Raw genomic sequence first — 144179 nt, forward strand, 5'->3', positions numbered from 1 at the left:
TTGCACCCAGAGCTCAGAAAGTGTTCGCACTAATGAAATTCCCTGTCGCAAAATGCGCCTAGAACACTGGGAGTCTGGAACCCTGACCAAGTCATACAATATAACAAGGTGGTGTATGGGGATATATTTACAATAAAATATATGATTCATCAGTAGCTTGGATGCATCCCATGAATTTGATAAAATTATTCATTTGCTCCATATTACACAAAAATGGTTTTCTTTCTTCAGTGGAAAATGATGTGAGCAGAGCACCCTCTGGTGTCCTGTCACTGGTACTATGTAATATAGAAGATGCACCTTCCAGTTCCAGATAAACTCTTAGCTGACATCTGCTAAATGTATTTATCATCTTTATTTCAAGAGAGAGAGAAGGACGGGGGTGAAGGGAGATGCAGAATAACCTTTTTGTTTGCTTGCTTAATGTCTGGTATACCCCTGGAGAGAGGGAGAGAGAGAAATCTCTCATGCTTTGCAGAAGAACACCCTACAATTATCACTTCAGAAGAAACACATAAATCCAAATAGCAAGAGTCAACGGTAAGGAGCTCCCGGGTCTTCAAATTCTCTGGGACTGGTCATAATTATTATAGCTTAAAATGCTCCTATAAGCATGCAAGACACATTAACAGATCATTAACAAGGAATGTATTTTTCTCAATGGTCTCTTGTATGCAAAACTCATTTTAATAGGAAGTATCTATGCACCAAATGAAAACAGATCGTCCTTCTTTGCTGAATCTTTTCCACGGGGCTTTTCTAAACTTGTTATTTTGCACACTGGGACTCAACTGCACGCCAGCAAATTCAGGTTGTACAGTGAAAGGGGGCTTGGTGCTCATGTGAAACAACCCCACCTATGAAAAAAATATCAACTTTTTGCAGCAAGGAAATGCATTGGAAAGTGTGGGATAGCAACTGCTTGATGCAACAATGTATAACCACCCCTGCAAACAATACACAATGAACAGTCAACATCCCATGACCTCCCTTCAAACTTTGTGCAAACAAATCAGGATGAATGCTTGACAAACAGCTCTTCTGAAAGTGACCATACATCACAAAATAATAAATACAGTCATATCTTGTTTCTTGAACGCCTTGGTACTCAGACATTTTGGCTCCCAAACGCTGCAACCCCGGAAGTGAGAGTTCCAGTTTGCGAATCAATTTTGCAAGCTGAACGTCCAACGGGGCTTCCGCAGCTTCTGATTGACTGCAGGAGCTTCCTGCAGCCATTCAGAAGCCGCACTTTGGTTTCCAAACATTTTGGAAATTGAACGTACTTCCAGAACAGATTCCATTCGACTTCCAAGGTACAACTGTATCCAACTTGTGGGAGAGAAGGAAATTGAAATGTGTTCCAAATCAGGGGTGGGCAAACTTCTGGTTTCTGGAATCTTTGTGTTTAAATCAAAGCCTCAAAACCCACCCATCAGGGCCTTGTGCAATAATAATAATAATAATAATAATAATAATAATAATAATAATAATAATAATAATAATAATTTTATTATTTCTACCCCGCCCATCTGTCTGGGTTTCCCCAGCCACTCTAGGCAGCTTTCAACAGAACACTAAAAACAGAATAAAACTTCAAACATTAAAAACTTCCCTAAACAGAGCTGCCTTCAGATGTCTTCTAAAAGTCGAATATTTGTTTATTTCCTTGACATCTGATGGGAGGGCGCCACTACTGAGAAGGCCCTCTGCCTGGCATACACTTAGAATTAAAGAAACATAAATTGAATAATTTGTTTTAAATCCACAAACCGAACTCACAGTCCTTTCCACAATTATTATTTTTTTAAATCTGCTTTGGGCTACCCCACCTGCCTTGCTATTTTAATTTCATCCAGAGAGAGGGTCCTTTTGTCGTTGCTGTTGATAAGCAGCCAGGAGTCAGAAATGCCTGACCATCTCTGGGGAAATTCCCAGCAATATCCCTGCTGCCAACCCATGTTTTAGATGACAACTTAGATCAGAGATGGTGTCGCTGACTCCATCTCCCATCATCCCTGACCACTGGCCATGCTGGCTGCGACTGATGGGAGTCCAGCAACTTCTAGCCTTCACGAAATAACACTGGAGTGTGAACAACAACTGTAGTGCTGCAATTCCAGTGAAATTTCCAGGACAGCCTGAGCGTACAAGAACATAAGAACAGCTCTCCTTCGTCAGGCTACTACCAATGCTATTCTAGGCTGCATCAACAGAAGTATAGTGTCCAGATCAAGGGAAGAAAGAGTACTGCTCTATTCTGCCTTGGTCAGACCACACCTGCAACACAGTTTAAGATGGATGTTGACATGGTGTGCAGAGGAGGGCAACCAAGATGATCAAGGTTCTGGAAACCAAACCTTAGGAGGTATGGTTCAGGGAATTTTTAGCCTGGAGAAGATGAGATGGATACGAGATAGCCATCTTCAAATTTCTTAAGGGCTGTCACATGGAAAATGGAGCAAGCTTGTTTTCTCCTGCTCTGGGGGGCGGGACTCGAACCCATGGCTTCAAGTTGCAAGAAAAGAGATTCCAACTCAACATCAGGAAGTACTTTCTGACAGTAAGAGCTGTCTGCCAGTGGTCTCCTTTGGGAGGTTGTGGACTCTCTTTCGTTGGAGCTTTTTAAGCAGAAGATCTGTTCTGGATGCTTTAGCTGAGATTCCCGCAGTGCAGGGTACTGGTCCAGATTCTATGATTCCAGGCCAGTGGCCCACCTAGTCCAGAAATCCTGCTCATAGATGCCTATGAGAATCCCACAAGCTGGATTTAAAGGCAGCAACACCCTGTAGTTTCCGGCAACTTCTGGAACTTCTGGTATCAAAGGATATTCCACGAATCCTTTGCCTCACTGCACCGCTCGGGTGCTGTTGCAAGGAGAAAAGCAGGAAACCTCCACAGCAGAGCTTTCCAAACTTTTCCTGTTGGTGACACGCTTTTTAGACATTTCAAAACACAGTAATTCATTTTGACTAGCAAACCGGAGGTTAAAGTAACCCCTTTCCAGCCCCGGGAAGAGCGAGGGGAGCGTTTGCACGACACACCTACACACTGCAGCCGACACATTGATGTGTCTCAACGCACAGTTTGGAAAGCTCTGCCCTACAGCCATGTAAAGTCCATGAGATGCGCAGCTGAAATGCCTGGGAGGGTCACTTCTCAGGTGCTGCTGCAAAAGACAGGGGGAGAGGACGGCTGGAGTATGATGTCGGATTCCCATCAGCCCCAGCCAGCATGGCCAATGGTCAGAGACAATGGGAGCACCTGAGAGAGTCGGGCAACATCTGCTGGACACCAAGTTGGAGAAGCCTGGAGGAAGGTTTCCCTCCCTGGGCTGGGCTCCTACATGAATTGTTAAAAAAAAGCTCTGTTAAGGCTCTGGGGAAAGGTAAAGGGACCCCTGACCATTAGGTCCAGTCGTGGCCGACTCTGAGGTTGCGGCGCTCATCTCGCTTTATTGGCCGAGGGAGCCGGCGTACAGCTTCCGGGTCATGTGGCCAGCATGACTAAGCCGCTTCTGGCGAACCAGAGCAGTGCACGGAAACGCTGTTTACCTTCCCGCCGGAGCGGTACCTATTTATCTACTTGCACTTTGACGTGCTTTTGAACTGCTAGGTTGGCAGGAGCAGGGACCGAGTAACGGGAGCTCACACAGTCATGGGGATTCGAACCACCAACCTTCTGATCAGCAAGTCCTAGGCTCTGTGGTTCCGAATTTATAATCTGGTGGCCCTGCCAACTTCATCTTGGGGTATGATGAGCAGCAACGTGTGACGCTAGGAGGTGAGGTCAAATGACCAGAAACACTCCATGTCTTCCACCCATTAGATGACCCTCGTGGTCCCTTCCAACTCTACAATTCTATAATCTATGATCCATCTAATCTGGAAGCTTTTGCTAGTAAAGAGTGAGCCAGACTTTGCCCCAGATTGGTAAGAAGCACACACAAACAAACCCACCCAGAAGGTCACCCACTACCGAAATGCCTGTGTCTAAAACGGTGCCTCAAACCCATCCCCCCCCATACTTTGTTGCATTGCTGGATTGGGCCTGCCCTCTACAGAATCAAAGAATTGTAGAGTTGGAAGGACATCTAGCTCAACCTCCTGCAATGTCCAGCAGGCTTCCTGAAACAACTCTTGAAATGGAAAGTCGGTCCCACACAGTTCAGTGGGGCTTAATCCAAAGCGAGTGCGTCTTATATGGGATGGGGAACTTATGGGATGCTCCTGGACTGCATGGCTCTGCCAAGGGGAGCCAGAGTTCAATGGAATAACTGTTGTAGAGCAGGAGACTCTGAATCTCAGGGTAGTGGGTTTGAGCCCCATCTTGGGCAGAAAAAATCCTGCATTACAGGGGATTGGAGTAGATGACCCCTGTGGTTGAGTGAGACTGTGAATCTCAGGGTCGTGGGTTCAAGTCCCATGTGGGGTGGGAAAATTCCTGCATTGCTGGGGGTTGGAATGGATAACCCTTGTGGTCCCTATATGACATGGGGGGGGGGGCGAGAGAGCGCGCTGAAAGGTTTATTCCTCGCGCACCGCGTCTGCAGCTGCGCCTGGCTTAGGCCCGCGGTCTTACTCGTGAGCAAGCCAACGTTAAGAAGCGCCGGGAGGGTGGAAGACGAGGCTCCCCCCCCCCCCGCCCGATCTGTTTCAGGGCAGGCCTAGAAGAGGAGCGCCAAGAGCGCGCGTCCGGAACACGGCGTCACCTCGAGTCCCGCCAAGGCGCCTCCACCCCCGGCCAGGCGGCTGAGCGCTTCCCCCGGGGCGCCGGGGCTGCCGGAGCTGCGGCCACGTCAGCCTTGCGCCCCGCCCGCCTTCCCGCCGCCTCCGGTTGCGAGCCGGATCCTCCGCGCCTCTCTCGCTTCCCTCTTCCTCCGGCGCAGGCCTGCCTGCCTGCTGCCTGCCTTGCTTGCCTGCTCCACGGCTCCTGCTCGGCGCCGGCCAGCGGAGGGAAGGACCCCCAGCTCCGCCACCCGGTAAGGCTCCGGAGGGGCCCCCAGCGCAGAGGAAGCGGACGGAGGAGCAGGGACGGGGAAGGAAGCGCTTTTCTCGACGCCTCCTTCCTTCCGTCCTTCTCTCCCAAGCAACATCCCATTGGTGTTCCAAGAGCTTGCTGCGCCGCCCCAAAACTTCAGGGATTGCATTCCTTTTGTAGGCACCTTTTCCTTTGTCACCCGGGGCATCCTCTGGGTTCTCATGGCCGCACATATTTAGCTACCACCCCCATCTGTAGTCCCGTTCTCTTTCTCCCTCCCTCCCTCTTTTCTTTTCATTTCTTTCTTTCTTTCCCTCGCTCAGTGGACTCCCTTTCCTCTGCCTCTTCTCCCCGGACCCCAGTGTGTTTCCTTGCTTTAAAATAGTTACCTGGTAAGCAGAGGGCACTTAGAAATGGAGGAGGAAGGGATACAATGGAAGACATCACCAACCATAGAATTCTAGAGTTGGAAGGGATTCTGAGGGTCCTGAAGTCCAACCCCCTGCAATGCTAAAGCATCCACAGCAGATGGCCATCCGACCACTGCTTGAAAACCTCCAAGGAAGGAGAGACCGTTGCACTGGCAAACTGTCATGAATATGATGTTTTTTCTTGTTATTAATATTATTACTATTATTTGTACCCCATCCATCAGACTGGGTTGCTCCAGCCACTCTGGGCAGCTTCCCACATATAACAAAACATTAAACATTTTTTTAAACTTCACATGTCTTCTAAAGGTTGTATATCAAGCTTGCAGCCTTCTTCACTTTCAAACCTCACAGCAGCTCCTGACATAGTTTTTCAGAGGGTGTTGCGTCCGGCCAAGTTCATCCAATAGCTGCAGCTTTCATTTCAGATCGTGCAGAACCTTCTCTGCCGTTCCTCCAAGGAGCTGGAGAAGGCCTGGGTTAGACTGGCTCAGTTGGTAGAGCGCAATAATCTTATTAAAATCTCAGGGTTGTGGGTTTGAGTCCAAAGATCCCTGCGTTGCAGGCAGTCAGAGCCGGTGTGGTGTAGTGGTTAAGAGCAGTGGACTCGTAATCTGGTGAACCGGGTTCGATTCCTTGCTCCTCCACATGCAGCTGCTGGGTGACCTCAGGCCAGTCACACTTCTTTGAAGTCTCTCAGCCCCACTCAGCTCACAGAGTGTTTGTTGTGGGGGAGGAAGGGAAAGGAGAATGTTAGCCGCTTTGAGACTCCTTAGGGTAGTGATAAAACGGGATATCAAATCCAAACTCTTCTTCTGCTTCTGCTTCTTGTGGTCCTATTCGGTTCTACAATTCTATAATTCTGTACGGTGGCGTGCATGGCATATGTTATGAGGATAACAACCCTCTGAAGCTGAGAGATGTGGTGGACTGGTCCAGGGTCACCAAGTCGGTGAGTTTTGGGACTGGAGTGGGGATTTGAACCCAGGTCCTAGGGCAAGACTCTGCCTGCTGCACCACACTGGCTGTTGTGCATAGAGCCCCTTTGCACAGCCATTGAATGTGCAGCCAGCAGCAGGCTGGTCATTGAGTGTGACCCTCTCATGCGTTCTTTCAGCTCACCCAGTGATGATCCTTCCCTCCTTAGATCAAATGCAGTTGGGGCTGTAGAATTACCTCCTCTGTCCCCAAAGGCACGCCCTTTGATCTTATTTTCAGTTATTTTGCTTCACTTATTCCTCACCTGCCTTCCCATAATAGAATCCAAGGTGGCGCTCACAAAGTGCTCAGGTGGCCCTCCCACACCATAAACTGGGAGTGGATAGTTTTACAATGGTTCTGTTATTGCTCCTGTATTCTTCCTGTCATTTTAATTATTATTATTATTTCATTTTGCTCTCTCAGATTCCTTCAGTACCTGCTTCTTTCCACTGCTCCTTTCTTCCCTCGCCAGGATTTTCTCCCCCCCCCCCACCCCACCCAAATGACCCAAGCCTAAATGGTCATTTCCTTGCAATCACCTCCTCCTCTGGGCTTAAAATGGTAGGATTACTGTCTTTACTAGTGGCTGTGCTTTTTAATAGCAGAAATCAACAAGTGGTGGTGGTGGTGGTTGTTTTTGGATTCTACCCTTGGAAAAGCTTTGCTTTTTATGTTGTCCTGCCTGAAGCATAAATCTGGCCAGCACAGATGCTCTCAAGGGGATTGTATTGGGGAAGAACATGGGAAGAGCCTGCTGGATCAGGCCAATGGCCTGTCTAAGTAGAGCATCCTATTCTTACAGAAACCAACCAGGTGGGAAAGCTGCAAGCAGGATTCGAACACAGGACAACTCTCCCCCACTGTAGTTTCCATCAACTGGTATTGAGAGTATTACTGCCTCTGACCAAGGAGACAAAGCATAAACATCATAGCTTGTAGCCACTGATAGCTTTACCCTCCATGGATTTTCAATGAGCCATCCAAGTTGTTCATTGTTGACAGATACCTACATCTGTAGCAAGAAAGTAACAATTGCCAAAGGCAAATGTTGCGTATTTTCTAGGTTTTAGGGAACAACACGTTAAGGCAGCCTTTTAAATGGCTCCACAATGTTACTACCGTAGTTCATTCGCCTGCATGCAATATCCTTGCCACCTGTTTATGCATTTTTAATTCCAATAATATTTATAAACTGCCCACTTTTTAACAAAGTACCAAGGCAGTGCACAATAAAATCGCCTAAACGTAATAAAGCTATAAAACTGTATAATATAGAAGTAATGCCCAACACTGAATCAAATTAATGCTTGACCAAACTACCAGGCTAGTACTTAAATCCAAAATGAATTTAATGTGCTTTAAAAACTCTTAATGTAAAATGTCGACAGTCTTCTACCCCATTTCCTTCCCTCCTGGAAACAATTTATTGCAAGTGGCCTTGTAACGGGAGTAGGATATTTGTTACGTAGTTAAAGATTAAGGTCACACTGATTTAAAGATATAAATATGTGGAACTAAAGGTGAAGATCATAAGACTACATTTGTGGAAATCCAAGAAACATTTAGTGTCCCTCAGTGATTACCAGTGAGTAAGAATATCACCAGTTGCCACCACATGCCCATATGCCTTTAATAGCAGTATATGAAACGAGTCCTTTGTAAACGAAATGCTATTTACTGCCTGGGAAATGAGATGTCACAAAATGAAACTGCGTTCATCTGCAAGTGTCGCTGTGAAGTGACTAGGACTCTGCATTTACCGTATAGCACAGACCATCTGAAAACTTCTGTCTTCCTTTTAGGCGCTGTCTCTTTGAAGAACCCAAGTGGGCTGCCTCTGGACCATGACAGCAAACATCCCATGAGAAGCTTTTTCAGAAATATATTCAGTTATTTGGCTACGGCACTGTGAATTGTATTGGTCTCCGAGGCTTGCCTCGCTCAAGTACTCAACATGGAGCCATTGTTACCCAGAGGAAAGTGCCTCACAGACTTGAAAAGACTCTTTTTGCTGTCACTAGTGTTAGTATATCTGATAGCTTTCGTTTCTCCGGATCAAGACTACTACGGTTTACTCGGAATATCCAAAGAAGCAACAAGTAGAGAAATAAGGCAGGCTTTCAAAAAATTAGCGTTGAAGTTGCATCCTGATAAGAATCAGGTAGGTTGCCTGGTCATGGAAAGACTTTTTTCAATTAGCCAAGAACATTTCAAGATTGAAATGTGTTGAATTGCAATGTTTGTTTGTTTATTTGTTTGGTAAACGAACGCTAGGAAGTTTTTCTCTCTTGCAGAATGATCCGGAGGCCCACGAAAACTTCCTGAAAATAAACAGAGCGTACGAAGTGCTGAAAGACGAAGATCTGCGAAAGAAATATGACAAATACGGAGAGAAAGGTCTGGACGACCAGCAGCAAGGAGGCAGATATGAGAGCTGGCACTACTATCGCTATGATTTTGGTAAGATAACATGCTTGTGAGTGGGGCGCAATTGTTTTGTGCTGTTTTCCCTGCCCGGAATTAGCATAGCTTTGAAAGTACACAGTAGCCAGGCTGGCACACAGTTAAAAGAGCCAACGAGGACTTAACTGTGTTGGCCTGTGGCCGCTGCAAGGAGGTACACTGTGTGTCCTTGGCTTTCTTAATTTAGTCTGATTCTTAGGGACAGGACAGCCTTTATTCCATTCTTTTGCTAAGTGCCCTTTAGAGTTGGTTCTTGTTCCTACTCCTTAACGAGACTCAACCAACACCTTTTTTACTCAACAGCTTCTCAGAGCAGGAAACTGTAACTAGTTCTCCTGCCGCTCGCTTAAAATTGGTTTTTAATGTTTTGAAGCTGACGTGGCTAGTCACCTGGCAACCCTTGGGCACTAGCCAGCCTGCAGGATCAGGGTACAGTGGTACCTTGGGTTACATATGCTTCAGGTTACATACGCTTCGGGTTACAGACTCCGCTAACCCAGAAATATTACCTCGGGTTAAGAACTTTGCTTCAGGATGAGAACAGAAATCGTGCTCCAGTGGCATGGTCGGCCCTGTTAGTGTGCTTTAGGTTAAGAATAGTTTCAGGTTAAGAATGGACCTCCGGAATGAATTAAGTACGTAACCAGAGATACCACTGTATTAATATTTTATCGGTTTCAAATATAAAGAAATAAAGTGATGCAAAGGGAGGAAAAGAGCAGAAAAAGGCCCAAAAATGTGTAGAAAGAAGCAACCTATGAATATATGAAAATATATGAAAAATACCCTAACCCATACATTCGTATATAAATTTGATATTATTATCCTGATGTTATTATACAGTGGTTTTCAATCGGTGTGCCGTTGCACTCTGGGGTGTGTTGAATGATATCCAGGGGTACCACGGGCAACACTGGCCTCTGTCCCTCTTTCCTTCCCTCCCTCTTCTGATGGCCTCTTGCATCTCTGCCTCCCAGAGGCTTGCACAGCTGTTTGTTGCAGCAGCCCTGGCTACAAGCTCCCCAGACGAATGCTGTCTCTGGGGTTGGCCAGGAGGTGCTCCCCAGGCCTCTGTGGGGCAGTGTGAGGAGGCACCTCTCTTTGGGGCAGGGGGTGCAGCTCAGAGATCAGGGGGGGCAGCTGCAGCTGCCCAGAGGACTCCCAAGGAGAGAGGAGAAGAGAGGAGGCTGAGGGCACCCTCCACAAGGTAGGGGTGAGGGGCTGCCACCTCTGCAGGCAAGGGGTGACATAACTAGGCTCCTGAGCCCTACAGGGGTGCCGCAGAAAAAGTGTAGTTGGTCAAGGGAGCCGTGGACCCAAAAAGGTTGAAAACCTCTGTCCTAACACATATGGAAATATTAATGGCCTACTACATTTTGTATAAACCCATTTCAAATATTGTCATATTTATCCAAACAAAGTCTATGTCTGTAAGCAGTCCATTCATAAGCTGCAAGTGTTATCATGTAGTCAATCCATTTATTAAAGGGGACCATACCTTTATTCTTCCAGTCTCTTGGCTACCATTAGAGTGCATAGAATCCATTTTCGTTGTCCCGTTGTTAACTCCCATACAATAGATATATCGTTCAGAAGAATGTTCTCTGCTGAAAATTTTAGCTTTTTCTGGATGGTCATAATTATACAATCCCACACTTTCTCCCCAAAATTAGTAAATATAGTCTTGTAGCCACCTCACGTAGGTAGGCTTTAAGAAAAATGAATTTAGCTAAATCAATTGCTGAGCAGTTGTGACCAGAATAAGAGGGTCTTATTCTGAATACTGCACCTTTTTGTATAGTTTTATGCTGTGAAAGCCCCTTCACTCGCCAGCACGAAATTCCTTCTCACCATTTGCTATCTGGTGCAATCCAAGTTTATGTACAATGACGTAGCAAATGCCATTTTATTATTCAAATGCCCTTGTTGTTGTTTTTGAATGCTCATGGGGTGTTTCTTTGACAGGTATTTATGATGATGATCCTGAAATTATAACGCTGGACAGAGGAGAATTTGGTAAGTCATGATGTTCACGTGGTTTCCAGGCACTTTTTAATTTATTCAGAGTGCATAATTGCGCCACCTCATCCTTTCCTGGGAGAAAATGTTACGTGGATTGCAAAATGTCAACCAGAGTGACTATGAGAGCTCGGTGTTCAAAGGCAGCGTTTTATTTCTTCCCTGTGAGTCATTTGGCTGTAGAAACTTTACAGCACTCATTGCCTCAGTCTCTGTGGAAAGCAAGCAACACCTTGACAAAAAAGGGAAATTATTCCTGCTTTTTTTCTGAAGTTCCGCTCTGCCGTCTTTACAGAAATTTCCTTTAAGAAAGGCACTTGAGTTATTTCTACTTACCAGTTGTTCTGCTTTTCTTACTTAAGATATATTTTGAATAGGTTTTCTTAGTGGAGACCACTTTACTAATTTGGGGTTGGGGGTTAACTGTATCATGATCCTACATTTGGTTTAAAGAGAAAAATCGGACTTTGATAACTTACCGTATTTATTGCACCATAACACTCACTTTTTTCCTCCTAGAAAGTAAGGGGAAATGTCTGTGCGTGTTATGGAGGAAATGCCTACGGGTGGCATGCCTACGGATTTTCCTCCTCTAAAAACTACATGCATGTTATGGTCGGGGGCGTGTTATAGAACGAAAAAGTTTCTCCTCCTCAGGAAACAACTCACGGATAACTAAACATCAGTTATGTGTTTGCATTTCCTGTTCGTGTTTGACCAGGGTTATTTGCAGAATTGAATGTGTTTGCCTAGCATGATAACAACACACTTGTGCACACAGTGAGAGTTTCCCCACCCCTGGTATTTGAGCAGTTGACAGATTTTATGCTTTTTACATTCTCTGTATTTCACGGTCATCCAGCATCTGATCTGGCCTAAGTGATAATGTTGAAACCGAATAGGCCCTTTTTTATAAATAACAAAAGTAGTGGCAATTTTTTTGCTAAAAGCGGCTTTTGGCTCGTATTTCATTCCTTCATTCATTCACTTATTACCATTTTGCCCTGCCCTTTCTCCAAGGACTCCAGGCAGACCAGTTTCACCCTTTCCTTACAGTGGCCTACACCGCTCTAGCTCATTGCACTAAAACAGGGATGAGGAGCCTTTTAAGGGCCACATTCTCTCAGGGGAAAGGAGTTGGGGGCCGCATACCAGCGGTGGTCAGGGCTCAACCCAAAAAGGTTCCCCTTTTTCTATCCGTCCAACCAACCATTCTCTCACACACAGACCTCCTTCCCAGCCTGTCTCTCTCTGGGACCTCCAGATGGAACTTACCCCCAACCTCTCTCCCCATCCATTCATACTCCCTCCCCTCTCACACAATCCCCCACCCTCCGCCAGCCTCAGCAGATTTCCTCTCGGCAGTGGAAGGGGTGAGGGAATTCAGCAGCATGGGGTCATTTGAGGTGGGCTTAGGGGGTGAAATGTACGTGTTCGTTGACAATATCACTGCTGCTTCTTTTTCCCCTTCCTTACCTCTGTTCGTCTCTGCCACAAACAGACCATGCTATGCATTTGGTGAAATGGATTTTAAGGCACAAGTACATGCACACTCGAAAGATGGGTTAAATTGGCACGGTTATATGTGGCGGAACTGTTCCTTCGTTGCCGGGCAACAAGAAACTGAGTACGGCAGTCATTTCCCTGTGCATGACTTACTCAGCTCTCTGCGGTTTTAAAGACCAGGATTCCTCACACCCCCAAGTTCCCCTCAGTTTTACGCAGAGGCAGTTTTGTTATGCCCCTTTCAGGGGTAGGGAGAGGAGCCCTTTCCACAATGTCCACCCCTTTGAAATATTGGGTGCTCTTGCCTTTTTTTTGAGATGCTCTCTTCAGGCAGAGTTTTCTGCCAGCATTCATGTTACATAAAAACACATCAAAAGTCTGGGTTTACAAGTAGCTAGCTCAAGGGGTGCCCAAATGATGCCCATGGTGTGTCCCATTGTGTCCACCACAACCTGCTCTTGCACGTATGAACAGTATCAGGGACTCACCGCTCAAAAATTAGTGAGAGACTCTTGGCTCTTTCTTCTCAGTTCGTGTTTGCACTGGCTTGGGCCCTGCTGCATGCCTCCGTGGCAGCCATTTTACATTATGCCACAGCCCCACAGCAGCCATTTTGTGACTGTCACACAAAATGTATTGTAATGGAGGAAATATGGTTTAAGATTATGATTAATGATTTATATGGATTGATAAAGGAAGATCAATTTCATTTGATTAATTGGGAAAATAGGTAAATGTCTGGACAGGAATTGAACATGCACAGTCAATGGAAATGGGAATGGATGGGAAAGTATTAGAAATTAAGAAAAAATATTTTTCTGTAAGCAGCGAAGGAGGGAGGGAAAAGAAGCACCTTGAAGGGGAGTGGAAAGTCAATTTAAAAAAATTGTGTTAGATTGGAATTAATTTGTTGTTAATTTGTTTTTTTAAAAATGGAAAACTAATGAAAATTATTGGGCAGAATTTTGACCCTTTTAAATATTGCTGTTCTAGATGCTGCTGTTACTTCGGGAGAACTGTGGTTTATCAATTTCTACTCCCCTCGATGCTCCCATTGCCATGATTTAGCACCGACGGTAGGTATAGGTCAGCCCATGCATGCTGCTTTTGAATGCATTCCCTGGTTTCCTTGGGCAGAGACCTTGGTGGGGAAAGGGGAAGACTCTTACCACGGCATGAGAGTTGAAGGGTATGCGAGAGCTGCATTATTTTCTTGCCATTGACCAATCTGTGGCTCTATCACTAACGGTTGCAGCCTGGTCTCCCATTCTGTGCAAGCATAGACACATCTTCACACTTTGGCAAGACTACAGGACATTGGCATTCACATTGGCCATCCTTAGGGTCATCAGAACCTGCCTTGTACTCAACCAAACCATGGGTCTGTCTACCTTAGTATTGTCTACATTGACTGGTAGAGGCTCTCCAGGGTTTCAGACAGGGGGCAGGATTCTCAGTCCTACCTGGAGATGTTGGGGATTGAGTCTGGGGCCTTCTGCATGCAAAGCAGATGTTTCTACCACTGAGCTACAGCCCTTTTCAACAAGCTCTGCAAGGAGTTGAACCAGAGATTCCCCACTGACATGGAAAACATGAGGGCGGAAAGAATAAGATCCTGCAGGGATAATCAGAATGGTGGGCACAATGCATTGACCTTCAACTTCGGTTGGGTTCTTAACTATTGCGATAGAATTATATGCATGCTGGTAAGCAAGCATTTTAAAATTCTCTTGGGAGCATTTCAAAAATGAATCACGTTTTTTGGTAGAAAAAATAACCTGGGCTCTTGCATTCTTCCCCCCACCCCCCAAATCAACTTGGAAGTGGAGAGAATTTGCTAAAGAAATGGATGGATTAATACGTATCGGAGCTGTCAACTGTGGCGATAACAGGATGCTTTGCCGGAATAAAGGAATCAATAGCTACCCAAGCCTGTATGTGTTTAAAACTGGAATGGTAAGCAAGCAAATATTTGTTCTCCTCCAGCACCCATCCTGGGCAGGTATAGGAGTCCCAGTCCATTGAGGATTATTATTATTTTTTTGAGGACCCCAACTTATTTCAGATTTAGGGACAGCCACCCATGAGGGTGGGTTGGCGCTGTGGGTTAAACCACAGAGCCTAGGACTTGCCGATCAGAAGGTCGGCGGTTCGAATCCCCACGACGGGGTGAGCTCCCGTTGCTCGGTCCCTGCTCCTGCCAACCTAGCAGTTCGAAAGCACGTCAAAGTGCAAGTAGATAAATAGGTACCGCTCCGGCGGGAAGGTAAACAGTGTTTCTGTGCGCTGCTCTAGTTCGCCAGAAGCGGCTTAGTCCTGCTGGCCACATGACCCGGAAGCTGTACGCTGGCTCCCTCGGCCTGTAAAGCGAGATGAGCTTCGCAACCCCAGAGTCGGCCACGACTGGACCTAATGGTCAGGGGTCCCTTTACCTTTACCTTTACCCATGAGGCCAAACGTAGTAAGTTCTAGTAGGACAACCCTAGAAAGCAATGTTGCCCAGAGAAAATGTTAGCACCAAAAACCTGGACAGGAATGGCTCTAGGGCAGTATGTTTTCTGAATCCTTTTAATAATTATGGTGTTTTTGTTGCGGGGGGGGGGGGGGGGCGGGCAGGCAGGGATGCTCTGTAGATATTACATACATTTTTACACCTAAGAGCTAAGGTTAGATTCCCAGATTTTCAAAGTATAATTTGAAGGATGTTGGGACTCTGGTTGGTTGTTTGGTTGTTTAGATGGATGGATGCATGATGTAATTCAGTGCGTTAAGTATTGGCTAATACATAAATTGCATTATTGGTTAAAAATGAGATGTGTTTCTCTTGCAGAACCCAGTGAAATATTTTGGAGACAGGTCCAAGGAGAGCTTAATGAGTTTTGCCATGCAGTTTGTCACAAGCACCGTGACAGAATTATGGGCAGGTAAGCTGCTGCTTTAATGTCAAATTATTTTTAATTTTGCGCATATTTCAAACCCTGAAATGCCAATAGCCAATAGTGGGCAACAGATAAGTTAACCTAAACCTCTCTCAATCAGATCTTAAGAAGTGTAGAAAGGATCAATGTCATGCAACAAGTAGTTTATGCTAAGTCAAGTTTTTGAATGAATGAAAATAGGTGCATATCCCCTAAATGGCTGAGGCAACCCAACCAGATGAGTGGGGTATAAAAAATTAAATTAAAATATGGAATTATTTGTTTTCTGTTTTTCAGGAAATTTTGTCAGTGCTGTTGAAACTGCATTCGCTTCTGGCGTTGGCTGGTTAATAACTTTTTGTGCTGAGCAAGGAGGTGAATATATACATGTGTACCTTTTTCAGCTATTAATACCTAAATTTATGCTTGGTTGCTAGCCTGCTGTGCCCCATTTCCTATTGAGATTGTTAAAACACATCCTCTTTTCTCTATGCTAGTTGACAGAGCTTATCTTTCAGAAGCATAGATATATTCCTGGCTGCCTCTGGAGGTTCCCTCAGTCTCATCAGAACCTGCCCTACCATTAGGCAGATTCGAGCAAGCAGCAGATGTTGCAAGGCAGGGGTAGCAACAAAGTGTTAGGGAGGGAGGTGTCTATGCCTTACAGCTCACATATCTTGGTGCCCTCAGGCGCCCTTGCAGGATGCTGCCCCTTTGTCAGGCTCGAAATGAGAGCCATCTGTCAGTCTGTTGGCTGGTGTAATTAGGGAGCCGCCATCTTGTCATTTGCCTCAGACAGCAAAATGTATTCAACAGGCTCTGAAGTTTGTTTTTTAAGCAAATGCCTGTGCCGTTTTCAGACCTCCAGTGCAAAATTCTACTCTGCCCCTCTCTGCAGATGTGAAGGGGAAATGAAACTCCCCTGACGGGCAGAGGTGTGTGTGTTGATGTCTTAAGAGGTAACGTTCATGTTCCTCATTTCAAGAGAGAGACAGAGGAAGTGGTACCTTGGGTTACAGATGCTTCATGTTACAGACTCCGCTAACCCAGAAATAGTACCTCAGGTTAAGAACTTTGCTTCAGGATGAGAACAGAAATCGCACGGTGGCAGCTGGAGACCCCATTAGCTAAAGTGGTACCTCAGGTTAAGAACAGTTTCAGGTTAAGAACGGACCTCCAGAACGAATTAAGTTCTTAACCTGAGGTACCACTGTACTCTCCAGATTTTTCTGGGTTAGATCCAGACTTTGCCCTCTGCAAACGGAAGGTTATGTTTTTTCCATCTACAGATGGCATTTGATTCTCCCTAATGGAAAAGGAGGCAGCTTTTTCCAATTCTCTCACAGCCCCCAGTCCCTGAACTCTCCAGTGCAGATTTTTGGAGAGTGGGAGGGAGAGATCAGCAAAACTCTCCTGGGGGGGGGGGGATTCTGCACCTAAGGCAGCTTCTCTGTGACTGCATGTGCCAAATTTAACCTCTTTATAGAATCACAGAATTGTAGAGCTGGAAGAGACCACAAGAGTCATTTAGCCCAGGAACCTGTTGCCCAACGTGGGCCTCAAACCCACAACCTTGAGATTAAGAGTCTGATTCTCTACCGACTGTGCTATCCCAGCTTTGCCCTTAAGTAAAAAGTCTTTGCCAGCACCAGAGTTGTTGTTTTTTACCAAAAGCCTCTATTTGTTTGTGCATAGTTGCATATATATAGATAAACATGAACCCGATGAAAAATCTTGTTTCTCAGACATCTATTATTGTCATTTTCTAGATTGTCTGACTTCCCGAACACGCCTTAAACTGGCTGGCATGTTGGTAAGCGGCGTTAGATTTCAAGAATTCTCAAATGGCGCGCGTGAGTCGGGCGAAGTTCAATGCTGCTGAGTCTCATTGACTTCCAGCGGAGAGGCATAATAATTATTCCACCAAACGTTGAAAGTGCTTAACATTGGGACATGCCCGGTTTTTTTGTTTTAATTAGGGTGTGATTCACAAAACAAAAATGCAAAGCGTGAACTGAATGGTGGGGTGTGTGTTGTTCTTTGATGCCCTCTGGGTGCCTGTGCAAAGAAAGCTAACCTGCCTCCATCTATCTGATCTCATGTTGTCTCGCTTGTCTTGCTACAGGAAGGCCTTGTTAATGTAGGCTGGATGGACTGTGCCACCCAGGGTGAGCTTTGTGATAATTTGGATATCTCAACTAGCACTACCGCATTCTTTCCGCCCGGAGCCACTTTAACTAATAAAGAGAGAGGAGGTGTTTTGGTATGAGTCGCTTTACGATTGGTTTGCATATCCGTGCGGTGAGGTGGCGGCGGTGGTGAAGGGAAAAGTGCCCCCCCCAAAAGAAGTTGTTTTACATTTTAATTCCTCATATGTTGCTGGCCCCCAGAAGAGAAATTGAATTATGTGTCTTAGAAAACATCCTATCTGTAACTCTAGATGCTTGATTGTACTTTCTCTGTGTTCTCTTATCACTGAAACATTTTGATGCTGTCCTGAAAGCACCAGAATTCACCCTACATACCTGCATCTTACACATTTACACTTAATATAGACAGCTGCTGATACTGGACGAGGCAGTTTGTTCATTTATTTCCTTAATTTATGTGCCACCTTCTTCCTTCGTGGAACCCAGGCTGGTTCCCAGGAGGCCACCCATCCAGGCACCGACTCCAGTGGTTCTCAACCTGTGGTTCCCCAGATGCTGTTGGACTACAACTCCCATCATCCCTGAGCTCTGGCCTTGCTAGCTAGGGGTGATGGGAGTTGTAGTTCAACAACATCTGGGGACCCACAGGTTGAGAAAGGCTGGTAGACCCAGACCTGCTTGGTTTCAGAAAAGTGGTGGCCTTGTGTGTCTTCAGACCATCCCCTGAGCCATAGCTATCTGCCATATAGAACACCAGCTAAGGTTACTGCTGTTGCCTGCAATACAAGTTGTATTGGTGTCTCTTGTTATAAGGCAAGACTCCTTTTCTTGCGTGGGAGTGTGCTGTGATCTTGATTGGTACATGAAACCGGGCTTCTTTTGATGCTTGTATTTTTATTTAAAACGAACCTAAAAAAGGAAGGGCATAATCTAAGCAGAGGGTCACACTGATTTTAACAAGGAAAGCAATCCAATTATGAAATCCAATCGGAACCAGTCAGAATTAAGCACTGACTGGGTCGTGCCCAAAGCAAACAACCACTTGGTTCCTTACAGGGAAAGAATATTACATGATGTGCTTATAAGCATGCTTTGTTAAATATTAGATAGAAATTTATTTGTCATTGTCCGTATATACACAGTATACACAACAACGAAAATCAAACACCCACCCAAAGACCGGCTTCACATACACATTTGCACGTACCTCCAACACTCTCATCCCATTCAGACATAATCTATAAAACATACATAATCCAGAATATAACATGACCTATTAAAAGCATAACATGACCTAAACCCTATTCCAAACATCCCAAAGAAAACTGAGGAAGCAGTATATTTAAGGGTTAGGTGCGAACTCCATCATAAATTAATGCTGCTTCGAGGGTAGTAGACCTGTTACAAACACTAGGCATAGTTTCTGCAGTGGTACATTTTCAGGACTGTCGGTATGGTGCTTTTGAGTTTAAGATGCTTGGAGGCTCACAGCCGTAGGGTGAGTCTTGTTCTGCCTTTGGGTTCAAAGTTGGCCAACTCCAGGCTGTGACACAAGACTGCTCCAGGTCACCAAAAGGAGCTCTGAATAAGCAAGAAGGCTCTGAATAACCCAAGTTAACTCATAAAGTGAAAGGGAAAAGACACCTTCCTCTTCTAGGAGCCAGCAACAGGCATCTTCCAGGAGAGATCTTGAGCGGTGCTGGTTGTTCTGCCTGTCTAGTACTGAAACCATTTATAGGTGCAGATGAGGAGGAACATGTAGCTGGCAGCAGTTCTGCTGTTTCTAGACTTCCCTCCTACCCAGGGTCATTTCAGGCAGTGCATGAGATGCTTTGAGGGATAGGAGAGTGACGGAAATAGACTGGGCTGGATGAGGATATAATCCTCCTGCTCCTTGTCTGTGCACTCCTTCCATCTTTTTAAGCCGTCCTCCAAAGCCACCCACAGTAGCCCACAGTAGCTTCTGGAATTCTGTTATTTATTTCATTTATTGATCACTTCCCCGTGAAGCACCCCGAAGTGATGTACAATATAACGGCATATATGAAGCAGTTTATATACAGTTAAAACAACTGCACAGATAAAACATTCCTTTGAAAAACAATCAGAAATAGAGAAACTGTTTAGAGCAACAAACAGTGCCTACATGAATGGAATTGGTTCAAGTCCCAGATCCAATTGGGGGAAAGATTTCAGAAGGCTTGTGGAAAGAGGAATCTCTTTCGCAGGCACCAAAAAAACGAAAGCGAAGACGCTTGTTTGATGTGCAGTGGGAGGCAGTTCCAAAGGGTAGGTGCCACTACACTAAAGGCCTGATTCTAACATCAGGCAAAACAGAGCTCCTGGTAGGATGGTTTCTGCAGGATTCCCTCTCCGGCAGAATGCGCTGATCTGTTGGGTATGTAGGGGATAAAGCAGTGTATTATAAATACAACACAAGAAAGGATAAAACTCACGGGGCGATTTCCCTGTCTCTCTAGTTCCTGAACACTTTGGACGCAAGAGAGATATATTTGGAAGTCATGCAGCACCTTCCAGGTTTTCAAATGATCTCAGCGTCTTCATTACAGGTAAAGCGTGTTCTCATCTTGACTGCATTTGGGTGTCATGCTGAACCTTGGTTCAGAGCAGGAGATGGGAAACCATAGTCCTCCAAATATGGCTGCAAGAGACTGGTAACTCGTAACTGCTGCCTCCCACATTGTTTTTGCTGCATTAGTAGCACCAAAGTGACCTCTCCGGGGCACAGGCGTGGGCAGTGGGTGTCGAGGTGCTGGGCTGTCCAGATTACAAGACACACACACACCTGCCTCACTGATGTGGTCCAAAAGAAATCAGAGCAATATGTTTGGCACCAGCTTGGCTGCAGGAGCTACCAGAAGGAAGTGTGCAAGGTGCCATCCAACCATATTAGGGACTCCACTCTGGATTTGTGTAGGGTTTACTCCTCAGCCTTTTCTTCTGCCAAAGATGTCCCACAAGGCACAGTGTTTGTGTGTGTGCATGTATGTGTATAGGTAAAGGGACCCCTGACCATTAGGTCCAGTCGTGACCGACTCTGGGGTTGCGGTGCTCATCTCGCTTTATTGGCCGAGGGAGCCGGCGTACAGCTTCCAGGTCATGTGGCCAGCATGACTAAGCCGCTTCTGGCGAACCAGAGCAGCACATAGAAACGCCGTTTACCTTCCCGCCGGAGCTGTACCTATTTAACTACTTGCACTTTGACGTGCTTTCGAACTGCTAGGTTGGCAGGAATGTATGTGTATACATATATATTTTAGTTTCTGATTTCACCACAATCTTGCCATGAGTATCTTCTGGGATATAACACAGAGTTCTTTAGCAAAACATCAGTGTTGTTTTGCGCCATCCCAAGTACAGTCGTACCTCGGAAGTCGGAACGCCTTGTGAGACAAACGTTTTGGCTCCCGAACGCTGCAAACCCGGAAGTGATTGTTCCAGTTTGCAAACGTGCTTTGGAACCCGAACTTCCGTTGCAGCTTCTGATTGGCTGCAGCAGCTTCCTGCAGCCAATCGGAAGCCATGGCTTGGTTCCTGGACATTTTGGAAGTCTGTTTGACTTCCGGAACAGATTCCGTTCGACTTCTGAGGTACAACTGTATTCTGAAGTTCAGCAACTTGAATTGGGGCAAAATCAAAGAATCCATTTGATCCCTCCCTCTTTTCTTGCTTGATTTTGACTAAAATCTGCAGTTCTATAGAGCTGTGAGCAAGCCAGTTTCTTATTCTTCTAACGGATGGATGGATTTGTCTTTACCTCTTAATTTCTTTTTCTCCTCCCTTTTTAAGGATCACCTTGCCCATCACCGATGGCTGATCTTCTTTCAGTTTGGTGAGACTGGCAAGTCAGATGGCCATGACCTTAAAAAACTAAGTTACCTCCTTAAAGCAGAAAATATTCAGGTGAGATAAGGAGAACCTGTGAAATCGATGGATATGGGTGGGGTGGAGCTGGGGACTTGCCTCAAAAGAATATTATTAGGCTCAATATCTCCCCCCCCCCCAACCTGCAGAGCTACGTAGTCTCCTTTCACTTGAGACCTCATCCTTCTGGCTAGGCCATTGTTGAGACACTTGTGGCATTACAGATGTTGGAATGCATATGTTGGAATACAGCAGTGCTGATGGGAGGGAGTCTGGAGTCCAGCAAAGTCTGGAGGGCCACAAGTATCACATCACTGACCTAACCCACATTGCTATATTTTTGTTTCAATGGGAAAAAGTAGACAGACTTAATAGCCTTCATGAACCCTTTAAATGCATTGCGAGAAGTGTGTATTAGTGATATTTAATGGATAAATTATCCTAGGGTCGTAACAAACAATTCACTTTTCATTTCACAGGTTGGCAAGTTTGACTGCCTTTCTGCCCCAAACGTTTGTAATGATTTGTACGTTTATCAGCCGTGCGTTGTAGTCTTTAAAGGAAGGGGAATAAATGACTATGAAATTCACCATGGTAAGCGACTCTTACGTAGAAAAGTGACAGGATGTAACAATCTTCTGGTGCCTCTAAATCTTCCTTAGGGAGTTGCTACAAGTTTCAAACATCTGCATCTAAGTCGCGTGCACACACACACACACACACACACACACATGAAAAGCAGCGCCAAGTGGCTGTGTCAGCAAAGGAATGGGAGCGGGAGGGCTGACCCCCCCCATACACACACCAGCCATTTTTAAACCCCCAAGGACTCCTCCTTCCCAACCCTCCCCCCCCCCACCACCAAAACAGTTTGGAAAGTGACATTTTGAGGCAGAGAAACCACTCAAAATCCTAGCTTCCCAAAGCTCCCTTTATTTTATTTATTTTATTTTAGGAATGGAGAGTTTGTTACACACATCCCCATGTAATAATGTCTGCCCCTTAGATACGCTTTTAGTCTGAAGGATGCTTGCTTACACAGTGGAACCTCAGTTCCCGAACGCCTCCGTTACTGTACTGTTTGACTCCTGAATGCCGAAAACCCGGAAGTAAATGCTTCCGTTTTCGAATGCTTTTCGGAACCCAAACATGCGACGTGGCTTCTACTGAGTACAAGAAGCTCTTGCAACCGATGGGAAGCCGCGCCTCAGTTTTCAAACATTTCGGAAGGTGAACGGGCTTCCGGAATGGATTTTGTTCGCAAACCACTGTACAACTCTGATCAATTTCTAACAAATTACCTTGCTTTGCCCTGTGTTATACTGTTGGGAGGTTTGCTCTTTCATTTTTCCAGAGCTAGAATTTTGGTTGGGGTTTTTGGCCAGTTATTTTTATTGGTTTTCCATAGTGCAAAACAAAACAAAACAAATTAATACAAATGTTATATAAATTTCAAAGCTGACTTCCCGCCCCCAATGTTCCCTCTATTTTCCTCCCTCCTTTGCTGCTAGAACTTTGATACTTGCTAGCTTCATGTTTTTAACATTGCTTTATGATTTTCACTCTGTTTTTATACACTGCTTGGGTGTTCTTTAAACGCAGAGTGGCTTATGAATTCATAAAGAAATAAATCCCCCTCTGCCTTTCACAAAGAGCGCTGATTTCTATTGTGATCATCCTGGGAATTTCTGAAGTATGAGTGATTAATATCTGACATGGCTGACTGCCACTTAAACATACCAAGCCTCATTTGGGAGGGGAAGGATCTTGTAAAACTCAAAGCCCTTTGAGTTGAATTCCAGCAAAGTCATCCTTGGACTAGACTTACTGAAATCCGTGGTGAGTTCAATGGGTCTAAGTCCAAGGATGACTTAGTTGGATGCAACAACCCTATTGCCTGTTAAACTGGACTGAAAAATAATTACATTTTTTGGTCCTTCCCTCCCCTTATTTTCCATCCTACTTTACTGAGCAAATAATAGGGAGCTAACCCTCACGAACGCTTTGTTTTCTTTTTCTTTTGAAGGAAAGAAGATTCTGTATGACATAGTGGCTTTTGCCAAGGAAAGCGTGAATTCCCATGTCGTCACTCTTGGGCCTCAGAATTTTCCTGGCAAGGAGAAGGAACCATGGCTTGTTGACTTCTTTGCACCTGTAACTATTGCAGCACCTCGTTCTCCCATAGAGATGTAGGCTGTGTTGCATCCAAAACTATTTGGCTGTGAATGGAACAAAAGGACTTCACCTTCCTTTTTTCCTCGCCTTGCAATCTCCAGTGCACCTTCAGAATTTGTTCCAAACGGTTGGGGGACGTTCTGGAGCGGATTTGGGGGGGAGAATGGGCTGAGGGGAGAGAGACGGAGAAGGTGAAGTCCTGTTGCTTGAGTGGAAGTCCATCCTCACAATGTAGCGGTTCCTCCCACTGTGTTATTATAACCGTGAAAGTATTTTCAAAGCTTCTTTTTCTTTGGCAATCACTCGTAGCCGAGTGTCTTCCATGAACAGTGAGTCCGTAAGTGACTGTGGAGGCCAATTCTGGATCCACACGTCCTTCCACAATGGGGACATAGGTTTCCAGGCAGGAGTTGATCACGGTGAGGGTTTGCCAAACATGCCTTCGTCTTAGCGCATTTCTCCTTTTCGTCCTGAGTTTGAGCATCTTCAAAGTCCATGACACCTTTGGTAAAGGCTGTTCTCCAATTGGAGTGCTTGTAGGCCAGTGTTTCCCAGTTGTCTGTGTTTATACTACTTTTTTGGTGGGATTTGCCTTGAGAGAATCTTTAAACCTCTCTTGTTGACCACCAGCATTATGCTTTCCACTTCTAAGTTTGGAATAGAGTAGTTGCTTTGGTAGACAATAATCAGGCATCTGGACAACATGACCAGTCCAATTCTAGACTGGCATGTAGAAATGTTTCATTCCACAGTTTTTTGCAACAGCAGTGTTTCCTGCTTTAACCTGGTTAGCAGAAGGCACTTAGAATTGGAGGAGGAAGGGAAACAATGGAAGACATCACCAACCATAGAACCATAGAATTGTAGAGTTGGAGTGAGGGTCATCTAGTCCAAAAAACCCCACCTGTATTGCAGGACTCTCAACTAAAGCATCCATGATGCATGGCCATCCAACCTCTCCTTTAAAAACTTCAATGAAGGAGAGTCCACAACAGACAGTGGAGTCTGTTCCACTGTTGGAACAGCTCTTGCCATCAGAAAGTTCTTCCTAATCTTTAGTTGGAATCTCCTTTCTTGTAACTTGAAGCAATTGATTTGGCTCCTCCAGTCCGGACAAGAGAAAACAAGCCCTTTAAATATTTGAAGATGGCTATCATCAGCGCCTTGCTGCAAGACCATGTGTCCTGTATCTAAGGCATCCCCAAGAGCTACCTGTTTCATCTCTTTAGAAAAACTCAATGGAAAGAGCTCACAACCTCTTTGGGAAATTCTGAACTGCTCACGTAATTAGGAAGGCCATGTTGGCCTTTAGTCTATATCTGTCTGCAGCATAAGCTTGTGAACAGTTGTCATTCGTCATATCATTTTAGTCAGAAAATGGTTTATCATTTGTTTTGGGGAGAAGATAATATATAGCTCTCCTACCAGGCTTGTGGGGAGAATCTTGGAAGTGCAGGAACCATCCAGCCCCACAATCTTCTAGGCTCACACCAGCAAGGCAGAAGGTGGGCTGTTGGTGTTTCTCCATGGAGTTTTCATCTTCTTTTGTGGGCTGATGTGTTTCCCACCCAAACTTTTCCTCCTATTGGTCCCAGTAGGAAGGGAAATCGCTATGTCATCTCCAGGGTTGGTATACTTCCCCTTGCCCCTGTTTTCGGATCCAGCCCCTAGCACACACCCCTTTTGACAATACCACTGTCAGATCACCAGCTGAGTGGCAAGGGATTGGAGGTGTCTGCCCTCGCACTGGGGGAAATTAGCAAGGGCAAACCCCTTTTGGTGCCTCTCTTGCTTCCTTCTCGGGGGATGAAGAGGGAGATCCCAGGACACCCTTCTGGGAGCCATAGGAAATGTTCTATCAGTGTCTAATATCTGAGAGTAAGAAATAATTTTCTGTATTTGGTGAAAATTTATATTTGGTGGTGGTTGTTTTTCCTCTCTCTCTCTCTTCAGTGGTGTCCCCCTTGCCGAGCTTTGCTGCCGGAACTGAGGAAAGCATCAAAGCAACTCTATGGTCAACTGAAATTTGGCACACTAGACTGTACAGTTCATGAAGGGATTTGCAACATGGTAAACTGCAAGTTTAAATATTTCCCCCACATAAACATAGCTTTGTTCCGGTTTTGAAAAGTGAAAGCCCAATTGTTTTGCAGTCAAAGTGATGAAAATTAATTGGACCGCAATTCATACAAAATCCCCACTGTGTGCGCCGGCTTATGGCACCTATAAGTCACGTTAACTTTTTTTGTAAGCCGTTCGCTGCTCTTTAACTCCTGCATACTTTTTAGCTCTCACAGACATGAAACTCCATGGACTTGGGAGTCTTGCAAATAAAAGTTCATAGAATAGGAGGCAGGCATGGAATTTGAGCTGACTTAGAAGATTGGCGAGAATGTTTAAAGAGACACAAAAAGAACTAGATTTTCAGACACCGTTGTATGGAAAGCCTACCACAAACCTGACTTATTTTTAAAGTAAAGGCCTGAGTTTTGAGATCCAAAAAGCTGAGGGGATGCCTTCCTTGCATCATATTATGTTTCACCTCTTTATATCTATAAAAAAAATGAGTGCAAGGCACTTTAGAAGAATTAAAAACCATAGGATGCTATCCAACTAAGTTCTGCTCAGATTAGAATAATTGAAATTAATGGGCCTAAAATTAGTCCTGCCCATTAATTTCAGTGGATCTACTCTGAGTATGACTAACATTAGATACAGCCCATTATCACTGTATTACAGGACACAGAAATCTGTACAACTTTTAACTTAAAAACACTAGCCAGCATCCCTCTCATTGTTATGCTGCACAGGCCTTCTCTATACTGCAGAGGTTTTTGTTTTTTTGCAATTATTGGAGTAACAGAGGTTTCCTTTGAAGGGCAGATCCACACAATACATTTAAAGCGCATTGAACACACATGGCTTCCATCAAAAAATCCTGAGAACTGTAGTTTGTTAAGGGTGCTGGGTATTGGAGCTATGGTTCTCAAGATTCTTTCCAGCGGGCAGGAAGTCATGAAAGCCTGAAATGTGCCTTGGATGTGCTTTGTATGTAGGCTGTGGATCTGCCCTCAGGTTTCAGCCCTGAGAACTCCACCTGCCCAGGTACTGAATGAAAAGGCAGAAATCAGTTGAGTCTTAAAAGGGGACCTCTCCCTGTGATTTCTGAAGATGTTTTCATCTTGATCTTTCGCAGCACAACATTAGAGCTTACCCAACAACGGTGGTATTCAACCAGTCTCACACTCACGAATACGAGGGGCATCACTCCTCTGAGCAGATCCTGGAGTTTATTGAGGTAACTGTTGAATTTTGTGAACTTTCTGTTGCTCCACTAAAAGTTGTCGTTGGGTGTTTGAGTTCCTGAATGGAAGTTTGAAGGAAACCTACCATACTGACCATAGCGGATAGTTCGAAGAAGGTTTCAACCCTGTATGTGGTAGCTGTGGAAAAAGAGATCCAGTGTGGTGTAGTGGTTAAGAGCCGTCGACTCGTAATCTGGGGAACCGGGTTCGCGTCTCCACTCCTCCACATGCAGCTGCTGGGTGACCTTGGGCTAGTCACACTTCTCTGAAGTCTCTCAGCTCCACTCACCTCACAGAGTGTTTGTTGTGGGGGAGGAAGGGAAAGGAGAATGTTAGCCACTTTGAGACTCCTTCGGGTAGTGATAAGGCGGGATATCAAATCCAAACTCTTCTTCTTCAAATTACATGCTAGGGAACATCAGGAAAGGAATTGGAAAGAAAACTTTGGAATATTGTGTACAGTTCTGGCCGTACTTCAGAAAGGATAGTGTAGAGTTGAAAAAGGTTCATTGCAGAAGCTGGGTCATATAACCTCAGTCAACTTGTTCATATCCCATGATTTTGTAAGCCATTCTCGGTATCTGATTTGTTTTCCCAGTGCTTGCCTTTAGCCAGGGGTGGGGAACCTTTTTTTCCTTGTCCAAGAGATTTGGGGAGGGTACATGCCGGTGATGGACAGGGTCAAAAAGTAGTTGGACCTGAAACCAAAAGTAGAGTTCTTCATCAGCAGGTCGAACGCTGGGTTTCATCAATTAAAAATTCTCAACTCAGTTAAAACAGATGGCAGTTACAGAAATACGGCAATCGTGTGTGTGTGTGTGTGTGTGTGTGTGTGTGTGTGTACTATAAACAAATTGCATATGACTTTACACAACTTGAACTGTTCCTTCTATAAATTCTGAGAGCAGACGAAGTGAGCCTTCCTCCTTTCTGTGCCTTAGGATCTCATGAACCCGTCAGTAGTTTCTCTCACACCTGAGACCTTCAGTGACTTGGTGAAGAAAAAGAAGGCTAACGAAATCTGGATGGTTGATTTCTATGCTCCGTGGTGTGGTCCTTGCCAAGCCTTAATGCCTGAATGGAAGAGGATGGCCAGGGTAAAACCAAGCAATCAGTTCTTTTCAGTGCCCAGTGTCAATCATGCTCATCTGATCACTAAATGCTTAGTTCCTTGTTCATTTTCATTTTGAGATATTGAGACACACATACCCCTAGCATGCATACCAAAGATCAGTACAGGATGTTTATTTTAAAAGTGGAGGGGTCTTTTATTGCACCAAGTTTTGCAAATATAATTGAATAATTGTTTCTCTGTTTCAGTTGCTGAATGGACTAGTTTCAGTTGGTAGCGTGGACTGCCAAAAATATTTCTCCCTTTGTCATCAAGAAAACATTCAAGGTTATCCTGAAATAAGACTTTTCCCGCAAAAATCAGCTTCATCTTATCAGTACTAGTGAGTAATGCAAGTGGCTTGGATTTGTTCTTAAATACTTACTGAAAACCATGCGTATTATGTGACTTACTAGTGCCATGGATCTGATAATCAGACTAGACTAAATCAGGAGTTCCCTCGGTGCCACAATCTGACAATTAAATATCATTCTCCCCCCTCCCCTTTTTAAGGTTTAATCTATTAGAAACTACAAGTTATAACCTAGAGAGGTGTATTTTTTATTATCATAAGGTGTTCTTTACTTATTTATTTAAAATTGACTTTTTACTCACCTGATTTTATATTTTTTTTATTTATAGCCAGAATTGTTAATTTTTCAATTATATTTAATAATTTACCATTATATTTTCCCCGAGAACATTATTGATACAAATATTAGATTTCTTCCAAAAGCATGTATGAATTAATATTGTCTTGCACTCCAGTTATTACAATAAGCAGCAGAAGTATTGCCACCCTTTCTAGCTTGCCTGACGCTAAGGATACTTGTTCATCTGACCCTTAAAGCGATATCCCAAATAACCCATTTTTTAACGTAGATGTTTCCAAGTATTTCCAGTTCCACGCTATAATCATGTAGGCTGCCGTTAAAAGATGGGTAACCATTTCTTGATCTCCCGGGGCAATTGTGTCTTCAGTTTACCCAAATAATATATGTGTTTAGGAGTATTTAGACCCACCCCTTATTAACTGTAGTTCTCTATATAGTCATACCTTGGAAGTCAAACAGAAACTGTTCCGGAAGTCTGTTTGACTTCCAAAATGTTCAGAAACCAAAGCGCAGCTTCTGATTGGCTGTAGGAAGCTCCTGCAGCCAATTGGAAGCCGCAGAAGCCCCACCAGACGTTCAGGTTCCAAAGAATGTTTGCAAACCGGAACACTCACTTCCAGGTTTGCGGCGTTCGGGAGCCAAAACATCTGCATACCAAGGCGTTCAGGATCCAAGGTACGACTGTATAGTCAATGGGCTCATTTGATAATTGATATCCTATCATCTTTATTTTTTCTAATATTGGTGTGTCACTCCGTAGGGTCTTGGGTGTTTTAAAGCTGTTTTGTTTTGGTTACAGTATGTCATTTCCTGCCAACGGAATTATTTCTGTGGAGGAAAGCATGCACGAAATCTCATGCCAAATTTGAAATGGAATTCATTGTTGTGCTATGACATATGTTCCACCTGAGCAAGCATTTCACCTTGCCAGATAGTCTCCCCTCCTCTTCCTCCTCGGCCTATGCACTGTCCTGGGGGTTCCCCTGACCCCAGTTCCAGAGTCTATTTGCAGGGGGTGTTACATGGGGTGGGAAATAGCATCGTGCAAGTGGAAGTCCCTGCGCGGGGCTTCCCCTGGCAGTGCCCATGAGTTGAATCCTGTCCCGTGTGGGGGAAATCTGTCAGCTGAAATAGAGAATCCAGTGCCCAGCTAAATATCATGATCTTTGGGTGGGCACTGTGTGAACCCAGTGAACAGAAAGTGCACTACAGAGGTGTTGCCTCTTTCTGCCCATTTTGATTTTTTTTCTTTCTGTTTTTAACAGTAGCTACAACGGCTGGAACAGAGATGCACATTCGCTGAGAAGATGGGCGCTAGGGTGAGTGCTTTCCTCAAAACGTTATTCACAGTGTACTTTTCCCAGGGGGGTGGGACTGACTCACATAGAATAATCGATGGAGGGGGCTGTAGGGCCATGCAGATTAGCCTCACCATCGCCATCCCCACCATCTATGCTGTTGCACTGACTGCCTCACTTTTGGATTGTGTTGAAGGCTGTATGCATGAAGGCCCTATTTATGGACACCAGGGGAGAACCTATTCAATAGGTCCTCCTCCACTCAGGTGTTGATGCCAACAGTGAATAGAAGACACAAACAGGACCTTCCTGGTGACAGGCCACTAGTTTTGGGAGGAGTAGCTTGTGTGACTCTGAAATCCCAAGTCCCTTGTTTTCTTTTTCCCTTTTCAAAGGTATTTACCTCGGGTGTCCCTGGATCTGACACCCCAGAGCTTCACCGACAAAGTTCTGAACGGGAAAGAGCATTGGGTCGTCGACTTTTATGCTCCCTGGTGCGGCCCTTGCCAAAATTTTGCTCCGGAATTTGAGATCCTAGCTAAGGTAAACGGCCTAATCTCCCTGCAATGGCAAGTCACTGTCGGTTCAGTGCTCTCCTTTTCCTCCCAAGCTGTTTTCGATGCATTGCGGCCATGTTGGCCCCTGCGCACATGCCTAGAGTTGCCATATTCCCCAAAGTGAAAATCTGGGCAAAGTTGTTGAGCTTTTTTCTTCCTCTTGGATTAATATTAGTATTTTCTGAATGATTCGCCGAAAATCTGCCCAGACACAAAATGGCTGCCTGATTCCTGGACGTATCTGGGAAAACTCGGATGTGTTGCAGTCCTACACATGCCCAGTGAGGCCTTCTGTGGCACCTGAAGGGTTTTCTCCCTCCACTGAAATTAAGCCTTGAGAGAAACATTCTACTGCAGCCCACAGAAGACGTTGTGTGTGCTTGGTTGTGGTCTTTGGTGGCTGGGACATTGTCTCCAGTTTGTGCACAGGTTCGTGGGCTTCAAAACCTTGACAGCCCCTGCCTTGTGGATTTCACATCCCCTTATTCAGAGCTTCTCACTAGTGAAACTAGTTGCCAATCGTGGAAGCAGATGTGAGTGGGGACTTCCTTTTTTTTTTAGCAATAGGTTTTAACTCCTGTCTCCTCCTCCTCCTCAATTTTTAAGGCTGTTAAAGGGAAAGTGAAAGCTGGGAAAGTTGACTGCCAGGCATACGCGCAGACGTGTCAATCTGCTGGCATCAGAGCCTATCCAACAGTGAAGTTTTATCCTTACCAAGGAGCAAAGGTAAAGGCACAGAAATCTCCATCGTGTCAACTATGAGGCGGGGAGGGGTGCAGTTCTGTCGTGGAGCACATGCTATGCACGCAAGAAGGCGTGTATTTTGGGAGTCATTTTGGAGTCTCCTTTGTCCATGGAGGTGCAGGTCAATTTTGTGTCCTGGGCTCTACCAGCTCGATCTGGTACGCCGGCTGAGACCTTACCTCTGTGTTTGTTTGTTTTTGTTTCATTTTAAGAAAAATGCATTTGGGGAGCACATAGACAGCCATGATGCAAAAGCCATAGCGGAACTCCTGATGGAGAAAGTAGAAGATATTAAGAAAAAGAGGAAAAAATCTTCCAGAAAGAAGGTGAGATTCCGCCCCCGCCCCGGTTGAATTTGACACAGATATTTTAGCATCTTTCTCCTCTGGCTATTTGTGTTCATGAGTTGCACCCAATGGTAGATTTGTTGCGATTGGTTCTGATCATGCTATGCAGGGGAACCTGATTTAAAAAATAAATTCTCCTACCCACTGTGTCACCTCCCCAAAAGATGATCCTGAGAACTAAGGAGACTATCTGGAACAGTATGTGGGATATGGGATGAAGGGGACAGTAGATGGGGAGGGGGAAATCAGTGGCTGTCAGTTGCCTCTGCCTTATCGGAGTGAAAACACAAAGCTACTGTCAGAGACAAACTCTGAAATTCGGTGTGCAGCAGCTATATCACCCCTTCTCTTGCATTTGTGTTTGCCGGGACAGAAGCATTTCAAATGCTTCTAGGGATCCGCTGCAATTTACAAGAGATATTTTGATGCTGAATGACTATGTGCTGTGGTAGCCAAGTAGCTAAATTGCAATATCGGTCTACCACAGGGTACAATCATACCTCGGAAGACAAACAGAATCCGTTCCGGAAGTCCATTCAAATTCCTAAACATTTGGGAACCAAGGCGCAGCTTCCAGTTGGCTGCAGGAAGCTCCGGCAGCCAATTGGAAGCCACGGAAGCCACAGCGGACTTTCAAGTTCCAAAGAATGTTTGCAAACCGGAACACTCACTTCCGGGTTTGCGGTGTTCCGGAGCCAAAACATTTGCCTCGCAAGGCGTTCAAATTCTGAGGTACGACTGTATTTGGTAGCTGACTCCTCCCTTCCGTGGTTGGTAGTATAGTATCACCTGCAACATCTTGAGGAAAGGTGGAATCAATGTCATGGTATTGGATCCAAAGGAGTAAAATGAATTTGGAGATACCCATACTGGTGGGTTATTTTACTTTGTGGCTGTACAGTGGTACCTCTTGTTACGGATTTAATTTATTTCGGGGTTCCATGTGCACCCCAAAAAATCCATAACTAGAGGCGCCGCTTCTGCGTACATGCGCGGCACGATGGAGCGTTTCTGCGCATGCGCGAGCAGCGAAACCTGGACCTATACACTTCCGGGTTTGCCGCAGCCGTAACCCGAAGATTCCGTAACCTGGAGGTTATGCAACACGAGATACCACTGTACAAAATTCAGACCTTCTTCAAGAAAATATATGAAATATCTTGCTTATCTGGCACGGCATGGCAGTGGAGGCAAATTATTCTAATATTCCCAAGACCATCCTTTATGACAGCCTCTCCCAAGCTGGTGCTCTCTAGATTTTGTTGGGCTATGACTCTCAGCCTGCAAAGCTGGTGGTCAGGGATGGTAGGAATTGCAGTCCAAGACTCTTGGGTTGGCAAAACTTGCTTTGCACAAACATGAAAGGAACATTTGTCTGTATTTTATTGCATCATTTTTATCTATTTTCCTCCCTCTCTTTGCTCCTTTCCAACAATCAGGATGAGCTCTGAGCCGCAGAATGAATTCAGACTGAAGCAGTGACAATGGAAGTATTAGATCATGCCTCCGCGAAGAGGAAAAAGGAGAACATCAGGCTTCGTGGACACGGCTTTTATCTCCTCGAATGCTGCAAGAATGTTATGAAGCTGCCCAAGTGCTCATCTGGAACAGGGGAAGAGACGCTTGTTCCATGAGTGATATCCTCACTGGGAGCTTTTCTTTTCTGGTTTTGGACTTGAGACTTGATCAGTAGTGGAGGAACTGTAGGTTTTCCCCCTGCCCCTTCTCCCATTCAGTCCTCCCAACCTTTGTCTACAAAACAGTCTTTTCTTGTGCTGAAAAAGAACACTATAATTTCCACTTGTGGAACTGAAGGTATATAGACTACTCAGCAGCACAGAAACACTAAAACAGCTGTCTCTCTCTTTTCTTCCCGTGGGAAGAAAAATTGTGGTCTGAACAACTATTTTACCTCTGGTTATTGTAGTTAGTGAGCTTTATCCAGAATTCACTGGCTGTTAACATAGGAGTTGGAAGAAGTCCGTTCTTCTTAGCCCACCTACATTCTAGAATGTTCCGCATTACGTCCCGGTTTCTAAGCCGCTTTTGAAGAGTGCTCAAACGGTCGTGAGCAATCACAATCGCTTCAGTGCTTGGCAGTCAAAGGGTGGAAGGGGCCTTGTCTGCGTTGGCTCCCCACTTGCGGTCTGCCAGTTGCATGTGCTAAGCTGTCGTGTGCAGGTTTTGACTTTGGAAACACCCTGGCAAATGCTCAGAAGAGCAATGTGCTTCTGTTTGTATTTTGTGACGTACAGGCAACTGTAACCAGAAGGTGGCAGTGTGTGCACAAGATTGCTTGCTATGGACTGCAGCAGCTGAGAGCCGGCCCAAGCAAGACATTCTTCACTGGCCACCTTAGTGGGGTAGGAGAGCTGAAAATAACGCCAATATACCGTATTTTTTGCTCTATAGGACGCACTGTTTCCCCTTCAGAAATGAAGGGGAAATGTGTGTGCGTCCTATGGAGCGAAGACGCCATAGCCCCGCAACCCTCTCCCGGCTGGAGAGGTGACGCGCGGCTATGGCAGGAGCCTCTATAGCCGCGCGTCACCTCTCCAGCTGGGAGAGCGCGCGCGGGGCTAAAGAAGCCATAGCCCTGCGACCCAGCTGGACGCGTGACTATGGCAGCAGCCTCTCCGCTGCCCTTTCCGCTGCTCCCTGACCTGCTCTTTGGGGCTGGTGGTGGGCTTCCCCCCAACAGCCCCAAAGAGCAGGTCGAAAGGAACCTGAAGCCTGGAGAGCGAGAGGGGTCAGTGTACACTGACCCCTCTCGCTCTCCAGGCTTCCAAGGTAGCCGCCTGAATGCACCTTAAACGGCACCTTGTTTTAGAGCGGGAAAACAAGAGGGGGAAAGTTCTCCCCCTCTCTGCGCGGCGCCTCCTGCCGCTTCGCTGAAGGGATGCTGGGCAGAGAGGGGGAGATTTTTTTTTGTTGTTCTCCCCCCTCTAAAACAAAGTGTGTCCTATTGTCCAGTGTGTCCTATGGTGCGAATAATACGGTATGTCACACCTGGCAACTAATGCCCTTTGGTTTCAGATAGTACATGGGCAGATGAGTCTCAAAAGCCTGAGACACAAATTTTCATGGCCCTCTAGCAGCTATGGCGGCTTATTTACGAGACGTGACGTACCATACTTTTCTGTGTTTAAGACTATGGGTTTCTTTCATTTAAAAATCATGTTCAGAATTAGGGGTTGTCTTATACACGGGTAGTGCATTGTGGGGCAGTGGGATTGGTTGCTGCCGTGAGTTGAAGATTGTTATTGGTGGCTGCTGCAAGAGCTGTTGTTGATTGGCTGTTGCTGCGGCAATTGGGCGTGTGATTAGCTGCTTCTTTCAGTGATTAAAAAAGGCTCAACAACTCTGCCCTCCCCCCCCCCCAAAAAAAGCTCAACAACTGTTGGCAATCCTTCCCCAATAAAGCTCAACAATTTCAGGGACCCCCCCCCCCATTTTCTTAATTTTGAGTCCCCCAAAATAGTGTTATACACAGGGGCGTGTTGTTATACACGGAAAAGTACGGTATTTAGCGTTAACTCTGGAAGTATGCACTTGATTCTGACCAAACTAAACTTCCTGATGTATATTTTGTTCTAATGGGCTTAGTTTGGACAGAATCAAATCTACACTCCCAGAGTTGACGCTCAATACTTTACTTCTGGTAAATGAGCTTTTTTTCCCCCCTCCAGCTTTTCTACCCCACTACCTAAGTTGATTTCAGTCGGACTCAATTCCTAGTAAACATGATTGTAAAATGCAGCCGAAGCTTCTCCCACATCCAAGCAGATAAGACGTTGAGTTGCACCATCGCGATTTTCCACAGAATTAAAAGTACAATTTTTATTTTTATTTGAGTCACAGGAAATGTTGTTTGATTTTAAAGCAGGGCACTCGAGTCACTGTTGGAGGCATAAACGTAAGGAGAAACTGCTGGATGCAGTCAGAGAGCCCAGCTAGTTTAGCATCCTCTTCTCACAGTGGCCAACCAGATGATGCTCCTGCAGTTTTGAGCAACCGGCTTCATCTGTTTGGATGCCAGCCTGCTCCCAGCCCTTTGAACAGGGTTGTAAAACATAACTACTGGCTTTCTTCTTCTTCTTTTCTATTTTCAGTATTCCAAGTGCCTTCTGAACATTGTTCTGCTCAGTGATGAAAGCGCCAAAGCAAATTAAAGACTGGCAGAAGTTTTCACAGTGCATTTGATGACTGTGCCTGTGAAAAGTTTGCGCCATGAAAAATGTGCTAGTCTTCTAAGCTTTCTCACTAGATTGTCCATATGAGGTTGGCGTGGGGGGGGGGAGGGCCTTGAGGCAGTCACCTTAATAAGTAACAAATACATTAGAGTGGATCTAGAATTACCTTTCTGTTTGCGGAAAGGACGGAGAGCCATGCAGTTCCAGGGAATGTGCCAACCCTCCAGTGCAAACCAAGGATGGGCTAGGGCGAGATACGGCAGATTCTGGAAAAAATAAGGGAGCACTTATGAGCAGACATTTGCTCCTATTTCATTGATTTCAATGGGTCTACTCCTGAGTATGCCTTCATTATATATCATCTCTAGGAGTCAACCTAATGTAACACACACACACACACACACACACACCAATGTTGGTGCTTGCCAATGTCTTATATTGTTTTTCTGTATTAGTACAGGGTGAGTCTTTTCAGAACATGTGTACTCTGTATCCACGGGGCATCTTTTAAAGGACTCGCCCTGTATCTGTACTGTACTGCCCCCAATTTTTATTTCAAAATCTCATGCTGGGAATTTGGAATAATAACCTTCCTCTCCCTAAAGACTGGGCATCTAGAATATTGTTTTGGGATTTTTTTAAGGTGGATATTCTTTGCAACCGCTCACTTTTATGAGTGGCTACAGTTTTTTCCTGTGTGTTTATGTAAGAATTATTCTGCACCTGCGGAGAACAGGTTTCATTTTTCAGCAGAAAGACACTTCCATAAACCACAATTATTTGGTGAAGCCTGCGTGTTCAAGTGCCCAGAGTAATTAGCTCAGCTATGAATACATTTCTGTTACTGAATCACCAGCTGTTTCCCCCCCCTCCCTCTAAAGCTAAGAACATCAGAATTATAATTTAGTAACACAGGGAGTTACTAAACCTTCTGGTTCTTCCCGTTAGCAGATGCAAGAACACTGGAGTGGATAGGATCGGAACACAGTATTCCTTTTGAAAATATCACAGCCGTAGATGCTGCTGTGTCAGTTTCAACTGCAATCTAATTACGTCTTGAACTTTTATACTATGGTAATAAATGGTTTCATCCAGTACATTGTCCTCCTCTTAAGCTTTCATGTTGTGGTTCTGGGTTCAAGACCTTTAAATTCCGTTTTCCAAACCTCTAAACAAACTCTGAACAAGCAAGTAGCATCCAAAAAAAAAAAGGAAACCAATGTTAAATGATGTCTACATTAGATTCCCATTCTATATTTTCTTTTTCGTTTCCCTAGCTGAAGAGACAAGTCACTTTCAAATGGAACAGTCGTCTCAACTGGACCAGAACCATATTCGTTTATAATAGCTCCTGTAGTCAACATGGGAATGTGCAAGGAGGAGAAATAATAATAAATGCTGTACTGTTATGCTCAGCCAACTTCTCCAGATAAGACAACAATTATCTCGGTTGGGTTTCCTTCAAAAGGTGGTTACTGCAAGACTTTGGCATTTTGTCATATTTGAGTCTATTTACAAGCATATGGGTTAAGCATGGGGGGGGGTGCAGCTTAAACACACCAGCAAACCTGAATGCCATTGCTCCCATATTACATTGAGAGAGAGAGAGAGAGAGAGAGAGAGAGAGAGAGAGAGAGAGAGAGAATCCTAAGTTATCCAGATCCAAAACAGATCCCTGTGGCAGCGGAAACATGAAAATAAACACAAATATTCTGCTAAGGAACAGAAGCAAAATGTTCTTTAAAAAGAACTGACTGAGGTGTTTGATCCTTTCTCTAGAGTTAAGATAACCAACCAAAACATTGCAACTGCTGTTGTCTTAGAAGCTCGTTTCAAGGCAAAGACTGTGCAGAAATCCAGGAATGAATGCAATCCTCTCCAACAGGCTTCCCAGCCAAAGAAATCCAAGGCTTCCTTCTGTGCAAGGACAAATGCTCTCCAAAGCCAAACTCCTGGGGCAGATGTTCTAGTCAGATGTGCTGCTGAAGTCAGGCATCTGATGCATTTCCAACAAAAACAGGTACAGGAGGACAGTTTTTATTACATTTGCTCATCACGTTTTGCCTTGGTTGCAACAATGCAGTGCAAAGGCTGGTTTTGAAATGGTTTGCCAGCATCATGTGGACCACTGAAGCTTTAAATAGCACAGTTGTGTTGACTTTCTTCACCAAATAATTCTATTCTAAGTTGTGTTGACTTTCTTCACTAAATAATTCTATTCTAAGTTGTGTTGACTTTCTTCACTAAATAATTCCTTATTTAAAACCCATTAGTCACCCACAATTAATGAAATTAGTATGCCAGCATAACTTGCTAGTGCAAATAAAACTAGGGTGTCCTACCTTACAGAAGGGTTGTCTGGTCAAAGTCTGGTGAGTTAGGGGCATTGGTGTTAATACCTGAGCAGGCACACGGGTCTCCTCCCTTTCTTCTCCACTAGGGTAAGATGTACTTTTGTTTCCAGAACAATAATCTTTTCTAAATGGACATCTATACATGTAAATTAGGATATGCAAATTTCATGCAAATCTTTGTCCTATTTCTTGGCAATGTATCTGTGGTCACCCAAATTAGAAAGCTCATCCTGTGATACTTTGAGGGCATAGAGGTCAGGCTTTTTGAATCCTGGCTTGTAAGTGCACCAACACTTTGAAGGAGAAAGACGCAGCATGGACAGAAATTGCTATATCACTGTATGTGACATAGGCTGGCTCAAAGGTTTTCATTTGCTGCCCTGGGTCAGGTGTGTTAAAACCCTCCTTTTGCTACATAAGCATTCACCAAACCACATGGCGCATTAACGGAGCAAGACGACTGTGAGACTCTCCCCCCCCCCCCCCCATTTTGAATGTGTTACAAATTGTGGTGTTTTTTTTACTTCTTGCCGTTATGACTGCACCTACAGTGCATAGCCAACCTTTCAGGACCGGCAAAGATATTTGAAATTTTAAGGAAGCGCCGTGAGCACCGTCTCAAAATGGCTGCTTCAGGGTATGGTGTAACACAAAATGGCTGCTACATCTCGAAAAGCAGAATATGAGGCAAGGCGACAAGACTGTGTGGGCATGCCCCCTCTATCAATTGTCCCACCAAGGTGAGGGGGAAGCATAAAAGGTAAAGGTACCCCTGCCCATACGGGCCAGTTGTGTCCGACTCTAGGGTTGTGTGCCCATCTCACTTAAGAGGCCGAGGGGAAGCGCTGTCCGGAGACACTTCCAGGTCACGTGGCCAGCGTGACATCGCTGCTCTGGCAAGCCAGCACCAGCGCAGCACACGGAAACGCCGTTTACCTTCCCGGTATAAAGCGGTAAATATTTATCTACTTGCACTTAGGGGTGCTTTCGAACTGCTAGGTGGGCAGGAGCTGGGACCAAAAGATGGGAGCTCACCCCGCCGCAGGGATTCGAACCACCGACCATGCGATCGGCAAGTCCTAGGCGCTGAGGTTTTACCCACAGTGCCACTTATGGCAAATAAGGTTGCCATATTTCAAAAAGTTAAAACCAGGACTTGCCTAATATCCAGCACCACCTTTCAGCAGTCCTAGGGAAGCACCAACATCAGCCACTGCCAAACTTGGATATGGAGAACTGTTTGCCCCTCTCCTCTGTTTAAAGCAGAGGGAAGGGTAGGTTTCCAGTCCTGGCACCAAATAAATGTGAGCATGTTTTTAGTGTAGAAGAGACTGAGCTCAGAGATATGGAAAAGTGATCATGCATTTACTATATTGGCTATGTCTGCATATCACAGTAAGCTACAAACCACAGTTTGCTGTGTAAGATCTGTGTGTACCTGCATTCAAGGGTGCTGACCTGCCCCCCACACTGCAGGGCACATCACATGATGCGTCACATTAGATGTCTTGTTATGCGTCCCACCCCCATGTGTCTCTTGTGCGCTGGACTGGGGTGTGCAGGCGTCCCACTGCCATGATGCCGGTGCTCATGCACCAGGTGGGAAATGGGGACATCAGGCGGGGAGGAGAAGGCGGAGTGGAGCCACAGGATTTTGGGGGAACCCAGCCCCTTTCTTGAAAAAGTTTGGGGGGGCTGAAGACCCCTCAGCCCCCACCACTTGGCACACCTGCCTTCATTGCCCCTCGCAACAGAGGCAACACAATTCTTGCCTTAGCATTACACCTGAAGCAGAGATCATGGCTTTTTCCACTTCAACCCCCCCCCCCCATACAATCTGTAGCCAAGGTTGGTCCTTAGTTTACTAACCATGGTTGATTTGCTAAGCAAGTGTTCTGATTGGTTTCCTGCATGGAAACAACTAAGGTTTAATTACCATGGCACACCAGCTGGGAAGACGGATGCCATCCGGGACATATAAATTGAATAAATAATCATTATTATCTAGTTTTCCCATTTGGAAGGAAGTCTTCAGGATAAGCAAGGCCCGTGGTTTCTTTGATCTGATGGAAATGTGTCTCCATAACACAGAGAACCCGCATTTTGTACAACCAGGGATTGCATAATGAGATTTCTATATTTTTATCTTTGCAAGCTCTATTATTGCTGCTGTGACAGGGAATAATAAATCCTTATATCTGGAGAGCAATACACACACACACATAGACACAGTATATCTAAAAGACAGACAAGCCCTTGTCATCTACGGATGTAATCTTCAAGCATTTACTACATACAGAATAGCTTTCCTGAAGTTCCATAGAAGCTCATGGCACGGCTCCAGAGTGAGTCATTTGCAGATATCGAAAACATTTGCAGATAGGTATAGCTGGAAGCTAAACAGGGCTACGAGGATAAACCTCTTTGCTGTATAGAATAAAAAAGAGATTACATAAGAGTCAACCAATTCCTGAAGGCTTATTAAAATACAACATTTGGCATTTAGCATGACACAGCACTGAGGAAATGTTTGCAATTTAGACAAATTCTTACTTTTTACAGACCTGAGATTAGAGACTCTTAAATTGTACTCCAAGCATAACAGAAAGCTCCGGGCACGCTGAACTTCATCAGTATGGACCTACCATTATAATGTAAACTGATATCGTCAGTGCTGTTGCAGTCAGTAAATTCTGCTCCTGCCACTTTAGATAAATTTTACCCAAATTAACATGATTTCTATGTGGTTTTAACTTACCTTTGGGAGGCCTCATAATTAGTCTCAGCTGGTAGCACTTAATGGCAGGCAACCTGAACTCCAGCAGCTGCTTTGCTTGTTCAGCCTTGGACAAGAACCTTAATTAGCAGCGAGGTTTTAGGTGCAGTTTTCCGCTGCTGACCGTTTCCCCCTTACTCTCCTCTTGAATGTTTTTGGGCTTTGAGACTGCAGTTCCCGTTATGATCCAGAGGAAGAGACTTGGGTGCCAGAGCAGAGTACATTTTCATAGGGCAATAGCTAAGTCATACTTAGAGTAGACCTACGGAAATCAGTGAGTCTCTTCTGAATATGGTTATTGATGAGAGTAATCCATTAGCTTTGTAAAATCAAACAGATCCTGTGGTTCCAAGAAACCTAGAGGTAATAGGATTTGGAAGGGGCTAGGTGCAATTTTAGTAACAAATTTGGCATATAACAACATTTACTATTTACTGCAGAGCAAGTGGGACATAATGGTTGGAGGACCAGGCACAGACTGTAGAGACCCCAGTTCAAATCCTTGATTGGACCATGACAGTCACTGAGTGTCAGGGATTGCGTTCAAGAGGGCAAGATGGAGGAGGAGGAATGGTGGAGATCACCCACACACTTCTCCTGGTGCTGCAGGAGAAGAGGGAGACAGCCTTGATTGACAGCAGGGCTTTGGGGGGTTTGAGGAAAGTCACAGCTCAGAGAGAGAAGTGAACAGAAAAGTTGAGAAGTGCTAGAAGAAAGGGGGGAGAACTGTGGTTGGGCAGCCACATGACACGTTGTCACTGGAAAGTATTTCTGATCCCCCTTCTCCCAGAATGTGACGTTTGTTAGGAATGAAGGACTCAAAGACATTTGACCATGACTGGCCACTGTAAGGGAAGATGCTGTTACTAGGGAAGAGGAGGGAGGAGCCCAGATTGGAGCAACGCCATTGTTAAGGCTTGTTGCGTTCTTTTGTCTCTCGCTTATTAGGATTGAATAAAACTCATTAAAAAGGACTCTACCTTGTTTTCTCTGCTTTTGCTGCAGCCAGAGGAGGATAAGCTTTCCCGAAGCCTTGACACTGGGTAACCTTAAACCACCATCCCCTCTTGTTCTCTTTTTCACCTCAGGTCGTTGGGATGATATAATGGGATGGGTTCTATCCATCCACGTATGCCAACCCAGTGGCGTAGCGTGGGTTGTCAGCACCCGGGGCAAGGCAAGTAATTTGCGCCCCCTAACCCATGGATTTACGCCCCCTAACCCTAACCCCCAGATGTTGCGCCCGGTGCGGCTGGCCTCCCCTGCACCCCCCACGCTACGCCACTGTGCCAACCTGAGGACCTTGGAGGACAGGTGGGATATTATAAAGCGAGGAAAACATTTGTATAGTGCTTTTTTGAATGGTCAAAGTCTTTTCGCATCCAATAGTTTAGAGCTGGATATAGCAGCACTGACCAATGCTTTATGTTGCCTCACATTATGAACAAATATACCAGTCAAAAGAAATGCACACTTTTTGCTGCCTTCCTTGACCTATCAGCAGCTTTCGACTCAATTAACCACAACAGATTGTGGGAGAAACTCTCAAATGCCAATATAGACGATTATTATTAATTCGGGAAGTATATCGTGGCACTGAAGCAAGAGTTAGAGCGGGTGCGAGAGGATGCCTGTTGGAAGCGTTCAAGACATCAAAAGGTGTGAAACAAGGCTGCATACTAGCCCCTACACTTTTTGACATAAATAGTCATCCAGATGATAGATTACAAAACCCCATCATCCCTGGTCATTGGGGCTGATGAGAGCTGGCGTCCAACAACTTCTGAAGAGACACAAGTTCCCCATTTCATGGCATAAATTAGCTATATAGGCATAGAGGCCTATATAGGAGCAGCCCCAGCCATGTCATCATTCCCTTATCCATTTCCCTTTTTACAGGCTTGCAGAAATGGCAGCCTAACTTATGCCTGCCCAAGCCAACAATAGGAACATTGTTTTAAAAATAGACGGCTCTCTAAACGTTTAAGGCATGCTCCAAACATATTTAAAATCCAGATGCTGTGGCTTGATGAGAGTGGTATGTATAAACTTTCAAGCTTGGAGTAATCCTCATTATTAGGAGTCATTTCCCGCCCTGATCCCGGGGTTTCAAAAGTGCAACTTGAAGGCATTTGGGACTAATTGGCTGCTTCACGATAGAGACTGTTTCTACCAGGCATTTCAAAGGATATATCCCTGAATTACAAAAAAATGGGGGGGGGACAAAAAACACTAGCAGACTGCAGGAAAGAGTCCAATCTCCTTGGGATCGGGGTTTTCGCTTGCTGGAAAACAAAGAGCACTACAATGAAGAGATCTGCATTTGGAACAACATAAAAATCTCCCTGTGAAATGAAAACAGCCATCTTGTGCTAAACTGAAAAAAAGTGAGAATTCTGTATGAGGAAGGGAAGACCATGGCCAAAGTCATTATGCTGTGGGTGGGAAACCTCCAGCCTTCCAGATGTTGCTGAACTTGTTGTTGTTGTTTAGTCGTTTAGTCGTGTCCAACTCTTCGTGACCCCATGGACCAGAGCACGCCAGACACTCCTGTCTTCCACTGCCTTCCGGAGTTTGGTCAAACTCATGCTGGTAGCTTCGAGAACACTGTCCAACCATCTCCTCCTCTGTCGTCCCCTTCTCCTTGTGCCCTCCACCTTTCCCAAGATCCGGGTCTTTTCCAGGGAGTGTTCTCTTCTCATGAGGTGGCCAAAGTATTGGAGTCTCAGCTTCACAATCTGTCCTTCCAGTGAGCACTCAGGGCTGATTTCCTTAAGAATGCAACATCTGTAGTCTCCGCATTTTTCCTTTATAAAGCCCAGTGCCCAGAATCTGTTTGGCACACTGCTTTGTGAGGAGGTGGCTACACCTCCCAAGATTCTTTCAAGGGTGGAGAACAGCTTTTAAAAGTATGGTGTATGCACAACTTAGACTCTCCTCCCCAGAGGGGAGGGGAGGGGTTGTGGACGGGAGCTCCAACCCCGCCCACGCAGGGGCGGGAGCCCCCGCTCCTTCCGGCTTACCTGGCCGGCGCCTCACGCCCAGGAGGCGGCTCCCACCTGGAGCCGCCCGTAGAGGGGGCGTGCCTGGCTCAGATATATACCGGCGCCGGCCCCCTCCTCGGCCTCTTTTCCACGCGCCGCTCCGAGAGTCACCCACCCTCCACTCCCTCTAGCTCAGGGTCTTAAGTTTTTCTTCTGGCCTTGCTATGGACCTTAGGTTGGTCGCCCGGTTGTCTGGGGGCCTGGTAGGAGTTTTTCCTGTTGGCATTAGGCCTATGGGTTTTTTCGCCTACCTCGTAGCAACCGTCACAACTTTTTTGTGGTATTGGTGGGTAGGTTAGGCATTGGATTGGGGTGTTATGCTGTGTGGGAAGGCTAGGTGTGGCCATCGCCTACGCCTTCAATTTGGGTATTCCGTTAAAGGAATCCGGCGGTCATGTATCCTGTCCGATGCCTGCTTGGCTGGAGGCCATGGCACGACCCCCGGTGACATCAGGGGGGAGCCTATAGTTGGATAGGCATCAACTGGCTCCATCTACCCTACTGATGATTCAACCCCTCTGCTGTGGTCATCCAATGCCTAAGCCAATACCTGTTCATTGCAGTAACCAATAAAGTTGTGGCCTTTTCCTTGCCCATAAACCTTATACCACGTGTCCTTGAGTGTTTATTTCCACCTCATGGGGGGTTGGGGTCCTCATACCACAATTGAAAGATATGCTGCTGTTCCCACTCACCCAAGCACAGGAGGTCTGAATACAAATGGGTGGTCCAGGCATATGGGACTCCGAGATGGGCAAGCTGCAGGGCAGTCTCTCTGGATGTTGCAAACCCAATAATAAGGCCATGATTTGGGATGTCAACCGTAAAGGGCTTAGTCCTCGTGCTATTTTACCCAAAGGGATATACGGTAATAGGAATTTATCGTTTATGCAAAAGCAGCATCCTGCTCGTTATCCGCAGAGACTCTTGTTGCATATTTGCTCCCTGAAGTAATTGTAACCAGATGTGGGGAAAGGTTGTGGTTTTAATCAGGCATCTTCTGCGTCCCCCTGGACCCAATCACACCCATGTCTCTGTGTCTGTGCTATATGACAAAATATCACTGTTTCCACAGTTCACTGACGTATGGTCCAAGTTGGCTGTCACATGCATTTTTATCAGCTGATTTCAGCCCATCTGCATTTGTCGTAACATATTTTTATTTTTTTCCAGCCACACGAGTTTTAAGATATATCGGGGGCTGGGGGTGTCCACATATGAACGATGTGCTCCCAGACCTGTTTTATAGAGAAAAGGAACCCATGTCTGAAAGAAGCCCTGAACTGAAAGCTATAGAATAGGACAGTAGCATATGTTCTGAAAAATCCTCAGCAAGTCTTCTCAGTATTGAGGCCTGCATGAGCCTTGCTAGGTGGAGACATCACCTGATCCGGCAGGTGTATTATGTGCAAGCTCCATGTTAGAGGCAATGTGCCACGGAGTATCAGCAGCCCTTGAGGAACCATCATTTGGGTTCCATGATGGGAGAAAATTGGGTTAGACATGTAAGGCAATAAATCTTCTTGTCCGGGACACCTAAATTATTACTCTTTCAAAGTCTGATGGGAAAGCAGCTGTGGTTCTCAACCTGTGTGTCCCCAGATGTTGTTGAACTACAACTGCTATCACCCCTAGCTAGCAAGGCCAGAGCTCAGGGATGATGGGAGTTGTAGTCCAACATCTGGGGACCCACAGGTTGAGAACCACTGCTCTATAGAGTGCCATTATCCACTGTCCTCCTTCATCAGCTGTGGTGTGATGGTCCCCAGAAGGGTTTGGCAGCAAGTGAAAGACAGATAACAGGACTAGAGAAGAAGAGTGTCCTCTCCTCTCATTTCTGTTTCAGTAGCACCCCAAAGATGCTTGAACATGCTCATTCTCCCCCACCCACCACCACCTGAAGAGCCCTAACCGAGTTGAGTCTGTTCTGAATGGCTAGATCTTGGATGTGGCCTTTCCAGGGTCTATCGCCTGCTGTTATTCCACTGGCAAATAATGAGTCCTGGCAAGCGAAACGAATTATGAAGACTGCGGACATGTTCCAGCCAGGCATAAACATTCAAGGAGAGGACAAAGCAATGCTGGTGAGGGGCGTGGCCCGTGAGAAGTGGGTGTGGCCTCAGAAGAGTCTCGAGGGGCAGAGAGGCCTGTGATGCCACAAGGCTCCTTGGAGTTGGCTTGTTTCTTGCTGCAACAGAGCAGCACAACTAGCGTAGCTAGCTGGGGGGGTGGGACACACTGGGTGCTTGGCTGGCTGTTGGGCAGCACAGTGGCTGCTGGGCATTGTGGGGTGGGCTTTCAAGCAGCAGGGAAGCTGGAGGTCAGCGCTGGGCGTGTTGGTCATTGCAGGAGGTGGAGCCACTGCCCATCTCTCAAAAAGCCATCTACAGAATTTTGGCAGCTCCTCTAAATAAAGCTCAACCAGGCATCGGTGGGGGTTCCTATGCCACTTCAAGTACCCTTCAGGGAATTCATTTCCAGCAGAAGGCACCGTCGCTATTAGTGAAAAGGCTGACAGTTTGTAACATAAATGTTTTTATTTTCTGCTAAAATATTTGTTTTGTTTTAGTTCAGTATTCTACTGATATTTCCGTACTTTAATATAAAAATAATAATAATAATAATAGGAAGAGGCAGAATTACTTTTTTCCCCAACTATTGGCACCATTACGGAAAGCTTAAAGGATGCGACGATCGGAACTGAAATATGTCAAAAAGCTATTAAAATGTATGTTTCCTGCAAGCGGGTGGGGAATGAAAGTCAGGATAAAGTCTCTGTTCACTGAGAAACGTGGCATGGTGCTTGGCCATAATTTTCATAGCAGTGGCCGCTATTCAGTTATGCATCTCCAATGCTGACCATCGAACGCTGCTGTTGAATGGAGCCGCTGAAACACAATCAGAACTACAATGTGGAAATGACACAGTGCAGGTTTCTGCCCCAAAGGAGGCCTGGTGAAGATAGTCTACTCCTGTGGCTCCACAACAAAAGAAGGGGCAGGGGGAGCAGGTTTAACATAACTTCTGGCAAGACTTCACAATTCTATAAACCTTTCCCACAAGGATTAAGACATTCAGAAACGGGTCCTCTGTGCGGCATTTGTCATGGTTAACGTTTTAAAGCTAGACTTAATGTGAGTGGTTTATTGAAGAGGAATCGACATTTAACAGGCCTACTCCAATAGGTACGGGTAGCTCTTGGTATAATCTCTTTGTATAATCCTTCTTTTCCATACTGCCAACAAGGGTTTTAACAGGCTGAGGGGGTGGGAGGGTGAACTCTTAATGGGTAACAGAACCTCCCCCTTGCTCAGATTAATTACAAAACGCAGAAAATGTTATGCCATGTTTGGTCCAACGTTCTTTTGCCCACTTGGCTAAACTTGCAAATCATCTTGTCTTTGCTTTTGAAATTTTGACTGTTAACCCTCACAGTTGCCAAGTCATGTATACATTTGGCCCTTTTGTTTTTCAAACCCAGGAAATTTCAGGATCTGAGTGTCTGTGTGACTGTGACCCAGTTCAGATGATTTCGCCAACTCCCAAATATAGGTGCCGAGCGCAGTAGGGGAACTAAAATGCACCCTACGGCCCAGATCTCAGTGGCACAAAGGACTGAATCACACAGTTTCTCCCCAGCCTGGAATGATATACACTTGGGGCCTGCACATGCTGAATTTCAGACGCATAAGCCCTATGTAAATAATTTGCAGCAAGCTGGGGCATCTCACCAGTGTGCCTGGTGAGAGGGCATATAAGGCACAATCTCACTCCTTTACTGCACTACAGAAAAGGTAATCTGACCCAACCCTGTGTCGCTGTTTCCATTCCAGACCTCTGCGGTGACCTACCCTTGGTTTACGCATAGAAGACAATGCATGAACGCATCAAGTCCCTCTGCTGAAAAGAATGGGGCAACTTGAATATTGCATGGGTTCAGAGCACATAAACAGATTCAGTTGACTATGGACAAACGGTGGCTCTGGCACCTGCTAACCGTGTCACATTTGCCTTTTTTTTTTCAAAAAAGAAAAAAAACACACCACTCTCATAGAAATGGTCCACAGATATTCGTGAGGATAATATACCAAAAAAATAAAATAACAAATTCTGCGTGTCTATACTCCTACAAATACAAGGGGCCGGAAAACACAAGAAGAAGATAAAACTAATCTGGACTACAACATGGTCTCATAGTAAACAATAGAATACAACGTGCAATAGTGCAATTTCTTCTTTGCTGCTCCAACAAGGCAAGTCTTTTAATTTATAGAAGTCCATGGACTGTTATTATTTTTTTCCTGACACGTGACATTTCTGCATCTAGTTGTGCCTTTGCCGCGGGTTGGCGCTTCTGCTGGATTTTTGAGCAGAATCGCTTTGTCCAGGTTCGTTTCTGCCCTTCCCAGGATGGCGGAGTTTCTGATCCCAGCGCTGAAAAATAAGAACAAACAAACATCTATTTTAAAAACATCGCTACAAAGCTCATGGAGGAGGTCCTGATGCAGATTTCGCCTCCTTCTAAGAGTTTGCTTGAGCTTGATCCCTCCCTCTTTCTCAATATTGCTGTATCCTTTACAATGGCGTATCATTCCTATTAATATTTTGATCTCCAAGGAAACATACATGCCTATTTTTAGAAATGTTGGCCGCCTCCATGCATTGCTATGTCAGCATTTACGTCAATACTAGTTCTACCAAATAATGTCCGACTTTCCCTTTAAAATCACAATTCTATAGTAAAACAAAAAAGGAATAATTCCTTGCCAAAACAACTGCAGCTGCATTTGCCCTCTCCCCTCAAAAAAATACGTGCTGCTTCTCATCTTTTGAATAAAAACAATTCAGACTATGCTTAAATGCTAACAAAAAACATTTTATATCTCTGTGTGAAGGTGAACTGCTTTGATATTTCATTTTTTATTAAAAGGGACATCCCAGTGAGAATATGTCTATCTAGTGTCTCTCTTGTTAGAATTCCTACTCTTGAGTAGAGCGAGCGCCTGACATTTCTGGTCTAGCACATGAAGTTCTGGATCCACATTGTAAAAGTGGAAGAGCAGCCCTGTGGGTTCTTAGTACTGAAACAACTGTTTTAAAAACTGCGAATAGATCTCACCTATACTTTTGCTTATATAAACATAATAAGAGTGTATATTTTTATAGTTGCAGATGGGTGGGCGTCACATTCATCTTTTGCTGAAAATCTGCCCAGACTGACTCTCCACCAAGCAATTGGTTAATTAGCGACCATCACATAATGTTCTGGGTTTGCACATAACACAAAACCATAAGTTATTAAGCTATGCTTTGTTAAATTGGCTTAGTATGTTTCACTACCAAAAAGCCACAATTTGCTTTTTGCTACCAAAAAGCCACAATCTGAAATCATGATTTGTTGTTGACTTTATAAACCTCGGTTTACTTCAACTATGGCTGGGTGTTCTGGGTGAACATAGCACCCTTCCTTAATCATTGTTGACCACCTCACCTCAGATGCTCCCCACAACTGCAAAGGAATGAGGCAAGAGCCGCTGAAAAACAAAACAAACTTGGGAGAAATGAACCAGGGTTTGCCTTGTGTTGCAGTTTGTGGGACAAATCATGCACTGAGAACTGTGCCTTGTTATACTGAGTGGGTGGGGAAACACCATGAAGATATTTATCACCATGGTGAGTGTAATGTTTTGTTGGAATCTTAGTTTGGAAAAAGTGTGTGCTAAAACTGCCCCTGGATTTTTTTATAGTATAAACATCCTTTGAGGTGGGATACTGTCGGGCAGGATAGGACTGAAAGGGCAGTTGTTTGAGTTACAGTGGTACCTCAGGTTAAATACTTAATTCGTCCGGAGGTCTGTACTTAACCTGAAACTGTTCTTAACCTGAAGCACCACTTTAGCTAATGGGGCCTCCTGCTGCTGCCGCACCGCCGGAGCACGATTTCTGTTCTCATCCTGAAGCAAAGTTCTTAACCTGAAGCACTATTTCTGGGTTAGCGGAGTCTTTAACCTGAAGCGTATGTAACCTGAGGTACCACTGTATTTGAAATATGTGTCCATTACCTATTCAGTGTAAGGTGGCTTACAAAAAAAGTGTGACATAATAAAAACAGCAATGTATACAAGAGATAACCATAAAATTAGCAACAAAATAATTTAAATGCAGCTGCAGTCAAATGCACCATAAAACATGCCAAAGTGACAATATTATAGATATGTAATAGATATAGATATTATAGATAGATAGATGATAGATACATAGATAGATAGATATACATTCAGCCTTTTGTTTTATTTCCACTCTAAATTGGAACTCATCTTCACTTGGTTTGGCCATGCTATCCATGGCCTCCAGATGTGAGTGGACTCCAGCTTCCATCAGCCCCCAGCTAGCACAGGGATAGAGGAGCTGGAGTCCGTTCCCACCTCTGGTGTAATGCAAAACAACAGCAACAGCTGCAGTTTTAATTAACTGCATCAAGTTGGTTCCCACTATTTTGAACCAAAGGTGGCTCTAATAATTGAAGAAGATGACAGTTTGAGATGCAAAAACAGAGGCAGTATTTTGTACTGTATGCTTCGGTCTGCATCTGACGAAGAAGAAGCAACAAAATGTGCAATGTGCGTCTGACGAAGAAGAAGCAACAAAATGTGCAATGAAGACCACGCACCTTATAACAATCTGACCCAATAATAAGTCATAATAAAAATGTAACTTTAAAAATAAACAACTTATATCAATTAAAGTAGTATTTTAAAAAAAGACCCAATCCATTAGAATACAATAAAATTAAATATCAGCAAATAATGATGAAATAGAAATTCACTCTTAACAATTACAATGCATAATTACTAAACTATAATCTAAATAAATAAATAAATGTCTGTCATTAAGGTGCTACAAGGCTCCTTGTTCTTTTTGATGCAACAGCCTAACACAACGACACCTTTGGGTATTACCTCTTTGTTTGTCTAACTACTGTGTTTAAACCCCAAACCCTGCCCCAAATCTATTTCGGGGGTAGGGGGTGGTGGAAGAGGTAGCAATTCCGTTTTCGTTATATGCACCAGCCTATTTAAACCACAGCAAGTGGTCCAGCTCGGACTGAGGTTGTTGCATGATTTGTACACACAAGAATGTTTGTAAGATTAGCCCCAGGGGTGTTATTAGAAACACAAGAAAACAAGAAATAGGATACATCTATATGAATGAACGGTGCATAGACACACGATTCTTAAACATTGCCCTCTCCCCCTCCAGCATGCTTTTAATCAAGCAATCCCAGGCCACCTTAGCGATCGTATTAACTGTGCAAATGAACTGGCCAACACCAACGTGATGACTCAGCCAGAAAAGGGCCTTTAGTTTTATTTATTTTTTTAAAAAATAAAGCCTAAGTGAAGCCACCTGTGGAACCATTTGAGAAAACAGAGCAGAGAAAGCCGTCAAGTGATGTGAGTGCAACAGCCGGGCAAGACAGCGACCATAGTATGAGGGACAAACCACAACTTGTGGCTTCTAGGGCTGGGGGCCAAGACTATATGTTTTGACCCATCTCATGTTCACACTTGCCCTTCCAGGAACTGTCACTGTGGGTTTCTCTTCATGCATTTTCTGTCTTCCCGGATTTTCAAGGCTTCAAATTTTAATCTCTCCATATATATATATATATATTCTATCCTTCACCATGAGCTTGTTTTCTCCTGCTCTGGAAGGCGGGAACCGAACCAATGGATTCAAGTTACAAGAAAGGAGATTCAGACTAAACATTAGGAAGAACTTTCTGCCCAGTATACCTGAAGGAGCATCTCCACCCCCATCGTTCAGCCCAGATACTGAGCTCCAATTCCGAGGGCCTTCTGGCAATTCCCTCACTGCGATCAGCCAAGTTACAGGGAACCAGGCAGAGTGCCTTCTCAGTAGTGGCACCCGCCCTGTGGAACGCTGTCCCATCAGATGTCAAGGAAATAAACAACTATCTGACTTTTAGAAGACATCTGAAGGCAGCCCTGTTTAGGGAAGTTTAATTTCATGTTTGATGTTTTATCATGTTTTTAATATTCTGTTGGGAGCCACCAGATGGGCGGGGTATAAACAATAAAACATTATTATTATTATTATTATTATTATTATTATTATTATTATTATTAATTGACAGTGGAATGGTCTCCCTGGGGAGGTGTGGACTCTCCTTCCTAAGAGGTTTATAAGCAGAGGCTGGATGGCCATCTGTCAGGGATGATTTAGTGTTTGCTCAGGGTTTTTGTGTCAGAGTCATGTGGGTAGGTCCTTTATTTATATATTTATCAGCACAGGTGACAGCACAGGTGTCAAAAAAGGGGCGGGGGGAGATTCCAGCTATAACTGTCAGGCAGAGTGGTCAACAATGGATGAAGGAACTAAGTGATGACGGTGTAATCCTGTCAGCCAAAATGGAGGGTGCTATCAGTCTCTGCTGCTGAGCAAACTGTAAAGTATATTTTCTTGCAAATTCCAGTTCCTCCACCTCCTGAGAATCTACCTGATGAAAATGACAGGACTGTCATTAAAACATCATCTCTCCTTGGGAGTTTATTTGCACTCCATCTCCAGCTGCTAGTCAGGAGAAGGCCACACCCAGGCTGACATGAATCTTATTTTATTCGACTGGACTCTGTATTCCCTTGTGGTCCACGCAGCTCTGTGACACACAGACAGTAGCCTTTTACACTCCTTGACCTTTGGGCCTCATTTGGGGAGGGTGGGGACAACAACAAACAACAACATTTTCCTCTCCTCTTTGGACCCATATCTTCTAATCTATACATTTGCTAGTTGTCAGGAGGGCAGTCGAGACTCATTGTTTTTCACCCAATGCTGGTTGTCTTAAAAAGCAATCCAAAGGGCAGCCTACCCTGTAAGCTCATCATTCCACAAATCTTTTTTTTTTAATCTGTTGGCCCTCGCTAAAAGGCAAATGCAACACAACAGATTCATAGCTGAGATGGTTTGTTTTAAGAATTTGCTAATCCCACATGCTGGGGTCAGGATGCTGAACAGTTGGCTTCAGAGTGAGGATTTGGAGAATATGACATTAAATACAAAATGCGTATGAAAAGCCAGTAAGTTTGAATAATATTTTCAAGGTTCCAGATCAGTTTGGCTTTAGAGACGCCATGGGTGCAGACACTAAGGTGTCAAAGCAGAGTTGTACAATGTATATATTCTGTTTGTGGTGAATGAACCTTGAGGTACTTTGGATGTGCTTTAACACACAAAGTTTGAGCTACAGAGCTCATATCATTTTATTCATGTTGCCAAGTCATTCAAAAAACGGGGACTTGAAGTTCCCAACTTAATGCTCTCCAAACCACTGAAGGGACAAACTGAGTAAACTCAATGAACTATTGTTTCATATTCTTGGCAGCGGCAAAAGAAACAGAAGAGCAAACACAATTGAGAGAAACCGATATTGGGCTTAAAGAACAGTGACAACTTGAACGGAGGCAGCGAAAGGATCTCTACATGGTCAGATATAACTAGCAGCAATGGATAGAAACCACTGGTAACCTGTTCACTGGTGTTGTATCCACTTTCAAATGGAGTTAACTGGGGTGATATTGATTATTAATCCACCTGGTCAAAAGCAGCAGTGGGTTTACCGCTGACAGAAACCAGAGACTCGTTCTCTTTAAAGAAATTTGTAATAATAATAACAATTTATTACTTATACCCCGCCCATCTGACCAAATCTCCCCAGCCACTCTGGGTGGCTCCTAACAGAATATTAAAAACATGATAAAACGTCAAACATTGAAACTTCCCTAAACAGGGCTGCCTTCAGAAGTCTTCTAAAAGTCAGATAGTTGTTTATTTCCTTGACATCTGATGGGAGGGCATTCCACAGGGCGGGTGCCACCACTGAGAAGGCCCTCTGCCTGGTTCCCTGTAACTTGGCTTCTCGCAATGAGGGAACCACCAGAAGGTCCTCGGAGCTGGACCTCAGGCTGAACGATGGGGATGGAGACGCTCCTTCAGGTATACTGGGCCGAGGCCGTTTAGGGCTTTAAAGGTCAGCACCAACACTTTGAATTCTGCTTGGAAATGTACTGGAAGCCGATGTTGGTCTTTCAGGACCGGTGTTATATGGTCTCAATGGCCACTCCCAATCACCAGTCAAGCTGCTGCATTGGATATTAGACCCAATTGGGTACAGTGATACCTCAGATTAAGTACTTAATTCGTCTGGAGATCTGTACTTAACCTGAAACTGTTCTTAACCTGAAGCACCACTTTAGCTAATGGGGCCTCCTGCTGCCGCCGCGCCGCCGGAGCACGATTTCTGTTCTCATCCTGAAGCAAAGTTCTTAACCTGAAGCACTATTTCTGGGTTAGCGGAGTCTGTAACCTGAAGCGTATGTAACCTTAGGTACCACTGTATTTGAAAGGTCCAGGGGCTTCCTTGCATGCAAAGAAGCATACAAAGTCTCCCGCAGAGCTGAGAACATGGAGCGGACTGGAGGGGACAGGAGAGGGAGAGAGGAAGTTCCAATATTGTGTGCACGGAACTTGCTTCTGCTGCATCACTGGATACAGCATCACGGGCATAATTTCTCTACTTTTAAAAGAGCTTCTCTGGTCACCTGGCTGCTTCCTGGCCCAGTTCTCAGTGCTGGTGCTTTACTTCTAAAGCCCTGAATGACTCGGAGTCCAAGTGCCTTAGGTGCCAAGCTGATACTTCAATATCAACTTAACCATATTCTAACATCATCTGCAGATGCCCTCCCCCTGGACACCTTCACGTCCAAAGCGAAGCATAAGGCATGGGCTTTTTCAGCTGTGACGCCCTGGTTATGGAATGTATGCCCTTCCGGGGGAGGGGGCCTTGCCTGACACTAATATTGTTTTTCTTTTAGGCACCAGGCAAACAGCTATTTATGTGTCTGGGCTTATAAAATGCTTTTCACATTCTTTTAAGTTTCATTGACTAAACCTTTATCTGCTGACCTCATATCTCTCTTTCTTTCTCTCTCTCTCTCTTTTTATATATAAAAATGCATTAGTGGTGTTTTTTTGGGGGGTGTCATATTTAAATCTTGTAAACCACCCAGCAATAAAAGGGTGGTATAAAAAGTTTTAAAAGCTTTAAATAAATAAAGGCTGGATTATGATCAGAGAGATATTTGTGAACCCTGCTACCTTCCAAGGTGCTGTTGGAAGGAGAATGTTTTCTGTTGCAGATTCCAGGCTGCAAAAGTGCCTGTCTGTTATCTTGATGGCATTCCGATGCCGGCAAAAGGATATATTTGCTCCAGGATCCTTTTGCCTTGTGAAATCTTTTATTTGTCTAGTTCCCAAGCAAACAGAGACTTCTCCGGCTGACCTCAGGGGATGGGCAGAGTAGTTTTGGGGTAGGAGGGGTGTGTGTTGTCTTTTAAGCATCCTATTTCTAAGCCATTTAGAGTTTAAAGGTGATTGTCAGGCTTATATTCAAACTACTTTATTATATAAACAAGTAGTAATGTGCATTTTTTTTATCACCATCATAGCAGGTGTAATCACAAAACACTGGTACTAATTTGATGATTTTCACATTTATCTTGAATGTTGACATGGTTTTTGGGCCTCAGTTTAGTCTTAAGTCATATTTCGTTTTATGGCACATGACTAAATATTAATATATTTGGGGGTGGAACCTCTTTACAGCAATCTTTGGAATGTTTACATGTTCATTTATACTTTTCAGAAGAGTATGGTATGAGATTTGGGGTCACTGAGAAGGAGAACTTCATTTGCTCTGATGAGTGATGCCAAAGGCTGGATCCCTCTGCAAGCTTAGGTGAAACATGATCAAACAAGTCATGAAACTTTGTCTTACCTTGACTTTTTTACCAAGTCGATCCTTCCATTTCTCAGCTATGGAGCCTTCTACCAACAACAACCTACACATTTACAGGAAAACAATGTCAACAATGCATCGTAATATATGATATGATATGATATGATGACATGATGTGACGTGATGTGACACACACACACATAAGCATAATGAATATATTTAGGGACAAAGGGAATGCTTCATGTTCAAGAAGGGGGAAAAGCAACCTATGAAGACAGGGGTCACCAATATGATGCCTTCCCATCTATCCCTGCCAGCATGACCAATGGTAAGGAATGACAGCAGTTCTGGTGTAGTGGTTACGAGCGGTAGACTCGTAATCTGGTGAACCGGGTTCGATTCCCCGCACCTACACATGCAGCTGCTGGGTGACCTTGGGCTAGTCACACTTCTCTGAAGTCTCTCAGCCTCACTCACTTCACAGAGTGTTTGTTGTGGGGGAGGAAGGGAAAGGAGATTGTTAGCCGCTTTGAAACTCCTTAATTCAGTGATAAAGCGGGATATCAAATCCAAACTCTTCTTTTTCTTCAAACTCTTCTTCCCTGGTAATTTCCACCCCCACCCCACCCCCATACCGCTACATCCCTAGAAGTGTTTTCTGGCAGCTACATTACTCGCTGAGGGGAAGATACTTATGTTACTTTCATTTCCACACTTTAAAGCCTTGCACAGTCCGGACCAATGTGTCAGGGAGCATCTTCTTCCATATGCATCAGCCTGGTTACTGATACATCTTCAGATGAGGCCTTGTTCAGCATACTTAAAAGACCTTTGGAAGGCTAGTTTCCAATGTGCAATGGGAGCTTTTATGTAGTGGTACAAACCGATGTAGCATCCCTCTTCAGGAAGACCCACCATAGGGAGCGGGGGAGAATGAAGAGTTACCTCGAGCGCTCTTCGTCTTCGTAACCCATAATGATGTATTCTTCATTAGCACTGAGAGGTGGGCAGAGGCAGCCAGAGTTTGTGTACAGGTTTACAATGTCCCTAGGAATGTTCACCAAGGAAGATTTTAGTATCTCCTTCACTTCCACTACTGCTGTGACATCGTGACATTTGGTCTTCACCTCCTTCACTTTAGCTCGAATGACTGGAGAAAAATAACAGAAAGAGGGGTTAAGGTTACGGCAGCCAGAGCTGCATCAGCCTAAAGCTTTTACTCCTTTGAATATTTATATGCTTCTCCTCCTGAGTCCAATGTCGTGTCTGCTTGTTTGTTTTAAATGGAAGTCTTATCGTCATGTTATGGTGCTATTTATTTTGTTAAGGTGCTAATTATTATTTCACGCAGGGGCCCTGCAACACAGCGGCTTGTTTGTTTGTCCATATACTTCTTCATGTCCAAATCTACTTTGTATACTTTTATGAAGTCTAAAAAAACCCCGGCTAAACAAAATATAACCATCCGTAGTTACACTATCAAACAAACCAATTGAAACGCTGAAATGGATAAACACCCATAATCAAAACACACAATAAATCAGCCTCATTAAAATGAAAACACCGTTAAAAAAGAGGTTGAGAGATCGAGGGAATGTCTCCAAAAGCTGGTGGATTGGCAATACAAGTGGAGCTTCTCGTGTTTCAGCAGAACGTGCTACCTGTGGGAAACCCCCCACCCCACCCCGTTGCAACGAGAACATGTGGCAATGTTCTAACCACTCTCTTCCACGCTCGCTTTTGCCAGTTTCTCTCCTCCTCTCCCCATTCTGTGCCTAGTAATCCATCCTCGTTAGTCCTTTGGGGGTTTTCGCCCTCCATTTTGGAGGGATGGATGCAGTGGCGTAGCGTGGGTTGTCAGCACCCAGGGCAAGGCAAGTAATTTGCGCCCCCCCCCACTGCACTGTCCCTCCCCCAGATAGTCCCTCACTCTCTCTCTGCACTGCACGCCTGGCACCCTCCCCTCCACAGTGGGCGGCGACCCAGCGGCTCGGATCGGATTCGCACAGCCAGCACTGCAGTGAGAGAGAGTGAGTGAGCCAGGTAGGGGCAGAGAGCTGCGAGTGCCAGCGCCCCCCCCCCCAGATGTTGCGCCCGGTGCGGCCGGCCCCCCCTGCACCCCCCACGCTACGCCACTGGATGGATGCACTTGTGCCCAATCCTGTCATGGCCTGGGGTCAGACTCCCCTTCTTCAAAGGATGAGGCCAGAGGTCTAGAATAGGACTGAGGGATTAGCGCTCAGGCCCAGAAGCACCTAATCAACTGGAAGCATTTTCGCAAGCAAAACCCGTAGTGTTTCTGGCCTAAGGCATCGAGCTGCCCTCCTCTGACTCAGAGATCAAGCCAGCAACCAGTGAGAGTTGCTGAGTCCATCAGGAGAGTGTGGAGTTTAAGCTGGAAACTGAGAGCTGAATGGTCAGGTGGGGATGTGACTCTCAGTGAGGGAGAGGGACTGTCCATGTGTGTTTGGACTCTCTGAGTGCTTCCTAACTTTCTTCCCAGAAGGGCTTTCTTTGAAGGAAAGCACAAAGTCTGGGACAAAGTGCAGACGCCAGCCTTCCATCACAGCCTCTACTATTACACAAAAGCTATGATGCCCCAACAGGAGAGGCAGAAGCTAAGAAAGTCAGCTCTTCATTAACCTTCCCTGTTGCTGCCTCTGAAATGCCTTGAGCTAACGCAGCAGCTAGGAGAGGGTGGGAATGCATCTCTCCCATATTTCCTTCAAGAACCATCTTTATAATCCTGTAGGCAATGTAGTGTAGAGATTAGAGTATCACCAAGGACCTAGGAGGACAGGGCTCAAAACCCCATTAGGCCATGAAGCCAGTCACTGGGTGACCTCAGGCCAGTCACTGCCTCTCAGCCTAACCTACCTCACAGGGTTGTTTGTGCTTGGACATTTGCCACCTTAAGCTGTTTGGAGAAGAAAGGTATGATATAATGACAGAGAGAGAGAGAGAGAAAGAAAGAAAGAAAAAGAAAGAAAGAAAGAAAGAAAGAAAGAAAGAAAGAAAGAAAGAAAGAATCTACTAGTTAAAACAATAATCTAATCTTCACATTCTATTCCAGGGGTCAGCAAACTTTTTTAGCAGAGGACCAGTGCACCGTCCCTCAGACCATGTGGTGGGCCGGACTATATTGGGGGGGGGGTGAACAAATTCCTATGCCCCACAAATAATCCAGAGATGCATTTTAAATAAAAGCACACATTCTACTCATGTAAAAAAATACCAGACAGGCCCCACAAATACCCCAGAGCTGCATTTTAAATAAAAGCACACATTCTACTCATGTAAAAATACCAGACAGGCCTCACAAATAACCCAGAGATGCATTTTAAATAAAAGCACACATTCTACTCATGTAAAAACACCGCCCGTGGGCTGGATTGAGAAGGTGATTGGGCCACATCTGGCCCCCGGGCCTTAGTTTGCCTACCCCTGTTCTATTCTTTGCATGGAAATGGAAGGGTGTGGGGAGGAGGAGCCATTTGACAGGCATTTAGAATTAATTCATTTTCCCCAGCAGCTCTGGCTGAGATCACTTGCCTCGTGAGGGTGTGGAGTGGCAAGGGCAAATGCCAAGGAAACCGCTTCTATCAACCGTTTCCTGCTTCCACTGAACCTTCTGCCCTACTTCAAAGGTAGCTGAAGGCTGCTGTGCTTACCGTAGTTGTAATTGTTCCGAAGATAAGTCTTCTGGGTTGCTTTTATTGGCTTGCATTTGCAGCGCTCTGGGGGAGAAGCACAACAGAAATTCCTTGCATCAGAGGAAATAAACACTCAAAAGCCGTAAGCCGCACTATTCAATCTTTCCAGAATTTATTCATATATGCTGAAATGGTAGCAAGTCATTTGTAGTGGACGCCCAGGCCCTGTTGGATTGTGTGAGTGCCAGCAACAACAACTAACATTCTCTCTTGGAGAAAACTATTAAAGGTTCAGTATCCCCCCCCCCAAAAAAAAAGTACAAACAAAAAACCAATTTATTCCTGAGCCTGAAGTTAATAAAACCATGTCAGGCTAGGGCATGTCATTTTAGGGAGTGAAACTTAATTTTTGAAAATTTTGTTCACTGTGGAGTCTTAAAAATATGTTTTTGGGTGTGAGGAACTGGAATCTGCTATTATTTTTGTGACTGGACAACATTTAGCTTGGTAAGTCTATGCTTGATGAAAGTGCACATAAACTGGATAACCACAGAATCTCAATTTTACCTTCGGGAAATGTCAGGTAATGCTAAACAACAATGGTTTATTTATTTTATTATGTATTTATTAAATGTATATACCACCCTTCATCAAAAGATCTCACAGAATAAAATACAGGATTAAACAAAAGTAAATATTTAAACCGAAACAACAAGACAACTCCTCCCGCTTCCTACATAATAAATAGTAAACATAATATTGAGTATATAAATATACCTGCAAATGGTTGACAATCGTTCTTAATGATTTCTATGCATTTTTTCGATTTTACACACATTTCACTAAATTATGTTAATTTAACCAAAATATATTTTGAATTCCCAGGTCATGCTATAATTTTTTAGCACCTCTCACTTTGGGAATTTGAAAGTTGAAAAATCCGGGCATCAATCTACATAACGCTACAGGTGCCTTGTATCTGTCCCACCTTTTATTTCTAGAGCACTTGACCAGTGTAGGGGAAGAGGGGTGTCATCAAACAGCTGGCAGGTTAGGATACAGGTATGGAGACTCTTTGTAGCTGGCCCTCTGGGCTACCCAACCCCCAGGCCACATTCCTCACTGCCCCTGCTAAACACACTCATCCTTTGGGGCTTTTTGCCTGGCTAGAGGGTGTTCTTAAATTCTGATAATGCTTCTTGTTTTCCTGGATGGAGGAACGAGAAGGGTAGACATAGCCTGCTACAAAGGAAAGGGGCACATTGGTTTCTGGGCCTACCTTTGACTCAGGCCCTGCCCACCACTGGCACAAGAAAGGGGTTGGATAGCTCAGTTGGTTAGAGTGTGGTGCTGATGATGCCAAGGTTGCAAGTTTGATTCCCTTATGGGACAGCTGCATAATAATGGATCAAAGAGCTTCTATGAATGGTTACAATTGGGGGGGGAATGGCTAAAATGTTTTGATTTGAAAGACAGTTAAATTGATCTTTTAATCTACTCTTTGACGATACCTGGTGGGTGCTTATTTTTATATGTTTTATTACAAATATTGCGTGTGTGTGTTTTAAATTCTGTTTTACCTCTCTGATTATTTGCAAGAGGTTATTGGGTTGTTCCTGTTTTTATTTCGATTGTGTATTTTGTGTTTTTTATATTGTGATTTTATACCTGTGAACCAGTATAGGGCAGTATGGAAACTTAATAATAAACAAATAAGAAATAAATAAATATTCCTGCATTTCAGGGAGTTGGAGTAACTCTACAATTCTATAATCCCTAGCTTAGGGGAAGGAAACAAGCAGAGAGGGGAAACTTACACTGGTGATCACCCAATATCTACTCCCCCCCCCAAACTGATTTAGCAGATATAGAAGAGTGTGACCAGTTCACCCGTATTGGAGGCTGAGCCAAGAGGGCGTTGCTGGGGTGCCAAAACAATGGTGTAGAATGGAAGGCGAGGGGCAGGGGGCACCAAATTTTGGCATCGCACAGGGCACCGCTGAAATCTGAAAGCCCAAAGTCCACCACTGCCTCCGACCAAATACCAACAGTGGAGAAAAGTGAAACCAAGGATTGATTGGCTCTGTACCATAGGCAGCCATCGGACCAAAAGCCTCCTTCTAGCTGCTTAGAAATTTTCACTTGACTATCAAATGGTTGCTGGTAAGGCTGCCCAGCAGGCAAATCTCCCCCAGTCAGCCAACTGGTGGTCTATACCAGAAAATAGATGGGAAGAGAGGGAAGAGGAAGGACTCTGAGGGAGTAGAGAGTGGCTGGATGCTGAAGGCAGGAGGAAGTCTAGCAGAAAAGAAAGAATAAACTATGGAGCAAGCAGGATTGCTGAGGGAGGGAGATGTCCGCAAGAGGCAGGAGGTGTTGGGCTATGTGTTAAGGCAGAAAATGGGGGCAATGGGTCAAAGGAAGGAAGAAGAAAGGAAGCAAAGGGCCTCAGAAAAGGTGGGAAATACATGCAGTTTTTAAAATGTGAAAAGCAAGCACAGCAAACACACATACATTTGCAGGAATGTGGCGGGGGGAGAATGGCCAACTGGAAGCGAGTATCAGGGAATATTGTCACTAGTGAGAGGATAAGAATGCCCACTGTGTTTTTCACATGAATCTTCAGAAATTGGTCTCTCAAATCGAAAGAGGCAAGGAGGCAGCTGCATTCCACCCTTTGCAACTGCCCTTCCCTTTAACCACCAGCTGAAAGGTCAACCCCAAACTTCACTGAAAAGATGGGTTTGGGGCTAGGTCCCCTCATGGGGGTGCTTGGAACGGGGGGTGTGTGTCTCTAGGCATAAGGTACAGCAAGGGATGATGGGTAGAGTCACGTGAGAGAGCAGGGGACCTCTGGGTGGCGGAGCAGGAATGGAAAAGATCACTATAAATACTCCCAAGAATATAATGGCTCTTTGGCTGCATAAAACTCGGGCGATGGAAGTATTTACACCCATCTAAAATATTATTTTTAAAAAACAGAAATCTGGAGAATCTTTTAAGCAACATTTTTTTTAAAAAAAGAAAGGCTTATGAAACAGACAAAAATGTCATTTCCTAGCCAAAGAAAGAGGGGTAATATTTATACATAAGGTTTTGCCAGCTGACGTTGCCAGGGATGAGCCTTGACTTGATTAGATTTTGCACAGAGACATTATTCACCAGCGAAAATAACACACCAAAGAGAAGCTCCAACTTTCTTTTGAAATGCTCAGCCCAAGGTTTTTTTTCTTTAATCCTCACTGGAGGGCAGTGCTTAAAACGCAGAAGTAATAATACTCTTGTGTTCCTACAGCACTTCTTAGAATAGCTCAAAGAGCTGCACATACATTTTTCTTATTGGTAATTCTTATATCCCCAGGATGGGGAATCTGGGGCCTTCAAGATGCAGTTGGACTACAACTCCCATCCTTCCTCACCTCTGGCCATGCTGGCTGGGGCTGATGGGAGCTGGAGTCCCAAGAATGTCTGGAGGACACCAGGTACCCCATCTGTGCCTTATGAAAACCCTGCATGGCGGGCGGATTTCAGTTCTGGGGAACCTCCACCAGCATGGTTCAATGGCAAGGATGATGGGAGTTGTCATCCAATAACAACTTGAGGGCCACAGGTTTCCTGTTCCTGGTGCAGATGATAATGAGCTGGGTGGACCAGTGGTCTGATTTAGGAAAAGGCAGCAGCATCCTTTGACCCTAACCTCAAGTGTCCTTGCATATCTTTATTCACTTCCAAACCAGATAAAAATAAGCTGTCAGGCTGTTGGTCTCTCTAACCCAGTAGAGTCGTACCTTGGAAACCGAATGCCTTGGTACTCGGACGTTTTGGCTCCCGAATGCCACAGACCCAGAAGTGATTCTTCCAGTTTGCAAATGCCCTTTTGGAACCCGGACGTCTGACAGGTTCCGCGGCTTCTGATTGGCTTCAGGAGCTTTCTGCAGAAGTAGTGATTTGGTTTTCGAATGTTTTGGAAGTCGAACCGACTTCCAGAACAGATTCCCTTCGACTTCCAAGGTACGACTGTACATGAGGGTTGCTTGAGAAATTCCAACTTCTGTTAGTTCCTATACAAACTGGCCCCATCCTAATGTGTGGGTCAGAACTTGATTCTCCACCAGGATTTGCCCTTCCCAACTGTTCTAAATGCAGTTCTCAGATTTTTTAAAAAAGCATTGAAATACACTTCACAGTTTGAGAGAAGATGCATTAGAAATATGTTTTTGAATTTGTATGCAGATTTTTTTTTAATTGACAGATTAACATAGGAACAGGACAGTACAGTGGTACCTCGGGTTAAGTACTTAATTCGTTCCGGAGGTCCATTCTTAACCTGAAACTGTTCTTAACCTGAAGCACCACTTTAGCTAATGAGGCCTCCCGTTGCTGCCGCGCTGCCGGAGCACGATTTCTGTTCTCATCCTGAAGCAAAGTTCTGAACCTGAAGCACTATTTCTGGGTTAGCGGAGTCTATAACCTGAAGCGTATGTACTGTATGTACTGACTGTACTGATTTGTGGGTGAACATATAAGAAAGTAACACAAACAAGAAATGAACTGCTTCCCCCATCCTGACGGTCCACTACTGTATACTATTAACAGTTATATGACTCCGGCAGAGACCCTTCCCAGCCCTGCCAAGGCATTCAGTGTCACGCTAAGTAAAAGTACATGAGCAGGGCACTAGCTGAGCTTGTGTGGAAGAAGTTAAATGCAGTATTCACTATAGAACACAATTCAAAACTGCATTAAAAACACACACACACGGTAAAGTCTTGGCTTGTTTGATTCCTTGTTTATTTGCAGGTGCGGGATGTGTTACTTCACAACTTCACGACGAGGCGAAGTCGTGAAGGAACGCGCCCCACAACTGCAAATAAACAAGGAATTAAATAAACCAAGACTTTACCGTGTGCTTTTTTAAATGCAGTTTTCTAATTGTGTTCTATTGTGCAAAAGAAGGGCAGGAAACTAGCATGGCACTCATGGCCAGTGTGCAACAGATTACTGTAATCCTAGTACTTCCTGTTGCACAACAAGCTTCTGCTAGTGCAATGGTTGCATCAGATTTCACACTGCACAACCATTATTCTTACCCTTAGGTAAAGGGACCCCTGACCATTAGGTCCAGTTGTGGCCTACTCTGGGGTTGCAGCGCTCATCTCACTTTATTGGCCGAGGGAGCCGGCGTACAGCTTCCGGGTCATGTGGCCAGCATAACTAAGCTGCTTGTGGATAACCAGAGCAGCGCACAGAAACACCGTTTACCATCTCGCCTGAGTGGTACCTATTTATCTATTTGCACTGACATGCTTTCAAACTGCTAGGTTGGCAGGAGCAGGGACCGAGCAACCGGAGCTCACCCCGTCGTGGGGATTCGAGCCGCCAACCTTCTGATCGGCAAGTCCTAGAGTCAGTGGTTTAACCCACAGCGCCACCCGTGTCTCATTCTTAGCCTTACGCTAGCACAGTAGTCCTTACGCTGGTGATAAGACAACGCTGAATCCAGGCCAGTGATTCCTGAATTGCAGGGGGTTGGACTAGATGGCCCTTGGGGTCCCTTCCAACTCTACAATTCTGTGATTCTGTGATTCATTTACCTGGAGGTGCCAGGGATTGAACCGGGAACATTTTGCACACCAAGCACCTGCGCTGCCACTAAACTAAGTAAAAGGCAAATTAATACATTTCTCCCTGCGGTGCTCTTGATGTGGGGGGATACCGTGTCCAAAATCACTGCAAAAAGGGGCAGGCTGCCAGAAAAGTAAGCTAGGCAAAAAAAGAAGCAATTAAATAGCGGGTGCAAAAAGGAAGGTGGCCGTCCACTTTGCAGAGGGGCATTCCGTCACACACTACTGAATAAACACAGCGCTTGAGTTGCAGCCCCAAAGGGCCACAGGACTACCAACTTTATAAAACCTTTAAAAAACATGGTGGTTCCTTTTTTTTTAATCATTTTTATTGATTTTTCCAATAAAAAACATCCAATTAATATATCCAACCATAATACTCCAATTTAAATTAAAAAACTAAAATAAAAAAGACCAAATTATATTCCAAATTATAATTATTGATTTTTTGGTGCTCCCCACGGTCTGGATCTTTGAAGCATATCTGCACATCTCAGTCCTGCTTCTCCTCGTTGTTTCCATATTTTCCAATGTGGTGTGTTTTTTATACAATCAGGACAGTAGAATATATCCTGGTTTCGGGAAGGGGCACTGGACTTTGGCCCACAGCCACTCAGGCATGATGGAACAAGGAAGATAAGAGGAGGATTTGCTGGCTGGGAAATTGAGGGTGAGCTCTGGTAGATGCTGGAGAGGGAATGGCTTTGAAAACTTGACACACTGATATTTCAAGATGCACTTGCTGTGAAGCCCGATGGAGATGAGCTTTAGGGAATCCCATACTGGATGCTATCACTACTCTCCTTTACAATAGATCCACAGACAGGCCAGCTTTGTCGAAGAAAGAACCAAATTTCTAAAAAATGAACCTCAGGAAAAACACGTCAACTACAAGGTTTTAAAAGCTTATTCACATCACTTCCATCACAGAAAGCAATTTATATAATTTTACTCTTAGATGGGGCAAGGCACATAGCAATGCAAGAGTCAGCTTTTATAAAATACAACTTTCAAGGGAGTCCTGATGCCATTTCAGTAAAGGATGGCGTATCTGTGCATCAATTGCCATGGGGCCTGTCTGTATCCATGCAAGTCCTCTGCCAACTATTGCCCTCCAAGCCTCCAGAGGTGTAGAAGATACTGATCAAGATGGACTCTGTATCAAGCGCTTCCTCTTATGCCCAGGGACAGTATTATGGCACACATGTAGGCTCAACTGAACAGAGAGCCATGATTTGTGGACACCACCCATGTATTCCCTCCCACATTTCAACGGCACATTGAGCCTTTTTCAAACATTACACCAAACAGAAGTGGAAGCTGTCCTTCTGCACATCTGTACAGGTAACCTTCACTCCCCAAGAGTGTTCTCAAGTTGTTGGGGAAAGGGATTTTGTGTCGGGAGAGACATGGAGATTAGCCGTGTGGACAGTAGATTTGCAGGACCCTGATAAAGCAAGAACTACCCATAAACCTCCATTCAGCAGCTGCATTTCGTTAATGCCCTGGCTCTTTGACACATGAAGGATAGAGTTCACTTGCATTCAGCGCCTCTAAAGTTTTGCTGTTTTCTTAAATCTCCAGATTTCTTTCTTGTTGCCTGTCTGGCTCTGTGGGCAGAAACAATCAAAGGACCTTCCCCACCCCTCCAGCCATCATGTTGCTGTCAGGACATGATCACGACACATCATGGCATTAACACCCCACTGTCGTGACACATCAAGACGCTATTGCGTCACTGCATTGTTAAGATCTGCTCTCAAGACAGATAGCTCAATTGGTCGAGCATGAGACCCCTTAATCTCAGGGTTGTGGGTTCAAGGGCCACATTGGGCGAAAGATTCCTGCATTGCAGGGGGTTGGACCCTTGCGACCCCTTCCAAGGAGGAGGAGGAGGAGGAGGAGTTTGTACTTGACATCCCACCTTTCACTCCCTTTAAGGAGTCTCAAAGCGGCTAACAATCTCTTTTCCCTCCTCCCCCACAACAAACACTCTGTGAGGTGAGTGAGGCTGAGAGACTTCAAGGAAGTGTGACTAGCCCAAGGTCACCCAGCAGCTGCATGTGGAGGAGCAGGGAAGCGAACCCGGTTCACCAGATTACGAGTCTACCGCTCTTAACCACTACATCACACTGGCTCCCAACTCTACCATTCTATGATTCTATAAGAAAAAGAAGAAATGATTAGATAAAATGTACTCACCATTGCCGGCGCCTCTACAGTTGCCATTATTAGACTCCATAGGGAAATCTGGCATGAATTGTTAAATATGTAAAGAAATGTTAGTATTTTTAATATTGGATTATGTCAACACAGCCACATCAAAACGCTCCAATTTTAATACACTAAATATTAGAAAATAACGAAGACTATATTAATGTGGGGGGGGGATGAAGGGGGCTCCCTATATGTAGACAATGGCTTAAAATTAGGGACCACGCATATGATCCCAGGTCTCCTGGTGGCAAATGGAGTTGGCTGCACACTCAGAGCACTTTTGGGTGCTGCTATTGACAACTGGGCAGCCTAGCTTGTGTGCAGAGCTGGATCAGAGCCATTCTTTTTAACAGAAGCAAGAAAAAGATGAGGTGTTAAAAAGCTGAAGCAAACCTATTTGTTTTTAAACACATATCCGTGACTTATGGCAGTGGTGAGCATGCCCACCACTCACATGGAGAAATGCTTATGTACGGTAGGTAAGGTCAGTTCCAGCAGTCTGTCTACTCCTTTTTGGAAGCAGGTGACCAGGGCCTGTTTATTTAGGAATTTACACAGGTGAGCTTTGGCTCTCAACATCAGCGACAAAAATTCACAAAACAGTATTCAAAACCAACCAGCCTAGGGCTATCAACCAGCTAAAATATGTTCATTAATCAACTTTCATTTAAATGGTAAATCACCCCCATCAAGTAAGTTTAAATACATCTGCATATCACAAAAATACTTAAGCGTCTTTTTTTGAGATCCTGAAGTCTAAGATGTCGTGTGCAGCTCAGTTAGTCAAAGGTTTCCTCTCATTGCTAGAAGAAAGGACCATTCTTGATATTTTCAGTTTCCTTCCCTATGACAACAGTACATCAGAACCAAAATAGACTAAAAAACAAACTTTGCTACCCTATTAGTTGAAATGTTCATTTATGATTAAAATTGCACACCAGTTAATCAAATAAAGCTTTTGTTGCACTGTCTGTTGGTCAGTGAATTAAATGTTGCAGCTGCACATAACAAAATCGTTAACTTGTTGGAGATTATCTGATATAAATGGGTAGAAGACACAATGCCACATTTCAATTTTTTCCCTAAAGTATTTCAGGAAGTATTCTGCTTAGGAAGAAGTATACTACTTAATGTATTCCACATTTACAATGCAGCCACTGTTTACAGTGTTTCAGCATGTGAGATACAGATATATATTTTTACTATTATATCTACTAAGGGAGGAATTCAGTATTGTGCAATGGCGATCATTCTATCAGGACAAGAATTTCAAATTGCCAGCAAGAACAATCCCTCCTCTACTCTCCCCATGCACTATTCCAGGGGTTCTCCTGAATTCCCCCAAGCCATTTGTGGGGGCACAAAGGGTTGAGAGGGGGAAACCCAATTGCGCAAGCAGAGGTCCTTGCACAGGGACTTCGGCTGACGGACTTGTTAGTTGAATTTTGCCCTAGGTGTTTTGGAATGTTGTTTGTTCACTATGCATTTGGACACCTAAAGAGCCCCAAATGTGTACACTGGTTCCTGAGATCAAGGAGCAAGTTTCCATCTAAGTTTGGATACAATTGGATACAATTGGAAGAAAAGAATTGACTGAACTTTTCCAGTGGTGGACCTTGGGGTCTCAAATTTAAGTGGCGCCCCCTTGCCTCCCGCCTTCCATTCCACATCATAGTTGTGGTGCCCCGAAAGCTCTGCACCCGGCGCGACCAAACAGGTCATGCTCCCTTAAATCTGCCCCTGACTTTTCAAAAATGCGCTGATTTTTCGTAGAATTCCCAAGCAACGAGGCTGCTTGAACATGTGTATGCATGTATATTGCACTTTGCCTAAAACTCGGAATCAGCAGCCAGAGCATTAACTGCTACATTAGTAAAGACTGAGCATGAGAAAAGGAAAAATTAGAGAGAAGAACAACAGCTTCACCGGATTCAAAAGTCTCAAGTGGCTCTCAAGGGCAGCGGCACTGCATCCTTTTCGAGCGTCTGCTAGCCCAGTCCTTGCCGTCAACACTGCTGGGTGCGCTCATGTGGGGCGCTGAGGGTTTTGGGAGCCTGTGCTCCAGCCCACACCCACTGGAGCCAAGTGGGGCTGTGCTGCACTTCCTGCCGGCCGACCCACCCACACAGGGAGGAGTCCAGCTGGCCAATGCTGCTCTTGGCAGGTGAATCCCTCCATCATCAATAGGCGGTCATTCAGCGAGGGAGCTGGGGACATGGCGGCGAGGCCAGGCTAGGCTCTGGGGCCCAAAGACTTGGAACAGGCAGGGTGGAATGGAGATCCCTGCATGGGGGCACCTGGCTTGCACCCCCTAAAAATCAAGCACCCAAGGCTATGGCCCACCTGGCCCTCCCAACGCTATGCCCCTGCTCAAGGGTTACAGGTCTTGTCCAGCTCCACTTAGGGCTGGCAGGGTTTGAACCAAGGACCTTTTTGCACACAACACATGTGCCACGATGCTGAGCTGTGCCCTCCTCAGGAAACTCATGAACCAACGATATGGTGGCCCCTAACACAATGTAAGCTATATGGTTATTATTTTCCCTCCTCCAGTCCTTTACCTCATAATGTAGCGGTAAATGCCAGACTCACGTAATGAGTCCCTGGGACTGCGGCCTCATCTGGCATCACACATTTCTTTCCTCAAATTCTGCCTATACTGAATGATACATCGGATGTGCCCATCAGGCTGACCAAGATTTGTGGCCAAAAATGCCTATACTGTACACTGACCTCCTTCCTCTAGGCACTTCAGCCTACATCTCAAGTGGAATGCGGGTGTCACTGTGATCTAAACCACTGAGCCTCTTGGGCTTGCTGATCAGAAGGTCAGCTGTTCGAATCCCCATGATGGAGTAAGCTCCCATTGCTTTGTCCCAGCTCCTGCCAACCTAGCAGTTCGAAAGCATACCAGTGCAAGTAGATAATTAGATACTGCTGCAGCGGGAAGGTAAACGGCGTTTCCGTGCACTCTGGTTTCTGTCACGGTGTCCCGTTGCACCAGAAGCAGTTTAGTCATCCTAGCCACATGACCCAGAAAGCTGTCTGTGGGCAAACGCTGGCTCCCTCAGCCTGAAAAGCAAGATGAGCGCTGCACCCCATAGTCGCCTTTGACTGGACTTAACCATCCAGGGGTCCTATACCTTTACCTTTCACCTTTACACCCCTAGTTACTCTGTGCAGACAACATTCTCAACTCCAGAAACCAAATCCAAATTAGCAACTAACTAGAATAGAAATGTTTTATTCTACTTTTAGAAGGCAGAATTATATTCCTTGGGGAAAAGTGGGTGGAGTGGGAGACAGAGAGAGAGAGAGATGACTTCTACATAGTGGCTGGCGTGTTTGTTTAATTTTTTTAATCAGAATTTAGAATGTCATCATGTTCCCATTCAGTGAAAGAAAGTCTTCATGGATTTCAGGCTGGAATCATTCAATGAAACTATTGTGCTCCTTCGGGTCCTTCGTAATAGGTAACTTTGGGGCAATTTGACAGAAAACGACTTCTCTCGGCTTTTGAATGCGACTGCTCTTAAATGGCTGCAGGCTCTGCCAAGGCTGGTTTCAGTGCAGATCTTGTTTTTCAGGAGCGCTGGGAAGCATCTCCACATGACGGGAGGAAGATGTTTGCAAAAACCTCAATATGAGACATTCACTAGCTCCCTCCTTGCTTGGGCACTCAAAACCACTTGCGCTGAAACCTTCCCAGCAGGTATCAGCCCAAGACAGCTGCAACAACAGTCTGCACTCTGTCTACAGACAGACCCAGGGAGTCAGGTTTAGAATGGCTGGAGCTTGAAGAGCAGATGTCAAAGTACAAGGCAAAGAGAGGAGGAGGAGTTGGAATTAGACTGAGGAGGGAGATGGGGACCAAGTAAAGCTGCTCTGCTGAGCCGAAGGCAGAGAAACGGTGGACGTTTTGACAAATCAGCAATGACTGATGTTTTAAATGGGTCTGAATCCAACACTGCAGGATATCAGGGGTAGCAAACACGGTGGCCCTCTGAATGTTGCTGTTTTTATGGCTCTGTTCTATTGTTTCCATGTTTGTATTCATGCACACTACTTGGTGATTTTGAGGTTTATACATGATTTTACATAAAATCATCTTTAACCGATAGCCAGGTTGGCTGGGGCTCAGGGAAATTGGTGCATAGCTGTCAACTTTTCCCTTTTTTAAAGGGAAATTCCCTTATTCCAAATAGGATTCCTCGCAAGAAAAGGGAAAAGCTGACAGCTATGAATTGGTGTCGAACAACATCCAGAGAACACCTAGCTGGTTATCCCTGATATAAGCTATGCAAGAGCAAACTAGCGTGGAGCCAACAGGCATTTTGCACTTCTAGAGGGCAGAGAATGAACTATCATAATGAAGGCATGAGCTGTAAAAGGACCAGCTGTAAAAGGACAACCCTCATCCACAACTTCTGCTTTTTTTGACCCTTCCCATCTGTGCTGTTCCTTTTCATCACCTGACCATATGAAGGCCCACATTATATGTGCTCATCCCATATACCTTCATGTGTCTATTCCACATGTCCCTGGGGCCTTTCAGAGCCCTGTATTTGCAAGATCTGCATGCAATCTGGAAGCTCCTCCCCCCCCCCCTTGATTCAGAAGATCCCTCATCCCTGTTGAATTAAGAAGCCTGTTTGAAAAAACAAAAACAAAACACCATGTACAGGTTTGGAAAATGGAAAAGATGGATATCTGAAGGTGGGCCCAAAATAGTTAACAGCCTTCTTTACTAGCTATGAAAAAGGCCAGATACACTGGACTGAGCCTGCAAAACTCAACACATTTCTCAAAGCCTTACACTGAGAATCACCATCATAAATATACGACCTCATTATTGCTTTGACAATTAAAAAGGTTGATAATCTTCCCACCACAACTAAGCTTGGTCAAATTAATCTTCATGTCTTCAACCCCATAAAATTTTATTGCCCACTTTTGTAATTTAATCCCAGTGCTTTCTTTTCTTTTCCGGTGCCATCCTTCCACCATCTAGAGAGAACCTGTTTAATGGAAGAGCCAGCGAAATCAAAGGATGCCAATGCTGCCGCCACCAAAAGACAAGGAAGCAGAGGGAGGATGCCATTTCTTTGACAGAGAGGGACATCAAGATGGTTAATCCAATTGAATTGCATCTGATGGCAAGATCTTAGGAGACTGCTCTTCTGTGAGAGATCAGAGGGAAGCGAGAATTCTGTGTGAGAGAAGTGAGAATTCTGCAAGAGATCAGAGGGAAGTGAGAATTCTGTGTGAGAGAAGTGAGAATTCTGCAAGAGATCAGAGGGAAGCAAGAATTCTGCGTGAGAGAAGTGAGAATTCTGCAAGAGATCAGAGGGAAGCGAGAATTCTGCGTGAGAGAAGTGAGCATTCTGCAAGAGATCAGAGGGAATCAAGAATTCTGCGTGAGAGAAGTGAGAATTCTGCAAGAGATCAGAGGGAAGTGAGAATTCTGCATGAGAGAAGTGAACATTCTGCAAGAGATCATAAGGAAGCGAGAATTCTGCGTGAGAGAAGTGAGAATTCTGCAAGAGATCAGAGGGAAGCAATAATTCTGCGTGAGAGAAGTGAGAATTCTGCAAGAGATCAGAGGGAAGTGAGAATTCTTGCCCATCCCATTGCTACTGTTCCTGCCATAGTAACACAACGGTCATGCCTGTCAATGTTTGCTCTTGCGGCATCAGCATCACAGTCGCCAAGTGCAGGAAGTTATACAGAAAAGTGAGACTGGGGTTGCATGAAGAAGAAGTTTCCTTCCTTTGGGACAATCCTGTCTCTGGGTCTTCACAGTGCAACCCACAGGGCCACATAGTGCTAGTGGGAAATAAAGGCATCTCGATTTATACAGCAGTTGTGGGAGGATGGAGATTAGAACCTTCCCAGGTGATTTGCTCCCCAAATTAACTGCGCAGATACATCCTTGAGTTTAGCACTTCGGTTACAGGGAATTGACGTGATTTCCCCTAGAAATCCAACAGGACTTCCCTCTCAGCTAGCACATCAATGGCAATACTAGATTTTACTTTATTTATTTGTTGAATTCCTATCAAGCTATTTTTCCAAGGAGCTCAGCGCAGTGCCCCTTTTAGAATCACAACAATCCTGTAAGAAAATAGCTGACAGATAGTGATTTGAACCTGGGTCTCCTCAGTCCTAGTCCGACACTCTAACTATTTCACCATACTGGCTCTCAGCACAAGAGGTTGCATAGATTTAGATTTGATAGATTTGATGCCTACTTGTTTGATAGTACTCATAGCGCACTTTCTTATAAGCAGCACAACTCCTTGTTCCACAAAATAGCACTTACTCCTCTCCCCTATAGCAATGCTTGACCTTTTCAAAACAACAACACCATTTCCCCTGTTTTGTTTCTTTGCTTAATTCTGCAAATTACTTCCCCGTTTCCAGCACTGGTATTTAATAAAATTAATAATAATAATAATAATAATAATAATAATAATAATAATAATTTCCCCTGAAGTAAGGCTACAGTTCTCTCCTTCCCGCAATGTATAAAATGGGGATGGAGTTTCATGCCAGTGAGACGCTAACAAAAATAAACTATTCCAGGATTTTGCCACCATTAGCTCAAGGGTCAAACAAAATGTTGCATGAACCTTGCACAATTCAACCCCAGCCACCTTTTCTTTTTCTTTACAATCAGTCCTGCTTGGAGTGGTGAGAAGCAGAGAAATCACAAGGGGGGAGGGAGAGTACTTAACCCTTTCCTGCACACCCCCACCATATTTCTGTTTCAAATTACCCCTCCCCAAACTGTTTTTTGTTTGTTTGTTTTGCCCCTGGCAGGGTTCGAAAAGGCTTCTGGGGAGCATTACATGTATTTATTGTTAACATCCGCTTCAGCCCTCTAAGCAGTAAGTTAATAATTGGTTGTGAAAAGCCACCTTTGGATTCCATAGGCATTCTGTTTTGAGTCTATCTAACAGTCTGTGAGCTTAGATCCTCAATGATTTCCTGACTTCCCCAGAGTTTAGGAAAGGATTTGAGGCTAGAGCAAACAGCAGGAAGGGGCGAGCTGGGAATGGATCGTGACATAATATGGAAGTGCTGTGACTCCTTGGGTGCAACCACTTCAACCTGCAAACAGATACAGTCTTTGGGAATTCTTGTAATCTGGGAATTTTAGACATGTGTGGTGCGGATGGAGCAGGAATGAGCCCATCAGCTCAAACCCCCAACTCTGCCACCCACTGTGAGTTGAAGGTCAACCATTAGAAGCAAGGAGTCTGCTTCTACCCATGTAGACTCACCACATGGTGCAAAACCCTGATTTCTGCAACACCTCCAGGAGCAGAGGAGGTTTCCCATGTCTCAAACTCCTGGAGGACAGCAGACACCCCACCAAGACAACATGAGGAATTCCCTGATCAGAAATAAAAGCTCCGGAAGAGGGCTAGAGAGTCACATTTGTTAAGGATCCCCCACAATGTAAAGCAATGGTAAGGGAACATCTAATTTGGCCCAGGAGTCTGTTTCCCCCCCCCCCCAAATCACATGTGATGTCAGGTGTGGGGCAAGTAAAAGGCAATGGCTGCAAAGAAGCAACTGGGAGCCTCAGAGTGTGCTCCAAACTTTTCCTTTGGCACCTTTTAAACTTGGTGCTAAATGCAAGTCCCACTGGGACTGGTTTGGCCCAAGTGGAACCAGTCGCTGTGAAAAGCAGGCGTTGCCATCAGCTGACCAGCAGCTGCTGGGTCCAGCTACAGGGATCTTCCTCTGTAGTGGGTCTTGCATTCAAGGTAGGCTGCAAAAAGAAACCATTAATCCAGTGGTTTTCAACCGGTGTGCCATGGCACCCTGGGGTGCCTTGAATGATGGTCAGGGGTGCTGTGGGCAACACTGGCCTCTGTCCCTCTTTCTTTCCTTCCCTCCCTCCTCTGATGCCCGCTCACGCTTCTTTTTCCATCAGGCCACTAAGGCTGGGGGCATCGTCTTCCCAGGCCCCTTGGCATGAGGAGGCACCTCTCTTTGGGGTGAGGCGACAGCTCAGAGACCAGGGACAGTGGTAGCAGCTGCCCAGAGGACACTTAAGGAGAGGACAGGAGCCTGAGGGAATGCTCCACAAGGGAGGGTGTTCAAAGAGGGGTGAGGAGCTGCTGGTTCTGCAGGCAAGAGCTGATGTAACTGGCCTCCTGAGCCCCATGGGAGTGCCAGAGAAAGAAAGTAGTTGGTCAAACCACCATGGGCTCAAAAAGGTTGAAACCCTCCGTCTTAATCTAATGCAGGCATAGGCAAACTCAGCCCTCCCGATGTTTTGGGACTACAACTCCCATCATCTCTAGCTAACAGGACCAATGGTCAGGGATGATGGGAATTGTAGTCTCAAAACATCTGGAGGGCTGAGTTTGCCTATGCCTGATCTAATGCCATGGTAAAGCCAGGTGACTGACAGGTGGGCAGCCCAGCCCATATGTCAAAAGTGGCCCAAAGATGGGGGGACGTGTCAGGATCTTGCCCACCAGCCAGATCCAATTTCCTATACCTGACGTAGAACAAACCCCCACATAGAAAAACCTGCACAATGAAAAGTCTAGCACTTTCTCCCCTTGGCATCTAGTATTCTATACGAAGGGAAATTGTTTGCTGTTCACTGTAAGAGGGCATTCAGTTATATGATCCCCATGATGTGGTCTGAAGTGAGTCAGTCTAAGAACAATTTTGCCATGGGATTTCTGTCAACTCGATCCTAGAGAGAAAGTGCAAGGAATGTATGGGCATCAAAAGGAATGAGACTGAACATTGACTACAAGTGATGAAGATTGCTAGGTGTTCTTTATTCTGAGGAACATCGATTTGTCTGGCTATATACTGGTAGTATTAGACAGGACATCTAGAGCTGGAAAATGTGTGGGAAAGGGTGATCAAGGGGTTAGTTAGAGCACATTCCCTATGCAGGAGGGCTTTTATAAGAGAGATATAGTTCATGATTGATGGGTGCTATATGGCCCCTTGATCTAACCCCAAAAGTTCTTTCCACAGAATATAATGGAAACCCCACTCCTGCAAAGATTTGCCCGTGCTGGCCCAGGATTTGAGATTCGCTGGGGAGGCCTGCTCCTGGCCCCACCAACAGCAGAAGCCCATTGCATGGTGACACGAGGGCAGGGCCTTCTTTGTGATGGCCCCGTTTCCTTCTACCTGTGAATTTCCCCCCCCCCCCCCGGAGGCGTGGTTGTTGCCCGCACTAACTCAGTTTCCGGCAGCATCTTCAGACACTTCTTTTCACTCAAGGCTTTGGGGAGAGGCTGATAGGTTTTAGGAACAGGTGAACTGTATTGGTGTGATGGTTGCAATACTGTTTTAAAGCAACAGCTGGGGTTTTAAACGGCTTTTGCTGGACGCGTTGTTTTTAATCACCTTTTGTAAACCACCTCTTTCAAAATTGAACAAATCAACCGCTTAAAGAAGCAAACTTTCAACCTTTGGAATGAATAAGTGACACCCTTGAATAACAACCTTCGGTGATAACACAGATGGAAGGAGAGAACGTGAGGAACTAAAGGAGGCTGGCTGACTTCTTAATCATTTGAAACCAGAGAGGCTGCGTTGTTGGCTGGTGCCCATTGGGAGTGGTAGGCCAAAGGCTGGGAACCTAACAGTAGGTGGCGCCAGAGTCAACTGTCCCCATCCTCCTCCCTGCTGAGTTCTACAAGGGCAACACTGAGATTAAGGAGGAAGGGAATCTGACAACCGGGGCCACTACCCTACCAGCAGGAAGGTGCAGGCTGGGTGAGGCAGGCTGAAAGGTTGGTGGGGCAGTGCCCCACCAGCACAGATGAACCAGCCTCCACTGCAGAGGGGGAATGAGTATGGAACGGTATGAGCAAGGACTGTCTCAGGGGATGAAAGCCGGAGGGTTTCAGAAATATTGAGAGCTGTGGTTTGCCAAAATCAGGTAAGGTGAGCAGCAATGGTTATAAGCAGGAGGTGGACATCTATGATGCAGCCATCTCAGAACAGGAAGCTACACATTCCAGGGGACCAGAAGAAGATCAAGAGCACTGGGGGAGCAGGTGAGGAAAGATGGCTGATTCCACAGTGCTTTTAGCTTGAGTTTTCTGGGATCAAATTGGATTACTGGAGGGGGGGGAGAAATCTGAAATGGGGAAGGTTAGCAGGCCTCACTGAGATTTTTTGCGCAACAAGCTGTTTAAATTTTGGGTAAGTGGACATGGAAACTGGAAGGATTGGCCCGGCTTACTTTGAATGAAGGAGAGTGATGGCTAAGTGGAGAGGGGGAAATATGCAAATAGTGGGTGCTGGAAGGATGCAGTAAGACAAGCTTCTGCCCAGGTGTGGGGGGCATTGGTGGACCCAGAAAAACTTGAGCGTATCATCATCATCACTTTTAATTTGTATAAAGGTAAAGGTAAAGGTACCCCTGCCCGTACGGGCCAGTCTTGACAGACTCTAGGGTTGTGCGCTCATCTCACTCTAGAGGCCGGGAGCCAGCGCTGTCCGGAGACACTTCCGGGTCACGTGGCCAGCGTGACATCGCTGCTCTGGCGAGCCAGAGCCGCACACGGAAACGCCGTTTACCTTCCCGCTAGTAAGCGGTCCCTATTTATCTACTTGCACCCGGGAGTGCTTTCGAACTGCTAGGTTGGCAGGCGCTGGGACAGAACAACGGGAGCGCATCGGCAAGCCCTAGGCGCTGAGGCTTTTACCCACAGCGCCACCCGCATCCCAGTATAATTTGTATACTGCCTTTCTATTTCACAATACTCAAGGCGTTATTGGTTAGATGATCCTAGGAGAAGATTAGGGGGCTTCAGGAACTTCAAGATCTGCTGCAAGATCATGCAGCACAAGGGATCCTGTTTCTCTTCCAGATTCGTGCTGGAATGCCAACTCCCATCCTCCTGGACCACTGGCCACGCTGGTTGGGGCTGATAGGAGTTGGAGTGCACAATTTTTGGAGGGCGCCTCTGATGGGAGTTGCTGGGGAAGGGAGTGCCAGAAGGTTTAAGGTAGGGGGCAGAGATCATGGGGGCGTCTTGGAAGTGTGTTCTGGGAGGTGGGGTGGATGGGGGGGGGAGGTCAGGCCGACGGGGCGGAAATGGCAGTGGCGTCGGGCGCGTCACTCACCGGATCCCTCGGCCGTGACGATGGCCTCCGGGGAGATGCAGACGCCTCGGTCGTAGACGGGCAGCTCTTCGCAGGCCAGGCTCTCGGGCCACGCGTGGCCGTACTTGACGAGCACGGGCTCGCAGCCGGCGCGGGCCCTCTCGCAGACGGATTTGCAGGGCTTGATGGGCTCGTGCTGGAAGTCGATGGTGCAGATGGGCGCGTACATGGCGCACAGGAAGAAGAGCAGGTCGGCGCTGCAGTGGATGCCCAGCAAGCCCTCGAACTGCTCCATGGCCAGGATGGCGTTGGCCTGCGTGCTGTGGTGCAGGTGGTTGGGCATCTTGGTCATGTTCCAGGGCAACGACTTGCACAGCGGGATGCGCACCGGCTCGCAGGACGCGCCCGCGGCCGGCGGCGGCGCCCAGCTCGCCAACAGCCCGCCCAGGGCGGCCAGCAAGGCGGGCGGCGGCAGCAGCAGCGCCACCATCGCCCTCGCCGAGGAGCAGCCCGACGGCGGAGACGTCCGCGGCGGCGCCCCCCTCCGGGGCAAGACCCTGGCGCCGCCGAGAGAGCTCTCCTTCCTGACCCCGCGCGGCGGAGGGACTCCTCCGGGGTCCGCCCCCTTCTCTCCCTCGGGGACCAGGTCGACCCCTCTTGCAAAAGTCCGGGTTGAGGTAGGGGGGGTTGTGGAAATCGGAGGGAACTGGCTGGTACAAGGGGTGGGCGCTCCTCTTCTCTACATCGGGAAGGAAGGCGACTTTGGAGCGGCGCGCAGAGGGACTTGGAGACGTCGCCCAAGAAAAAAGTTTTGGAGGAGAGAGAAATCGCGCTGCTGGTCGATCTCGGCTCGGGCTGCTGGCTGCACAGGCGAGACCGGCTTCGCTTGTGTGCGGCTGGTGGAATCAGCCCCCTTTTTCACTTTCCACCTCCTAGCCAAGGAGCCCCGGCTCCTCCTCTTTCTGCGCCGCGCGCTCCTGGTCCCACCCCTCTCCGCCGCCTCTCTGTTCCTTTGCAAGGGAGCAAAGAGGTTGTTTAGGGGGTGGAAGACGAGAAGGAGCGAGGAACTGCATGACCTGAGGCTCGGATCCACTCCCATCAGTTATAAGTCACTGTTTGTCGTCTCCCACCCCTGGCTCTTCTGTTTATCCCCTTGGAAAGTTGCAGGCGCGCGCTCCTCTCCATCTGTTGCTTTCTCGTTTCTGCCTCCGGCTGCCAGAAAATAAAATAAAGGTGATCCTTGTGAAGGGATTGGCTCTCCGAGGTGGCGGACGGGACACCCACACCGTCGAAGGAGCATAAATCTAAAAGGCGGGGGGGGCAGAGAACAGGCTGGATTTCCAAAAACAATTTTTTTACTTTAAAAAGCAGCAGCGTGTGCTCGCGCGCGCTTTCCTTTCCCCATAAATATCCCTAAATGAAAAATAACGACGGCGAGGTGTTGATCTCCCATCTCTGCTGAAACAATCCTGTTTGAACTTTCTGTTTTCTTTCTCCAGCAACTGAAATAAAGGGAGCTCTCTCTCTCTTTCTGGCTTAAGTCTGCCGCAGCTGCCCTCTCTGCAAGAAAAGAGGCTTTTCATTGTCCTGGCTGTATCCCCGCTTCTCTCTCCCCCCCCCCCATAAATATCTCTGGGAAAACTTGCTCCGCAGTGGCCAAAGGAAGCTCTTTCCACGTGGATCCAGATGCATTTAATCTAGGGGAGAAAATAGAAAGCAGATCTTCGCTCACCAGCAGCAATTCACCCCAGCCCACCCCCACCCCTCTTTCCAGCTTCCAGCTAATCTCCTTTTCAGGGCATGGCAGAGAATGCAATGACCTAGGGGGGCACCAGTGTCCCGCTCCATGGCAGATACACACACACACACCCGAGGCGGAGCGGTTGGGGGAGCAGTTTGAAACTATTCATCGGAGGGCGGCAGAACTCTCCGGGAGAGACAACATAACAGGAAATCACCTTTGCTCTCTCTCCCCTTAAAATATGCCTTTGTTTTCTGCCGGTTCTTTCTCTCCCAGCTGATCCGGCCCAGAGGAAACTGATACCCTCTGCTCTCCCTCTGCTGCTTCTTTCCCAAAGCGCCCACGATAATACACAGTGCCCATTGATTTGACTTGCAGGAAAAAGTTAGAAGGGGATGGAAGGATGGATAGATAGATAAATGTAGGTAGTTCTGCTTCTCTTGAGATGTGCAAGAGGAGTTCCTAGCTGCTGGCATGGGCATAGCGGGGGCGGGCAGCTGCCCCCCTAAATCAAGTAAATAAATAAAAATACGTTTTGTTATTGATATTTTATTGAGAAATTTTCAATTATAAAGTGATACAAAGAGTGTGTAAAGGGGAATATATATATATGACTATATATAAAAAATATCCTAACCCATACATTCTTTATTATGTTATCATATTATCAATCCACTGATTCAAGGAGATCATTTCTTTATTCTTCCAGTTCCAGACCTGATATTGATGAACTGGAACTGGAATAAATAAAAATACTTAACAAACTGACTATTTGCATTGCAGGTAACTCAGTTCTGTCCCCCAACATAAAGCCAGCCACCCCCCTAAAATAAATCCTGGCTATGCCCATGACTGCTGGTGGGGAAGATAATTAACAGGGACAAGGAAAATTAAGCTGCACCCTACATGAAAAGCACACCACTTTAACAGTCATGGCTTCCCCCAAAGCATCAAGGGGACTGTAGCAAGTTAAAGAGTACAGTTAGGAGATCCCCTCTTCCCGTGTCAGAGCTACAATTCCCAGAGTTCACAAGACTGAGTGTTCAGCCATTCTGAAAACTGTAGCTCTCTTAAGAGGAATAGGGCTCTCTTACAATTCCCATGACGTGGGTGTTAAAGTAGCACAATAGTGCTTTAAAAGTTTGGGCAGATGTGACCTTTAATATATTGAATTAAATTACTGTGCTATTAATATATTAAATTGCATAAATTTGGGCACAAATAAGACAAGGTTTTTGTTGTTGTTTAAGGCATGCTGTTGTTTTTTAAGAGAAGACTCAGGTAGGCACTGCGTCAAGAACCATCTTTGAAGAGGCATAGCGACAATCTCCTCTGTGAGAGACAAGGAGTCTCTTGCAATCCATAGTTTTTACTATGTGCTAGTATTTTTTAAAAATATTAATAATAACTGTTTTTAAAATGTATGTCCCAATTAATCCAAAGCACTTCTTTAGCTGATCAGAATGCTTTCTTGAGTGATTTCACCTCTTAATCAACTAAAAAAAGTGCCTATCATTTACACATTCTGAAACCATTTTATATAAATCAGAGAGTGAAGCAGCATTCAAGCCCACGGATTTCAGGAGCCTTAAAGACGCTTTACATTGAGGGAGTTATTATATTGCTTTAAATGGACCTAGTTGATCTAATCATGGGTAGCTTTCAGTTTGCAGAGCCCCTTGGTAAAATAAGCTTTGGGGTGTGTTCCCCTTCCTCCTTTTGCAGGTGAGTCTTTGTCAGATTTCTTAGAGGTAACAGATAACACCGGTGCTCTGAACAGCACAGGACAGCAGGGTCTGGAAGCTGCTATTGAAATTTTCCATAATGCCCCCATGTGGTGTCACACCAGTGCATTATGGGAATATCTTTGAGCAAGTGTCAGTAGTGGGACCCAGGTGGTGGCTTGCTTATTATGGGCCTGGATGTGGTATTTTTCAGTCTTGTTTTGAAGGGATGAGATTGGCTTTATCTTCCCTTCACAAGCTTTCTGTGTTGCTTTCTATAACCCATCTCTCTATCTGCCAAGACTCAAACTGCAAACCTGGTTTCCAATTAAAGACTTACTGTGGGTTTTGCAGAGAACTTACGGCAAGTGGGAAGAAGACAGGACTGCAAGAAATCTGTCTGCGAATCCATTACAGATCTGCTAATACAAATGGTTGTAAAAACTCACCCCAGGCTGACACTTGGCAGGAATGTTTAAATCACAGCCCCGAAGAGAATGTTTTACTGGGATTCAACTTCCACAAACATCTGTTGATTTTGTGTGTGCACGCGTGCAAAAACCAAACAGCCATCCCATCCCACATCAACAGCAAATCAGATGGGCATGTTGTAGTTTGATATTATCCAAGGTTGTTTTTGAGGAGATGCAAGTTCACTGCCATCAAGTTCATGGTTGCTGCAGGATTTTTATCAGGCTCTGGATGTTAGCTAGTAAAGCTTTTCTGCTTTGCAATGCAGTAACAGTGTTGCCATATTTACAAAGTGTTTTTACATATCTGAATATGAAGGGAATAGCCATAGAGCACATGTGAGATACCTAGTTATCTCCCACTTGGACTACTGCGATGCGCTTTATGTGGGGCTACCTTTGAAGGTGACCCAGAAACTACAATTAATCCAGAATGTGAGAACTAGGCTAGTGACTGGGAGTGGCCACCGAGCCCATATAACACCGGTCCTGAAAAACCTATATTGGCTCCCAGGATGTTTCTGAGCACAATTAAGTTTTGGTGCTGACCTTTAAAGCCTTAACGGCCGCAGCCCAGTGTACCTGAAGGAGCGTCTCCACCCCCATCATTCAGCCTGGACACTGAGGTCCAGCTCTGAGGGCCTTCCAGTGGTTCTCTCACTGTGAGAAGTGAGGTTACAGGGAACCAGGCAGAGGGCCTTCTTGCTAGTGGTGCCTGCCCTCCCATCAGATTTCAAGGAAATAAACAGCTATCTCTATCTGACTTTTAGAAGACATCTGAAGGCAGCCCTATTTAGGGAAGTTTAATTTCGTGTTTTATGTTTTATGAAGTTTTTAATACTTTGTTGGGAGCCATGCAGAGTGGCTGGGGAAACCCAGCCAGATGAGCAGTGTATAAATAATATGATGATGATGATGATGATGTTGCTGTTGTTGTTATGTCTGATCTACAACCACCATCAATGATTAGGTCCTGCCTTCCAAGTCCTTCCACCACCATTCATGGACACCTCAGTTAGGTGTGCGCATGCCCCAACAAGGTGGAGACAGAGGTAGGTACAGGTGAGTGTGTTTGCAAACTTTGCACTTCCAAGTCCAAGTCTGGAATGTGTGGCCTACTGTATAAAGGTAAGACTTAGATCCCTTTTTTCCCCAACTTTTGCCTGTGGCTCCACACCAAAAAAATTGCATTTGGCCCTCAAAGCATTGCCCATGGGAGAATGTTGGCTGGAAAAGGTTCTCCATTCCTGGTATATGGTTATGTCCTTAAAACTTACTCTGGAGTTGCACCTACACCAGATGAAATTCCTCAGCCTTACAAAAAAATAAATAAATAGTATATTGGCTTCTAAATTGTGGTTAAATGGCTCTTTTCACCATGTGGATCAGCTCCTCCTGTATACTTAACCAATCTGTTTACCTTAGCCCCACAGTAAGTGCTTTCTACTAGCAGGGCAGAGTCAACACAGCTTAGGGACAGTGTCAATTTGTACTCTGGCTAACACCTCAGCAGTTTCTAAACAAACTTCAGCTCACCTTAATTATCTGTGGCTAGTACAGCAAGGATAATTAATTCGACTTCGCCAGATGGTTATCTGTCTGCCGTGATACTGCAGTAAAAATCCCTTTTCTCAATTTGTCAATAATTCAACCCAAACTGAGAGCTGAGCAAAATTTTGCAGTATGTCTATTTGTAGAATTGCATTTCTCCATTTCTAGTACAGTGGTACCTCGGGTTAAGAACTTAATTCGTTCTGGAGGTCTGTTCTTAACCTGAAACTGTTCTTAACCTGAGGTACCACTTTAGCTAATGGGGCCTCCTGCTGCCGCTGCATGATTTCTGTTCTCATCCTGAAGCAAAGATCTGAACCCGAGGTACTATTTCTGGGTTACTGGAGTCTATAACCTGAAGCATCTGTAACCTGAGCTACCACTGTAATATGTAGGCTCTTCACAGTCACCCACCTAAGGTCCAGAATAATTGTATTTAAATACATATGCAGACCCTCCAAGTGTCCCTATTTTCTAGGGACAACCCTGATTTAGGGAAGCTGTTCCGGTTTCTGATTTGATCCTGGAATGTCATGCTTTTCCTTAGGATGTCCATATTTTCATTGGAAAAATATTGGATGGTGTGGAATTATCCGACCCCCCCAAAGCCGTCTGAAGGCAATCTTGTATAGGGAAAGGTTGTTTTTTTTAAAGTTTAATGTTTTATTCTGTTTTTATATATGTTGGAAGCCGCCCAGAGTGGCTGGGGCAACCCAGTAAGATGTGTGGAGTATAAATGGCAAAATTATCATGGAATGTGACGTCCCTGTTTTCATCGGGGAAATGTTGGAAGGTATGACATATGTAGTTTTGTTTCCATGTTTTTACGCAATAGTGTTGGCATTTGTGAACACCTCTCTCAGGGGGAAAACAGCAAGCACACATGTAGAGCTGTCTCCATGGCATTTGTTCCGTGGCACAACCTCTTGGCACCTGTGCTAACAGTCCATGGGTTAAGGAGGCACAATACTTTCCTTGCCCCATGTGCTGGCAACCCACGCTAGGCCACTGATTTAATTTACTGGCCTCGGGTGATCAGCGGTCAGCAACCCAAGGCCCATGGGTCGGAAGCGGCCAGCGAAGGTCATTTGACCGGCCCACGACCTGCCCCTGAACTGAGCTGCCTGCTCGCGTTGCACTAAACTGGCGCAGCGCAGGGACTCGCTTCCGCAACACCGAAAATCGCGTTTGCGCATGCACAGGTGCTGAAAATCGCAGGAGCGCGCACTCTCACACGCGTGCGATCCGACCCATGGATAAACCTTGCTGACCCCTGCTTTTGTTGCTGACCTATGCCTGACTCAAGCCCTGAGACCTGCTTAGTTTCCACAAGGTGGCAGCATCAATTGACCTTGGACAACCTTTCTGGGTCCACAGGTAACATTTGCAAGCCAGAGGAAACTGTACTGGCCACTAAACAAACTCACACAATGCAACCAAGCACATGCCACAACCTGTTCTATTGGTTGCATCAGGATTCTTCTTCCAAGGGTCAGAGACAGGACACTGTGGATGCCAGAAAAAGCCTCTGTGGATTATGCTGGCAGCCCCTGCTTTAGACCATGCCCTGATATCTTTTTTGGTGGGGGAGGTGTACATTATCTTCTGTCCTGCCCCAGTATATAGATCTCTGTGCTCTTCTCTCAAGTTACATCTGGGCCTTTTCAGTGTTTCCAACGTTTCTGAAGTAAATTCCAACTTGCGTCATCTGAAAGTCTGATTGCTTTATGTTATCACTCTTGTCTCCGGTAACCAAGGAAAATATTCACAGACACCACACACTTGAGAGTCTAGACAGCAGTCATTTCCCAGAAACTACTTCCCCTGCAATGGTTTTCATTTGCGTCCGCACAACGCTTCCATAGTGCCCTCCTTTCTGTTACTCCCGCAGAATAGCCTCTGGTGCCTTAAAACTACATTTAACTTAACAGACACCAGTTTCTTTCCTTCTTCAAATTTTCTGTAACAAAAAGAGGCAACAATAATGCATTCAACTTTCATTACGTAATTGAGACAATCAGACCTTGAGAACAGGACATATGCAGTTGTAGGTTGCAAATTTAGAAGAAGATTGCACAATCCCCTTAACGCCTACATTTACAACAGAATATCTGAAATAATGATTCCTTCTTAAGGTGCAACCTGATAGGTTTGTGCCATGACAGATAGGAAAGTTACAGTGAACACACACCAGCCTTCCCCATCTTGTTGCTCATCCACCTCAGTGAAGTTAGGTAAAGGTAAAGGGACCCCTGACCATTAGGTCCAGTCGTGACTGACTCTGGGCTTGCAACACTCATCTCGCTTTATTGGCTGAGAGAGCCAGCATACAGCTTCTGGGTCATGTGGCCAGCATGACTAAGCCGCTTCTGGCGAACCAGAGCAGTGCATGGAAACGCCGTTTACCTTCCCGCCGGAGCTGTACCTATTTATCTACTTGCACTTTGACGTGCTTTTGAACTCCTAGATTGGGAGGAGCAGGGACTGAGCAACGGGAGCTCACCCCATCACGGGGATTCGAACCTCCGACCTTTTGATCAGCAAGTCCTAAACTCTGTGGTTTAACCCACAGCACCACCCGCGTCCCCTCGGTGAAATTATTGGACTCCAATTACCATAAGCTCCAGCCAGAATGATTGATGGCCAGGAATGATGGGCATTGTAGTTCATCATTTGGAGAACCACAGTTTCCCCAGCCCTAAGCAAACTATTGGAGAATCCTGGAGGTATTATCATTCCCTCCAAGGGACTGAAGATGGCATGCTTCTTGCTGCTGATGCCTTCCTTAAAAACAACAACTCTGTGAGCATAGGCTAGACAGAGAGTGTGCACAAGGTTGCACAATGCACATCAGGGGTAGAGCTGCACACAGGAAAAAACACTATAAATAAGTCAGAAATTAAATTGTTATAACAAAAGGAAAAAAACCCTCCGGAAATGGCAAATGTTTGCTCTCCAGCGCCCTCTGGTGTTGAGTGTTTATAATGCATTAAAAACACTGTTTTTTGACTAATGTAGCTGAGTCCAAAGCCAAAGTGGGAATTTTAACTCCCAGGTCTACGCTTACTGCTCTGAATGCTAGATCAGGGGCCTTCCAGGTGTTGTTGGGACTCCAACTCCCATCCACCCCAATCGGCATGGCCAATGCTTACAGATTTTTGAGAGCTGTCATCCAGCCACATCTGGGGGAATCACAGATTCCCCATCCTGGACCATACTCTCTCTGCTAGTTAAACGGTGAAAGTCTAACATCTGGCTACACATTTATTGTATCCTGCATACATTCAAGTAATAACATATGCAAACAAGGCTATAAATTTTATCTGGCATAATGTTTTTGACAAACCCATACAGGCAGCTGCTTTCTGTGTTTAGCAGACAGAAGTGCAGAGAGCATCCAGCCATTGTGAACAAGCATCCCTTGTTACAAATTCTAAGAGAGATTGCTAAACTCTGGTCACAATCCTTCTAGTTATGGGGAGAAATATTTAGCAACTGCCATATTTCTTTTCCTTTAATGATTGTAGTTACGGGGGCAGGGGGATCCTGACACATCAAATGTGACTTTTAGAAGGTTAAGTCCAGACCATAATACTTTAAAAAATATAATGTGGAGGGGATGGCATTCAATAATCATTCAATCTGCTTGAAAACCGACAAACAAGAGTGTCAATATCCAATGCCAACCAATTCGAAATCCTATTTTAGGATTTTTTTCAATTTTCATCACTATGCCTTCTCATCCCAACTAACTACCATGCTGCCTCGTCCTGGTTTTACCTCTAGTATGTGTTTGTACTATGGCTTGTGTACTTTTAATGTGAATTCAGAATAAAAGTGAAAGTTTATATTTAAAAGTTCAACCTTGTCGTGTAGGCCGGTGATATAGGCAGACCTAGAACAAGTCATGAACTCAGACTCTTAGACACATGAGCAGGGGCGGGGTGTGTATGTCAGCACTTACTGACTTAAATCGAGAAAAATATGATTGTAGGATTCCAGAGTCCACAAATCCTTTTAAATAAGTGTATTGATTATGTGTGTGTATGTATGTTACATATAAGACTCTGGACCTGCCTTCCTGGAGAGGCTAAACTGGCTCTCTCCTTGTTGTTCTGCTGGCAGGTGAAGACCTTCTTGTTAATTTTGGAAATTAACTGCATTTAATGAAATGGCTGGTGCTATGCTGTTTTTATTGTAATTATTTTCATGTTTTAAGTAGGTTTCATATACTGTATGTTTTTGTTTTAATTCTATCATTGTTTGATCGCCTTTTAATGTTTAATGTTTTTAGCAGTTCTTGTTTCTGTCTGTAAGCTACCTTGAGTCCCATCAGGGAGAAAGCTGGGGTAATAAAATAAAATAATAATAATAATAATAATAATAATAATTCCCTGGAGTTTTCATTAGAGGACCACTTCATTCGTTCCTCGGACAAGTGATTTTTGGCTTGTAATTTTGGAGGTAGTAATCATCGCTGTGTACATATTTTAAAAATAAACCAGAGTTTTGTTCAGTAAACGAGGAAGAACACCCTGCCCCCTTTTAACCACCCTTCCTCCCTGCCAAAACTCCCACCACCTACTAAAAACATTTGCCAGGTGGAAATTAGCTTGTTTGGTACTTGTTATGATGTTTGACATAATTATCAAAAAGCAAAATCAGCCCCAGTGTTTCTCCACTCACAATGCTGTCAATTAAAGATCTACAAGAATTATTACATACACAGACCTTGGGGGAAAACATTTTCTCCTTCACTATAAATCCTGACTCCACAGAGTTTTTTTTATTACTGTGCTGCATTTCTCCAGTTGCCTTCTGTGGTTTTTGCCAGCTTCTCCTCTTGGCTTCCATGTGGAATTTAAAAGGTTTCTTCTCCACCCCCAGCTTTTGAATAGCTGTGTCTGACATCAATGCCATGTCATGACATGAAGCGGACTAATAAAAGTTAGACTCCATTGGTTCATCTAGCTGAGTATTGCTTACTGACTGGCAGAAGCTCTCTATGGCTTTGGCCAGGGGACATTTTGTGGGTGAGCTTTAAGTTTTCTGTGTTATTTATGCATACCCTTCAACATTCCTCCAATGGAAATAGGGACGTCCTAAGGAAAAGCGGGATGGTTCTGGAATCAGATCAGAAACTGGTCTGGCTTCTGTAAACCCAGGACCATCCCTGGAAAATAGGGACACTTGGGAGGGTCTGTTATGTGATGGGTGCCGTCACCAGGTTGCTGCCATGTGCCAGGACTGGGAGTGCCCTACCGTGTCATCTGATGTCATCTTGGGACACCAGGTGCTTCAACACAATAGATTAGAAGCTTTCAAGTCTCCAGCTAAGCTTAGTGGCATGGAGAAGCTATGTAACTTCTCTGTGCCACCAAGGATTTCAGTTATGATAGGAAACAGCATGGCACATCTCTCTCGCCCTGATCTTGCCACTGTGATCCACATGACGGTCACCTTGTAGCTCACTCTACGTGGGGCTGCCCTTGAGACTGACCCAGAAACTCCAGCGGGTGCAGAATGCCGCGGCGAGACTCCTTACAGGGTCCTCGCTGCGAGATCACATTCACCCAATGCTATACCAGCTGCACTGGCTCCCGGTGGAGTACAGGATCAGGTTTAAGGTGCTGGTTTTAACCTTTAAAGCCCTATATGGCACAGGACCCTCATACCTACGGGACTGCCTCTCCTGGTATGTCCCATGGAGGACCTTACAGTCTTCAAACAAAACACCTTGGAGGTCCTGGGTCACAGGGAAGTTAGGCTGGCCTCAACCAGAGCCAGGGCTTTTTTGGCTGTGGCTCCAATCTGGTGGAACGCTCTGTCACAAGAGACTAGGGCCCTGCGGGACCTGACATTTTTCCACAGGGCCTGCAAGACAGAGCTGTTCCACCAAGCCTTTGGCCAGGGCACAGCCTGACCCCCTCCTTTGGCAATCCTCACAGAACTCTAGCCCAATGGTTGCCATTAATTTGATTTGAACTAATGTTATAATGAACTGATTTTATAATGTTGTATTATTTTACTGTTGTTAGCCGCTCTGAGCCCTGCTTTGACTGGGGAGGGTGGGATATAAATAAAATTTTATTATTATTATTGGACTGGTGCAAGTAAGTTAAGGGGGCTGTGCAATGTGTGAAAAAACTTGAGGGATGTTAATTTATCTGCAAGTTGTATGGAGAATAGGGTGCCGACTAGCTCATCTGATGCACCCAAATCTTCTCCACTGTTCTCCACTTGTTCCATGGCTACCCTACATCCCAGACTTGCACCTCATAACTCTCATCAAAATGAAGAACATAAAGAGAAGCTTTGCAGGATTTTCCATAGTGGCCAACAAAATGCCTCCAGAAAGCCCACAAGACGTGAAGGCAAATGGCTTCTTCCCATTCCCGCCCCTCTGCTAATTGAGACCTACTGCCTCTGAATACAAAAGATGTCTGTAGCCATCATGGCCAGTAGCTATCACAGTAAGCCCAACTCCACTCTCCTTCAGAGGAGGTGAATAATGCCTTCATTATTAATTCAAACTTAACTGAACCCCTTTGTGTCAATACCCAAGTCATAACCAACGACGGAGACAGAGGAGAATGACATCACATCAACTGGGGAGAAGAGATTGCAAAACATACAAACCATCATCAGTGTCATGGTTAGTGTGTTAAATTGCAATCCAGAAAAAGATTATATCACAATATATAGATTTTAGCTTTTAAATGAGTAGATCTGCAACATTTGTGAATGGATAGGGTTTTTACTTTAAAAAAAAAAATGCATGAGAATTTGTTTTAATTGTTGGAACCTGCCTGGGGACTTGAGGGCGAAGGGCAGGGAATTAATAACAGGCAATACGCCAGGTCAGTGATGGTAAATGTACAATACTTCAGTGATGTTGTATAAGCCACTGAGCCTGTTTGCAGTCCCTCATTTTCAGGAAACCATCTGGAGCACATTTCTGAGGTTTCAAGACAGGCTGACATGCCCGTGCTTTCTCCATAACTGTTAAGATTTAGAAATTCCTTTTAGAAGGATTCTCCAGGATTTATCAAGAATTGCTTGGGCACTTAAAACTCCTATGTGGAATGGCAGTATCCGTTCTTATTTGGGTCAGTTCTTGTTCCATCTTGCCCTAAATGAGTCCCCTAGAAAAAGAGTCAAGTTGTTGATGTTTAAAGCACCTCAACAGTGGCTGGAATGAAGTGTGTGTGAGGAGAGCATAAATTTTAAGAACCTAGCTACCCTCTGGACCTGAATCTCACATGTTCTGAATAGATAAATCCCTACTGAGGGAGAATATCCATTGCATTTTTGAAACAGAGAAACTCCTTGTCTCTACACCCATGATGATTTACAAAATACATTGAAGCCACCACCGTAATAAAACTGGAATCTTAACCAACATACCACTGATTCAAAGACGTTGGCAACATCCATTCTCAATGAAATACAAAACAGCTCACATATTTACTGAATCACCACAAGGAAAAGGCTGAGATGGGTTTCACTTGGGAGCACAATTCTTAATTTATGACCATAATCAGAGCCAGTTCTTCAGCAGCAGTTCCAAACCCCTTTTCATATCCTGCCATTTCACTATTAATGTCAGTTTATAAATTTATCCACTGACACTGCATCTACTGAGTGGGTCATCCTGACCAGGCAAAGTTCTAGAAGAACTATAGAGTGAGTTGGATACGGAATATTATTTTTTTTGGAAACAGGATGTTATTTTCTATTGTCTTTGAACTCTTCCCCAGGAAAATCTCAAACTGTTACATCTTTCAATACAAATTCTAGTTTTCACTTCCCATTCCACATGGTCTAACATCTCCCAACTACTTTGATAAAATTTCTGCTTGGGTAAACCATTAGTCTCTCAAATATAATCTAAACCTGAATTCCTATCTACCCGTCAACCTTTTTTTCTTTTCTTTTTTGCCCCCACAAGAACTGGGGTGTGGCAAATTGGAAAAGGGAGTGAGAGGTAAGATGGTGTGAGACCATGAATAGGCAGAAGGAACGGAATTATGGGACAGTGTGTTAACCACAACCACCAAGCTACTAGTTCCTAAGGAATGTTGACTTGATTTTTTTTTCCAGTGAGTCATTTCATCTTTATTCACAGATTATGTTTGTACACTCTCAGTTTCTGTAATATGCAGTAAAGTGAGTTAATCTGAGTGGATTTAGACACTACAGTATCATTACATTCTGCAGGAGTCAAAAGGTATGCCTTTCCCTTTAATAACATGTTAACAGAGGGTGCCTGGCGCTGCACAGCAATCTTCAGAAGCCAAAAAATATATTGTGTTTTTAAATGGATAGTGTAATTTGTGAGTTTGGACCTGATACACCAGACACCCTCAGGAACCCTCATGCCAAGTTTGGTGACAATAGCTGGATGAACCTATGCCAAAAAATTGTCAAAGTCATGTCTCAGCCCACCATCACTAAGTTGAAAAAATATGGAAAGACATAGATAGCAAGGCAGCAGTGAGATGTTTGTAAGCCTATTAAGATCCAAAAATGGGTCGAACATGCACATTTAACAATCTGTAGACTGAGTCAACACACGTTGCTCGATGCTTAGAACACTGAATTTTCAATAGTCAACTTAGCAAAAAACCCAAGGAAAGTCACCAGCACGTAATACAGTGTAGTGTTTATTGTATGTAATGGAAGGTACACTTGAATTTCAAAAATTTAAAACATATAAAAAGTGGTTAAAGGGCTAACATTTTATCAACATTTGATAAATGCATTAAGAACGTTTATTATACAGCAGGGTACAATGTAGTGTTAATGCCAACGGGGCACCATGGAAATTAGTCTTAAAAAAATTCCACTATGTAAGCTTTATACAAACAAAACCACTTGCTGCTGTTTAAGATTGTATGGAAGAGACTGCTGTCTAAGCAGTCTTACAACAATTTTTAATATTAGATAGCATCAGTCATTAATTTGGGTGAGTGTTTCAAAAAGAAAAAAAAAGTAGAAATGTTGTCATTCACAGAAATGCACATCCAAGTCTTGTTTCTGATAAGAACAATAGGTACAGATTGTAACTCTCCCTATATGAAATAATTTACACACAGATGAAAGCTAGGAACACTAAAATAATCACTAAATAGAGTTCTTCCTGGAAATAAACAAGCCATTATGATTCCTGCACGATTGGATATGGAAAAAAAACATAGTTGAAATAGTATTTCTCTTTTTAAACATAATTATGATTATTCTAAAATAAAAAGGGAAACAAATCAGCAAAATGTGCAACCTAAAATCAGCCAAGCTTATATTGTAGTACAACCATATTAAGAAACCACTGGTCAGAAATACAACTGCATTGGGAAAAAGTTTATAATCCACAAAACTCTTTGCCAGGCCATAAAGTAAAACAGCTCCACAGTTTACACAAGTAAAACTGAGGCAACATAGATGCGTGCTTAGGTTGTCTCCAGTTAAAGCAGATATTCAGGCAGATGATGTGACACTTTGTTTGTACACAGCATGGTATGCATTTCGGAGCAAGACATATGGAAAGCAAGACTCCAGAAGATCCATGGTCAGGAATGGAGACTCCTGGACGATCTAAAGTGAGAGAAGAGATCACATCAGAAACCTGGTAAGGAGTGGAAATCCCAATGCTGCTAAAATGAAAAGCTACCAGCAAGGAGCGGGGGAGGAGAAGGAAATGCAGAGAGGCTCAAAAGAGTAGGGTTCAAAAGCGTTTCATGATTTTTGTTTCTTAAAGTCATTTTTCTGCTATGCTGCCCAACAGTATTTTGACCATTTGTTGAATTCCACACAGAGTGCTTGTCAAAGCCTCTTTTACCTAGGATAAAACTTTTGGAACAATCACTGGAATGAGAGCTTACCATGTCTAGCAGTAGGTAAACAGATTCTCTGTTCCTTGTAGTGGTTTTGTCTGTCTCCTGACCGATTTTCAGTAGACTAGAGGATGCAAGCTAAAAAAAATCACAAATAGCAAGTAAGTTTTCTACTCATCTAAAGCCACTTTAAAAATCATCTTAATTTCCCGACACATGCAATTTCAGATATAAGATTTAACATGACATGATCTGTAATGTTAGATAATGCAATGGGGTTATGGATGTGGAGCATTCCACAACAATGAAATGAACAGGACAGACCAATTGTATAGCTCAATTTGTGTACTGGAATCCCTGATCAGACCAGTTATTCTGCAAGACAAAGTTCACACATGCTTGCAATATTGACTCAAATCCTTTACAGTCATTGTTGCAATCACTACCATATAGGAAAAGCCACCATAATGTTGTTGGCTTGAAATCAAAAGTTAAGGTTGTAAATGTTCATCGCAGTACAGCTGAAAGCCTTGGTGGAAATGAATGATTTCTAGAGCAGGTCAGCCCAAAATAAAAACTGTACATACAGCCAAGAATTCTTTGAGACGGTCTTCAATGCTTCCCTTGTGAATGGTAAATAAAGCTGCAGCAATCTGGTTGATTGCTTTGGCCAGGCAATGGATATTGTTGCAGTGACCTAAACAAAAACACATTTGTGATATTACTTTAGCTTCACTCACACTCTGAACATTTTAGCTGAATGGAACGTGTCGTTTGAATAGGAGCAGAGTTAAGTTTAGCAAGGGATTAACTTTCAAATATAATATGGATAATCTTCATTTAACAAGGAGGAAGTAAAGATCTCTACGAACCTTTTGAATGCAGTAAAAGACATTACACACAGGTCCTGCTATCTGCACACTCAATATCCAAAAAATTCACTTATCCACAATTGAAAAAAATATGCCCAAACCTCACGATATGCTCCACAGATTCACTTATTCAAACAGCCAACTTTCTTACTTCCTTTTTGTGTTTTTTTGTTGGTGGCAGCCATCTTTAGGCAGAAACCATGGAAAGATGGAGGGAGTGAGATCAGATGACTCAGAAAGCAGGAAAAATGAAACAAATCAGGGACAGGAGAGATTGGGCAAATCACCCCCCCCCCCATTGCATCTCTTTTGCTGATTGGCTGCAGCCATTTCAAGAAGAAACCATGGAGAGATGGAGGAAACAGAAGGGACAAATCTTGTATTAGAAATGTTTCCATAGGAAACAAGGGGAATCGTGGAATCATTATACCAACAATTGCATAACAAACAATTTCCAGGGAACTCATAAAGCGGGGCTACATTTATTCCAAAATCTGTTTCAAAGACTGATTTCTGGTTTTCTTCTTAATTTATCAGTTCCAAAGTTCTGTTCTGAAGACCTGAATCCTGCCAGGTGCAAATAGAACGGTGTGTGTATTCGAGTAAAGACGGGGCAACATGGTAACTAGCACAGGAATATGAGAATTATGAATGCTTCTAATGCAAATATCTAGTATGAAAACTAGTTTCAATATGACTTCCAAATAGTACTCAGCATTGTTCCTGTGCCCCCAAAAGCCTCCAGTCAAGTTTTAACATTTCCTAATCAATAGGACATTTATGTGCAACGGGTAGAACACATTCTTGGTAAGGATCCCTAGAACCAAAGTATGACTTGAGGTGAGAGATTTTTATTTCCTCTTTCAAAGCAACCATTGTGAGATATAAAATTGATGTACTATTCAACACCAAAAAAGACCAAACACCAATATCATAAAATGAAAGCAAATAAATATTCCAGATGAACATTTAATATAATTTCCCCCCTCCCCCCAGAACAAATTTTCACACCAGTTTGTCTGAATATTACCTTCAATGGCAGGACTGTATTGAGACATCACATTACTGGCCAAAGTTGGTAAGGAGACAGCCACAAAGACCATCAGAAGGCAGGCAATTTTATATTCTTCCTCTGGACTAATGTTTTCTGAAAATAAATACAAATTTAGGAGATCCATTATAACTGGATGGGTTCAAAACTCCTAAACTAATACTTCATCCATTCACAGCACTGGTAATTTTTCTGAGCCAAATTCTGTGTTATTTGGTTTGAGCTAACAAAGATCAGTACTTTAGAGTAGCTGGGGAAACCCAGTCAGATGGGCAGGGTAGAAATAAATTATTATTATTATTATTATTATTATTATTATTATTATTATTATTATTCCAATTCCACCAAGTGTGGCATAACCAATACTCTTCCATAACAGCTATCACTTTGTATAAACCAAGAGTATCTTGGTCGCACACCCCAACACATTTTCAGGGAAAGAAAACGAAACTTAAGAAAAATAGGATGCATTTTTTTAATTCCTAGAAGAAAATTTATCTAACAGCTATTCAAAGATTTTATAGCTCAAAGATTTTATAGGTTATTATAGTAACCTAATTATAGTAACCTAATGACAAATTGCAATTGCAATTAACTCCAGTGGTCAGCGAAGTTATTTCAGGCTTCCTTTTGAGAGTTGCCCAGAATGTTTGCACATAGGAACTAGCTCAGCATGGCCACCAACCGAGAGCTGTTCATAAATGAGTGCTACTCCTGTAAAGTAGTTTCTACACCAGTATTTCACATTCCTGGGCCAACTTGAATAAAATACTGGGGGGGGGGGGGAGGTAAGCCCCACCCCACATAACTGATCACATGACATGGCACATGCATACCACTGGAAAGGCAATTCCCACAAACTGGGGTGTGGGGGTGTGGCAAAGGGGCCTCGGCCCCTAGGAGTTGGCTCCTGGGGGCATGTGAGGGAGCCAGTCACTCATCAATAACAAAAGCATTTGCAGTCATTTCAATGTAGTATTATCACTATTAACCTTGAGAAATACTAAGAAAATGTAACTAGAGATCAGAGCTGCAACATTCAATCAAATACAAATGTAATTGTTAGATATTTAAGCTGACAAACCCTCAGTTTTGGCATCTTGGTTAAATTATGTGAAGCCATCCAAGTGTCTTGCAGAGTACATGTATATTTGGTACTCAATGTGCGCAAGTATAGTTTCTTTGACATCCTTCAGGTTTCTCCATTTAGAACAATATCAAAGCTTAGCATTACATGCAAACACAGCCAATACCCAAAAAGGTTATGCAGCCGCATACCTGATTTTTGGGAAGAAAGTGCTACAACCAGAGCAGGATCTATCTCACAAGGCAGTCCCGCAGCTGATGAGAGCTCATATACATTCATTGCAACCTGAGAGACAGAAAGGTACTGCAGAGTGAAAAAGGCCAGAATAATTTTGTGGAATTTGTCAGAGCAGACACTGTAAAATCTTTTCAGTGTTCACATTAAGTTACACATGAGAATGGAACCATGGAAGAACAGAAGCACCTTTGGTGGCAGCAATACACCTAGCTTATAGTGAAAAGCTCCATTAGCGCCACTTCTGCTAGCTGGCTGTCATCTCTCTCATGCCCCTCTGCCAAAAATTTGTATACTCTCCGAAACCATATTCAACAGCAACCTTTTAAGTTTCCAACAAGTTCTCAAACTGGACAAACAGAAAACTTTGTTAAGCCAAAGCATATAATGTATTAAATTAAAGCTGCCATACCGTGTCTACCAAGACTAGGTTCTGAGGCCTAAGGTGCAAAAGGGTTTCATAATCCATTAGGAGACTGGATGCTGATCAACTCAAAAACTAAATTGTTTGAAACGCTTTTTGAATTACCCCCTCTGAAATGCTGTGTCCTTTTTATTTTATGACTTGCTCCTTTAGTATAAACCAGTGACTCCCAGCAGTTTGCCAAAGAGAAATACTGGAATCATAACTAACCACAGAAGTATGAAGCTGTATTAATTTCATTTTAATGAGGTTTAGAGAAATATATACAAGTGCTACATCTGTCTATACATTCCTGCTTTTGGCATAATATACAATTTTAGAAAGAACTGAAAACAAACAAACCCCATTATTCTCACAAGCAATTACCTTCATATCTGTCTCTCTTGGAATGTGATCCTTAAAGTCTTCAATTGAACTTACAAGGAAAGGAATGTGATATGATAAGACCTAAGACAAAGAGGCATGCAACAAAATTGTTACTTTTGGCTACTGTATCTCCTAAGACAGCATGTTATGACTTTGTTGCATTTATTCTACCCTCTCCCCTCAGTTTATGCATTAAGAAGCCTGGAAGCATCATGCCAGAATCTTGCAGCAGGAGTGGAAAAACACCGGCTAACAAGAGTTTTGAATACTGCATTGCTTCGGGTCTAAAACAGCTGTACGTCAATTTCCTTTATTTTTTAAAAAAATAAAAAGTGAAATGGTAAAGGTTTGATTCTTTCAGCATACGTATGCAACACACTTAATTTCAATTAAGATTTGATTATTCGTATTTAGTGTTGCAATCCTTTCACCACAGCACAAGCAATCTGTGTTTTATTCAATCAATTGATCATTTATTGTATCTGACTAAAAGCCATTACAAATACATTTACAAAACCAGCAAATCCAATAAAACCTAATTAAGAAAGATCCAGAAGTAAGCAACCATTTACAATAAATTAAATTAATGAATCCCCTGCAAAATCTACAGCGTTGTCTTTTATGTGGCTAGCGTGAATACTTTTAGCGGCTTTTGCAAATAAAGCTGTTTTATATGGGACAAGTGGGTTGCAGTCAGGTAACAGCCAACGTATTTTCACTTTGGGGTTCTGTATCTGTAGCGGTGCCAACATCTGTTCCAAAAATTCTGGGGTTTTGATAGATCTGAGAATGGAGTATGTAATGGGGAGGAGCTTCTACTTCACCTACCCCACAGATACAGAATCTTAAATGCCTTGGAATGTGCTAGTATTTAGCGATTTAATCACTTTTTACTTTTACTTATCTATTCTTAGGCTTACATGTGCTTAAATGTGTAACACAAAAGTTATAATGCCAAATGCAGTACTTACATCTCTAAGAGCTTCTTGTGCCAATGACCGGAAAGATAAGATAACACCGATAATGGTCATCCTCTTCAAAACACTATCAACAGCTGGGGGGGGGGGAGGAGAAAATGTCAGGAACAAGAATGCTTTCTCTCTGCCCCTCCCTGTTTGATGTCTGTGGGAGATTGAGGCCATGCATAGTTGCCTCTCCACCAGCTTCAGTCTCTCTCTGTGTGTGTATGTGTGTGTGTGTGTGTGTCTGCGTGAGTCACGGCATCACCCAGTCATGGCATCTGCCACAGACAGACTAATATTAACAGCAAATTAAAGTGACCACTGCTGATTAAGCAACTTTTTTGGCACATTACTCATCATAAGGGGGGGGGGAGCATCAAAGGCACACCAGACTCACAATAATGTTTCTCATGTGGCACCAAAAGGCAGTTTTAGTTCCTTTACAAAAGTGCTCCAAAAGCTATTGAATAGTTCGTTCATCCACCAATTCACTCCTTGCTGGCTGAGCATTATGAGAATCTGGGAGAATGTGGCGACCAGCCGAAAGGAGCTCCTCAGTAGGCAACGTATCAGTTTTAAAACGTTTAGGTTATCTTTCCAAAATCAAAAGATTCTCTGAGGCAGACCGCACATTATAAGGCATAAATAGATGAAAAAGGCTACTAATGTGACTATATATATATATATATATATATATATGCATACATGAGTGGGGATGTATATGTATGTGGGTAGCTTTATATATATGCATCTGTAGGTTTGTGTCATGTATGTACGTTACAGCCTTAAAATGGAGACATTTATACAAAAGACAGCATGCACTTTTGGGGGCTGTAGCAGATGCTCCCCCACCAATTCCAGTGCTTCAAGCTATATGCAGATTCCCAGTTAGGAGCATAAACTAAAACAGCACTACTTGCTAGTTACTTACACGACAATCTTTTGAAGAGTGCTGCCATCTGATCTGGTTTATCAAAACTGGTCCTCATTTGCGTTAGCACTTCAACGTTCTCTACCACAAGTTTCTAAGACGAAGCAAGATCTCAGGTCAGGCATAGATCTGAGTATAGTAACAAGCGGGTGCTTTAGGACATTTCAGCGTGGCAAGCAGGAAGCAGAGCTCATGAAATCCAGATGTTCCCATTATCTGACTAGTTATACTAAGTAAGGCCCAGCTATGCACCAAACAAAAAGCATACAGTGTGATAATAAAGGCTCTCTTCTGTTCCACAAAGCACTTATAGCTCCAGTCAACTCATTAAACTTGAGCAGGGCTGCTGTAGAATAATGGAATTATTACAGTTTGAATGTCTCTTGCACAATGTGCAATGAAAACAACATGGGGCTGAGACACAATTTGCATACGATTTGCCATTCTTAGTTCCTCTTTAGGATTTCCCTTCCATATGTTTTCATGTGGATGATTATCTCTCACAAGGTAAAGAAGGGGCACACACTTTCTGTGACTGGTCTAGACTAATCTCCTAATCATTGTCTCAACTCTATGATCAAAACCTTCTCTCCCTCCACCCTGAGCGAGTTTACATTTATTCATTGTAAACTAAGGGCAGGCAACTGAAAGCCCGAGTTCAATGCAGCACTTAGGAGTTTCTCAGTCTGGCCCATCCCAAAGGGATTTCTCTTCCCTTTCAAGAGCTGCAAGCTGGTGATAGGTGGGCCACCCCTTCTCTCCCCCCCCCCCATTCTACTACCCTCTTCTCTGTATCTCTCCCTCCTTGTCCAACAGGCTCGTGGAGGATGGACAGCTTGCTCTGGCTGAACACCTGAATTAATCACTTGCCAAGCGCATTCCTCTCCCTACTCACTCCATTTGTTTTGGCTTCTTCCCCTATCCTTCCCCCAACTCCCTATCCTTTTCGCTGGACTCCCCTAACCACATAAAATTAGGCCAAGGAGCACATGTTTATTATCCCTGCTGACCAAAGCTAGAGACACTTCCCCATTTCCTGATGCTTTCTGTTAGTAGAAGCTAAACTATAAGCTAATTCAGAGACCCCCAAACCAAGGTCATCTCTTCTGGAGAAGCAGCATACAGGAACACAAGTAATGACTGAAGTTTTGCACCAGGACAGCAAGGAACAAACAAACTATGTGCTGCTATGAGGCTCATGCACATTAAAAAAAAAAGTCAAAGAAATAGAATGCATATGAGCAGATCCAAAGATCTTCCCCAGTATTTCTGTGCAGTGTTTAGACATATATATTGTTTAAAAAGTCACTCCAACCAATGGCACATCATAACAAGAGACTTTTTTGTGTGAGGAGAATTGAAACGCCTGTTTGCAGTATGTCATGAGTGTTCCTCATTCAAAGGGAAAGGGTCAAAACTCTGATGAGCAAGTACAAATGCTTGGACTAGTCTAAAGTAGTTCTTTGGATTCAGGCCATGTATTCTTGCTATAAAGCGACTTCTGCTTTTAATTATAAAAGCAATGACCAAAGAGAAGCAATGGAAGTTACCTTGAGTTCAGCAACCTGTGAGGAAATGTGCCACATAAGACTTTCACTCAAGAACTTCATGCCATATGGACCAAGGAGTTCTGACAGGGCTCTCATTTCTGAGGAAGAAAAAGCATTTATTCTGCTGCAAACCAATTATATTGTCTTAATTTAATGAACACATTATATTTTATTAATTCATTCTATAAGGGCTATAGCATTTCACACATTTTAAATTTCCAGCATCCTATTTCAAATGCTCAGGATGCAAACCCTCCATCTTAACTAGCTTAGCCTGTACTACCAGAGGTCAAGAGGCCTGATAAGAGCCTTAGTTCTCCCTAGATATTAGCGAGGGTCAGAAGCAGCAAGGGGGACTTGTAGTGCTGCTTACTGTCTCCAAAGTTTGGTATAAAAATGAGACTTGGCTTTTCCACCCACCCTGAGCCTTGAGAAAACTCACCTGATATGTCTGAATATTCTTCTGCATTAAATGTCAGTTCGTTTTCAGTAGGCAAGTTCACAAATGCTTTCATCGCTGGGAAATAGGCTATGTGGCCATTACTGACTTGCCTCAGCAAGGTTTCCAGATACCTTCACGAAAGAAACAATTATCTATTTTCACAGTAGACTACAAACATTCCTTACTGTTAATTTCATTTACCACCTTAACTTTGATGAAAGCTGCATTGACACTGAATTTGTCACTGAGAGTTGACCTTGAAAGTCCACGTAAAGCCACATCAACACACATGTATTAAGAATTGCATAGTCCTCAATGATGTTTCCCTTGAATAGTCAGCGACTTCATTTTAAATAAAAGTGTAGTTTGCTTTTAGTATGCAATAGAAAGCTAAACGCTGTTACTTATTGGCCTCCATTGTTCAAGTGGCATGCGATTCAGTTTTGTTTTTGTTTTTTTACATTATCTCAATTTCAAGTTGCATGGGGAAGCAGGGCACAGCTCAGATTAAAAGCTGCAATTTGCCTCACTTTCACCTTGGCACTCTCCTCCTCCCAGATTTTTTTTTCTTTTCTGCATGAAAACTTTTATCTCACAAAGCAAAAGGGGTACAGGATGAAATCTCAGATTCTTACCAATTTGTGTACAGACTGGTAATGGTTGGCTCCCCATGACTATCTAAGTGCTGGGTTTGTTGAAGGAGGACGTTATTAAACACTCTTGTGATGTCAATCTGTACATAATTTTCTATTGATTGGAGTACTGTCATGTAGGCTCTCACACTTGTTAACAACTCAGAAGGTTTTGCGATCTCTTGTGTTGCTTGATTATACATAGTCATGCCAACAATTGACCTTCGAAAAGAAAGAAAGTTATTAGCATGCTACTGAAGTGAACCATGAGCGCTATGTCCTGCCTAATATCAAGGAGAGCCATCACTCCACTGGCATGTTAACTGACCATTTGGGATAAATTTGCACCAAGAGGCACCTGTACTTTTCTGACATTATCTGTTGTCTACTCTGACTTTGCTGAATATTGCCAACATAGAGAGAAAGCACACTGCAGCTGGGTGTTAGAAAGCTGCAAACTGGAGCTGAAGAAAGCTACTTCCCACAGCCATAGTACAGAAAGATGTATGGAGGGAAATTCAGAAACCTTATATTGAACTACAGTATTGCTATCTATTTGACCCCTGTATAAAAGGCAGATTTGCTGTTTGAAATTTGTACCAATTTAGTCCTAACAGTTACAGCTGTGAGAAATTTTAAAATTCTTATTTCCTATCTGTTCCTCTTCTTGAGATGCAAGTCTACTATTTGCTTATTAAATCAGATAATGGCAAGGGCAATATATGAAAAGCTCCCACATACTAGCAGGATATGAATCTTTCATTTTCCATCTCCCACTCACCAACTTTGCATGTACGTAATTTGAATTCTGCATGCACAATTTTTCTTTTTATAAAATAGTATTGATTCCTTCAATTTTGGGGATTTTGAAACTAGCAGGTTGAAACTGTTATGTATGGGCAACCACTAGGCTGGATGGAAGTTGGAGCAAAAGAAAAAGAAGAGCAATGTCAGCTCAAGATTAATTATTTGGTTATGTTGGACGAGAATAAATTTTTTAAAATGAATGCTTTTATTAAGTTCTAGCAAATAAGTCTCAATGCTGAAAGAACATTGCTAGTTATTTTTACAAGCTTGCCCCTGACACAAGCATGCTTTCAGAGATTTCTATCAGAAACTGTCACATAACAAAAATAAAAATGGCACAGCAGCAACCAACCCACCCACACTGAGAAATAGTCACGATATAAATAGCAAAGACATGTTTATATGGGCTACTAAACTAACCATATTTTTAATGGCAGAATGGTCTGTTTTTTGGGAATCCAGCACTGCTGACTCTTTAGTGCACAATTGCTTTTTAAATACTTGAATCGAACAGAGCTCCCTTTGCAGTGTGGCATCTGCTCCCACACCATTTGAGCAACATCACAAGCATAGGCCATAACATGGTAGTCCCTCATATGATCTTGACACTGTGGAAGGAGGAACACTAAAAAAAGCATCTGCCATGGTACAAAGGAAGTGCCAGAATAAACCTTTTGTTGTGTGGTTGAAAACTATCAGACGACACACAGAGACTGTGGAGTTTGATATTAGTACAATATATAACTTTGCTCAGACCAGACATTCATTTTAAGTTTGCAGCTGCAATGAGGAGCTCTGGGTGACTTCATGAAGTTTTAAACTGATTTTAGGGCTACATTGTTCCACCTCCTCTATCACTGGGGAAATTTTGTGTTAATAGGATTATATGATGAAAAGCAGGTTAAAGTATTCTTAAAAGTACTCAAGACAACTAAGTATCAAATGTGCAAGTTGGTGCCACTTACTTGGTAAAACGGATTTCCAGGTGTGATGTTAAGTATTCCCTTGGGGTAAAGGTGTGTTCCCACACAATCATGTTTGGAACGTAATTGATTGAGAAGCAGAGCTCAGAAAGTGCCGTGTGCAGTTTGTCTAGACTGCAAAAGACAAAACAAAAAATATGCACACAAACGTGTAAGCCACATAAGCAAAGCCATAACTATTACAGCCCCCTTCCACCTCAACCCAAAAAACATTAAAGATGGGTAAGGATATATAAGCTATTTTAAAGCACAGCCATATAGTACCCTTGCCTGTGCTAAAAACAATGGCATAGGTCATATACGTACAGTGGTACCTCAGGTTACATATGCTTCAGGTTACATACACTCCGCTAACCCAGAAATAGTGCTTCAGGTTAAGAACTTTGCTTCAGGATAAGAACAGAAATCGGGCTCTGGCGGCGCGGCAGCAGCAGGAGGCCCCATTAGCTAAAGTGGTGCTTCAGGTTAAGAACAGTTTCAGGTTAAGAATGGACCTCTGGAACAAATTAAGTACTTAACCTGAGGTACCACTGTACAAGACAGGATTATTATACCTCACCCCCCTCCCTTTTTTTTTAGCATGCTGAATGGGAATGCAGAAAAAGATTACTGTTCATAAAGGTAAGTTTGTTTTGCAGGATAGGAATGCATGACATATTTTTATATAAACACATAGGATGGCATCCATTGGTGTTTCTCTACTGATAGAAGGTACCAGTCAGTGAAATTGGGAGGGATATATTTTCTAGGAATTCCCAGTCTGCAGCAGATTCGGAGGAAGCCACTGATGGAAACCTCCTTTCTTATTGTTCCACTGCCTGATGCCTTCCTGTCAGCAGATGACATCAACTGGATATGACCCACAAGAGCATTTTTTAAAATACATCTACAAAATGACAGTGAATTGGTTCAAGAAGTTAGACTGCCTGTTAAGCAACATTTAAAAGAGAAGATAAGGATGAAAAAGACTCACTTGGTCACCACCAGCCTGTTTTTTCTCATGCTTTCTACTCCTGGTTTTTCTCTTTCTGGTTCTCCTTTCTTACCCGTCTGTTTTTTTGACTTTTTATTCACTGCTTGACTGATGGTTTTGGCACAATGCTTTGGCAGCAACTTAAAGAAAAAATGCAGTTAGTTTCAAAATAGAACTGCAGTTCACAAAAACCAATCACCATTAAATAGATCAAACTTCGCATTTCGATTTTAAACTGTTCATTTTGTTTCCAATATACCAAATACTTGCAAACTACTCGATACCAACTCAAGTGATTTCAATGTAGTTACTATTCCTTCTAGTTAAGAACAGGAGAAGAACAGCCTTCTATTACAAATATTATAAGCAAAACTTTATTAGAACCTTATGGAAAACTTTATCATATTTTAAGAACAAAGGAGATGGCACATTTATGTGATGACTCTACACCAAGGGGCTTGCAAACTAAAAATGAACCCAAGGAAAATAAAAAAGGGAGGGAAATGGAAGCAGGGACTAAACAAAGAATGTGCATTATTTCAGTAACTCATACAGAAGCTTTGCCACAGCAGGGTAATGGGACTAAAATTAAATTCTCACCTGGTCACTTAGAGTACATTGCTCAGTGCAAATATCTGTGATAAGGTTCCGAGCCTGCTTAGCCATTTCATCCAGGAACATGTTACAAAGGGAAAGACTACGGTCCCCAATGTGATGTCTCTATCAAGATAAAAACAGAAACCTTGTTTTTCTAAATTGTTGCCATAGTGCTTAAAAACATTTTTAAAAAATCATTATCAATGAAACATGCTTGCACTAAGTTCATTTAAACAATGAACCATGCAACAGCAATAAATCAAGCCTCACAACCAGAAGTTATCTAAATCTATTTGCTGAAGATCCAAAAAGCTTGCTTTAAAAAAAATAAATGTATCCAAAGCTGCTTTAGCAGAGCTTTGATGGCACCACAGGACTTCAGTTTCTTCTTCTCCCCCTATGCCCCTTTTTCTGGAAGGTCCTTCCGGAGCTGATTTTGAAGGTGCACAGGGGGCTGCAGGGGAAAGGTGAAAGGGAAACTTTCACTTCTGTATCTGCACATCCCTTGCACTAGCAGAACAGGAGCACTGGATACTGTTCATTGTGTATACAACTTAAAATGTCCACTTAATCAAATGTGGCTCCCTAAAAAACCAGAGTTAAGAAACAAGTTTTTGTAGGTGTAAATTTCAACTTACTTGCCACACTTCTCTATCCCATGTTCCCAATTTACTTATGTTTCTCTACCTTACTCTCTTCTTGTGAAAACCAATATCAAAGAGAAGATTATGGGTTCTTTACCTCTTCTGGGCACAGCTCGTGGGTGCAGCTCATAAAGTGAGTGCAAAGCAGCGGGAATGCAATGGAGTATCTGGACTGAGAGGGCAGTTCCAAACACTGCTGAAACATCTTCTCAAAAGCACGGCTATAGAAACTGTTCAGAAACACAGGTTAAGTTTTCATTCCACTGGGAGAAAGTAATTACGAAAAAACAAAACAAAAAAACATTTAACAGATGCAACTAAGCATATGAAAAATTTCAAATGCCAGCCATTTTATCCCATGTCCACACAATCACTGAACTTGAGCAATTACATGAACTTGTACCACATCCTAATAATAAAAGAGTTGCACTCATGGTACTTTACATTACCAAGGGAACTGAAAGCAGGGGGGGAAAGAATGTATTATTTAAACCTCCCACTACGTGCACTGTAGCACAGCAAAATCAATGGCTTGATGGGGGGCGGTGAAATTAATGGGGGGTGCAAAGTGTTGGATTATGCTACCCCCAAGTTACCCTTAGAGGTAGTATAAGCTGCTTCTAAAATTTCCAAAAGGACTAGTAAGACCCAGCATAGGTTAGGATTACTCACTTCTACCCTCTACAGCATGTAGAACTTACTAACCAGGCAATCCTAAACACATCTACTCAGAAGTCCCAACTGAGTTCCATTAAGCTTACTCCCACTGCATTTTAAACATTCACAGCACTTCATAATTTGCACCTTCCCTTCACAGAAATCCTAGAGACAGGTATTTGTAATTTTCTTTTGTACAGAATATGTTATCTTGCTGCTGCTGTAGAAGGAGACCCGAGAAAACAAGACAGTCTCCAGCTGACTGCACATTGGCTCTTCCCCAAGAGCAAAACAGACAAAAATCACAACCACGAGAAAGCTTTAGAATGAAATTATACAACGTACCAAAATATAGAAAGATCAGATGTTTCCACCAACATCTCCACCAAGGAATCTACCATTTTTGTGTGGAAAATGATTGTGTTCATCATCTTTCCAAGTTCTCTGTGGTCTGCGAGGCCAAGCGAAGCTTTAGATACACTAGTATAGGCCTGTTGGCACATAAAAAAGTAACAATTCACATTATCCAGGTTCTAATTCTCATCTAAAAATCTGCCTTCATTTGAATGCAAGCATTAGTTTTATTAAAATGAGCAAAATCTACACACATACACACACACACACACACACACACACACACACACACACTGTAGCACTGTAGCTTGCTCTAATTTGCTTGGGGCAAGTCAAGTTTATAATACAACCCATTCTAAGCTGCCTTACTCCTATATATCTACTTTTGGAACATGCTGAGGCTTTGCTCACTCTTGAAACTGGGACTTTAAAAAATGTACAGATCCACAAAAGAGGTTATTTGAGGATTCACTAAGCAAGCCTTATTTTTCAGTTGCTTTACTTGTACTTAAGAGTCAAATTCATATTTATAGACAAAACCTGCTTATAATGTTTTTGAAGAAAAGGTAAATATTTTCATAGTGGCACCCTACTAGGACCAAAACAATATCAGGGCATAGTAATGCCATACTCTTTTGCTACTGCTGCAGATGTTACTTGAAAAGGGCTGGTTGTTCAAAAATTCCTCTTAGTTTGTAGCCAAAGATTTACTGGGCCCAATTTCAAAAAACAGAGCTTGAAGCATATACCATATTGTCTTATTTTTGGAAGGTGGGTTTTTTGTTTTTTGTTTTAAAAACAAACTTAAATCCAGCATTGCATAAACAGGAATGTATGTTCTTCCAACTCTTGTTTGCCTTTACAACTTCTTTGAACAACTGAGGAAAACCAGGCCTTTTACATTATCTCCTAACCAACTTCTAAGAAAAATGACTGGCTTAGTGTCTGGCAATGTGACCTTTCTACAAAGGTTCTCTTTGAGTATGTGTAATAAAGTGTTGAAGAACAGGACATAACCTTCTCAACTCTGATTTGGCCGTACAGCTTTGTTATTACAGACCTCTCTTCTATCCTTATCACTCTATTTCACGCTTCCTGAAACTGTTTGATGTAATTCTGTGCTCCTGCTTTGAACAATGGGGGTATGTGTGAAAACGTCTGCTGAAGTTTATCCTATGAAAAAGTTTTCAATTCAGATTAAATTTGTACATTGATATATGCTACTTCAGGTATTTCATGTGCTATTCTACTTTAAAAAGTAAAAGCAGCATAGTTTTTTTTTTTTTTGAATATTTCATCTCCTTTTCACAATGCCTGCCTTTTCTGAACAACACATATGAATTACCGTATTTTTCGCCCCATTAGACGCACCTAGTTTTTATGGGGAGGAAATAAAGAAGAAAAAAAAATTTCCCCCAGGCACGGGGGAAGCCCGAGCTTCCCCCGACCCCAGCCCCCAGAACAGCCTGCTATCCACAAGCCTAGGGAGACACGCCCCAGGTTTCGGAATGCAGGCAGCTCTGCGTGACCCTTCGGAGCCCCGTGCAGCTTCGCGCCGGGCTCCGTAGGGTCGCGCAGAGCTGAGCGACGCCCGGGAGTGCAGGCAGCTCTGCGCAACCCTTCAGAGTCTGGTACGGCTTCGCGCCGGGCTCCGTAAGGTTGCGCAGAGCTGAGCGACCCCCGGGAGCGCAGGCAGCTCTGCGTGACCCTTCGGAGCCCGCGCGTCTTCGAGACGGTCTCCCAAGGGTTGCGCAGAGCTTCCTGAAGCCTGGAGAGCGAGAGGGGTCAGTGCCCACCGACCCCTCTCACTCTCCAGGCTTCAGCGAAAGCCTGCATTCGCCCCATAGGATGCACACACATTTCCCCTTCATTTCTGGAGAGGAAAAAGTGTGTCCTATAGGGCGAAAAATACGGTAATCTATCCTTCTTTACAACTTTGCATCATTCATATTATGGGCAGTAGCAAAAGCAATGGTAGTCTACTACTGAATTTACTCAAAACTAGTCAGCCTACATATTTTTCTCCACCATGATCTTGGCTTTATCCTCCTTTTAGCTGTTTTGTTTGTTTGTTTGTTTGTTTATGAAAAACACCCTGCTCATACTGTGAACCATTCCCTTCCTGAATGCCTGTCTGGGAATACATGAATTTCAAAATGTGAACTCAAATATTTAAATCAATTATTTTAAATCACTTTGATTTAAACCTGATCTACTCTTTAACACAGGGAAAGCAATATTGCTTTGAAGAGTGCACAAAAGTAATTCTTACCTGTAATCTAAACCAATCGAGCCTCATTCCTCTGAAGTCAAATACCTCCCCATCTTCAACTGCAACATGTGGAAAAACAAAATATGAAAAAACCATTTGGACAAATGTTTCACCCACTTAAAAACACATATTTAAAGTCAACTAAAAATGGAGGGGTGGGGAGAGCTGGCATGCGTATCTTATTTACAGAGCAGTCTTATGTGTATTTACTCAGAAGAAAGACTAACGCTTTTTAGTATAATTTATTCCCAAGGTAAGCATGTGTAGGATTACGGTCTCAAAAGTATACATGCCTTACAGTCCAGTCCATTCTGAACTTAATGGGATTAACTCCCATGTAAGTATATATAGGATTGCAACCTTAGTTTTTCACAAGCCAATGGATAGCAAATGTAGGGTTTCCAAAGGTCAGCAGAAGAAGGCAGCAATTCACAAGCAATTCAGCAGAAGAAGGCAGCAAGAGCAACTCTCATGAACATGGCAGTGTCCTCTATATGCAGAAATGCACAGAGGATCTGAATGTTACATATCTATCCACAATATGTACAGGAATTAGTACTCTCTAAGGCAGCAGATTGTCTTGGACTGTAAGTTCCACCTTCCCTGCTATTGCCCAAGCTGTAGGGAGGTGCTGAGAGTCGACCCAACAAAATCTGCAGGACCTTCATGTTACCCACTTAAGACACACTATTTCCAATTTTGCTATGGCAGACATAGTTTAAGTTCATGGCTTACATATACATAACTTACCTTGCTTCACACTTAAGGAGGTCATGGTGTTTACAAAAGAGGACATAATGATGGACTCATCTTCAGGGCATACTGAAAGATTCTAAAAAATCAGAAACCAGGACACTACTGTTATTTTGCCAGCTACACAATTATCACTGCATCACAATAAAGTGGAGAACACATCAACGGATATGTGGCTGGCAGGAAACTTCTGTGCAGCTCCATCTGGACCTCAGCCTAGTGCTTGTCTATGTATGAGATCACAGGTTATGGCATGAAGGCACATGAGGTCACCACTTAAGTAGGTCTGGGCCTTATCGCTGTCTGAATAGCACACAGGCTCCACAATGAAAGAAACGTGGGATATAAATATAAGGACATAAATTTAAAAAGTAGCGGGATAAATAGTGAGTGGTGCCAGTGGAGCACACGTAGGACTAAAATGCACATAGTTTATGTATGAGAGAGTACTGAGTGTGAAGTACATGAGAAGGACAGCTGTATACAGAGAGCCTGCTTTCTCTCCCTGCACCACCTCAAAATCACCCCACAAACTTTCAGACTTCCACTTGGGCAATTAAAGTATGGAAACTGTTTTTCTGACATAGGGTTGCGAAGTGGGGTTAGCATTATTTCACGGGTGCCAAAGTCAATTAATCCACCTAATGTCACTTAATCCACCAAGCCTATAATGCTTGTTATTTGTTTCTCAATACAGGGAATTAAGAATTTAGCACATTTTTAGCAGTAGTCCAAAATAATGGAAGATATGAGCGGTGTACAATAGGAGCCTGAATATTTATTTGTGAAAGCAAGACCATTTTAAAGAGTTCCCCTGCCCATTCAGATGTAATAAACAAATGCTATAATGTACACAATTAAAGGGGCTGAGAACTACAGAGAAGAGACACTGGTTGGTGATTGATTCCATTTTGTTTTCAAACAGCCTTCCCTCATTACAATGTCATCTTAACTACATGCTATTGAAAATTAACAAAAAGATTATTTCCTCCCCAATACAAGCAGCTTTATCCCTACAGGATGACTACTAGTTTAAATGTTGAACATCTACGCGGATGTGTTGTATAGTATAAAATCTGAGCTCCATCTAGTGGGCAATGAAAAAGTAAAATAGTCATTTTTCAGTGATTGATAGTAACTATGTATCTGTGATTGACTGGTGTCTGTACAAAATATGTAGGTTCTATGGAACCTGTATATCCTGTTTTAGACTTCGGGTTGCCTAACAGAAGTTCACACCTTACAGGATACTTTAAAAGGTATTTTAACTTCTTAGCATTTCTTCACTCAGGATGAAAATCAACAAGTCAGTACTTGTAACCTTTTTATAGCAATATCCCCACCGCTTACCTGCACAAGTTCATTTAAGACAACAGCATCAAAGCCCGATAGGTACTGCACATAGTATCTTTGCATAACTGGGCCATATTTTCGTACATGTGCCCTGAGCTCTTCCATGTAGAAAATCAGCTCTGCTATGTGCCTTAGGAACGAAAGAGAAACAAAGAATGTTGACTAATGTAAGCATGTGTGAAAAATGTCAAGTGGTGTGAAATTCTCATTTTATTGGTCCTTAAATCATGGTTATTTGCTACTTAAGTATACCCAAGTTTTCAGTGAGATAGAGAGAACGCTAGCAGGGAAACTACATGTGGAAGGCCATAATTAAGTAAATAAACACATTCGCTTTATTACTGAAAAAGCTCTCTAGCTTTGCCCCAGTGAGCCCACATAATTAAGGAAAACAGCTATTAAAAGATATATTTGGAAGAGGGGGGGCGAAGCGGTGGAAGTAAGAAAACAAAGAGGGATGGTTTTGCTGACATCACCACTCTTGTTTTCAAGCCCAGTGGGAAGCTACTTGCAGAAAATGTTAAGGGCTGGGTCACAACATGCTTTGAAGTTCAAAAGAAACATTTTTGAAAACAACCTATGGGACAAATGTTCCTGTTGATCCTCTAGAACTGACAATCAATAAAAGTGCACCGCACACATCCTCTTACATTGCTCTGATTAGAAAAGTATGTGTTGTTTTGGGGAGCAGATTGCTGGGTGCTGAACAGCCACAAGAGAAGGCAACACTCCTCCAGGATCCTGGAGTACTATCGCCAAACTGATCTTGAAGGTATTATCTTAGCAGACCAAGCTTGGGCAACTATTAAAGGCCTGCCACTACTCGTTTATTTTGTTGTGATATCAGGATTTTCTACATTTTGTAAACGTAAATCAGTTATGGAACTTTATGTATGTGAAGAACCACATGCTGATTGGGGAAAAAAGGCATTCAACTATTTGTTAATATATAAAAGTGAAGTTTCAATACAGACACAATTTGCAAGGACAGAAAAATGAATCTAGATTCAGGTAAGTATCTGAAGAAGTGTGCATGCACACGAAAGCTTATACCCAGAACAAACTTAGCTGGTCTCTAATGTGCTACTGGACAATTTTTTTATTTATTTAGAAAAAGTGACTGTACAACTTGCTTCATATTTACACCAGGAAACTACCCCCCAATTATTGGATGTACTTTGGGGAGTCACAAGACTTTGCTGCTTTTGCTGAAACAGACTAAAAGTTATCCCTTTGGAAATGGTTACAATCTAGACTAGAGAGTTATGCAACTAACTGTTGCACGCTCAGCACAGCTTTTGTTTGTGATCTGAACACACAAACACACAGGAATGATAAGCTGCTTTTAAGACTTAGCCTGCACTCCTATACACACATTTCTGAGAGTGAATACCACTGAATTAAATGGGGCTTACTTTTAAGTAGACGTGTATAGGACTGCACTTTAAATGTCCTTTCAAGGCAGGCCTACAATGTAACAGCAGGCGTGTGAAGAATCAAAGAAAATGTTTGAAATCTTTTTAGGGAAGCTTCTACGTAAGCTCTCTGGACTAAGGCCAATGCGGCATTTTTCATCACTACCCTGCCCAATGCATGCTGACTGTTTAAAGGAGCTGAGTATGGGGACGTGGCTAGATACACACGAGACCTTTGCTATATGAATTCCAGCACATTATTCTGAACTGAATGGCTTTGCATTCATTACACTCACAAATGTATCTTAATGAAATTTTGTTTTCGAATCCCACAGCAGCGAAAGGAAACATTATTTTAACATATCTAGGAATAACAGTCATCAACCAAGTCAAGGAAAGAGCCTCCATATATCAATGCAATCAAGACCACAATATGCCTGAAGAATAAGAAGAAAAACAAGTAGTAGTACACTATACCAAAGTGCTTTGGCAACAGCGGGTTCCATATCATGCAAGAAATCTGAATTTTAAAATATACCAGATATGAAACGTACTTATCTATGAAATCATCTGCACTCTTCTTTGGCATGTTATCTGCATGTCGTAGAAGCCAAATAATTTCATCACGAGCAAACGATAATGCCATAAAGACGAAAAGTGCCTGGAAAAAACCAAACACACATTAAAATGTTTCCCTTTGCAGATATTATAAGTGAATGTACAGCAAATGGAAATGAACTTTGTGGATTGTGCCCGTAAATAATTTCCCTCCTACTTACTAAGCTTACTTACCTTGGGACCCAACAGTCCTGGCTGATCTGACAGGACAGTAGCTAGTTCTTTCAGTGCAGACCGTAAAAATTTGCGTCTTTCTCTGTGCATTGAACCACTGTTTTCAGAATACAAATACTGCAATTAATCACCAATATACTATATTTCACAAATCATTTCAAATTGTGCTTAGGGTCCATGGCAGTCCATTCTCAATTAAAAATGGTGTTTAAGAACCACCTCTCATACTGCTCCTTAACATCAAGTTTTAATACATTTGTGAGGCCATTACATTTTCATGTTACCAGTGGAAATAAAGATTTAAAGAAAACAGTTATGTAAAATCTGTTTTTGACAGTTTTTTTATATTGGCTGGAACATTGCCTCTGACTTTTATGTAATGTATGCAGCAAGCTGGTCTGAGAAAAGAGGTGGGAAGCATGTGGCTCTCCTGATTTTTTTGGGACTCCAGCTCTTAGCAGCCCCAGACAGCATGACCCACAGTCATGGATAATGGGAGTTGTAGTCCAGTAATACCTGGATGGTCACATATTTGCCACCCCTGTACTAAATAATAATATCCAAGATCAGACCAATCATGCTTCGAGAGCTCAGTTGGTCAGAAGGTGGTGCTGATAACACCAAGGTTGCAGGTTCGATCCCTGTATGGGACAACTGCATTGCAGGGGGTTGGATTTGATGATCCTTAGGGTCCCTTCCAGCTATACAACTCTATGTAAGGCAAAGGTGGGAAATGATTTTCATCCCAGGGTTGAATTATCTTCTGGGCAATCTTCCATGAGCCACACACTCATAGTGGATGGGGCCAGAGGTCAAAGCGGGCAGAGTACTTAATATGAATTTTTTCATTGTACAGTAAGCTACACAGAGCAACCACTCTGCCCTCCATCCAAGCAGCATTACCAGAGTTCAAGGACATGTTCCAGTCAGGCAAGAAGAGTGCAAAGCAGAACTGCAAGGGATGTGGCATTTGGGGGGGGGGTGACCTTGAGAGGGTCCAAAGGGCCAGATAGGGGTCTGGAGAGACACATTTGGCCCCTGGTCCTGAAGTTCTCCATTCCCAACATAAGGGAACACAGAGTGGAATTTATTGTATAAAATATAGGCTTGGATTGAAAGATGCAGCTGGTGAACAGGAAGCAAAACCAGCTACAGAGAGATGGACCTTCCAAGTATGTAGGAGCAGCAGATGAGGAAAGAGAAACTGGCAATTCTCTACCCAAAACAAGCAGGAGATTTTTCTGTTTGCCATGAGGTACTTTTAAGCAACTATCTTTCAGCATTGCTGACAGAGTTGTATAATTTGGCTAAATACTAAAACACATAATTAGTAGTATTTTATAAAAGCATATTTTACAGTACACTTACGCATGTGATACAGCAGCTTCCTTGCACTCTCGTATGTCGTTAATACGTTTGTTATAGCTGCAAGTGTAAACAAAATGTATAAACATATTGGTGATAAAGACTTCCCATTTCTCTACAATTGCATCAGAAAGAGCAACTTTCCTTTCACTAACCAGTTCCTGGAAAAAGGCTTCCCAACGGGTCAGTTAAGGTCCTGTATTTAGATCAAATGCCATCTCAGACTAATGAATAAGTGAATGTGGAGCTAGGCTTCAATTTCTGAACAAAGTTGAAAGGCATGCAACCAAAAGCAAAGTTTAAATTTAAAGCAGCTCCAAGAATTAGGTGTAAAAAACCCCAATTCAAGCACAATGAAGAACCTGGGTAAAGGAAAGTATTTTATGTGGGGTATTTTATGTGGAGGAAAGTAAAAGGAGGGAAAGCATATGCAAGATGCTGCTGCTTTCTCAATTTCAACCCTAGATATCACTGAATTCCACAAGACTTCTTTTGTTCATCTATCTCTCATTTGCCACTATATGCATATATATAGCGAATGCAATAAAATCTAATCTATATCTATATTTCAAAAACCGTACCCTCTTATGTTTACAAACAAGTCTTCTGCAGCTTTGTGAATATGGAAAACTTCATCCCGAAACAGAGCCAAGCAAGAACTGCTTTGAAGAGCAAGCTTCCAAAGGGTCAAAGCAGTTGCATCACTGTTCAGGACTCCATGGCACAAAATAAACCCAACTTTGAAAAGAGAAAGAGAAATCAGCATTATGTAAAACTCATGGTGACAAATTCAAACTGTTGTCTGTACCACCAGTGGTCCACAAGCTTCATTAAGGTGGTCTGCAGCATTCAGTGGATTTGTAGTTGAAGATAGATGACACATCCCATTGTATTCAATATTCATATTGATTTTTAATGGTTTTAATTCTTTGTCCTATTTCTTATATTGCGTTTAACTGTATAGGAGTCTCCCCACTTGAATGCAATCAGCATGTGCACTCCCGCTGACACACACGCCAGAAACAGTGCAAAAAGGGGGAGGAACAGGTCCAGAAATGAAACGGGGTAATCCTCACTTACGCACATCCTGGTGATGTGCACGGCTGGCCCAAAATGGAACCCCCATGTAAGTGGGGATTCCCCTGTACTATAATTCCATGGAATGCAATAAAATCTAATTCTAAAATCTAAGAAGAAATAAGCAGCACTAAAAACACAATTAAAAATCATACAGCATCTAGCATAGTGCATTACAATTACTATAACAAGCTGAAAAATCATTAAGTGCTCCACTAAGATCCTCAGCAATTTTCAAGGGGTCCATGGGGGGGGAGGTTTGGGAACCACCATTTTATAGGAACATGGGAAGCTTATAATGAGTTAAACCATTGGTCCATCTAGCCCAACAAGGTGACTGGCAGGAGACAGAAAGGAGCTTCTGCATGCAAGTGAGATTGCTCTGTCACATGTGTGGTCTTCCCCATAGATTTATTTTAGTGCAACTAACAGGTAAATCCTCAACCTACTTGTCATTCAACAGTCAATAGACTGTAGTCAGCTAAACAGTTCCATTAGGACAAGAGCTTTTGGCTGTGCAGCGGAATTTCCCTGCCCTCTCCTTTCCCACTATCTGAATCTTCTCCAGAGGGTGGGGGAACCCAGAATATATTAGGAAGGGGACACATGAGGGATGTATGAGTAAAGGAAGCTCCACTGTGTGGCAAAAGTGCTTGTGCCAGTGGAAATGTTTGGATGCTGCCCAAGTATCCTAACGTAAGTCCAAAGCTCACAATAATCAATTTAGGAATAAAGGCTTAATATAGAAAATGCACAGTAGAAAGAAATGCTGATAAATCTGATTATAAATTTGCAACATCAACATGGGAAGCAATTTTTGAAAGAGAGGCTCAGGTCCAGCCCTACTGGATACGATAGCAAAACAGTGTTTGTGCATTTTACCCATAAATAGTATATCTTTTTTCTAGCATATCATCTGCATTTATTCATGCTGCAAAATGAAATTCTACAGCATGTATAAGTACTCTTGAACAGGCCAAATACAGTAACAAAACAGCCAATGGTGTCAACTTGCACAAAGAACTTTATCACATGCAAAGGAGTCTTTCTCTTCTCCACCCTGCAGCTCTTGCTCCCACCCTTCAAAAACTCCTCTGGAGATTTAGGAGAACTTGTCAGAACATTTTTGATGGGTGGGAAAAGAGAAGGGACAAGTCCAATTGCATCTGCTGATGTGATGTTTGATCTCACCCACAGGACACAATCCAGCCAAAGTTAAGCAGTTTAAAGTTCTATTACTTCCCCGTTGATACCAATGGAATTAGAAGTGCTTAGCTCTGGAACATGCTTACAAAATTCCAATACCTCAGAACTTAGAGCTTACACAATTGTAACATTGCCTTTTATTAATGGGATAATGAGATCAGAATAGCCTCAGCCTAGCTCCCGTATATGAGCTCCCTGCACACTCCCGCCCAGTGTCTTCACTAAGCTAATAGATAAGTCAATACCAATGCTAGCCATGGTTATTGCTAAGCAGTTTGTTTTAAAACCGGGTTTGAAAATTGTTAAAGAATCCTGATAAAGACCAAACCTTGGTTACAATTATGTTGGTTAGCAATAGTTTAAGCTACGAGTGCATTTTGCACATATGAAGACTGGGCCTTGGGAGACAGAATGAATGCTCCTGCTCCCTTAACCATGGCTAAGAGGTGGGCACTGTTACATCTGAACTGACCTCGTGGCTCCATTATACATGAAAACAGCTGTAAAGAAACAGGAAGCACTTCAGTAGAACATCAAACTTACATATGATCCACTTCTCCATTGCATCCAGAGACAGGTATTCGCATGGCATCTGTTTGTAAAAACAAGCTGTCATCAGAAAATGACACATTGCAATCTAGTTAATACATGAGCTCTGGGTACAATATTTTAAACAAGGCTGATGAAATAATAACAGCTCTCTAAGTGAAATCATTTATTTAGGGAAGGGCTGCTTCAGGGTTACAAAAGGGTTTAAAGTACACTTTCAGGGCTTCTCCACGTTTGCTCTAAACCAACTCTTCCTGATCCTTTGTGTGGGCACACCCTGGAAAGGCATGGTCCATATGCTGGGCACAGTTCTAACTCTAGGAGCTTATGGTACATCTTTTTGGTTCCAAGAACAAATGGACAATCTATGCTATGACCTAGCAGCCTGATGAGGCACAGATCAAAATGACCTTAAATGATCTGAGATCCACTTGTTACTCACTCTGGCTTAGAGGCAGTGGGAAGACAGCTGGAGGACAGGTAGAGTAAAACTCATGGGAAGGTTATTCAAACACTAGCAAGAGACTATTATTGGGCCTACTCTGTGGTGAAGGAACTATTCTTCTGCATCTTCTCAGTGTCATTCAGCAGAGCTTTGGAAATCTGGCCCAGGGGCAGATGCAACAGAACCTTTGGTATAATGCTGCAACACGTTTGCAAGACACTTTGAGGACAAAGTTGCCCATATCCATTATGACTTATGACTCCACTTCTTGTTCTGTCACCTTCCACACGTCCCTCAGAGAAGGCAAATGAAGAAGGGTCTCTGATGGTGAATGAAGTTCAGGTAGGTTCATATGAGCAGAGGTAACCCCTGAGGTATTGGGGTCCTGAGCTGCATACGGTTTTATATATCAAAAACGTAACTCTGAATTGAGTTTGGAAAATAATTGTAACTGGCACAGTTGTGACAGAATTAGTGCTAGACACTCAGATCAGAGTCAGAAATCTGGCTGCCAAATTCAGTGCTAGCTGCAGTTTCTAAACCATCTTCATCAGCTGCCCCACATATAACACACATGGCAGTAATTAATCTAAAGGTTACTAGAGTGCAAACAGCAAAAGTTAGGGTCATATCTGGGCCACCAGCTGATGCTGATGGAACGCACTGTGGGCCATTGAGGCCACTTGTGCCTTGAGTAACAGTAGATCCAGAAGTACCCCCAAAATGCACACTTGTTCCTTCGGGGGGAGTCTTGCCTCATTATAAACACACACACACACACAGAGAGAGAGAGAGAGAGAGAGAGAGAGAGAGAGAGAGAGAATAACCTGAGCTGGGAATTTTCAAAAGCAAACCTCACAAACTTTAAGCTCCACAGAATTGAATTGAATCAAAGTAAAGTATCGTACTGTGTCTGACTGTGCAGGATTAAGCATTGTGCTGGGAGCGCTGATGAGGCTCAAGAGTTGTGCGTTTCTCCATTGGTCAGCTGAGAGGTTTCGTCGAGGATAGACCATCTGGAGTGAGATTAGGGCATCTGAAAGAGCCTAGAACACAGTAAATACAAACATATTGTTTTGAACGATTAGCAATTAAGTACAATAAATACAATTTAATGTTCTTCTAATCTATTCCATTATTACAGTACTCTCAAGCATCTAATGGTCATGTATTTCATGTCTATCCAATGCTGTATGAGACAAATGCTGGGACTTGATATATTTTTTCCCTGCCTCACATGCAACCTTTGCCAAAGGATTTTAAAATTTAAAATATTATTTTAAAGCTGCTAATTGTAAGTTCTTAAATAACTAGGTTGATATTAGAGAATTTGGATATAAGCATGTTATCCCTACAGTAAATTTCTAAGCCGAACCAATGTATCTACCAGACAGAAAAGCCTCCTTTAGCTAAATATATGTAAATGAAGAACCCATTTGATCATTTCTCAAAGACTCGAAGCTTGCTTCAAACTGTCATGGGCATGGCATATCTATTTCCTACTCTGCTTTTTTTGCAAGGATGGGGATAGTCATGGCAGAGTAGGACAGAAAGGCGCAACACTGGCAAGAAGTGAAAATAACAGACCTCAGGATTTTGTGGAGAATGTACATGGGCTAAAAGTGGGAAGTTTATATGCACGGTCCCCTTTTCAGGTGTTCTAATTCTGAGAGGGCCTGAAGGGGAATTCTAAGTGAATTCACCTGAATGTGCTTAGAATCCCCCTTCAGACCTTCTCTCTAAATATGAAGTAGTATCGGTGTGCAGGGAAACATTGCAGCAGGGATTGTGCATGCACACCCCCAACTTGACCTTTTCAGGGCCACACTTGTGCCTGAAGACGTGGTTCGGTGTGCTGGTACCTTAGTCCCACACTTAAGCCTGCAATCCTATGTTCACTTTCCTGGGAATAAGCCCCAATGGATTCAATGGAACTTTCCTCTTCTAAGTAGACATCTTCAGAATTGCCATTAACCTCACAAACTATCATGGGTTTGGGTTGTCTAAATGAACTATTTAATTCTTTTAAATGCACACAGAAAGAGGGGAAAGCTTGACAAATTTATTAAAAACTGCTTATCCTCAATTTTCTATTTTTTTTAAAAAAACTTATACACATTTATTTTTAGAAAAAAGGGGGGAGAGACAGTCAGACAAATGGTCAGAAAGAGGAAAAAGGCTTATACATACTTTACTATGTGGTACAAATTCCTCCATCATCTTCTTCAAAGGGTTCTCATAATCCACAATCATCTGGCCAAGACGTGGGTATTCCCTATCACTAAAAAAAGCAGCAAACGAGATTAAGGAAAATGCATAACATGCTCCCAATCCTCACAAAAAAGACATTCAGTGTGCTATGAATTTTACCTTGCTCCATGTGTCATCTCATGAGCATAGTTGTACAACCCTATGATGGCCTTTCGCTCTTCAATCCGAGACAGCAATATCATTAGTGTTGTGTAGGTTATGATTAAATCTAGGTAGTTCTTTGTTAAATCAAAATTTACAGTCTAGAAATGAAATACAAAAAAAGGTTTTGTATTGTAACTGATTACTCATATCATCTTCAAGTTCTAATCCTTCATACATTTCATATGCATTTGAAACGTCTCAAACAACTTAAAATTAGCACCTATTAGCACCTATTAAACATAGAGAAGCACCTTAAATATATTATCTTTATTTACTGTAGCACATACTAAACACTAAAATGTGTAATAGGTTAGCACAACTCAATGGACTCACTCTTAGAGGACTCCAGGCTGAATGGCCTTTTCAGATATTTCCAAGAATTATGTTAGAAAGCAGTGCATACATAAAGTACCAAAACTCCCAGACAAAACTAATACATTGGAAGTGAGCTACAGCATCATTTGACCATTTTCCACCTTTACTGCAATTAGAGGAATAGGTCAAGACCAATGTTTGAACAGCCACTTCAACTCTCAGTCCTTTTCCAGGCACTATTTCGTAGTATTTGTATTGATTTAAAGGCCTAAACTACTTAGGACTCAGGCCATTTTTATCTCAGCTGCGCAGTGTAATCCTATGCATGTTTACTTGGAAGTAATTTCCCAATGTGTTTACTTGTGCTCGCTCCCTAGTAAATGTATTAAGAATTGCAGTTCAATTGAATTTTTAAAAACTTTCGTGGACTTACAATATCAAAGAAGACTTGGCAAACATCAATAGTGTTCAGCAATTCACAGACATGGTCCTTGAAAACAAAAAGAGAAAGGAAAAATCTGAAATTATTACTGGACATTTTTTCCTGAATTTGGAAAAAAAAACCAAAAACACACCCTCAGCCAATAATAGCAATAAGTAAAGGTAAAGGTACCCCTGCCCGTACGGGCCAGTCGTGTCCGACTCTAGGGTTGTGCGCCCATCTCACTTAAGAGGCCGGGGGCCAGCGCTGTCCGGAGACACTCCCGGGTCACGTGGCCAGCGTGACGAAGCTGCTCTAGCAAGCCAGCACCAGCGCAGCACACGGAAACGCCGTTTACCTTCCCGCTATAAAGTGGTACCTATTTATCTACTTGCACTTAGGGGTGCTTTCGAACTGCTAGGTGGGCAGGAGCTGGGACCGAAAGATGGGAGCTCACCCCGCCGCGGAGATTCGAACCGCCAACCATGCGATCGGCAAGTCCTAGGCACTGAGGTTTTACCCACAGCGCCACCTGCGTCCCTATTAATAATAGCAATACGTTTTTGAAAAAACAATTTTTAAAATATCCATTACTTTAACATAGAAAGCACTTTTAAAAAGCAATTCATAATAAATTATTTAATCTGCAGTCAATGGTTGTGAAATTCTATCAAGGCCTGCAAGAGCAGCTGAACTGTACTTCAGGTGCCTTACCTTAAATTCCATAACATCAACAAACGTGAAGTAATATAAAGCCAGATTCTTCAGAATCTCTGATTTCTCTTTCTGCAGCTGAGCAAGCTGTTGCTACAAATCAAACACACACACACATATAAACTAAACAGTTCTTAGAAACAAATGCATAATTTTAAGAAAGCCAAGGAATCGTACTTGCAAGAAGCAGGTACACAATTTTTACAGGGATCAAATGTTTAGTGCATTTCTCCAATAGCAAGGTCTTCATGGTTGTGATTTTAATATATGAACAAACTAAGGGGCACAATTCCTCCTGCCTTAAGCTCAATAAGTCACTCTCCCTCCCATTGATGTAAGCATCTACCATTCTGCTGGCAATTGTCAAGAAAACAGGAAGCCAGTGACTGCTTCCCCTTCCTGACCTCTGTCCAAGCCAGACTCTGACCTGGAGAGGGAGGGCTAGATGGGCAAGTAGCAAACAAGCTAGCTTCCCATTCCAAGAACTGGCAGCACACTGCTGCACATGCAAACCTCCCTATCCACATGGGCCAAGGGGCAGAATGTAGAAGCAAGGATACACCTTTGGGCTATATGCAATCCTTCCAAGCATGTTAAGTGATGGTGCCCACATTCTGCAACTAAATGCTTCTTCTAATAAGCGCCAACTACCAGCTAATTAGTACACATTAGTACCAAAATTATTAACTATAACTACTAGAGATTAGAGAGTGTTAAAAAGGAATTGGTTATACGAGTAATTAGCCAAAGCAAAACCATTAATGAGCACAAATCAACATGAAAGAAAGTAAGGACAGATTTCTTGAGGTGGGAAAAGAGGTGACAGCAGAGTTTACAGATTTTACTACGGAGAAAACAATACGCTTTAAATTCAGAACTTACCAAAAAGAATATCCAGGCAAAGCCACGTTAAGCATGCAAAATAAAATGTAGATACAAACATAAAATACAGTCACGGTTCTTTAAGCAGTCCGATATAACACAATATACATTAAAACACAAGCAACAAAAGAAACAAAGATGAAAAAGAAGCAAGAGGATAGCGTGTTAGACACTGGTGAGGAAATGGAAGAGAGACTATGAATACAAGGATATTCAGTAGTTGTAAAAGTAGATTTTCACACTGTATTTTTCAGCAGTGATCAAATGTGTTATTCCTGCAGGATACAAACTAATCAATAGAAAGGGAAAGAATAAAGTTACACAAAAGACTAGCGAAGAATTAGAACATCTTCTTTCAACTTCCTATATTAATTTTTTAAAAAGTAATTTCATGCCCTTCAAATGTATAGAGAGCATTTAAAAACACACATCTATGCCACACAGTTGTAAGCATAAACTAGATAGACAATGTCTTCCACAAAGTTGCACAGGGATTTTCACTTATTTTCATTGATAAATATCACACTTTAAAATTACATTCTTCCATTTGACATTAATAGAGGGGGGGAAACTTTTACCCAAATTCAATTTTCATTATACACATATGGATCACAAAAATGGAAAGCATTCCCTGTTTCATAAAAAAGCTGGTTCTCACAGTCAACAGAACTATGAAATTGAAGGTTGGCATCTCATGACTCCTGGCCACTGCAATATTGAAAATCCTGCCCACTCCAGTTTTTTGTGTATCTAGGTCAGTGTGGCCATCCATTTCTACTTTGTCTTTACATAGACATCATATATCAAAGTCAAAAGGCAATAAGAACATTTCCAGTACAAAATAGACTGAAGTCTAATGGAGCCTGCAGGCAGCATATTTATGTAAAGTAAAATTTACGTATTTTGCATGTAAAAGTACATTCAGCATAATCTATGTTTAAATAGTATGTAGAGCCAATTAGACTTGTGTATTTTGTACAGGAAATGCTGTCATTGTTCGTATCTGGGTCTATGTAAGGAATAAATGAATGACCAGTTCAACTACTTTGATACCATAGAATAATCAAAATATTAAAAGAGGGTGGCATCAGCAACAGAATCTTGATAAAATTTTACCTTTTGAGAAAAATGAAAGGTAAATATTGCGGGCCCAAATTCAGGAGGGTCTGTATGATTCTCCAATTCATGAACACATAAAAAGTCTAATATGATTAAGGGCCTTTCCACAGTCACCTTCTTTCATATGCATCTAGCTAAATAACTCTCCCTTGACATATATATATATTACTTATATCTCAATCATACACACACATTCTGCAATTGGATAACATCATATGACTGGCTAGACATAAATAAGAACGGGGGGGGGGGGGAGATCAAGGAAAAGAAACTGAAAGACCACACTGAGCATTATACAGCATAAGACAGTAGCGTAACCACATTAAAATGTACACACCTTTAGACTGGTAATGAAACAAAGAACAGTTAAGTGTATCAATGTACATTATTCAATCTTATGGCTATATCCTTATATATTATAGTAGAATATTTATACAGAAAAGTATCAAAAATTATAAGGTTGTTTTCTCAAAATATTTATCGCTTAGTGAAGAAATATTTATTTCACCAAAGCTATCAAACCACTTAGCCTTTTACCACAGTTTTAAATGTTTTATGCTTTTTATGTTTTCTGTAGTCAAAAAGCAAGACTGGTAATTAATTCAACTTTAAACAGTATTTACTTATACCTTTCCCGAATTAATGTTACTGATGCTAGTCATTACATGCCTTCAGATAGGGGGCTGATGAAAATATTAGACCCCATCTCAGACTACTTGTAATGATTTTTTCCAGGAAATTTTGTCCAATTAGATCTATAAACTACGCCAACCCACCTGAAACATATGCCAAGATTCAAAGAACCAAAAAACCAGTCCTGTGATCCCAAGAGAGCTTTAGACTCACACACACCCCTTTTCTTTTTAACCTCTCTGGCCTCCCAAACACTGCATGACACACTGCTTTTGAAAGGGAGGAGGACTTCAATAGTAGTTTGGGGGGGGGGAGGTGGGAATTAGCTGGAAATTCCAGTGCAACAGGAATTTCACTTACCACAACATGTGTGATGACAGGTATGAGTCATCCCACCAATGGTAGAGCTGCAGAGGTGTGTGATCACTTGGGAGTTGAATGATGACCACCTTTTCCCCAACATTAGGAAAAAAACTTGCAACTGGTTGGCTGCTGAACTGCTACGGAGCCTGGAGCACCCCACCAGCATCTCCCCTCCCACTTTTCCAACTGCAAGTTTAAAGCAGGGCTGGGATCTGTCCCTGGCCTTATATATCAGACAGATAGCATACCAGAAGTGAGTGAGCGTGTAAACGTTATATGTACAGTGGACTCGGCCTACTGTACATATAACCTATAACCTAGGACTGTATGTGAACAGCACAAGTCACAAGTCCTCAAGAACAAAGGTTAATACAAATTATTGTAATTAGTATAATTAACCCTGTTCTTTTTTTACAGTTCTAATAGAATCAGGTATCTGACTACTATTCTGTTACCATTGCTGAGAACCAGCTGCTTTTGGTCCACTGTCACCTGGTGGTAGCCATTCTCTCAGGCTACCTGAACTATTTCCATTTTAGCTGGTTCTACAATACAGCTGACTATAACTTTAAAAACTGTTGCCTGAGTTTGTTTTTTTCCTCCTCCTTCCCCATCCCTTTTTCACTGAGTGTTATATCTTTCATATTGTAAGCCTGAGCGCAGGGATTCTCTTACTACTAATCTTTGTAAGCCCCTCAGAGAGCTATTCCAGTTAAAGAACAGGGCAAAATTGCTTTAAAGAAGCAAGCCAAGTCAAAAAGTGGACAATATTCAATGGGTTGTTTGGTTATTTTCTATCCCTATCTAAAATTCCACTGGGCCTTGTGATTCAACACATCTTTTTGGTCTCAGCACCAAGATTGGGGGGGGGGGTTGAGGGTCAAGGCGGATTAGTTATTCTACATGTGGGATTTCAGATAGATTTCTAAAAATTGCCTAAGTAGGCTAGTTGTCCAATATTCCATCAAATAATATCAGTATTGTTCTGCAAGTTACACTGCCAGAAAAAATGCAAATGTTTTAAATTATTCATTCAAGATCTTGTCTACAGGATTTCAACCTAATATTAAAATAAAGCTTGGATCTTTAGTGTTACAGCAAGTATTCCAGAATGGCTCATTTGCATGCTTAGCCTGAGGGCTTCTCTTTAAATACAGATATAAACCCTATTAAAGTACCATCTCAGCTTGCTCCTAGTTAAAAAGCAACTGATTGTTTAAACTTATTTAACACAATCCTTCAAGAGAGAGTTCAAAAAGGGGAAGATTTCAGCGGTTTTGCTTTAAGAGAGCTGGAGTACAGAAAGTATCAGGAACCCAAAACAGCTCAAGAAAAAAACCTGAGAAAATCAGAACAGGGGGAAGTGTACCTCAACTCTTTACAGCACCACAGGTTTTAGCCTTTCAATTGTCTTCTTATAGATAAGACAGATGGCATACCAGAAATATGCATACCACCCAATGTAAATATTACAATGGCACACTTACTACAGTTTGATTCCAGAATATCCTTAGAGCAGAGCTTTTCAACCCCTTTGAGTCCACAGCTCCGTTAATCACCTACATTCTTTCTGCAGCATCCCTGTGGGGCTCTGGAACCCAGGTATGTCACCCCTTGCCTGCAGAGCTGGCAGCCCCTCACTCCTTTTCAAACACCCTTCCTTGTGGAGTGTTCCCTCAGCCTCCTCTCCTATCCCCACTCCTTGGGAGTGCTTCAAGCAGCTGTCGCCACTGCCCCCAGTCTCTGAACCATCTGCCCCAGAGAGAGCTGTCTCCTCAGGGGCCTGGGAAGAGGATGCCTTGGTGGCCCGACAGAGACTGGCCGAAGGTGAACATGAGGCCAGAACTATACCTTGGGAGGCAGCAGTGACAGCAGCGGGTGCTGCCAGGTCTGCATGGTGGAAAAGCTCCCCTTCAGCACTGGGCACTTAGCTTCCAGGCAGACCTTGCACACAGTAAGCACCAGAAAGGCCAGCACAACACCTGCCTGCCAAGCCTCCCACTTGTCTATTCATTCTCAACAGCAAGGTCTGGTGGACTGGCTGGCTGGGCTCCCTCGCCTGCTTGCTTACTTACTCTGAGGCTGCCTGAGCTCATGGTAACCAGTATCCCCTGGCCAACCCCACAGACACCATTCGCCAGCAAATACTTTTTTTGGTTTTAATTGTACTCTAGATCCTGATTTAGTGGAAGAATAATGTGAGAAAAGTGAGCTCCAATCCCAGAGACACCATGTTCTAATTGCTGTAACCCACCCTGGGAACTTGGGGTGAAGTGTGGGTAATAAATAATAACAATAACTACTGCAAATTCCTTTCTGCAGTTTGTACCATAACTCAAAAAACAGTTTCACAGTCCAAAACCTATTTCTCATTTTCCTTTAGAAAGTTGCAACTTTCTATTATTTCTATCCAAAGAAAAAACTTTAATTTACCTACAATCAAGCTACATTAAGGTGTGCATTAGATTTGATGGCACATTTACATTCGCCAGCAAATACTTTTTTTGGTTTTAATTGTACTCTAGATCCTGATATTCAACTATGGGAGTTCAATACCTCATGGGAGAAAGTCAGTATTTTAAGAACTACAGGAAGATCCTGACACACACAAAATGGGAACTGACAGCATCTACCAACACGTTTCCCCACAAGTTTCCAAAGGAAAAGACACTTTCACTCAATTTCTCACACTTCAAAACAAAGTTTTGAATACTTAGGAGGCGTTAACTCAGGCATCCCCAACCTTCAGCCCTCCAGATGTTTTGGATTACAATTCCCATCATTCCTGACCACTGGTCCTGTTAGCTAGGGATCATGGGAGTTGTAGGCCAAAACATCTGGAGGGCCGCAGGTTGGTGATGCCTGCGCTAACTCAAGCTCTTCCACCTTTGAAAATGATGCTTTTCTTGTTAATTCTTGTTAATCTTGTTAATTTCATAGCATTCGTGTCTGATACACAAAATTAATCAGGTACAACTTGTCTAACATAGTCCTAAAATAAGCGTTATTAGCTCTGTTCTAAAGGATACAGCTACTTTCTTTAAATTTACCCTAGTTGAATACTTTCTTTAGATATCCATTTTTCATGTTTTTGTTACAAGTAAATATTTTTTATGCAAACTGGAAACTAAGTTAATAATGCCCATTGCTAAAAAACAACAACAACTAAAGATCCATGTGTGGAACAGAAAATTGCTACACAAATCAGTAGAACTTCAACTGTCAAATATATATTTATACTAAGAGGTATCCAACAAAGTAGTTCTGTTAGCGGAAGGATTTCAGTTTGTGCAACAGCATTTTCCCTCCCTCTCCTCTTTCTGCAATACCTCCCACACCTGCTCAAGTCTGCTCTGGAGGGTTGAGGTAAACCCCAGAAAGACTGGGCAGGGGCAGAAGAGGATAGGGAGGGAGGGGGAATTATGTTGTGCAGACAGAAGTCCTTGTGCCAACAGACTTCATTGGATACCACCCACTGCATCCTTCTGATCCAAAGAACTCCCAGCAAAAAGAGGAAATGTATTATTGCTATTCTGTGAACTCTTGTGCAAGACTTCTCGTAGAACAGTATCACAGTTGCATTGCATTACTGTATGAGAAACAAGGTGAATGAGGAAGATACAGGCTCCAGTGGGTTATAAAAAAGTATTGAAAGTGCTTGTGTAAAGTCTTACATAAGAACTTACACAAAAAGGAAGGACTTCTCTGGATTGGAGCTCACTTATCTCACATTATTCTTCCACTAAATCAGAAACAACCCTTCCATGAGCACATAATACTCTCTGCTAGCAGAACACTTTTGGATCTAAGCTATTATGTTTAAATATATGATGTTACATATGAAATTGTGGGTTGGCAAAATATCTCTGCTTAGTAACTGGCACTGTTTGACATTTGGCAATCAGTATCACTGAAATAAAAAGTACTAGATGTATTTTAACATTACCTAATAAATGACCATAAGAGAGGGAAGAACACTTAAAATTACCAGTGCTTAGTAACCATATTGGAAACTTGAATTCTCAAGCACTCATGCAAACTATTGCATGCAGAGAACATGCAAGCCCATTACTTGCCTCCCCTTTCCACCTCTGAGAAGAAAACAAACATGTAAAAATATCTTCCTCTCAATTCTCATTATAAAGAAATCACAGTTAGTTTATGAAGAGTTTACTGCATTACAACCATAATTCAATTAATGTTGTAAACAGTCTTAAATTGCTTTGATCCCATTTTAATTCAAGACATGAAAGTCAATATAAAAGGAACAACAAGGCAACAGCAAAACCAAATTATCTGGGGACAAGCAAGGAAACTGAACAAGGCAGGGATGAGAAACCTGTAGACCTCCAATAAGTTGTTGGATTCCAACTCCTATCAGCCCCAACCAGCATGGCCAGTAGTAAAGAATGATGCAAGCTGGAGTACAGCAACTTATGGAAGGCCACAGGTTATGGATTGCTTTAAGTCAAGTAATGCCCTTGTTCCAACTTTCCTGAGACATGCAGAGTCATCTAGTTCTAAGACTGACTCCACAAGAACTGGAACTATTTCAGTTTGGAGGATTACCTAAATTGGAAGCCTCCTGGTCAACTGTTTTCCAGTAGTAAGCCATTTCCATCTTCTGTGAAGATACGCAGCACTTTACATTCTTAAGAAAAACCTCAGAGCTTTATTCCACGATGTGTTTATTAATATACTGAGCTGTATACACGTAGACTTTCAATGCACTGTCCGTAGAATAAACTGACAGCACTCACTCCAAGGAATGTAGCATGCAACTGAAAGCCTTATATGAATTTCTGCCATCAATTCATCATCTTACAAATACTCACACTGCAATTCTGATTACAGAAAAACTGCCCTGCACTGTCTAGGATTAGTATATTCCAAATTTCACAAGGCTTCTGTCCCTTTATAAGAACTGTAAATCTTAAAACTCAATCCAGGACTCTTTCCCCATAATTCAGTCAACAGAAAAAGATGGAGCTGTGGAACACCTGTCTTTTATACAGTACTGGTTCTTTTGGCATATTATCAACACCACTGCGATTTAACCAGTGTCAATATCATTCGGTGCTTCCCTCATCCCACCCAATGGGCAATGCCATTAGAAGAACTGCCAGGTAATAATTATCAAGCAAATCCAAATATTTACAATGTTGTATCATTACTTACATTGTTGTTGCGTGTTTCGACAGCTGGAAATTTTCTGACAATGAATTTGACGGCCGATTCAAGGTTTTTGTCAATAAGATATGATGGTTTTGCTTTTGGGTCTCCACATGCCTATGGAAGAAAATGAGAAGAAGAAGAAACTAAACATATATTCTTTTCACTAAATACTATATACTTTTAGCTGATCTTCAATTAGAAACTAGATAGACTTCTTTAGCTTTTTAGTGAGCAGGTGAAAAAAATGAGTGGGGATTCTCACAGCTGGACTATGTAATGTGACACAGTACAGAGATGCTCTTCTACTGGAAAAAAATGCATGGAAATTCAAAGCAGTTAGTGCAGAACAGCAGTGAAGGGGAAGTTCAGTCTTAAAAGAAGAAATGGAAACTTTGGCGAGAAGTAAAGCATGAGGTAGGTTCACCATGTATTTAGTGATGCTAATCAACTGGTAGAAAACTCTAGCTGTCACCACCTATACAGGGCAGTGCTGCGCTTATTGCATTATTAGTATAATTTATCTGAAATAAAGAACCAAGCAATATGTAGTTAACAGTAGTTCACCTGCGATTTCTCTCTAATACGCTAAACAACTTGGAGTAGCTCAAATGGAGTAGAACTATTTAAATTACATTTTAACAAGCTTATCATTAGGCACAGCTTCTGAACCTAGAGCCAGATTCATTATATTTAGGCCTACAAACATGCCACAGCCCCACAAAGAGTTACTTCCATCACGAAAAGCAAGTATTTATGTGGACTTGGTATTGTCATTCCCCACTGAAGTCTACTGTTAGTGAGGTGTGTGGCAAGAAAAAAGTTGACTATTAATGGCACAAACAGCAGGCAAGTTCCATTGCCACATGCTATTTTCTTATCAGCTTGCTTCCTAGGGCATGAATTTAATTTGTATAGAGCGGCTGCATACATTTGCTGAAGGACTGTAATTGGACTGCTGGTAGACTGTAACTAATGTGCATGTATCAAACAGATTGCACCCCAGACTGAATGGTGACTCCATCTGTACATTAATTTGGACATTTTAAATTTTATCTACTCTTTCATTGATCTCAAAAAAGACATTACTCTCTACATCACCTGTCACACAATTCTGTTCCCCCACAGCTGGCTAGCTGTTTACATAATAAATTTATGATCCCTTGTAACAGTAGAACTCTTTTTAAAAAAGTGCTACATTCTAACATATAGTTAAGACAAGCTGGGACATAAAATGGTGTATAGTTGAACTGTGTAATTAACACACCACTGTTACATACTCAGAAGAACGCTGTGCAGCAATCCCGTTTCTGTTCCAAAATCCCTTCCTAGATACAAAATTCTAATTTAATAGAGAATTTGTGGCTCATGCAAATTATAACATGCTATGCATTTTTACACAACATAGTGAAATGCCAAGATGGCCACTTATTAACTTTTCTACAGTTGTGTTGTGAATTACTGAGACAGAAGTCATGAAGTATGAGACTGATCTGAAAGCGGGCAGAGGGAAGGTGAAAAAGCTTTGCAAACCTTCCATACTTGTCCTTGCTGGGGAAGCATTGCAATGAAAAGAGAGAAGATTACACATAAATAAAAAATTTCTTGGATTCCCACAAGCATCATGTCCAGAAAAGCAAACTACCTATTTACTCAAATCAAATGCTCACCTTTTTTGGCCAAATTATGTTGCAAAAATTAAGATGTGCATTAGATTCAATGGCACCTTTACATTCACCAGAAAATACTTTTTTTGGTTTCAAGGTTCTGAAAATTGAGGTGTGCATTAGATTCAATGGCGTATTAGACTCGAGTAAATACGGTACTTCTATTCAACAAAGTTAAAGTCAAGTTCTGGCATAATTAAATATTTCTACTTACAGGCAGCATTCTAAAAGGCACTATTTCTATTACATATTTGGTGCTCAAAATGTGTGTACAACAATTTCCAGTGCACAAAATGTTGTATCACATCAGCTTCCAATATATTTGTTCTGAGCAAGAGGGATAGGTTGGAAAGAAACAAAGTTTAGAGCAAACAGCACATGCAATTTTTAGGAGAGCAACTATCAGTGAAATATTACATACCTGAAATAGAAACGGTAGCCAAGAATGAAAAAACAAACAGTCATTATAGTGGAATCCTAATGCTACCTTTATACGAAATACTGTACAGCTATGATCTTCAAAAATATGTCTGACATTTACATAGGATGGTTTTCAAATGAGTTAGTTAACATGCCTGTTTCCTATACAGTACAGAAAAAACACACTGGCTACCATTCTTAAACCAACCAAGTAATATATTTACATATTTTTTTAAAACCTGAAATTACAACAATGTCATGTGCACTGGTATGCCATACAGAGAACCATAAAATAAAATCTAAAACTATGATTTTATATGTGATTTAATATTTCAGTTTGGCTAATGTCTATAGCAGGCATAGGCAAACTCGGCCCTCCAGATGTTTTGAGACTACAATTCCCATCGTCCCTGACCACTGGTCCTGTTAGCTAGGGATGATGGGAGTTGTAGTCCTAAAACATCTGGAGGGCCGAGTTTGCCTATGCCTGGTCTACAGTGTCCCTCAAAAGTGAGATGGAGCACCATTTGCTTGGCTTCTCTAATTTCTAATATTGGTCAAGCTGGCTAAGACAGATGGGAGTTCAAATCCAACAACATGTAGAGGGCCACCCCTGAACTAATGGCTTCAGTTGTCAGATATTCAAGTAGCTGCCTGTGATGAATTAGAATTGCAGCCAAGTAGGAGGTAGATTGAAGTGTTTGGGTACAACAGCAGCAAGGCCATATTATAGCACACACTAGTTTTGTTGTAAATGCAGAAGAATTATTTAGTCAGCAACTTCCCAATACCAACAATTCCAACTGTCATAAAAAGAGGTCAGTCAGTCGACAGATCTCAACAGTAACCAGAGAAGCTTTTGTAACTAAGAACAGAGTTGGACCCTTATCTACAATACATTCAGGCACACTGGTAAAAAAAAGTGTATGAGGGGGCTAGTAATTGCAAAGGGGGCTGCAGCATGAAAACTTTGAAAGAGGAGTATACTAGGGAGTATACTACCAGATTTTTTTTTCAATGAATCCAGGGAGACTTTTCAACTTCAGTTGAATTCAGTGGATTTGTCAAGGGACTGATTTGTAAATCCAGGGACTGTCCCCGGGAAAGGTCTGGTAACCTTGAGAGTATACAATGATTCATTACAATCCTTAGTTTATATAAAAGAGCAACATTTGCTCTTAAACTTGTTGCCTTTGAACTATGTCCACAATCCAGATAAGCAAACACCTGACTTTACATCTCCATTGGTATTTTCAACTTGCTACAAAGCGCACACATCATGTAGCCAACAACTAATTAAATTCAGGGGAATTTCAAAATAAATTTGAGGTTAGTAACATGGATACTGCAGCTGTTTTCTTAAAAATCAAAAACCAGAAGACTAACACATTCATTCCTCTAGCTACACCTAAAGCAGATCCTGGTAGGCTGAGGTTGATGACAAAGGCTACTATTTTTTTTAAAGGCCCAAGTTTGAGAAGATGATTACAACTGCCACAGTATATCCAATGAAGAACAACAAGAGCTGTGCCTTAGAAACAATTTATTCCCATGAGAAACTAGGCATGGAGAAAGACTTCATCTGGAAAATCAGAATATTACTTTGAAAAATAATTTGTGCATTGTGCTATGAGGAAAAAATGCATTCACTAGTAAACTATGAATGTCTTGGTATTTCCAAGTAAATATATTTCTTTCTTCTATACTAACAATTAGCTCATCCATTAGCCAGCAATGCGGATTTTCCTGAAAAGTTTCTTATACAAATAAGCGTAATCTGCACTGCAAAAATTATCAGTTTGCATCAGAAAACTTTCTAACTCCCTAATTTAACATTCATTCTACTTGTCTTTTTTAGAACTGCCATGCTTGTTTAATATTTGCAATTGGTACCTATTCTTTGCTACTAATGAAATTATGAAATGGAAAATTCTCCAAAGGGGAAAAAAGTGTTGAGAAAAAAATCACCCCAAATCACTGCTTAGAGCAGTGGTGAAGAACCCTTTTCAGCAGGCTGAAAAAAGCCAGTTTCTCATTTTGTCTGAGCCAGATGCAAACCTAACACCTTGATATGACTGGGGAAGTTAGAATACTGCATATTTCCCCATGCCCTGGTTGAGCTAGCTTTAAAACACCAAAATAACTCAGCTGGGTGTATCCGAGGCAAAGCTCTGCTGGCATAAGTTGTACCAGTGTGGCGAGGGGGGAAAGACATTGTCAAGAGTGGGAATGTTCGTAGCAGAGGGAGGGAAAAATATAAAACAAAGTCATACTGCATGTTATTAACTCTCTTCTTTCACTGGTCCTGCTCGCAAAGCTTGGTTAAACTTACACCTGCATTTTTGGTGGTGCAACTGAATTTACCCTCTACAAGCCAATGGACAGGAAGAAAATGAGGGTTTACACAGAGGTAGGCAAACTAAGGCCTGGGGGCTGGATCCAGCCCAGTCGCCTTCTCAATCTGGCCTGCGGACATTCCGGGAATCAGCCTGTTTTTACATGAGTAAAATATGTCCTTTTATTTAAAATGCATCTCTGGGTTATTTGTGGGGCATAGGAATTCGTTCATTTCCCCCCTAAAATATAGTCTGCCCCCCCCCCCAAGGTCTGAGGGACAGTGGACCGGCCCCCTGCTGGAAAAGTTTGCTGACCTCTGGTTTACACTGCTCTTCCCAAAAAAAGAATTCCTGCCATTCTGGTAAAAAACACTTAGAATGCAGTTTAACTATGCTATCTTATCTGTTCTATGACATAGCTGCCTGTTAGGATTGCTCTGTTCATATCTGTTAATAAACCAGTATGTGACCCTGTTTCATTCACCTAGCTTGTTAACTGACATTAGCCAAGAGTTCTGTTTCAGAAGAAATAATGAACTTGGCTGGTGTGCAAGAGTGGAAAAGGAGAAGCAAGAGAGAAGTGCACAGCCACAGCTTGAATAACCATGGTTTATAAAGCCCTGGATGATAATCCAGAGACAGCCATAGCATCTCCCTCTTTTCAAAAAGGTTGATTTACAAGCTATCACAAGTCAGTGCACTAGAGGGTTTTTATGAGTATTCTTGCTGCTGCTGTTTTTTAAGTGAACAGTGTTAACATAAAATAGGTGGTTTTATTTCATCAACACTGTACTTTATATTACCCTGAAAATACAGATAAATTAACTCTTCTTGGCTAAAGAGATTACATTAAACAAAAAGACTGTGAGCCTGAGCTATTGCAGCTAGCACATTCCCAAACCCTACTGCTCTAGTTAGAATAAAATTAACAACTTGAGGCAGGAATTGAATGGGCTGGGTGGGGAACAGTTTCATTTTAAGTCAGGAGAGGTAATAATATACACATATAAATTAGGTGTGAATTAAAAAACAACAATCCAGTCAGTTTTTTAAATTATACAATAGGGAGCAGAAAAACTGAAAATCAATGGGGTTTCAAAACTTAAACTTTGGCCAGAACAGGCCAACTCTCAGCAGCAATTACTTCCTCTTTTCTAAATGAAGAAAAAATCTTAACCAATTTATCTAACCGCAATACCACATATTGCATAGTAAACCTTTCTTGTTAAAAAAAAAACCCTACAAAACAAAATACTCAGTAGTAGTGGAGATACGTCCTTCCCTCCTGCACTAAACTAGCTGTGTGGCAAGCAGAAAGGATACTTAGAAAAGTTCTCTCCTTGCTTTTAGAGGGCTTTTGCAAGGTAGTGGAAGACTCTAGTGCAAGCTTGTTTGAGATCTGGATCTCACTACTCCAGAATGTAATATTAAGGGACAAACTGAGTGACAACCCATGCCCAAGAGAGTTGAACAGACAAGAAAATCACTACTTTTCCATCAACCTGGCATAGTTATATTACATATGCAACATGGTTATAGGCCTCCAAGAACACATGGAGATTTATGGGATGACACCTTTGCTTAAAATCTGAAATGACTTTTAAGCTAAATATAATTAAATAGACATTCAGTGCTTGGGGGGGTTTGTAAACAAAACAATCAGCTGTGTAAGCATCACTGTATATCTATATCTATATAGCAAATAAAGAAAAACTAAAAAAGGGCTTTGCAACAGCATGAGAAATAACAAGACTGCACTATTAAGAATCCCATGAATGCCATTTTTTTTGCCTCATCTACTACTAGACCACATTAGCAAGACACCTGAAAAGCCACTGCTTTAAACACTGACCCTTCATTACCACAGCAATTTCATAAAAATTCAGATACAAAAATGCAATCCACATTAAGTACAAAATGAATTTCTGATCTGCTATAAAAATAACTGTTTCAAGCCCAGCTGTTTATGATGGGCTTTATTTTCTACTCAACACTTTGTAACAGTGGGGTGAGATGAGGGACCTGTAATTCTGGTGAATGTTATAATTAAGTTATTAACTAACTATAGCTGGAAGTTGAAAAGGAGAGACATTCAAAGTGATGCTATGCTACCAGGGTTGACACCTTTAAGTCATGTATCCTTTTTCATTTTTCAAAAAAAGAAAATATTCAGGCTTTGAGTCTACACTACAGGAAGATAAGATAGTACAAAATTTCAACAACACACATGCTTTAGAACAAAAACATATGAGCTTTGAGTACATACTATACAAGCTGCTTTGATATTAGGCTTTTTTTTAAAAAAAAAAAAGTTCACTCCCTCTGATACTCCCTTACAAATAAGCTTACAAGAGTTACTAAATCCAATCCAATAAATTTCTACTCAGAAGTAAGCACCACTATGCTTAATGGGACTTTGATATGGAGTATGTTGAAGGCAAAAAGTGAGAGAACATTTTGCAGTGTTTACATGCTTAGTTTCCTGCATTCTCACTTGCCAGATGACCTGTCATGTTGCTATTATTTACAAGCCTACAGAGCAACATTTCCATGCTAACCAAGTATCATTAGCAGAAACTTTTTCATTAAGGCACCTTTAACTTTTGTTAAAAGCACATTAAACGCCATATAACTTTTTAAAAATCCGGAATGCACTGACTTCAGTCTTGTACATCCTGTCTTCTTTTTAAAAACTAGAGTCCCTCTGATCAATTAATCTGATAGCCATTACAATAGTCATCTTCAAATATCTAAAGGCTGTCACTTTGAAGATGGAGCAAGTTTTTTTCCTCCTGCTCCAGAGGGTAGGACCCAAACCAAAAGCTTCAAATTACAAGAAAGTACATTCTGACTAAACATCAAGAAGAACTTTCTGTTGGTAAGAGCTGTTTGCTTATTGGAATGGACTCTTTTGGAAGGTGGTGGAGTCCCCTTCCTTGAAGGTTTTTAAGCAGAGTTGGATGACCATCTGTCATGGATGCTTTAGCTGAAATTTCTGCATTGCAGGGGGTTGGACTAGATGGCCCTCAGGGATGCCTTCCAACTTTGCAAATATATGTTTCTAGGATTCTAAAACCTGTATTAAGTAATCCTATGTACTTCAGAATATATGTAACTTGCAGAATATAAAGTTCACCAATCCCAATTGCTTGCAACAATTCCAGCAGTCAACAGGCAGTATGTAATACGCCAAAAGTTTTTTGCTGCCCATGAAAAAAGAACACCATCTCTGTCTACCCCTTTCTGTAGAGTTGAAGTCTTTAAATCAATCAGATTTATGCAGCTTGAAAATTTAAAGACCCTGGCAATACATAATATATAAAAATAACACTATGCAGTGTCAAGAAAATTGACAGTGAATTCTCTCTTTTTTTAAATCAAACCTTGTAGTGACCCTAGGAACATTCATATTAAACTCAATAGGGCTTAATTTTCAATAATCTGCCTAACTTTGACCTGCTTAATATATCAGGGGTGGAATTTTTAACCTCACTTAAGAAAAATGAGTATTTTAGAAATATTTTATAATTTTCATTGTACTGTACAGTTGCAGCAGATGAAATCATGACCAGAAAAACAACCAATTGTTATTTTTGAACATTCTGTCTTAATATTTTGCAACTGACAACTCTCACAACACTGCACGATTGTTAAAGCACTCTGTGAGGGGCAGGGGGGAGAACAGTGCATTGATTTTCTGCAGGACATCAATACTGTGGGTTGCTTACAGAGTGTGCCAAAACTACCAGAAGCATAGCCTGTCAGCAATATCTTAACTTTCCAAAATGTACCTTTTCTTTTTGGCTAATCCAACCAACCAAAGCAAGCACCTGCTATTTAAACCATCCGCACTCTAAGGTTCACTGGAACCACCTGAATGTTCCAAATCCAGTTTCGCTGCCAATGAGAAAGGGTCCAAATCTTATTTTCCCCACCCTACCCGCTTTGTCATTATTTGGACCGCCAGTATAAGAAGAGGTTAATCCTGCCCCCCCCCCCGTTGCATGACTCACACACACAGTGCAGGCTCCATCTACTACCTTCCCTCGATTTGTGCGCCCAAGTCATTTTAAATCACATACAGTACTCGACAGGGAATTGTGGCGGCGACCCTCCTCTGAACCCATTTTCTGAAAAGGCGCGCGGGGGAGGGAGGGAGAGGTTGGTACTGAAAAAAATTGACCTGGCCGAGATTTTTTTGGGGGGGGGGAGGGCAGAGGAGGAAGTCCTTCCCCCCCCCCCAAAACCACCTCCCCCTTCCCGATACATCCTCCTTTTTCATGGGGTATGTGGGGAAGGGAGAGAGGAAGACCAGATGGATCAAACCAGATGGTGCATCCGGCGGCCCGATCCCACATTTCCCACCCCTCCTTCCTCCCCACAGGGCCTTGGCGCAAAGGAAAGCGTCTCCGCCCCGGAGCCGAACAAGTCCCCACACCCAGAAGGCCTCGCTGACTAAGATGCCACTACTACGACGACGGCGGCGGCCTCCTTTTTTCCTTTCCCTCGCTCTCGGGGAAAGGCGCGAGAGAGGCAGTTTAGGCCGCCCCGCATCCCCGGCCCTTTCCTCCCCAGCCCCGCAGCCGGGCCCGCGCACCTTCTTGATGTTGTAGAGGCGGGTGAGCATGCCGACGCCGCGGTCGTTGAGGATGGTCAGCTTCTCGGCCAGCTTCTGCTGGCTGGGCTGCAGCACCGAGCGCGACATCCTGACGCGAGGGCGGCTAGGCTCTTTTTGCGCGCGCGGCTACGGCGGCAGCCAAGGAAGAGCGAGCGGACGCTGGGCCGCGTCGCTCGCGCTGAAGGCGGCGGCGGCGGCTGCTGAGGGGAAGACGGCTGCTCCTCGCTTGCGCACTCGCCTCCGCCAAGCCGACGCGCCTCCCCTGCCCGCCCGGCCCCCTCAGCCGCGCTCACAGCGCCGCCGCAGCAGCCGCGGCCCGGCTTGGCCAGCCGTCGCCGCCGCCACCCTCGTCGTCGCCCTCCTCTCAGCCACCGCCAATCTCGGGCTTCGCTAGGCGTGGCGGCGGAGGCAGCAGCGGAGGCGCTCTCTCGCCCCCCTCCCTCTCCTCCTCCACCCGGCCGCTGCCCACAGAGAGGCTGGGCTCCGGCGCCCCACGTGACCGGGCGCCTCTCTGCTGCTCCTCCAAAGGTGAGGCGCTCTCGCTGTCACGTGGGAAACTCGGAAGTGGCGGGGGGGGGGGCTGTGGAAGGCAGCTGGAGCAGGTTCCGATGGACGCCCGCTCTGCCGGCCAGCGCGTAGCAGGGGAAGATCTCTCTCTCTCTCTCTCTCTCTCTCTCTCTCTCTCTCTCTCTCGTGTGTTCCTTTCGGGTTTTGGGGAATCCGGTATGTTGCACGCCCTCCCGACATTTCTCTGGTGAAAATAGGGATGTCCTATTCCATCATCATCATCGTTCTTGTTATGGTTTTTTCTATACCCCACCTATCTGACCAGGTTGGTCTTCTAAACTCTAGACCAGGGGTCAGCAAACTTTTTCAGCAGGGGGCTGGTCCACTGTCCCTTAGACCTTGTGGGGAGCCGGACTATTTTTTGGGGGGGGATGTGAACAAATTCCTATGCCCCACAAATAACCCAGAGATGCATTTTAAATAAATTGAGAAGGCGATTGGGCCGCATCTGGCTCCCGAGCTTTAGTTTGCCTACCCATGCTCTAGACACTCTGGGCAACTTCTGGCATATATATATATATACAGTATATTTGATTTAATGATGTAATGGGTTTAATATGGTTGGTATCTGGACTGGTCGTTCTGCTTCTGCAGTTGCTTGAAGACTTGTAATAAATTGGCAAAAGTTGTAGGATGATAGAGATTCTGTAGCTGTAAGTTTGGTTGCATTCCTAGTTACACTTGGAATGCCACAGAGAAAGAAAACAGAACCAGCATTATAAAAAGGAACCAGCATGACTAAACTGCTTCTGGTGCAACGGGACACTGTGACGAAAGCCAGAGCGTACGGAAACACAGTTTACTTTCCCGCCACAGCGGTACCTATTTATCTACTTGCACTGGTCTGCTTTCGAACTGCTAAGTTGGCAGGAGCTGGGACAGAGCAATGGGAGCTCACTCCGTCTCGGGGATTCAAAGCGCCAACCTTCTGATCGGCAAGCCCAAGGGGCTCAGTGGTTTAGACCACAGTGCCACCGGCATCCCTACCTGCATTATAAGAAAATATGGAACTGGATAAAAGTTTAAAAGTGGAATAAAGCGGTAGTGAGAAGATCCGCACTTCCAGTAATCCCTGGGTGTGTTTTTTTAATACCTGTGTACGTGCTCAGAATGGGGGGGGGGGAGTAGCGGAGGGTGTGGGTGGAGTAATCTAAGATTGCATGAAAGGCTACTGGAAGAACAAATAAAAATAATTAAAATTTATGAATGCCCTTTCTGAAAAAGCAAATGCTATCTGTTTAAGTACCACCTTTTGCTTGGGGGGATATGGCTGAGGATCAGGAAACTGACTTAAGAAAAATCTGAGAAGGTGCCAGGAATGTTGCTCCTGCTTGCTTCTGTTCTTCTCCTCCTCTGGGTGTAGCTGGGCAATGAAACTGTGTAGATGAGTCTAGCAATTTACATAGAAAGAGTGGAAATACAAGACCAGGCAGCATCAAAATAACTTCCATAGGAGTGGTGAAATCAAAACACAAAAGGCAGAACAAAATTCAAACCAGTGTCACTGAGGAAGCAAGTAGTATTTAAAATCTTACATGGGCTACACCACCCAAGCATCAAAGCCGTTTGCAAGAAACCCTTCATCTAAAAAACAAAACAATTGAAGCCGCGGCAAGGAAAAGCAGTCTGTGATCATGATAAAATCAAACAACAACAAAAACAGCTGCTATAGATCATCTATGAGAAACCTTGGAGAAATAAAAAGTCTTAATTTGCCATTTAAATTATAAAAGAGTTGGCCCTTTCTGAACCTGCCTGGGGAGAGTATTCCATAACTGGGTCCACCACTGAAAAGGCTCTCATCCCAGTCATTACCCATCTCGCTTTCGTAAGCCAGAGCAGCCAGAGGAGGACTTCCACATGAGATCTTAGGTTTGGGACAGGTTGTGTATCTTTGAGAAGTTGTTGCATACTTTTTCATTTGCACATAATCTGGCTGTGTCGTAAATTTAAGCCGGTAAAAGATAGCATTCCAGTCATATAGCATTAACTGGTCTGGGTTTGGAAGTTTTAAAGTGTCCTTATTATTTGCCCTGTTTTTCATACGATAGAACTTGCAGATTGCGTTCTACTCCCAGAGACCCTCTTCCTAACACTTTGAAGTTGTGATCCTGTGCATGCATATTTCTTGAGAGTAAATCCCATTAAAGTCAGAGGGCCTCACTTGTGTACGTTATGGTCATCAAACTTCTGAGCAGGGATGGGCGAATCTGTCAAATTCAGTTCCTCTCAGTTATTTCGTTTCCTAAAACAACCATTTTAAGTTTCATAATAGCCACCCTAACTTTTTTTAAAGCTACTTCAGTATCTCCCTCATCTCATTTCCCCCTCAGTCTTTTTGCTGGTCGCAGCCATGCTCTCCACTCTCAATTGTCATCCCTCGACAGACACTCTTGACATTCATTTCCACCCGCTTACTGTCAATCATAACCCACACACCTGCTTTCAAACAACTGTCTGAATTTCATGGCCGTGCCCATGATAGCAGGGGGCGATTTTACTGCAAACTTGAACATTGCAGTTATGACCTCCATAAACACACTAGCAGGGTTTAATATATGAACGCCCAATTTACCAGTCATGGGGATGGGCAGAACAGGAGAGCAGATCTTAAGATATGGGTAGGATAGTATGGGTGCAGATGGTTAGATAAAGAGTTTGGGTCCACACACTGCTCAGGTCTCCTGTATGGAGCTGGGGCCTTGCCCAGAAGCTCATGGAGGACTAGCCTTTGTCCTCATCCTCTCCAGCACACCTTTCTTATACTTATAACATTATTGTTTAGGATGGGGGGTGGGGGTTAGTTTGGATGATGCTCGTGGATCTAACCAAACGTGTAATTTGGTATCTGCAAGATTGGAGTTTGTAATAGAGGGAACCTGTTGAACTGGTTGAGTCAGTTTCTTTGTTAGGCAAATTTATCAAATTTTCAGATGACACCAAACTGGGAGGGGTAGCCTATGCCACAGAAGACAGAATTGGGATTCAATGTGATCTTAACGGATTGGAGAGCAGGGCCTAAACCGGGGTTGCCCAAACGTTTTTCAAAGGGCCAGATTTGATGAAGTGAACATGCATGAGGGCCAACCAAAGTTTTTTAGGATTGAAGTTGTTGAGTTTTTGGGGGGATTTTACCCCAGGAATTAAGCTGCCACAGGGACTGGATTGAACCAGCCCGCAGGCTGGATTAGACCCACAAAACGGACTTTGGACATGCCTGGCCTAAATGAACAAAATGAATTTAAATAGGGACAAATGTCAGGTTCTATACTTATGCAGGAATAACTATAAGATGGGGCACACCTGCTCTTGAGGGTAGGACTCGAGGCAGTGGCTCCAAGTTACAAGAAAGGAGATTCCGACTAAACATTCAGAAAAAAAACTTTCTGACAGTAAGAGCTGTTCAGCAGTGGAACAGACTCCCACGAGAGATGGTGGACTCTCCTTCCTTGGAGGATTTTAAGCAGAGGTTGTATGGTCATCTGTCATGGATGCTTTAGCTGAGATTCCTGCATTGCAGGGAGTTAGACTAGATGACCCCTGGGGTCTCCTCCAACTCTAAAACTCAGTGATGCTAGTCCATGTTAAGTTGCACCACTGACAGGCGCAACTCAGGTTGTGGCCCGAATATGGTATGTGTCCGCCTGTGCTGTCCCTATACCACTCATGAAACTATCTGATTTTAGCCGTTTTGGCATATTTTCACTGGCACGAGCATTGTGCCCATGGAGGAGTCCATTGGCATACACCAGGAATTATGCAACATATCAGGTGTTGCAGCAGCATAGGGGGCGCTGTTGCTGCATCAGCTGACACATAGCTCCCTAGCTTTGGAATGAGTCGCCTACAAGTGCTTCTAATACAGAAAATAAGGCAGTTTTGGTATTGAATTCAGCCTACAAAGGCAGGAAATGCACAAAAGCAATCTGTGCATAAGGTATGTTGGAAAGGTGACTGAGAAATGGATAAACAAATAAAACACATGTCCCTAGTTAAATAAGCTTGAGTGTCTTGGGGGATAATGAAAACCAGCCCCTGCAGTGCTATTGCATACTGCAGCTTATAATTTTAATTTTTAGTAAGTTAACTCCTCTTGTCCCCTACAGTAAGATAATAAGAACACATATGTTGCATGCTAACTAGATTTGAAAACCTAAAT

The 144179-nt window shown here is 43.3% G+C and overlaps 3 protein-coding genes and 1 long non-coding RNA gene across 9 annotated transcripts; 1 reads left to right on the plus strand and 3 right to left on the minus strand.

Annotated features, from left to right (window-relative positions):
- The first annotated feature begins 4662 nt into the window (after positions 1-4662).
- Positions 4663-33284, plus strand: DNAJC10 (DnaJ heat shock protein family (Hsp40) member C10). Of its 2 annotated transcripts, none has more exons than XM_083408083.1 (23): positions 4663-4981; positions 8195-8553; positions 8687-8852; positions 10821-10871; positions 13374-13456; positions 14205-14336; positions 15211-15304; positions 15596-15673; positions 17068-17111; positions 17424-17561; positions 19929-20018; positions 21259-21372; positions 21813-21927; positions 23360-23487; positions 25462-25578; positions 26705-26806; positions 27755-27910; positions 28134-28267; positions 29804-29857; positions 30232-30379; positions 31000-31119; positions 31350-31463; positions 32924-33284. In XM_083408083.1, exons 2-23 carry the CDS (start codon positions 8347-8349, stop codon positions 32933-32935), a joined length of 2397 nt encoding a protein of 798 aa, XP_083264209.1. In that variant the 5' UTR covers positions 4663-4981; positions 8195-8346; the 3' UTR covers positions 32936-33284. The 2 variants fall into 2 exon arrangements, with proteins under 2 accessions (XP_083264209.1, XP_083264210.1); XM_083408084.1 differs by lacking the exon at positions 4663-4981 and adding an exon at positions 6914-6953.
- Positions 33285-35320: 2036 nt separating this feature from the next.
- On the minus strand, positions 35321-38501 carry LOC310683694. The gene is made up of 2 exons (XR_014514495.1): positions 37922-38501; positions 35321-37854 (listed from the first exon to the last, which is right to left on the minus strand). It is a non-coding gene; the product is annotated as an uncharacterized lncRNA (long non-coding RNA).
- A 7868-nt stretch (positions 38502-46369) lies between these two features.
- On the minus strand, positions 46370-79545 carry FRZB (frizzled related protein). Of its 2 annotated transcripts, XM_083413158.1 has the most exons (6): positions 78288-79545; positions 67149-67196; positions 59341-59406; positions 56615-56819; positions 55709-55772; positions 46370-48285 (listed from the first exon to the last, which is right to left on the minus strand). In XM_083413158.1, exons 1-6 carry the CDS (start codon positions 78754-78756, stop codon positions 48175-48177), a joined length of 963 nt encoding a protein of 320 aa, XP_083269284.1. In that variant the 5' UTR covers positions 78757-79545; the 3' UTR covers positions 46370-48174. The 2 variants fall into 2 exon arrangements, with proteins under 2 accessions (XP_083269284.1, XP_083269285.1); XM_083413159.1 differs by lacking the exon at positions 67149-67196 and having other exon boundaries at positions 78288-79544.
- A 12857-nt stretch (positions 79546-92402) lies between these two features.
- On the minus strand, positions 92403-139995 carry NCKAP1 (NCK associated protein 1). 4 transcript variants are annotated; one of them, XM_083406644.1, is made up of 32 exons: positions 139811-139995; positions 139433-139650; positions 130419-130529; positions 122244-122330; positions 121542-121598; positions 120749-120891; positions 120569-120659; positions 119287-119424; positions 117928-117976; positions 115683-115839; positions 115105-115161; positions 113737-113833; positions 113499-113605; positions 111527-111659; positions 110174-110255; positions 109424-109482; positions 107143-107288; positions 106238-106370; positions 105500-105619; positions 104900-105039; positions 103909-104040; positions 102140-102358; positions 101505-101635; positions 101063-101160; positions 99513-99606; positions 98591-98673; positions 97620-97700; positions 96787-96880; positions 95488-95604; positions 94173-94282; positions 93634-93723; positions 92403-93346 (listed from the first exon to the last, which is right to left on the minus strand). In XM_083406644.1, exons 2-32 carry the CDS (start codon positions 139538-139540, stop codon positions 93230-93232), a joined length of 3381 nt encoding a protein of 1126 aa, XP_083262770.1. In that variant the 5' UTR covers positions 139541-139650; positions 139811-139995; the 3' UTR covers positions 92403-93229. The 4 variants fall into 4 exon arrangements, with proteins under 4 accessions (XP_083262770.1, XP_083262769.1, XP_083262768.1 ...); XM_083406643.1 differs by having other exon boundaries at positions 122244-122336; positions 139811-139941; XM_083406642.1 differs by lacking the exon at positions 139811-139995 and adding an exon at positions 131946-131963 and having other exon boundaries at positions 139433-139710.
- Between the last annotated feature and the right edge of the window lie 4184 nt (positions 139996-144179).

This window comes from Podarcis tiliguerta, assembly GCF_965153285.1.
Source record: "Podarcis tiliguerta genome assembly, chromosome: 1".
In the NCBI taxonomy this organism is placed as follows: domain Eukaryota; kingdom Metazoa; phylum Chordata; class Lepidosauria; order Squamata; family Lacertidae; genus Podarcis; species Podarcis tiliguerta.

Bases quoted from the DNA above. Each gene is read 5' to 3' on its own strand.
- DNAJC10 (XM_083408083.1), top strand. From the start codon at position 8,347: ATGGAGCCATTGTTACCCAGAGGAAAGTGCCTCACAGACTTGAAAAGA. The intron at 20,019-21,258 runs GTAAAGCGTGTT...TCCCTTTTTAAG, and splicing joins TCTCAGCGTCTTCATTACAG to GATCACCTTGCCCATCACCG. The intron at 21,928-23,359 runs GTAAGCGACTCT...TTTCTTTTGAAG, and splicing joins TGACTATGAAATTCACCATG to GAAAGAAGATTCTGTATGAC.
- FRZB (XM_083413158.1), bottom strand. From the start codon at position 78,756: ATGGTGGCGCTGCTGCTGCCGCCGCCCGCCTTGCTGGCCGCCCTGGGC. The intron at 59,407-67,148 runs GTGAGTACATTT...CTTCTCCCCCAG, and splicing joins CTGTAGAGGCGCCGGCAATG to AGCGCTGCAAATGCAAGCCA. The intron at 48,286-55,708 runs GTAAGACAAAGT...CTTATTTTTCAG, and splicing joins GACTTGGTAAAAAAGTCAAG to CGCTGGGATCAGAAACTCCG.
- NCKAP1 (XM_083406641.1), bottom strand. From the start codon at position 139,540: ATGTCGCGCTCGGTGCTGCAGCCCAGCCAGCAGAAGCTGGCCGAGAAG. The intron at 110,256-111,526 runs GTAAGCGGTGGG...CTGATTTTTTAG, and splicing joins TCTTAAATGAACTTGTGCAG to AATCTTTCAGTATGCCCTGA. The intron at 101,161-101,504 runs GTGAGTTTTCTC...TTTCTTCCTCAG, and splicing joins AGAATATTCAGACATATCAG to AAATGAGAGCCCTGTCAGAA.